This window comes from Apostichopus japonicus, chromosome 13, assembly GCF_037975245.1.
Source record: "Apostichopus japonicus isolate 1M-3 chromosome 13, ASM3797524v1, whole genome shotgun sequence".
Lineage (NCBI taxonomy): Eukaryota > Metazoa > Echinodermata > Holothuroidea > Aspidochirotida > Stichopodidae > Apostichopus > Apostichopus japonicus.
In genome coordinates, this window is record NC_092573.1 from 24,945,362 (window position 1) to 25,057,855 (window position 112,494).

Here is a 112,494-nt window from a genome sequence, read left to right on the forward strand (position 1 = left end):
GTGACTGCCCTGAATAGAGGGAGATATATCGATAAACAGATGGAGCTAGGACTAATAGGTTGTTTGACGTTTAACGGGGAAATAGTCTGCAGGCGGCTAGAAATTTATAAATTGAAAAACAACCATCTGTATATAGGGGTGGAGATGGAGGCGTTGCGCTATAAAGAACGATGGAGGCTGAATTTGGTATTCATATTTATCTGTTGTTGCTAGAGTAACGTGTACCATAATGACAGATAACTCTACAAGAATGTAAAACGTAAATAAATAATCCTTTAATTCAACCAACAGAAATACGCCAATATGTTAAAATGCTAAATATTAAATTAACATGAATGATAAATAATAAGGAAAGTAGCCTACTGCTTGTCAGAGCCCACGATACGAGGATGTAACTCATGTAGGGATGCACATTTCGACAGGTTTCTAAACTCCCCATAGTCCTCCAACCCCCTCCCCTAACCCTAATCCTCATATCTGTCTCACCTCTTAAATACATGCCGAACAGGGAGACCAGATCTATTTCTCCACCTGGAGAGGGTTATTGTTACCGAATTCACCTAATGAATATGTATGTGAGTGCATTCCGGGGAAGGTTGTCGTGCTATCGATATTGTTTCGCTTGGTTGCTCAAGTTATATAACAAAGCTTAACAAAACTGTTACACAGTTGTTTTGGATATGTAATCGTAGTTCACAGAGCTGCTTTGCTATAGTCCATAGGCAAGGCAATCGAGGTTTGTGTTTATCCATTTCCATAAAGGGCGTTATTTTGTTATACTCTTTTGCGAGGAACCAACGGACCAGACGCCAGCTCCCAGTAAGTGATTGATTTCTGAAGTTATTCTCTTCCGTTTCAAGGCCAAGTAAAACCAAGTCAAATAACTTATATGACGTTTGGATGCGCTATCTAGAACTTGAGGGAACTTGTAACTGTGTTCGACTTTTTATGTTTTAGTTTGGAGTTTGTAGTGCTGGTTGATAATCCCCGCCCTCCCTCCTCCTCCACTAACTCTCCCCTCCCCCCCCCAGCTCAAGTGTATTATACCTTATGCTACCTAACACGACCATTTCTTTTGTGAAGTGTGAAATGGCTTGCTTGTACAGTATAAAGCATCATTGACATTTAGTTCAAGCGTGGATCCAGGGGAGGGTCAACGGGGTGTACCCCCTCTTCAACCTCACACAAAAATTACAAAATAGGCTAGTTATAGCACAAATTTAATTTTTCGGGGTTTGTATGCTAATAAAAAACCCATGCTACATGAGCAATCGGCTTTTGACGACCACATGGCCACAACCCATCCCCTTTAAAGCATCCTGGATCCAACCCTGTATATAGGCCGATGCGATGTTATGTTATCCCTTTTCCCTCCAACATAGACAGTTTGATGCCATTATCCGTTACTTACCATGTGCTGACGTCACATCGGGAACGTTCCGATGGCCGACTCCTGTCTTTATCCAGTGACATTTTTATTTTGGGATTATGTAAATGACTATCAAAGCAAAAAGCAAGTAAGATTTAGTCAGGATTATCAGCGTTGAATATATGTACTTTTTCCTCATTATAACGGTACCTTTCTGATATAGCGCCCTCGTTAAATTTGCAATCCCTTCCTTGAGCCATTCCATAGCTCGGAGATGCCAGGTAATGCAAATATCTCTATTGTATTGAATTTACATTTCTGAAATAGAAGCACCACACGAATCATGTTTTGCAATCTCTCCCTGCAGGAAAAGTTTTCCTGCATACACACAACAGGTACAACCAGGGAGTTGTAATGGAATAACAACTCCCTGGTACAACACCAGCCGGGCATTCTGCGGAATTCATAACCTCATGTCGGCTTTAAACACAAACCATTAAACAGTACGTGCGAAACCTTATGAATACTGCTCACGCAGAAAATTGAATTTATAATTTAATATTCAGTGTGTGCAAAAGGTAAAGGTTGAACAGTGTTATTCACAATGTGTCTGAGTTGCTTGCTCAAGAATAACAACGAGAAAATACTGCCGGAATGTTAATTCAGTCTGTCTTCCATCTTTGAAAAACTCGAAAACAAGTCTTCGTGACGAAAGCGCAGAAATCACTACAATATTGTAGATCTTAGCCAATGAAGCGTATGAGATATCGTGCATTACGTGGTAACGACAGGAAGATTATATAATGTCCACGTGGAAGATTGTTAACCGACTTGAAATTTGCCCTCTTTATTAAAACCATCTTGGAATATATATGGTACAAAAAGTTCCAATCAAATTACAATTTTTTTCTATCTTGGCATGAAACAAATGTTCTTGCGATAGCGACGTAGGAAGGTATCACAACATACGGAGGTAGAGAACAGGCAGGGTTTGGGGGATTTCCCCAAGAAGACATTTTGTTCGGTAAATGTTATAGTGTCCAAGTTGGCACATAGCGAAATTTGGAAATTACATTTCCAAATTTCGACCTTTTCATTTACGATTTTTATCATTTTATCTCAAAATTTCGATAATATTTCTCAGAATTATTATTATTTCGTCTTTCAAGTTAGAAAGTTTCATCTAATGCTTTTTATTGTAAGGAAATTTCGACTGTTTTGTGTCGAAATGTTGACGTTGTATGTCGAAATATTGCTTCATCGCAAAAAATGAACATTCACCTTGAAATGTCGACTTTAGTTTCAAGTTTTCATCGGAAGAGGGGCAGAAACTACGCCCCCCCCACCCACCCCAAACATGACCTAACCTCAAAATAATACGAACAATTAAGTACTAATTAGCATGAAAAAAAACCACAATATCCAAGCTAAATGAATTCTTTGCATGTGTTCTGGTACTTTGAACTCTGAACTTAAGAGTTATTTTTCATTTCCACACTTTAGTAGATTATTTGGTTTAGTTTTCATACAGACACTGAGATATATAATATTATATAATGTAATGGATCGTCAGCGCCGCGGGCAAGTTAATAGTTATTATAGTCTTAGTGGTCTGCTTCTATTAGTGGTGGTATTTCCCTGGTTAGCAGTCCTAAGCATTGAACCATTGACCCAGCATAGGTTAATCTGATGTTTATGACGTCATCTCGTCAGGAAGCAATCAACTTAAATTACACCCCATGACCTGTGTTCCTAGAGGATAGGTAATGAACGTTCCAAGTGATACAGTAAAGCTCAGATATATTAATAACACCAACAAATTGGAATCAAGTTTCGATGGGTTTATTGCAAGACTTTCATATTTTTATAACTTGATTGATCAAAACCAGCTGATAATGACTGAAGCAAAACCTGTGTGAAACCAGCGCAAATGAAAGTAGATAATGTAACATTAAAATATGATAGTGTCATACAAGGGCGTAGGAACCGGGGGGCTGGGGGGGCGCCAGCCCCCCCGGTGAAAAATATGGGGGGCGGAAGTATCATTCCGCCCCCCCCCCCCCCGCTCCGCAAGTCAAAAAACCCCTTTTTCATTTCCAAATGAGAAAAAAATCTCATTTGGAGCACCAAATTGCATCTAAGGCCAGGTGAAAATGCAAAATTATTTACAAAATGGAGTGGGATGTTGAAGTGTGCTATATTGTACCAAATTGCATCTGAGGCCACCTGGAAATGCAAAAAAAATTCCAAAGGGGAGGGGGACACCCCCTCCCCTTAGACCCCTCCCCCAGGCCGGCCATCAATCTTCAGCCCCCCCCCACTCAAAATTACCTTCCTACGCCACTGTTGTCATACAAATGCTTGATTTTATATCAAACTTCTTCAATACTTAGTAATTTCACATAACAGGAACAAATTTTAAAATTAAATGTTGGCCTATACCTAACTTTTGATCATGCAATTTGACAAAATAAAGGGGGAGGGGGATATGAAAAGATTGAGAAGAAAACCATAATTAAAAGAAATATTAAATCACAAAACAGTCTTTATCAGAAATTTTCAATCACTTAATTGGCTCATCGTAAATTCAGTTTCTTATACGTCAGCTTTCAAACGGTTATATAAACCTTGCACTGTTTTGCTTAATTAGTTAATTAGTTAATGAGAAAGAATAGCAACATATGATTTGCAAAAATCGTGAACACTAAATCATATACGGTAATACAATATTATTTGAATATCTTTGCTACATACCGGTATCAGTACTATTAAAGTACCGCAATCTGTATTCTTAACATAAGTTACAACTCTGTCTACACGATGTCCTCATGTATAGTGGATTACGCGTACACTCTCCGTTTCTCGCCCACCACGCACAGTTGACGTTGTCGTCTGCACAGTTTGATGATGACCGTCTGCACTGCTGACAACTAACGGGACAGTTCGGCAGCATCCAAGCAGGATTCCTGGAACACTCTCCTCTTGCAGCCCAAGCTGAACAGTTGGGATGAGTTTCTTCACAATCGGGGTTGGTTTCGTCTCCTTCCGTCTCGGTTGTATCCTCACATCCATAGTAACGATTTATTTTAAGAACATCAGTAGCGCTGAAGTCGTTTCTGTTGCCTATGGAAACTCCCGCCTGGCGAGGTACTATAGTCGGTCGTCCGTTGCGGCTGAAGGCATTCATTGGATAATGCATGATAGAGTAATAGTCATAACGGGTTTGTAAATGATCAATGGTGTCCTGGTTATACCTGACAAAGTTGTACTCTAATCCAGACTGGATGTTTTGGTAATAAACGGTGACAAATTGATCTCTGTCGGTTCTTGTTTGTTCGTGTTGAAATCCTACAGCATGCATTAGTTCGTGCATGATAGTTCCTCTGTGAAAGTTACAGGCGCCCCCAACAGACAGTTCTTGGCGTCCTCCTCTTCGACCAACGGCCGAAAAGCAACCCTGTCTTGGTACGATGTGGACGTAATCTCTTTGTCCATTCCAAGGTGTAAACCGAATACAGGTTGTTTGATGGTAACGGTTAATGGCCGCAATAATTCTTTGTCGAGCACCGGCGTCGAAGGAACGGTCGATGAAATACGGCACGACACCTCCTGGCCAACGTACATTACGGTTACGAACAGCATTCTGGGCAACCTGAGAAACATTGTAGTCGACTTTGATGTCGCCCTCAATCAGATAATGTTCAATTCCTGAGTCAATGTTTTGATTTTCTTTAAATATGTACTCCATACTGCCCTCCTCCTGGTTGGTACCAAAGATGCTCAGTTCGAGTGGTGTTGGCAGCTTTGAGTTAACCTCAAAACTGGGCACTTGATTCAACTCGCCATTAACAAGATCAATCGGGTTGTCTCTGCTCAGTGGTATACAGGACGAGTAGCTCACCAGCACTATGGTTAAAATTACCGAGACGATCTTCATCTTGATGTACAACTCTCCGTTTGTTCTGTCAGTGATTGATAACGTCTTTAGTAGCTGAAGATTGATGTTTCTATGACGGTTAGTCGAGCTGTGTCTGGGTATTTATTAGTTTGAACAAGTCAACAACTTCCAATGACTGGCCTAAACGGCGAGCCTTTCAATGACCTCGTTTGTGACGTTTCAGTCCTTATTTGGTTAATGTACTTACACTCTACCTAGTAAAGTCTAGTCACGTAATGGAGTTGTCATTGATTTTTCGACCCTGGGAATCGTCATATCTAAATGTGAACAATTAATGGTATGGTAACAAAGTGAGTCAATGACTGGCCTAAACGGCGAGCCTTTCAATGACCTCGTTTGTGACGTTTCAGTCCTTATTTGGTTAATGTACTTACGCGCTACCAAGTAAAGTCAGTAGTAATTGGGGAGTCTTCGTAACACACAATAGGCGCTTTGTCATGGGATTAGGGGCCTAGTGTGTGACGAATACTCCCCTTATATGAGAGCTTTTGATGTTATAGATGCAAAGATAGAGGGGACTAGTGTGTTTGGTAGGTCTTCCCACTATTGCTGGTTTGGTACTATGACTTCTGTTACAGACGGGAGCGATAGGATCATATCGTGTTCTTGTATACATTCCCCTTTGCAGTTTGTGTACCATGTAATGTGGAACTTATGTACTGTCTTGGAATATCCAAAAATGAAAAACAGGTTGTGGGATTCGATAAGATCAAAAGCAAAGCTCCCGGCCCCCGAAAAACAGACAATTATACTATATATATATATACTACATGAACTGTCATCTACACGTACGTAAGAAAGTCTTTGGACAGTTCACGCATAACAAATTTATATATATATATATATATACATAAAATAATAGAATATATATTTATATATATATATTTTATTTTTATATTTATATATATATATATATATATATATATGATATATATATGATATATATTTTTTTGTTCCGCTTCCTTCACTTCATGTATTATCCACTACTACTGTTATTTGTAAACGTTTAAATGCATGTTGTGAAAAACAAATAAATGAAATGAAAAATGATATATATATATATATATATATATATATATATATATATATATATATATATAAATGAAAATCGTAATGTGTTGGAAAATCAAGAACAGTGAAAAAACTTTCAGCCTCCACCGGGATATATATATATATATATTATTATTATTATGGATCCTTATATAGCGCAAATACTATAACATATGTATATTCAAATGCGCTTTACATGATGAAGAATAAAACAAAAATAAGTAGAAATAAAAAAACAAAAAAAATCAAGTTAAATTAAGTTAATAAAAAAGTGGATAAAAGAATATAATAATTACATGATAAACAGTAAAACAAATATATAACAAGAAAACAATTAACGAAATAATAATACATAAAATGAATTCAGATATTATAAGCATTGCAGTATAAATGAGTCTTAAGTTTGCATTTAAACAGGGTAAAACTTTCAATTTTTCTTTTATGCTGTCCGCCTCGCTTGCCTCTCCTTGTGGGGACATTGTATTTCAAAATTCCCAAATCTTTCAGATAGTCATAAGCAGTGGGATTAAGTCGCTGAACCGGAGAAACGGAACAATAGGTGTTCAGCCGAAAAAGTTCTTTAGCTGTGTACTGTATAATGGTAGAGTTGTTACTATGACAACACATAGTGCTAGGGTAACAATTTTCAAAAAACAGCAGATAACGATAAAAGCATGCAAGACAGCAGATTCAGCATAATCTGGACAGTAAAAAAAAAATATATATATATATATATATATATATATATATACAAAAAATAATAGAATATATAAAATAATAGTGATGAAATGAAATGAAAACAGTTGTGTGCCCGCTTTTTATAAATAAGAAGCGGGTCCCGAAACTGCTCCTGAAGAGACCCCGAAAAACGGGGGCTCCCGAAATGGCGCCCCGAAGTTGGCCCTGTTTGGAGTCCCGAGGGGGGGGGGGGGTGGTTGTGAAGTACCACGATATATATACAACTGCTTCAGCTTTTTTCTTTCAGATCTTTTCATGGCTTGCAGGGGGCACGCTTAATGACGTAAGTCTCAAGACTTTTCATCACACACTATAGCCCCCTAATTAATCCCCTCGATCTTTGCATACATACCATCAAAAGCTCTCATAAGAGGTTTATTCGTCACACACAATAGGCCCCTAATCACCTGACAAAGGGCATATTGCGTGTTACCTATTACGACTTAAGTCTAGTCACGTGGGAATCGTCATATCTAAATGTGAACATTTAATGATATGCATTGGTAACAAAGTGAGTCAATGGATTGTGTTTTACTGCTTGGTCATATTTACAAGATTATATCCTTACATGGTTCAATTTATGTGACGTCACAGCAAGGGACAAGCATGTGTTCCTTGGTCACTCCGTGACCCTGGAAAAACTCGAGATAGCTGCTTACTGTTATGATTAGTTTAAGGTATTAATGGTTTTAACATTCATACGATCCATCTTCCCCACATCAGCCCTAGAATTTAAAGTTTCAATACGGGGGGGGGGGGGGCGTAGAGGTGTTTTATTGTCTGATTTATTGTGTTATGCCTAAGCATAAGCATATACATCTATCATGAAGGGTAAATTAAACTTATGTCCAGAGGGCTATGTAAGCAAGTACACTCCAAGCCACAGAAATGAAACATAAAGTGAGTGAAGTAAATACGAAGAGTAATAACATTAGGTTAAAATCGCAAGTTTGTTTTTTAATTTTTAGTTATTTACTATCCTTTTCTCTATTTCCATCTCTCTTCCTTCCTTTCCTTTCTATTTTCTTGTTGTATCCCTCTGTCATGTCCTCTTTTGTATTGATCTCTGTATATTTTGTATTTATTTCTACATGATCACTAGCTTAGATATCATTACTTTCTGTTTTTTCTAGTGTCCTTCATTATGTTTAGTTCTAACTGTATTGCAATATTGTATTTAACTTGTACAAACATATGAGAACTAAATTTGAAATTGAAATTGAAAAATAAAAACTTACGTTAAAATGCAGACCTTTTTTCCGTATATCACTGCTTCAGTGTCTCCATTTCACCCTGGATTGTCGTTCGATTCAGACACTATGGACAGATAACAGGAAAGAGCTATAAGAATCATTCAACCATATATGCATTTTGCCGTGTTAGAAGATGTGAATAAAAATGCTGTTAAATATACATGAAGGGAGGTCTATGTATATAGATATTTCTTAATGCAGATAAAAGCTGGAGCTGAAACCAGGGAGTTGCTATTCTCCCTGCTCATACTAACCAAGTAAAACCATTTTGGGTTATATTGATGCTCTACAGCCAACAGAACGGTTGGATGAGAGATAAATCTTACTATTTACCGTGAACCATTCCTGATAATGTGATCTCTCTTATCAAGAGGAAACATCACGGTTACAATTAACTAATTTTTTTAAAACTTTGTATAGAAAAAGTGTTTCATCCAATGATGAAATCTTTTAAATTCCATTGTCAAGAACATAACCAAATCTGTAATGATTAAATGTTACAGTCTCACGGTATAGGTTGTGAATATCTATTCTTAATTCTTCTGCCAGTTTGTATGTAACGTTAATTAAGAACAAAATCATTTACGTGCGGGTTTGTATATGGTATATGGTATATATATATATATATATATATATATATATATATATATATATATATATACCATATACCATATAGCTTTAGGGTAGCTTGCTATTGGTGTGGCTATGTTTAGGAATTAATAAAAATAATGAACATTCTCTTGGTAACATAGGAGAATATAAGTTGATCATCAAAATTTGTTGTTATCTCTTCCTCCTACGTCACGCAGTCGATCCCCCTCCCCACACCGACGCCTTACCTCATATATGATGCGATACATAACCGTTTGTCAGGTCATTAGGTTATGCAAGTTCGATCATTTATCGTAGATTAATTTTAACGTTACTTCTGCTGTTTAGTCTTTGAGCGGCCATCCTGTGACAAACAGTCACAATGTGGGGAATTATGTGGACGTCATCATTATTTGGTAACGGTTACGTTTGCTATGGTTACCCGTTGATAAGGGTAATGATTTTTTAAGTGTGTATTTATAATCTTTTCGTCAGTAGTAAGTCAGTATATATATTTGTACTGTGCACATATCCAGCATACTTCCTTAACCACTTCTTCTTTGGCTTTTCCTAAATGTTAGTAAACTATTGATACCATAATTGATATTGTAACTTCGAAACGCTTTAACTCGTCTCATCTTCGTGAATAGAGAATACCGCATTAGAGAGGCCACTTTCCAATGTCACAATAATCGCAACAATCATAAACATTCTACTAATGTGTTGTAAAACCTCCGGCCCATCCTGACAACAACGAGGTTGATAAAGTAATGTAATCTGTAATGTATGATCCTCTCCTATGTTAGTTTCCAACTTTCCTTTTCATCTTCGTTGGGAGATAACTTTGAACCAGTACCATGGCCGGATTTTACCATTGGTCAAGATGGTCCGGGCATACGGCTCCCGATATAGGGTGCACCAAAGTCAGAGGAAGACAGGGAGGGTGAAGGGAAGAAATGACCTGTTAAAAAAATTCACTGAATATCTTTAAACCGTTTTACATTAACTGTGCATCTGAAGTAATTAAAGCGTGAACTTCATACAATGCCTGTGTTGGTTGTTTTGAACATCACATTTATGTCTGTCCCAGGGCCACGGAAAATGTTAACCGACCCTGGCCAGTGCATACGTCATCATATTGTAAGATTTTATTTAAAATGTCCTCTGCATGAACCACACGCACCCCTCCGAATATTATCATCGGGTCTCAGCCCCAGCGTCCACCCCCACCATACAAAGTACAGTATTATAACATACATCCTAGTGTACATTACATAAATACATAAAACATGTGTGCGTTACAACCTAAACAGTCGAAAAGTCTTCAACATTGTTTCAAAGGAAATGAAATATAGCACCAATTTGTATCTGAGCACCTTACCATTTGCAACCAAAATTTGTAAAGGGGCCACCCATCCTCTCGATGACGTAACATATTAGCCCCTCCAACTACCCCCCCCCCCCCCCGCCTTCCTTCCGACTCCAAGAAGAAACATTGTGTAAAAAGGATAATGAATTTGCGAAACTTGTGAATTTGTTTACAAGGTAGGACGGGTTATTTCCTTACCTTGTTAGCTTTTAGAATCAAATGACATCCATTGATCAATCAATTCTTTGAGCTAACAATCCATTTATGGATCTTTGTCTACAAAGCTCATTCATGAGTGACGTCATGTATTACGGAAGCAATTAAGTTAATACCTCCCTGACCTTTATCACGATTAATTGTCAGCTGATATCTAGGAAACCCATCGACTAATACCTTCATCCTTAATACAGCAGAATCATTGTGTGACGTGTCCATGTTTCAGGTTCTGAAAAGATATATAAACTTTCAGCAAAGTCTGTAAATTCATTCAAATTTTGAACATTCGTAGAAGAGACGACAAGCAAGCTATTACAACAAGATGTATTCATCCATTGTTTTCTGGATCAGTCTTTTACTATCTCTTTATTCTCTCACCACTGGATCACCATTATGGGACGCCGAAAATGGTAAGTAGTTTACCTCGTTAAGTTATTTTCTTAGTTATTAACGGAAAATTTGTGATTGAACTTCTGTTAAAATTTTAAGACACAAGAGAACATTTATAACCGTTTTGCGTATTAATTTGTCTACAATTTTATACAAAATGTAACATTTCTTTACTATTCAAATAGCAAAAACGTAATTATTAGTAACTGCAAAACAAATCTCTTAATTCTATTATCAATATTACAATTGTTCTCATGTATTTAGGAGTTCCGCATTAGACATAATTGATTAACTATTTCTAATATTATTAGGCTAGTCAATGACAGATTTGTGTATCTTAATAACAACAAAGATGAAGATATCCATCCATGCTGGAATACGACGTCCAGAATTTATATGACGTCATAATCTTTGGATCCTCATAAATTGTAAATAAAGTTATAATCGTAATATTAATCATTATTTTTATTTTCCAGAAATCGAAAACAGACTAGAATTAGAAAACTTCGAGGCTCGATTTTACAGCCAACTAGAAGAAACAGGTAAATGAAATAGTAACTCCATCATATTAATTTCTATCTTGTTAAAGAACCGTATAAAGCAATCCACTGCTTGGTTATCAAATCATCTTTTCAATGTCTTTTTAATGAAAGGTAGTGTTTGTGAATTCAATTTTGTCGAGCACGTCAAATAAAAAAAAAATCAATTATTAAAAAAATAACAAAGACCTAAAGTTAAATATTAGATTGAAAATATATCTGTGTTTCTAATATTCCTTGACTATTTTACGTATACAGATCCAAACAGCCCATTGGAAGTCAGAGGAGATCGACCGGGGCAGGCTACTGAACAATCGAGATGTGACGTCATCACAGGTGTGCCAAATGACGTCAGGTCAGCTCTTCGACTTAGTTCGTTTTACAGCAAATATACGCATGCGTACAACATTCCTGTTTTGGGATCATTTCGTGTGTCTGATAGGGCCTTGCAAAGAGCTTGTTACGTCGTTCGTTTCCTACTAGCTGACAGACCAGATCTAAGGCAGGCCATGTACGCCAAATATGGACGGGTCGCCATCATGGCCACCAACGAAGTAACACAGAACATTCCCGAACATTCCTTTCTGCCACCATTTTGGAACACCCGAGCGAGGGGTCTTGGAGGTACCCTTCAGATACCCGTGTCTACTGGAGCAGAGGAAAACGTCCTTTGTTTGAGAAGTGACGGATACAGAGAGGACATTTTCCTTCATGAATTTGCTCACGGCATTCATAAGATCGCCCTTACAACTGCCGTAGCAGGTTTCAACAGCCGTCTCACCAACGCTTATAACAGCGCCAGAAGACGCGGGCTTTGGCAGAACACGTACGCAGACGACACAGTAGATGAGTATTTCGCGGAAGGGGTTCAGAGCTTCTTTAACGTAGAGTCTCCTCCCGTATTCGGAATACACAATGACATCGACACGAGAGAGGAGCTAGCTGCCTACGATCCTACCCTGTATAACCTAATCAGAGAGGCTTTCCCTTGTATGAACAACATCGTAGACCGTTGTCAAAATCAAGGTAAGTTAGTCATGTTAATTCAGGTTCAGATTTTCAGTACTTTTGGTTTCTAAAATTCAAAGTAAGTTAGTAACGCTATTCATTAGCGTGATTAGACGACTTTTCAATAATGAATACACAAATTGATACATTTTCCCAAAACGTTCCCCGTTGTTTGTTTTTCAAGATGACTGAGTACTAATAGGAAATTATTTTAGTTGATTCCAGTAGTTTACTGCGCAAAATGCCTAACTGCAAGTAATACTCAATGTAATACTCAATGTAATGTAATACTCAATGTATGTAATACAATGTCATACTCAATGTAGATATTGTAAAAATAGAGAAAATTGGAGATCCAATGTATACAGTTGCTTTAACAGTTTTCAGTAAGATTAGTATTTTCAACCAAAGAGAAACTACGGCTGAAAGATACCACAAAACTTCGGTATGAATGTCACAAATAACAAAGTTTCATCAATATATTAGCAATTGCACCTACATATACATAGACACAGGTTGTGCAAAGGAAATGTACAGTGAAGTTTCTGCTATCGGTGATGCCTCGATTTGCTTATCTTTATAAAATAATTGTTTCAAACTTGGCCTAATGTTCGTGTGTCCTCCCTTCATTGTTTAAAACTTGTTTAAAAGATTGTTTCAAACTTGTCGTAATGTTCGTGATTCCTCCCTTCTTGACAAACGCTTATTTTTTATATTTATCTTTTCTGTACTTTAGGTCAAATTAGCAGCCAGCCGTTGAGAATGAACTGTGCAGGGACAAATACTGGAGGTAAAGACAAATATGTTATTTTCTCATAGAATTTCAATAGACTGAATCTTGAAACATCCAGGGTGGATTTCTTGCTATTAAACTGGAAACTGTTTTTATCTGTATGGTTTACATAATATATCGATTTTAGATTGTTGTTTATATATTTGCATATTTTATCCTGCTATCATGCTAATAAAGCTGCAGACGGTTTGAAGCTATGTATATATACATGGGCGTAGGCAAGGAGGAAGGGCGAGGGTGGGATCGGGCTATTCGGCGGGGGTGGTTCAATCAAGCCCCATCCTCTTATATCCCTTCGTTTTATAATCTGCAGATTCATTATTTTACCTAGATGATATTTTTAGTATGAAGTACACTTTAAAAGTAACTCTCCGAGAATACCGTTAAGACAACAGACAATTGATATGGCAATTGTTTAACCTTAGTTTTTACGTACTCGCTCGAATTGGAAAAAAATATATATCATGTATGTTACTTATAGTACTAAATAACAAAACAAGGTTATGTAAAAATCCCTACTATTTAACTACAAAATTGCTTTGTTGGAACAACAGATGAATCCTAAAACTAACAGCTGATAGAAAACTCTGATCTAACGCATAGTCGGATAAAAGATAAAATTTTGCTTAAAATATTGTTTCCAAATCAGAATGAGTTCTTCGAACAAAGACATAATAACATTTACAATTATAACATTGTTCTTTCAGGTTCAGGAGGCCGTCCAAGGAATCAGTGTGAAGATAGAAACCAGTTCTGTCCTTCTTGGGCTTCTCGGGGTGAATGCCAAAGAAATCCAGCCTACATGTTACCAAACTGTCCACTGAGCTGTAATCAATGCCAGGGATGATTTCCATTCTCGTTTATTGTTAGATCAAATGTTCACAACTTAACGTATCATATTGAGTCGAATTTCCACATTCTAGTGCTACAATATAATCCACCATTGAAGGGAAGATAAGGAATCTGAGAACATAATCTGGAACTGTAGTATATCATATCATGAAACGATTAATGTTTAGGCATAGACTTCAAACGTTTAACAGTAAAAAAAAATAGTAATATTTAATTATATGAGTGCGCAACAAAGTTTCCACCATTGTCTCAGAATTGTATAGTGAATCCTTCTTTGTACTCGTATTCTAGTATAATTGACTGTACACATACTCACACTCACCCTCATTGGTTTGTACTCAAGAAAGTATGGAAATCAAGTACATAAATATTAGTGTTAGATAAGTACCTGTTCGTAAAGACTCCAATATACTCGTATTCATTCCAAGGTAAAATTCTACTCATGGTACTCATACTGTTGTACTCATGTTATACAAGTCTGGTAACTCGATAATTAGGAACATATATGTTAGCTTGTTTGAGAGGTAACCATTTAATTATGAATATTACGTAGTATGTTAGAATACCATTAAGCATGAGTTGGTTATACATTTTGCATGACATTCACTTACGTGGTTAATCGTACTAAATATTACACATCAGTCAGCGTTTCGTAAGAAATAAATGCAAATATATTGTTGATAGTTGGGTGAGAGGGGGTGGGGTGAGGAAGGGGGTAAGTTTCATATATTAATCGGTGATAATTGATTCGTGACCTGAGGTATATGTTATACTGTCTGCGGGAAGGACAAGGTATGGGTAAAAAAATAGTAACTAAAAATCACAATATTTGTCTAGCCAAACTCACTTAATGGACAATTGAACCTGTTTGTAAAAAAAATCTTAATTCCTCGAAAGTTGTCGAGCCGATTCCCTGTCAGTAGAAAGTGTACACGCGCATGTGCTGTCAAATGAATTTACCCAATCAATCAATGATCACGTTTGCATCTGATATGACGTAATTTATTAAATATATATGTTGAAATATATACTATGTTGCAGATGTCATTTTTCTTTTGTATAGTTATTGGCAGGAATACAATATCCTATCTAGGGAAACATTGCAACTTATGCTGTTTGACAAAATACTAGCCTAAACGATGACTTGCATTTAATGATATTGATTATGTTCCACGAAAATTGAGCAATTAATGATACTATCGGATAATCAACGGCCGGACGCCCGTATGCAATAGAAGCCAATAGGTCAAAATAATTGAGCCCAACCATCAGTCTAACATTGACAATAATATGGGCGGTAGTACTCACTGGTAAGTGTTCTGGACGAACTAAAGCTGATTCCTCGTTCGTTTTAGCTATAATTGCAAACGCAATGAAAGAAAGTGCTATAAAAAAAAGCAAAAACTTATGAAGATATGAGTGATCTTAAACAAAGAAGTCTCTGAGACTAGCGAAACACTGGACAATTAACCTACAGCAACTTTTTAGAAGGTACTAGGGGACATGACTTACCAGTGACACCATTTGAATGCACTGGCAGTATAGGCTACCATCCCACTCTTACAAATGTGTAAGCCAATCAGGGGTCTTTCATCAACTCTAGAAAATGTGAAACTCTGGATGCAATTTAACCGTCTTAAGATGAATGATGAAAAATCGGAGTTTATCGTTTTCGGAAGCAATCGCCAACTATCAAAGTGCAATACAGACGTTTTATCCATTGGGGACACTCCCGTCCGTCGTACCCATAGTGTGAAGCTACTAGGTGTTTACTTGGATGAAACCCTCAATCTCAAACATCATATTTCCATGAAAGCTCGTGCATCAGCCCTCGCCATGTTTAATCTGAAGAAGATCCGGAAATATTTGGACAAGTCGACATGTCTCAAAATTGCAAATGCCATGATTTTCTCTCATATGGACTATTGCAATGGTCTTTTTATCAACCTCCCGGCCTCCACACTTCATCCCCTACAAAGGATCCAAAATTACACGGCTAAAATTATTCTCGGCAGATCAAAATATGATAGTGCCTCCGCAACATTGAAGGAGCTGAACATCCTCCCCGTCAATGTCCGTGCCGAGTACAAGATCCTCCTCCTCGTTTATAAGTGTATACATAATTCAGCACCAGCTTATCTGTCCGAGTTGCTGGAAATTAAGACACCTGGTCGTTCAACACGCTCGTCAAAGGGCATCCTTCTCAAGGAAGCCACTAAATACTAACCCGCGTAGCGGTTCGGTTCATCGGTAAGGATCCCGAGCGAGAATGATCTCACCTGACGTCACAGTCTTGCATAACTACGTAGATGCACATGTTGTACATTTCACGTGTACAGTGCGGGTACGAGCTCGTGTAACACGTACGAATTGCCGGGCCAAGTCCCGCTCGCGATTAAGTAAAAGAGGTGAAAATAGGAGACAAGTACACAAATATATCCAAACGTTACACGGTTTATTCTTGACATTCTAAGTTAACAAATGTATATAAGAAAGCTGCAAGAAAGTACTGTTGTATTTATCTTTATATCTCAAGTATAGCAGGTCTCACAAGTTATTACACAGAGTTAACTAACCTCCAAGACCTGGTTGTGTACATATATCATTTTAAAAACTACAAGTACCGTTTCAAACCCATATATCTATCTTCATCTCAAGTAACAGGTGTCACAAGTTATTACAGAGAGTCAACTAACCTCCAAGACCTGGTTGTGTACATATATCATTTTAAAAACTGTGAGTACCGTTTCAAACCCATATATCTATCTTCATCTCAAGTAACAGGTCTCACAAGTTATTACATAGAGTAAACTAACCTCCTAGACCTGGTTGTGTACAAATATCAAATTTAAAAGCTGCAAAATTCACTTCAAACGTTTAGATCTATCTTCATTTCAAATAACAGGTCTCACAAGTTATTACATAGAGTCAACTAACCTCCTAGACCTGGTTGTGTACATATATCATTTTAAAAACTGCAAGTACCGTTTCAAACCGCTATTATATCTATCTTTATCTCGTAGCAGGCCTCACAAGTTGTTACATAGAGTCAACTAACCTCCAAGACCTGGTTGTGTACATATATCATTTTAATCTCGTAGCAGGCCCCACAAGTTATTACATAGAGTCAACTAACTTCCGAGACCTGGGCAAAATAACGTAATTCGGGAACCGAGAGCGCCGAGCACAGTTGCACCCGAAACCGAGTTCCGAGGGCACTCGAAATGGTCCGACCCGCTGTAGGGGTTAGTATTTAGTGGCTTCCCCTTCTCAAGGTTCCTTTCACACGCCGCAAATGTTTCGCAGGCCGCTCTTTCAGCGTCGCTGGCCCTAGACTTTGAAACGCTCTCCCCGTCGACACGAGAAATTCGAAGACCATCAGAACTTTTAAATCGTTTTTATAATTGTTTTGTTTGTTCAGCGCCATTGAGGTTTTTTTTTTACAGTAATGTGCGCTTTACCAAGTGTTACCACCTTAACCTTAACCTTAAGCCTATTACCCTCCTTCCAGATGAGAGTCAACGATCACATGAAGCCATACAAGCATTACCAGTTAAGCGGTTTCCAATTTCATTGGACAGGGGGAAATGAAATGTCCGACCAAACAGTATTTCTGCGTTTTATTAACGGCTTTCAATGTAACAGTTAGGAAGCTGAAAATTGTTCATGTCATCCAAATAACAAAGATGACAACCATCTAATGTTGTTCTGTCCGAATCGTGTTTGCATATAGGCCTACAAATCGGTCAACAGATTAGAAGTTGTTTAACGCATTTCACTCTCTATAATGTTCATATAAGATGCCCAATTAAAGCGAATTGCGAACAAAAACCATTGGCTATCAATAAACCGTGTTCAATTATCATCAAATAACAGAAAATTCCAAGGATTGCTACCTTTTGTCCCTAGAATTTAAGTCTCCAAGTCAACGCTGCGCTGTAGTAATGTTAAACTTTGTACCGCCGTCTGAGATCGCAGCTCTGATAAATCATTAATTCAATATTATCAATTCGATATTATCATTTTCAATATTATCAATTCAATATCAATTCAATATCAATTCAATTCAATTCAATTCAATATTATCAATAAATCAATTCGAGTCACACCCAGATTAATGTATGTCGTCCAGTTACAGAGTTGTTGACAATTAACAATTTATAATCATGGACGTTAAATATGAATGTGAGAGACTGACTTCTGTCAGCTTTCGGCTTTGATAAGCCAATGAGGCTTTTCCGCGAGTTCCGGCTTGCAGGAGGATCTAATATACATACATACATCATCTCGTAGTTCATTTAAGCAAAATCCTTGGTTATTCTTTGTTATTCTTTGTGGAGTGGAGTTAATATAAAGTATGGACAAAGTGGGAAAAGAAAATCTGAAAGCTTCACTTTTTGGGAGTTTAGCCCAGAATTATCAATATATATAAATCAGGCTATGCCTAAATGATACCTCTTGCTTTGGAATGATTGAAGATCTAAGCAGTTTGTAATAATTTTGCTTTACAAAGTATCAGCCTTCCTCAAAAAATAAAATACACTTATGAAGGAACCACATGTTCGCAATAGAATATCTCATGTTGTGCCTCTAAATAATTTATTCAGAATATTGACAGCTGTTTTATATATAGATTTCAAGTAATACAACGTAAAGTTATTGATGAAGTCATCCCTCAAGGAAGCAATCAAAAAAATACATCTCCCTAAACTATTTTAATATTAATTGTCAGCTGATAACAAGGATATATCGACAAGGGAAAAAAACAGAATCTCTCATGATGAAATGGTTAGCTTGTGGAAAATTGTGGTACCGTAGTGATTTGTATGGGAAAAGAAGGGTGGGGCATTAAAGAGGGGTTAAGCAGATGAAAGAGGCAGATGTTTAAGTGACTTGAATAAATGTTCCTAAATAACACGGAGAATATCCGTTTCATCCGTATGCGGCTGATGGGGTGCATTGCTTCAGAAACAAAATAATGTTAAGTCCCAGAAGGACTGCTACGTTTAAAGTTGAAGTTTAAGTTTAAGTGAATTAAAAAAGAAGACATATATATTCTTTAACGGTTTTTTTATTGCAAACTTTCAAACTATTGCAAACTAATAGAAATAAGGCAAGTTATTATATAAACACATAACAATGTGCGAACCAGCGCAACTCAAGTACATGTAAATTATCAAATTTAGAGGTTATAGTAAATTATAGAAAAAAGCTTATGCTGTAAACTATTAAATATATAAACACGATATGAAAATGATAAGTTAACCAAATTATTGATATAATCTTTTAGCTTACGACTAAAGAAAATTTGTCATTAATTGTTGGTTAAATAGCAAATAGCATGAAGTAATTATTTTTTAATTCAGTCTTGAATTTACAAATATAAACTCATGATGCTTAATACGAACTATCCTGTGATGAAGGGCAAGATATTAGGGATATTAAGTCAACAGTGTGAGCCTACATAAATGACGTGCCACTATCTTCATAAAAGTAATATAGACTAGATAAATGGTCAACAATATTGCCAAAAATATGATGGAAATTTAGATATTGATCACCCATGGTCAAATTACAACAAACATTTGACTGCATGCACTTGAAACATGGCTAACCACAGTGAGACAGTTCATCGTCTATTTAAAATGCATAATAATGCGAACCTCCGGTAAGTACTTTTGAAAACCACAAGCATATTTTTCGTTCCAATCTGAGCCCAATATGCTGATGAGAAATGACCTTAACGACACACGAATTTTTAATATATTTCATGGTAATACTTTTAGGGAGAAAACCAGTAGATATTAAACGTCTTAAATGATACATATCTATGAATATTGAATACTGGACATTATAATGATTCGATATAATGTAAAATCTATAGAAGTAATAATAACATCGATGTTTTCTCTTTAAACATTCTTAACATACGTTACAACTCTGTCTACACGATATCCTCATATACAGTGGATTTCGCGTACACTCTCCGTTACTCGCCCACCTCGCACAGTTGACGTTGTCGTCTGCACAGTTTGATGAAGACCGTCTGCACTGCTGACAACTTACGGGACAGTTCGGTAGCATCCAAGCAGGATTCCTCGAACACTCTCCTCTTGCAGCCCAAGCTGAACAGTTGGGATGAGTTTCTTCACAATCGGGGTTGGTTTCGTCTCCTTCCGTCTCGGTGGTATCCTCACATCCATAGTAACGATTGATTTTAAGAATATCAGTAGCGCTGAAGTCGTTTCTGTTGCCTATGGAAACTCCCGCCTGTCGAGGAACTATAGTCGGTCGTCCGTTGCGGCTGAAGGCATTCATTGGATAATGCATGATAGAGTAATAGTCATAACGGGTTTGTAAATGATCAATAGTGTCCTGGTTATACCTGACAAAGTTGTACTCTAATCCAGACTGGATGTTTTGGTAATAAACGGTTACAAATTGATCTCTGTCGGTTCTTGTTTGTTCGTGTTGAAATCCTACAGCATGCATTAGTTCGTGCATGATGGTTCCTCTGTGAAAGTTACAAGCGCCCCCAACCGACAATTCTTGGCGTCCTCCTCTTCGACCAACCGCCGAAAAGCAACCCTGTCTTGGTACGATGTGAACGTAATCTCTTTGTCCATTCCAAGGAGTAAACCGAATACAGGTTGTTTGGTGGTAACGGTTAATGGCGGCAAGGATTCTTTGTCGAGCACCGGCGTCGAAGGAACGGTCGATAAAATACGGCACGACACCTCCTGGCCACCGTACATTACGGTTACGAACAGCATTCTGGGCAACCTGAGAAACGTTGTAGTCGACTTTGATGTCGCCCTCTATCAGATAATGTTCAATTCCTGAGTCAATGTTTTGATTTTCTTTAAATATGTACTCCATACTGTCCTCCTCCTGGTTGGTACCAAAGATGCTCAGTTCGAGTGGTGTTGGCAGCTTGGAGATAACCTCAAAACTGGGCACTTGATTCAACTCGCCATTAACAAGATCAATCGGGTTGTCTCTGCTCAGTGGTATACAGGACGAGTAGCTCACCAGCACTATGGTTAAAATAAATGATACAATCTTCATCTTGATGTACGGCTCTCTGTATGTTCTGTCAGTGATTGATAACGTCCTCGGTAGCTGAAGATTGGTGATTCTATGACGGTTTGTCGGGCTGTGTGTCGGTATTTATTAGTTTGAACAAGTTCAACAACTTCCGATGACTGGCTTAAACGGCTAGCCTTTCAATGACCTCGTTTGTGACGTTCAATCCTTATTTGGTTAATGTACTTACACTCTACCAAGTAAAATCTAGTCACGTAATGGGGTTGTCTTTGATTTTTTCGACCCTGGGAATCGTCATATCTAAATGTGAACAACTAATGGTATGGTAACAAAGTGAGTCAATTGATTGTGTTTTACTGCTTGGTCATATTTACGAGATTATATCCTTACATGGCTCAATTTATGTGACGTCACAGCAAGGGAAAATCATGTGTTCCTTGGTCACTCAGTGACCCTGCAAAAACTCAAGATGGTTGGTTATCGTTAATTTCAGGTATAAATGGTTATAGCAGTAATATGATCCATATTCCCCACACCCCTCATCCCAGCCCTAGAAATTTAAGTTTCAATACGAGCTCGATATCGTTTTATTAACAAGAATGACCAAAAGCAACAGATATTCCGGGCGGGGTGTTTCATTGTCTGATTTATTGTACTGTGCTTAAACATTATGTTTAGTGCTAACTGTATTGCTATATTGTATTTAACTGGCACAAAAATATGAGAACTAAATACGTTAATAACGTTAGGTTAGAATCGAAGACCTTTTTTTATATATCGCTGCTTCAGTGTCTTCATATAACCATGGACTTGTCGTTCGATTCAATCACTATGGAAAGATAGCAGGAAAGAGCTATTAGGACCAGTCAGTCCTATATGCATCTTGCCGTGTTAGAAGATGATGTTTAGGTGTATATTTATAATCCTTTCGTCAGTAGTAAGTCAGTGTACTTATTTATTCGTCGGTCTGTCCAAACTGTGCACATATCCATCATACTTCATTAACCACCTTCTTCTTTGGCTTTTCCCAAATGTTACAAACGCATAGATACCATATAATTGATAATGTAACTTTGAATGCCGCAGTAGAAAGGCTACTTTCCCCTGTAACAATAATCACAACAATCATAAACATTCTACTAATGTGACGATGTAAAACCTCCGGCCGATCCTCACAACAACAAGGGGGACAAAGTAATGTATAATATTCCTGTCGTACGTTAGTTTCTAAACTTTCCTTTTCATTTACGTAAGAAGATAACTTTGAACCAGTACCATTGCCGGATTTTACCATTGTTCAAGATGGTCCGGACAAACGGCTCCCGGTATAGGGTGCACAAAAAGCCAAAAGGAACAAAGGCAGGGTGCAGGGAAGAAATGACCTGTTCAAATATTTCACCGAATATCTTTAAAATAGAGGATATATCAAAATAGTAGATCAATAGAAAGTATGATTGAAATTGTTATTGTATATACAGACACGTTAACTGTGCACCTGAAGTAATTAACACGTTCATACAATGCCTGTGTTGGTTGCGTTGAACATCGAATTGATGTCTGTCCCGGGGCCACGGAAAATGTTAATTCGACCCTGTCCAGTGGATACGTCATCATATTGTAAGATTTTATTTAAAATATCCTGTGCATAAACCACACGCACCCCTCCTAACAATATCATGGAGTCTCAACCCCAGCGCCCACCTTCTCAGTGCAGACAGTAATTATAAATTAAATCCTAGTGTATAGTACATAAATGTATAATATGTGTGTGCGTAACAACCTAAACAGTCGAAAATTCTTCAACATTGTTTGAAAAGATATGAAATATAGCACCATTTTGCATCTGAGCACCTTACCAATTTTCACCAACATTTCTAAGGGTGCCCCCTCCTCTCGATGAAATAATATATTAGCCCCCCCCCCCCCTCCTCCTACCCCAAATAGAAAAATGGTGGTCTCGCTGCTGTACAACTGGCGAGTGATAAAGAGGATAATGAATTTGCGAGACTCCAGTATTCCATCTATGGATCTTTGTCTATAAAGTTCATTCATGAGTGACGTCATGTATGACGGAAGCAATTAAGATAAATACCTCCCCTGACCTCTATCACGATTAATTGTCAGCTGATATCTAGGACACCCATCGACTATTACCTTCATCCTTAATACAGCAGAATCATTGAGTGACGTGTCCATGTTTTCAGGTTCTGAAAAGATATTTAAACTTTCAGCAAAGTAAATTCATTCAAATTTTGAACATTCGTAGAAGAGACGACAAGCAAGCTAATTCAACAAGATGTCTTCATCCATTGTTTTCTGGATCAGTCTTTTACTATCTCTTTATTCTCTCACCACTGGATCACCATTATGGGACGCCGAAAATGGTAAGTAGTTTACATCGTTAAGTTATTTTCTTAGTTATTTAACGGAAGATTTGTGATTGAACTTCTGTTAAAATTTTAAGACACAAGAGAACATTTATTACCGTTTTGCGTATTAATTTGTTACAATTTTATACAAAATGTAACATTTCTTTACTATTCAAATAGCAAAAACGTAATTATTAGTAACTGCAAAACATATCTCTTAATTCTAATATTATAAAAATTACAATTGTTCTCATGTATTTAGGAGTTCCGCATTAGACATAATTGATTAACTATTTCTAATATTATTAGGCTAGTCAATGACAGATTTGTGTATCTTAATAACAACAAAGATGAAGATATCCATCCATGCTGGAATACGACGTCCAGAATTTATATGACGTCATAATCTTTGGATCCTCATAAATTGTAAATAAAGTTATAATCGTAATATTTATCATTATTTTTATTTTCCAGAAATCGAAAACAGACTAGAATTAGAAAACTTCGAGGCTCGATTTTACAGCCAACTAGAAGAAACAGGTAAATGAAATAGTAACTCCATCATATTAATTTCTATCTTGTTAAAGAACCGTATAAAGCAATCCACTGCTTGGTTATCAAATCATCTTTTCAATGTCTTTTTAATGAAAGGTAGTGTTTGTGAATTCAATTTTGTCGAGCACGTCATATAAAAAAAAAACCAATTTAAAAAAAAATAACAAAGACCTAAAGTTAAATATTAGATTGAAAATATATCTGTGTTTCTAATATTCCTTGACTATTTTACGTATACAGATCCAAACAACCCATTGGAAGTCAGAGGAGATCGACCGGGTCAGGCTAATGAACAATCGAGATGTGACGTCATCACAGGTGTGCCAAATGACGTCAGGTCAGCTCTTCGACTTAGTTCGTTTTACAGCAAATATACGCATGCGTACAACATTCCTGTTTTGGGATCATTTCGTGTGTCTGATAGGGCCTTGCAAAGAGCTTGTTACGTCGTTCGTTTCCTACTAGCTGACAGACCAGATCTAAGGCAGGCCATGTACGCCAAATATGGACGGGTCGCCATCATGGCCACCAACGAAGTAACACAGAACATTCCCGAACATTCCTTTCTGCCACCATTTTGGAACACCCGAGCGAGGGGTCTTGGAGGTACCCTTCAGATACCCGTGTCTACTGGAGCAGAGGAAAACGTCCTTTGTTTGAGAAGTGACGGATACAGAGAGGACATTTTCCTTCATGAATTTGCTCACGGCATTCATAAGATCGCCCTTACAACTGCCGTAGCAGGTTTCAACAGCCGTCTCACCAACGCTTATAATAGCGCCAGAAGACGCGGGCTTTGGCAGAACACGTACGCAGACGACACAGTAGATGAGTATTTCGCGGAAGGGGTTCAGAGCTTCTTTAACGTAGAGTCTCCTCCCGTATTCGGAATACACAATGACATCGACACGAGAGAGGAGCTAGCTGCCTACGATCCTACCCTGTATAACCTAATCAGAGAGGCTTTCCCTTGTATGAACAACATCGTAGACCGTTGTCAAAATCAAAGTAAGTTAGTAATGTTAGTTATATTCAGATTTTCAGTACTTTTGGTTTCTAAACCTGAAGTAAGTTAGTAACGCTATTCATTAGCATGATGAGACGACTTTTCAATAATGAATACACAAATTGATACATTTTCCCAAAACGTTCCCTGTTTGTTTGTTTTTCAAGATGACTGAGTACTACATGGAAAAAAATATATAGGGGATTTCAGTAGTTTATTGCGCAAAATGCTTAACTACAAGTAATACTCAATGTAGATATTGTAAAAATAGAGGAAAGTTGGAGATCCAATACATACAGTTGCTTTAACAGTTTCGGTAAGATAAGTACTTTCAATCAAAGAGAAACTACTACTGGAAGATACCAGAAAAAGTCGGTATGAATGTCACAATTACAAAGTTTCATCAATATATCAGCAATTGCACCTACATATACAGAGACACAGGTTGTGCAAAGGAAATGTTTAGTGAAGTTTCTGCTATCGGTGATGTCTCGTTTTGCTTATCTTTATAAAAAACATTGTTGAAAACTTGTCGTAATGTTCGTGTGTCCTCCCTTCTTGACAAACGCTTAGTTTTTATATTTATCTTTTCTGTACTTTAGGTCAAATTAGCAGCCAGCCTTTGAGAATGAACTGTGCAGGGACAAATACTGGAGGTAAAGACAAATATGTTATTTTCTCATAGAATTTCAATTAACTGAATCTTTGGATTCATGTTATTAAAGACCTGAGACATCCAGAGTGGATTTCTTGCTATTAAACTGGAAACTGTTTTTACATGTATGGTTTACATAATATATATCGATCTTAGATTGTTGTTTTAAATTTTGCATATTTTATCCTGCTATCATGCCAATATAGCTGCAGACGGTTGGAAGTTATGTATATATACATGGGCTTGGGCAAGGAGGAAGGTCGAGGGTGGGGTGGTCTTATTGGGCGGGGGAGGTGGTTCAATCAAGCCCCATTCCCTTTATATCCCTTCGTTTTATTATCTGCAGATTCATTATTTTACCTAGATGATATTTTAAGTATGAAAGTTTAAAAGTATAACTCTCTGAGAATACCGTTAAGTCAACAGACAATTGATATGGCAATTGTTTTACCTTAGCTTTTACGTACTCGCTCGAATTGGAGAAAAAATATATATCCTGTACGTTACTCATTGTGGTTATGTAAAAATCCATACTAGTTAACAACAAAATTGCTTTGTTGAAACAACAAATGAATCCTATAACTAACAGCTGATAGCAAAATGTGATATAACGGATGGTCGGATAAAAGATAAAACTTTGCTTAAAATACTGTCTCCAAATCAGAATGAGTTCTTCGGACAAAGACATAATAATATTTACAATTATTCCATTGTTCTTTCAGGTACAGGAGGCCGTCCAGGGAATCAGTGTGAAGATAGAAACCAGTTCTGTCCGTCTTGGGCTTCTCGGGGTGAATGCCAAAGAAATCCAGCTTACATGTTACCAAACTGTCCATTGAGCTGTAATCAATGCCAGGAATGATTTCCATTCACGTTTATTGTTAGATCAAATGTTCACACCTTAACTGTTAAGTATCATGTTGCGTTGAATCTCCACAATCTCGTGCTACAATATAATCCACCATTATGGAAGAATAAGAAGTCTGAAAACATAATCTGTTACAGAAGTATATCATATCATGAAACGATTATATATATAGGCATAGACTTGAAACGTTTGATTGTGAAAAATTGCAATATTTAATTAAATGGGTGCGCAACAAAGTTGTCACCATTGTATTAAACGGTTAGTAACTATCACAATTGTATAGTGAGTCCGTACTTCGTACTCGTATTCTAGTATAATTGACTGTCATATACTCACCCTTATTGGTTTGTACTCAGGGAAGTTTGGAGATCTAGTACATAGTTATTAGTGTTAGATCAGTACCTATTATTAAAGACTCCTATATACTCGTCTTCATACCAAGGTAAAATTCTACTTATGGTACTCATATTGTTGTACTCGTGTTATACAAGTCTGGTAACTCGATAATTAGGAACATATCTGTCAGCTTGATTGGGGGAACCATTTAGGTATGATTATTACGTAGTATGTTATAATCTGAAAAGTCCAAAATACACCATTAAGCATGAGTTATGTAGGGCATGAACTTACGTGGTTAATCGTACTAAATATTACACATCAATCAGCGTTTCGTAAGAAATAAATTCAAATATTTTGTTGAAAGTTGGGTATGAATAAAAAAAATTCTACTAGAAATATCACATTGTCTGATTATTGTCGACTTACTGTTCCAGCCAAGCTCACTTAATTGACAATTGATCCTGTTTGTAAAATATCATAATTTCCCGAAAGTTGCCGAGCCGTTCCTGTCAGTCGAAAGTATACACGTGTCTGTGCTATCAAATTAATCAACCTATCAATCAATCAATCAGTCAATCACGTTTGCATCTCATATGACGTAATTTATGAAATATACGTTGAAATATGTTGCAGATGTATATTTTCTTGTGTGGTGATTTGCAGGAATACATTATCCTATCTAGGGAAAATTGCGACTTTCGCTGTTTGACAAAATATTGGCATAGTAAACGATGAGTTCCATTTAATGATACTGATAAGTTTTCACGAAAATTCAGCAATTAATGAATTCTATCGGATAATCAACGGACGGGCACCCATGTGCAATAGACGCCAATAAGTCAAAAGAAATTGAGCCCTACCAGCAGCCTAACGTTCTGAACGAACTATAGCTGATTTCATGGTTAGTTTTAGCTCTTAGAAAAGCAATGAAAGAACGTGCTACAAAACAAAGCAGAAGATTTATGAAAGATATGAATGATCTGAAACAAAGAAGTCTCTGAGCCTAGCGAAACACTGGACAATTAACCAATAGTAATGTTTTGAAAGGTACTAGCTTAATGCCTATTACCCTCCTTCCAGAAGAGCGTGAATGACCATGTACATCCTGCCCCACCAGCATTGCCAGTTAATAGTTTTTCAAATTTCGTTGGACGGGGGGGGGGTATGAAATATCCGACCAAACAGTATTACTGCGTTTTATTAACGGCTTTCAATGTAACAGTAAGGCAGCTGAAAATTGTTCATGTCATCCAAATTAACATAGATTTCAACCATGTAATGTTATTCTGTCCGAATCAAGTTTGCATATGGCCTACAAATCGGTCAACAGATTAGAAATTGTTTACCACTTTTCACTCTCTATAATGTTCATCTAAGATACCCCAATTGCAACGTATTGCGAACTAACACCATTGCCTATCAATATGCAGTGGTCAATTTTCATCAAGTAACAGAAAATTCCAAGGATTGTAACCTTTTGTCCCAACATTTTAAGTCTCCATGGCAACGCTGCGCTGTATTAATGTTACACTTTGTACCGCCCTCTAAGAACGCAGCTCTGATAAATCATCTCGTAGTCCATTTCAGCGAAATCCTAAGCCATTCTTCGTGGAGTTAACATGTTTTCTTATCTTTGTTGTCATATTTTGTAAGATAATTCTGAAGTATTATATTCTACCAAAATAAGAGGCAGACAGAGAGAAAGGTGCTGAGAGAGAGAGTTAAAAAAAAAGATACGTTATGAAGGGACACTGCATACGATTATTAGGTCAACATAACGTGAGCGTTTCAAGTTGACTTTTAATATAAGTATCGATAAAGTTGAAGAGGAAAATCTGAAAGTTTCACTTTTTGGCAGTTTAGACCAGAATTGTAAATACATAATAGGCTAGGCCTAAATGATACCTTTTGCTTTGGAATGATTGAAGATCTAAGCAGTGTGTAGTTATTTTGCTTTACAAAATTTCAGCCTTCTTCATGAAATAAAATACACATACGAAGGAACCACATGTTCGCAATAGAATATTTCATGTTGCGCCTTTAGATAATTTATTCAGAATATTGACAACTGCTTTATATAGAGCTTTCAGGTAATACAGCATAGAGTTATTGATGAAGTCTTCCCTCAACGAAGCAATCAAGAGAGATACATCCCCCTAACCTCTATTAATATTAATTGTCAGCTGATAACTAGGATATCTCTCGACAAGGGAAAAAAACAGAATCTATCAGGATGAAATGGTTAGCTTGTGGAAATTCTGGTAGTGATTCGTATGCGATGGGAAAGGTGGGGCATTAGAGAGGTGTGAAGCAGATGAAAGAGGCAGATGTTTAAGTGGCTTGAATGGATATTCCTAAATGACACGGAGAATGTCCGTTTCATACGGATGTGCCTGATGGGGTGCATTGCTTCAAAAACCAACGTTAGGTCCCAGAAGAACTGCTGCGTTTAAAGTTAAAGTTTAAGTGAAGTTAAAAAAGAAAACACTTATATTTTGCAACGATTTCTTTATTGCAAACTTTCAAACTTTTGCAAAATGATAGAAATAAGGTAAGTTATCTATATAAACACATGACACTGTGCGAACCAGCGCAACTCAGGTACATGTAAATTATCAAGTATAGAGGTTATAGTAAATTATAGAAAACATTACACTATGAACAATTAAATATATAATTTTCAGTTAACCCTCGGTTTTACAAATATAAACTCATGATGCTATATACGAACTAGCTTATGATTAAGGCAAATATATTAGGGATATTAAATCACTCAACGGTCTCAGCCTAGAAAGCGTGCCATTTAACTTCATAAAAGTAACACTTTAGATACAAAGTTTAGATAATGAACACCCATGATCAAATTTCAACAAACATTTGACTGCATGTACTTGAAACATAATTATCCACACTAAGACAGTTCGTTGTCTATTTAAAGGAATACTCCTGAACGTCTGTGGAAATGCAAAAGAATCCGAACCTCCGGTTAAGTACTTTTGAAAACCACTAGCATATTTTTCGTTAAAATCTAAGCCAATTATGCTGATGAGAAATGATCTTTAACGACACACGAATCTTGATATATTTCATGGTTATACTTTCAGGAAATAACACAGTTGATATTAAATGCTTAAATGACACATAACTGTGAATATTGAATACTGATTAAATCGTTATAATTATTCAAATATAATGTCTAATCTATAAAACTAATAAAATTATCGATGTTTTCTCTTTAAGCATTCTTAACATACGTTACAACTTTGTCTACACGATGTCCTCATGTATAGTGGATTTCGCGTACACTCTCCGTTACTCGCCCACCTCGCACAGTTGACGTTGTCGTCTGCACAGTTTGATGATGACGGTCTGCACTGCTGACAACTAACGGGACAGTTCGGCAGCATCCAAGCAGGATTCCTGGAACACTCTCCTCTTGCAGCCCAAGCTGAACAGTTGGGATGAGTTTCTTCACAATCGGGGTTGGTTTCGTCTCCTTCCGTCTCGGTGGTATCCTCACATTCATAGTAACGATTGATTTTAAGAATATCAGTAGCGCTGAAGTCGTTTCTGTTGCCTATGGAAACTCCCGCCTGTCGAGGTACTATAGTCGGTCGTCCGTTGCGGCTGAAGGCATTCATTGGATAATGCATGATAGAGTAATAGTCATAACGGGTTTGTAAATGATCAATTGTGTCCTGGTTATACCTGACAAAGTTGTATTCTAATCCAGACTGGATGTTTTGGTAATAAACGGTGACAAATTGATCTCTGTCGGTTCTTGTTTGTTCGTGTTGAAATCCTACAGCATGCATTAGTTCGTGCATGATGGTTCCTCTGTGAAAGTTACAGGCGCCCCCAACCGACAGTTCTTGGCGTCCTCCTCTTCGACCTACGGCCGAAAAACAACCCTGTCTTGGTACGATGTGGACGTAATCTCTTTGTCCATTCCAAGGAGTAAACCGAATACAGGTTGTTTGATGGTAACGGTCAATGGCGGCAAGGATTCTTTGTCGAGCACCGGCGTCGAAGGAACGGTCGATAAAATACGGCACGACACCTCCTGGCCACCGTACATTACGGTTACGGACAGCATTCTGGGCAACCTGAGAAACGTTGTAGTCGACTTTGATGTCGCCCTCTATCAGATAATGTTCAATTCCTGAGTCAATGTTTTGATTTTCTTTAAATATGTACTCCATACTGTCCTCCTCCTGGTTGGTACCAAAGATGTTCAGTTCGAGTGGTGTTGGCAGCTTGGAGTTAACCTCAAAACTGGGCACTTGATTCAACTCGGTATTAACAAGATCAATCGGGTTGTCTCTGCTCAGTGGTATACATGATGAGTAGCTCACCAGCACTATGGTTAAAATTACCGATGCGACCTTCATCTTGTCTCCGTTTGTTCTGTCAGTGATTGATAACGTCTTTAGTAGCTGAAGATTGATGTTTCTATGACGGTTAGTCGAGCTGTGTGTGGGTATTTATTAGTTTGAACAAGTTCAACAACTTCCGATGACTGGCCTAAACGGCTAACCTTTCAATGACCTCGTTTGTGACGTTCAATCCATATTTGGTTAATGTACTTACACTCTACCAAGTAAAGTCTAGTCACGTAATGGAGTTGTCTTTGATTTTTTTCGACCCTGAGAATCGTCATATCTAAATGTGAACAACTAATGGTATGGTAACAAAGTGAGTCAATGGATTGTGTTTTACTGCTTGGTCATATTTACGAGATTATATCGTTACATGGCTCAATTTATGTGACGTAACAGCAAGGGACAATCATGTGTTCCTTGGTCACTCAGTGACCCTGGAAAAACTCGAGATGGTTGGTTATCGTTATGACTGATTTCAGGTATCAATGGTTGTAGCAGTAACACGATCCATCTTCCCCACACGACTCATCCCAGCCCTAGAAATTAAAGTTTCAATACGAGCTCCATATCTTTTAATTAACAAGAATGACCAAAAGCAACAGATATTCCGGGTGTGAGTGTTTCATTGTCTGATTTATTGTACTGTGCTTAAACATATAATTATAAAAATTATGTTTAGTTCTAACTGTATTGCTATATTGTATTTAACTTGTGATAACATATGAGAACTAAATATGAAATTGAAAATAGAAAAATAACGTTTGGTTAAAGTCTGAGACCTTTTTTTCGTATATCGCTGCTTCAGTGTCTTCATATAACCATGGACTTGTCATTCGATTCAGTCACTATGGAAAGATAGCAGGAAAGAGCTATTAGGACCATTCAGTCCTATATGCATCTTGCTGTGTTAGATGATGATTTTTTAGATGTATATTTATAATCCTTTCGTCAGTAGTAGTCAGTGTACTTATTTGTTTCGTCGGTCTGTCCAAACTGTGCACATATCCATCATACTTCATTAACCACCTTCTTCTTTGGCTTTTCCCAAATGTTACAAACGCATAGATACCATAATTGATAATGTAACATTGAATGCCGCAGTAAAAAGGCTACTTTCCCCTGTAAAAATAATCACAACAATCATAAACATTCTACTAATGTGACGATGTAAAACCTCCGGCCGATCCTCACAACAACAACAAGGGAGACAAAGTAATGTATAATATTCCTGTCGTACGTTAGTTTCTAAACTTTCCTTTTCATTTACGTAAGAAGATAACTTTGAACCAGTACCATTGCCGGATTTTACCATTGTTCAAGATGGTCCGGACAAACGGCTCCCGGTATAGGGTGCGCAAAAAGTCAGAAGGAACAAAGGCAGGGTGCAGGGAAGAAATGACCTGTTCAAATATTTCAACGATCATCTTCAAAATAGAGGATATATCAAAATAGTAGATCAATAGAAAGTATGATTGAGATTGTAATTGTATATACAGACACGTTAACTGTGCACCTGAAGTAATTAACACGTTCATACAATGCCTGTGTTGGTTGCGTTGAACATCGAATTGATGTCTGTCCCGGGGCCACGGAAAATGTTAATTCGACCCTGTCCAGTGGATACGTCATCATATTGTAAGATTTTATTTAAAATATCCTGTGCATAAACCACATGCACCCCTCCTAACAATATCATGGGGTCTCAACCCCAGCGCCCACCTACTCAGTGCAGACAGTAATTATAAATTAAATCCTAGTGCATAGTACATAAATGTAAACAGTCGAAAATTCTTCAACAATGTTTCAAAAGATATGAAATATAGCACCATTTTGCATCTGAGCACCTTACCAATTTTCACCAACATTTCTAAGGGTGCCCCTCCTCTCTATGAAATAATATATTAGCCCCCCCCCCCCTCCTCCTACCACAAATAGAAAAATGCTGGTCTCGTGATAAAGAGGATAATGAATTTGCGAGACTCCAGTATTCCATTTATGGATCTTTGTCTGTAAAGCTCATTCATGAGTGACGTCATGTATTACGGAAGCAATTAAGATAAATACCTCCACTGACCTCTATCTCGATTAATTGTCAGCTGATATCTAGGAAACCCATCGACTATTATCTTCATCCTTAATACAGCAGAATCATTGAGTGACGTGTCCATGTTTTCAGGTTCTGAAAAGATATATAAGATATATAAGTCTGTAAATTCATTCAAATTTTGAACATTCGTAGAAGAGACTACAAGCAAGCTATTTCAACAAGATGTATTCATCCATTGTTTTCTGGATCAGTCTTTTACTATCTCTTCATTCTCTCACCACTGGATCACCATTATGGGACGCCGAAAATGGTAAGTAGTTTACCTCGTTAAGTTATTTTCTTAGTTAGTAACGGAAAATTTGTGATTGAACTTCTGTTAAAATTTTAAGACACAAGAGAAAATTTATTACCGGTTTGCGTATTAATTTGTTTACAATTTTATACAAAATGTAACATTTCTTTACTAATCAAATAGCAAAAACGTAATTATTAGTAACTGCAAAACAAATCTCTTAATTCTATTATTATTAATATTACAATTGTTCTCATGTATTTAGGAGTTCCACATTAGACAAAATTGATTAACTATTTCTAATATTATTAGGCTAGTCAATGACAGATTTGTGTATCTTAATAACAACAAAGATGAAGATATCCATCCATGCTGGAATACGACGTCCAGAATTTATATGACGTCATAATCTGTGGATCCTAATAAATTGTAAATAAAGTTATAATCGTAATATTAATCATTATTTTATTTTCCAGAAATCGAAAACAGACTAGAATTAGAAAACTTCGAGGCTCGATTTTACAGCCAACTAGAAGAAACAGGTAAATGAAATAGTAACTCCATCATATTAATTTCTATCTTGTTAAAGAACCGTATAAAGCAATCCACTGCTTGGTTATAAAATCATCTTTTCAATGTCTTTTTAATGAAAGATAGTGTTTGTGAATTCAATTTTGTCGAGCACGTCAGATAAAAAAAAATCAATTATTAAAAAAAATAACAAAGACCTAAAGTTAAATATTAGATTGCAAATATATCTGTGTTTCTAATATTCCTTGACTATTTTACGTATACAGATCCAAACAGCCCATTGGAAGTCAGAGGAGATCGACCGGGTCAGGCTAATGAACAATCGAGATGTGACGTCATCACAGGTGTACCAAATGACGTCAGGACAGCTCTTCGACTTAGTTCGTTTTACAGCAAGTATACACATGCGTACAACATTCCTGTTTTGGGATCATTTCGTGTGTCTGATAGAGCCTTGCAAAGAGCTTGTTACGTCGTTCGTTTCCTACTAGCTGACAGACCAGATCTAAGGCAGGCCATGTACGCCAAATATGGACGGGTCGCCATCATGGCCACCAACGAAGTAACACAGAACATTCCTGAACATTCCTTTCTGCCACCATTTTGGAACACCCGAGCGAGGGGTCTTGGAGGTACCCTTCAGATACCCGTGTCTACTGGAGCAGAGGAAAACGTCCTTTGTTTGAGAAGTGACGGATACAGAGAAGACATTTTCCTTCATGAATTTGCTCACGGCATTCATAAGATCGCCCTTACAACTGCCGTAGCAGGTTTCAACAGCCGTCTCACCAACGCGTATAACAGTGCCAGAAGACGCGGGCTTTGGCAGAACACGTACGCAGACGACACAGTAGATGAGTATTTCGCGGAAGGGGTTCAGAGCTTCTTTAACGTAGAGTCTCCTCCCGTATTCGGAATACACAATGACATCGACACGAGAGAGGAGCTAGCTGCCTACGATCCCACCCTGTATAACCTAATCAGAGAGGCTTTCCCTTGTATGAACAACATCGTAGACCGTTGTCAAAATCAAGGTAAGTTGGTCATGTTAATTCAGGTTCAGATTTTCAGTACTTTTGGTTTCTAAAATTCAAAGTAAGTTAGTAACGCTATTCATCAGCGTGATGAGACGACTTTTCAATAATGAATACACAAATTGATACATTTTCCCAAAACGTTCCCCGTTGTTTGTTTTTCAAGATGACTGAGTACTAATAGGAAATTATTTTAGGTGATTTCAGTAGTTTACTGCGCAAAATGCCTAACTGCAAGTAATACTCAATGTAGATATTGTAAAAATAGAGAAAATTGGAGATCCAATGTATACAGTTGCTTTAACAGTTTTCAGTAAGATTAGTATTTTCAACCAAAGAGAAACTACGGCTGAAAGATACCACAAAACTTCGGTATGAATGTCACAAATAACAAAGTTTCATCAATATATTAGCAATTGCACCTACATATACATAGACACAGGTTGTGCAAAGGAAATGTACAGTGAAGTTTCTGCTATCGGTGATGCCTCGATTTGCTTATCTTTATAAAATAATTGTTTCAAACTTGGCCTAATGTTCGTGTGTCCTCCCTTCATTGTTTAAAACTTGTTTAAAAGATTGTTTCAAACTTGTCGTAATGTTCGTGATTCCTCCCTTCTTGACAAACGCTTATTTTTTATATTTATCTTTTTTGTACTTTAGGTCAAATTAGCAGCCAGCCGTTGAGAATGAACTGTGCAGGGACAAATACTGGATGTAAAGACAAATATGTTATTTTCTCATAGAATTTCAATAGACTGAATCTTGAAACATCCAGGGTGAATTTCTTGCTATTAAACTGGAAACTGTTTTTATCTGTATGGTTTACATAATATATCGATTTTAGATTGTTGTTTTTATATTTGCATATTTTATCCTGCTATCATGCTAATAAAGCTGCAGACGGTTTGAAGCTATGTATATATACTTGAGCGTAGGCAAGGAGGAAGGGAGAGGGTGGGATCGGGCTATTCGGCAGAGGTGGTTCAATCAAGCCCCATCCTCTTATATCCCTTCGTTTTATAATCTGCAGATTCATTATTTTACCTAGATGATATTTTTAGTATGAAGTACACTTTAAAAGTAACTCTCCGAGAATACCGTTAAGACAACAGACAATTGATATGGCAGTTGTTTAACCATAGTTTTTACGTACTCGCTCGAATGGGTAAAAATATATACCATGTATGTTACTTATAGTACTAAATCACACAAAACAAAGTTATGTAAGCATCCATACTATTTAACTACAAAATTGCTTTGTTGGAACAACAGATGAATCCTATAACTAACAGCTGATAGAAAACTGTGATCTATCGCATGGTCGGATAAAAGATAAAACTTTGCTTAAAATATTGTCTCCAAATCAGAATGAGTTCTTCGAACAAAGACATAATAACATCTACAATTATTACATTGTTCTTTCAGGTACAGGAGGCCGTCCAGGGAATCAGTGTGAAGATAGAAACCAGTTCTGTCCTTCTTGGGCTTCTCGGGGTGAATGCCAAAGAAATCCAGCCTACATGTTACCAAACTGTCCACTGAGCTGTAATCAATGCCAGGAATGATTTCCATTCACGTTTATTTTTAGATCAAATTTTCACAACTTAACGTATCATATTGCGTCGAATTTCCACATTCTAGTGCTACAATATAATCCACCATTGAAGGGGAGATAAGGTATCTGAGAACATAATCTGTAACTATAGTATATCATATCATGAAACGATTAATGTTTAGGCATAGAATTCAAACGTTTAATAGTAAAAAAAATAGCAATATTTAATTATATGGGTGCGCAACAATGTTTCCACCATTGTCTCAGAATTGTATAGTGAATCCTTCTTTGTACTCGTATTCTAGTATAATTGACTGTACACATACTCACACTCACCCTCATTGGTTTGTACTCATGAAAGTATGGAAATCAAGTACATAAATATTAGTGTTAGATGAGTACCTGTTCTTAAAGACTCCAATATACTCGTATTCATACCAAGGTAAAATTCTACTCATGGTACTCATACTGTTGTACTCGTGTTATACAAGTCTGGTAACTCGATAATTAGGAACATATCTGTTAGCTTGATTGAGAGGTAACCATTTTATTATGAATATTACGTAGTATGTTAGAATACCATTAAGCATGAGTTGGTTATACGTTATGTAGGACATTCACTTACGTGGTTAATCGTACTAAATATTACACATCAGTCAGCGTTTCGTGAGAAATAAATGCAAATATTTTGTTGATAGTTGGGTGAGAGGGGGGTGAGGAAGGGGTAAGTATCATATATTAATCGGTGATAATTGATTCGTGACCTGAGGTATATGTTATACTGTCTGCGGGAAGGACAAGGTATGGGTAAAAAAAATGTTTTACTAAAAATCACATTATTTGTCCAGCCAAACTCACTTAATGGACAATTGAACCTGTTTGTTAAAAAAAAAATCTTAATTCCTCGAAAGTTGTCAAGCCGAGTCCTTGTCATTAGAAAGTGTACACGCGCATGTGCCGTCAAATGAATCACCCTATCAATCAATCAATCAGTGATCACGTTTGCATCTGATATGACGTAATTTATTAAATATATGTTGAAATAAATACTATGTTGCAGATGTCATTTTTCTTTTGTATAGTCATTTGCAGGAATACAATATCCTATCTAGGGAAGCATTGCGACTTTCGCTGTTTGACAAAATACTAGCCTAAACGATGACTTGCATTTAATGATATTGATTATGTTCCAAGCAAATTTAGCAATTAATGATACTATCGGATAATCAACGGCCGGACGCCCGTATGCAATAGAAGTCAATAAGTCAAAATAATTGAGCCCAACCAGCAGTCTAACATTGACAATAATATGGGCGATAGTACTCACTGGTAAGTGTTCTGAACGAACTAAAGCTGATTCCTCGTTCGTTTTAGCTATAATTGCAAACGCAATGAAAGAAGGTGCTATAAAAAAAGCAAAGACTTATGAAAGATATGAGTGATCTTAAACATTGAAGTCTCTGAGACTAGCGAAACACTGGACAATTAACCTATATCAACTTTTTAGAAGGTACTAGGGGACATGACTTACCAGTGACACCATTTGAATGCACTGGCAGTATAGGCTACCATCCCACTCTTACAATTGTGTAAGCCTATTACCCTCCTTCCAGATGAGAGTCAACGATCACATGAAGCCATACAAGCATTGCCAGTTAAGCGGTTTCCAATTTCATTGGACAGGGCAAATGAAATGTCCGACGAAACAGTATTTCTGCGTTTTATTAACGGCTTTCAATGTAACAGTAAGGCAGCCGAAAATTGTTCATGTCATGCAAATAACAAAGATGTCAACCATGTAATGTTGTTCTGTCGGAATCAAGTTTGCATGTACGCCTGCAAATCGGTCAACAGATTAGAAATTCTTTACCACGTTTCATTCTCTATAAGGTTCATCTAAGACACCCAATTGCAGCGAATTGCGAACTAAAACCATTGCCTATCAATTTTTCAGTGGTCAATTATCATCAAACAACAGAAACTTCCAAGGATTGTACCCTTTTGTCCCTACATTTTCAGTATTCAAGGCAACGCTGCGCTGTAGTAATGTCAAACTTTGTTCTGCCGTCTGAGATCGCAGCTCTGATAAATCATCTCGTAGTTCATTTAAGCGAAATCCTAGCTCATTCTTGGTGGAGTTGTAGTGACTGAACCTGACTTTTTACATGTTTGTTATCTTTGTTGTCAAAGTTTGTAAGAAGTATTAGATTCTATCAAAATTAGAGGGAAAGAGAGAGGTGGTGAGAGAGAGAGAGAGGTGGGTGGAGAGAGAGTTAAAAAAATAATCGTTATTAAGAGATGCTTATTATTAGGTCATCATAACGTGACAGCGTTTCAAGTTGACTTTTTATATAAAGTATGGATAAAGTTGAAAAGGAAAAGCTGAAAGCTTCACCTTTGCAGTTTAGCCCAGAATTGAAAATAAATATCAGGCTATGCGTAAATGATACCTTTTGCTTTGGAATGATTGAAGATCTAAGCAGTTTGAACTAATTTTGCTTTATAAAGTATCATCTTTCTTCAATAAAACACACTTATGAAAGAACCAAATGTTCTCAATAGATTTAATTTTGCGCCTTTATATAATTTATTCAGAATATTGACAACAGCTTTATATAAAGCCTTCAGGTAAAACAGCGCAGAGTTCTTGATGAGGTCATCCCTGAAGGAAGCAATCAAGATAGATACATCTCCCTAACCTCTATTAATATTAATTGTCATCTGATAACTAGGATATATGTCGACAAGGGGAAAAACAGAACCTCTCATGATGAAATGGTTAGCTTGTGGAAATTTTGGTAGTGATTCGTATGCGATGGGAATGGTGGGGCATTAGAGAGGTGTGAAGCAGATGAAAGAGGCAGATGTTTAAGTGACTTGAATGGTTATTCCTAAATAACACGGAGAATGTCCGTTTCATTCGTATGTGGCTGCTGGAATGCATTGCTTCAAAAACAAACGTTAAGTCACAGAAGAACAGCTACGTTAAAAGTTTAAGTTTAAGTGAAGTTAAAAAAGAAAACACTTATATTCTGGAACGGTTTTTTCTTTATTGCAAACTTTCAAACTTTTGTAAACTGATAGAAATAAGGCAAGTTATCTATATAAACACATGACACTGTGCGAACCAGCGCAACTCAAGTATATGTAAATTATCAAATTTAGAGGTTATAGTAAATTATAGAAAAAGGTTATGCTATAAACTATTAAATATATAAACACGATATGAAAATGATAAGTTAACCAAATTATTGATATAATATTTAAGCTTACGACTAAAGAAAATTTGTCATTAATTGTTGGTTAAATAGCAAATAGCATGAAGTAATTAATTTTTTAATTTAGTCTTGGATATACAAATATAAACTCATGATGCTTTATACGAACTATCCTATGATGAAGGGCAAGATATTAGGGATATCAAGTCAACGGTGTGAGCCTACATAAATAGCGAGCAACTTCCTTCATAAAAGTAATATAGACTAAATAAACGGTCAACAATATTGCCAAAAATATGATGGAAATTTAGATATTGATCACCCATGGTCAAATTTCAACAAACATTTGACTGCATGCACTTGAAACATGGCTAACCACAGTGAGACAGTTCATCGTCTATTTAAAATGCAGAAGAATGCGAACCTCCGGTAAGTACTTTTGAAAACCACTAGCATATTTTTTCGTTCCAATCTGAGCCCAATATGCTGATGAGAAATGACCTTAACGACACACGAATTCTTAATATATTTCATGGTAATACTTTTAGGGAGAAAACCAGTAGATATTAAACGTCTTAAATGATACATATCTGTGAATACTGAATACCGATGAAGACATTCTAATTATTCGAATATAATGTAAAATATATCAAAGTAATAATAATATCGATGTTTTCCCATTAAACATTCTTAACATACGTTACAACTTTGTCTACACGATGTCCTCATGTACAGTGGATTTCGCGTACACTCTCCGTTACTCGCCCACCTCGCACAGTTGACGTTGTCGTCTGCACAGTTTGATGAAGACGGTCTGCACTGCTGACAACTAACGGGACAGTTCGGTAGCATCCAAGCAGGATTCCTCGAACACTCTCCTCTTGCAGCCCAAGCTGAACAGTTGGGATGAGTTTCTTCACAATCGGGGTTGGTTTCGTCTCCTTCCGTCTCTGTTGTACCCTCACATCCATAGTAACGATTAATTTTAAGAATATCAGTAGCGCTGAAGTCGTTTCTGTTGCCTATGGAAACTCCCGCCTGTCGAGGAACTATAGTCGGTCGTCCGTTGCGGCTGAAGGCATTCATTGGATAATGCATGATAGAGTAATAGTCATAACGGGTTTGTAAATGATCAATAGTGTCCTGGTTATACCTGACAAAGTTGTACTCTAATCCAGACTGGATGTTTTGGTAATAAACGGTGACAAATTGATCTCTGTCGGTTCTTGTTTGTTCGTGTTGAAATCCTACAGCATGCATTAGTTCGTGCATGATGGTTCCTCTGTGAAAGTTACAGGCGCCCCCAACCGACAATTCTTGGCGTCCTCCTCTTCGACCTACGGCCGAAAAACAACCCTGTCTTGGTACGATGTGGACGTAATCTCTTTGTCCATTCCAAGGAGTAAACCGAATACAGGTTGTTTGATGGTAACGGTCAATGGCGGCAAGGATTCTTTGTCGAGCACCGGCGTCGAAGGAACGGTCGATAAAATACGGCACGACACCTCCTGGCCACCGTACATTACGGTTACGAACAGCATTCTGGGCAACCTGAGAAACGTTGTAGTCGACTTTGATGTCGCCCTCTATCAGATAATGTTCAATTCCTGAGTCAATGTTTTGATTTTCTTTAAATATGTACTCCATACTGTCCTCCTCCTGGTTGGTACCAAAGATGCTCAGTTCGAGTGGTGTTGGCAGCTTGGAGTTAACCTCAAAACTGGGCACTTGATTCAACTCGCCATTAACAAGATCAATCGGGTTGTCTCTGCTCAGTGGTATACAGGACGAGTAGCTCACCAGCACTATGGTTAAAATTAATGATGCAATCTTCATCTTGATGTACGGCTCTCTGTTTGTTCTGTCAGTGATTGATAACGTCTTCAGTAGCTGAAGATTGGTGATTCTATGACGGTTTGTCGAGCTGTGTGTTGGTATTTATTAGTTTGAACAAGTCAACAACTTCCGATGACTGGCCTAAATGGCGAGCCTTGCAATTAGTTTGACCTCGTTTGTGACATTTCAGTCCTTATTTGGTTAACGTTTTCTTACTCTACCAAGTAAAGTCTTGTCACGTAATGGAGTTGTCTGATTTTTTCGACCCTGGGAAGCGTCATATCTAAATGCAAACATCAAATGGTACAAGCTAAAGAATTAAGTCGTTAGTCAATGAAATTTGTTTTACTGCTTGGTCATACTATACAAGAATATGTCCTTAGATGGTTCATTTTATGTGACGTCACAGCAGGGAAATCATCCCTTTGTTGGTCACACAATGAATCTGGATTTATTTTAGAGATGGCTGATTTTCCTCTTGAATAATTCGATGTGTACGTCGCCGTAATATAACCCCCCCGCCCCTTGAACGTGATACACTTTTTCTCTACATGTTACATTTAGTGACACAAGAGGGTTGGTCATCAATGGCGATATCATGTGGATTAGGATTATCTTTGGTAGTCATCTTAACCGTGATATTCAAAATGGGGATTGTAAGTGTCGCCAACTATTTGTGTGGTTTTGAAACAATTCGGAAGAACAAGAAATTATCCATATTGTTTTGGAGTGAAATAAATAGGAAAAATTTGGAACATAGCTAAAATTCAAAAGTTGCAAAATATAAAGAATATGTTACACCTTAGCAACCTTGGTAATATCAACAATTCTCAAAGAGGAGGAGATTCCTCCTTCCCGTAGATCCTTGTAAAACTTGAGGAAGAAAGTTTGAATACCAAAGATCTAAACGAATGTTTCTTCAAAGTACAAACCCTTAAAGTTAAAGCATTGGAATATTTCGTTTGTGGAATAAACGAGAATGATAAAACAACAGATTTCTGATGTTTTTTCTGTTCTTTTTTTTTTGTATCGCTCTGTTTCTACAGATATAATAGACCAAGGAATACATACATAAAACAATATGTGGTTGAAATGAACCCGTGTTGTGATGACAATCTGAATTTTTTATTTCTACAAAGTTTGTTCGTGCTATGTTCGTTACCTCAGTATCTTGTTTCTCTGCTATGAAGTATCTTCGCTGTTTTAGGGAATTTGAAACAGTATTTAAAATTCTTAGTGTCAATCATTCTAATATATGATATGTGAGGATGGAAGTAATTGTTAAAATTTAGGGAGAGGACCCAAGTTAGTCCAAATGACAATAATTGGTTATATTAAACTGTATGTATTCTGATGCACTTAAACTGTATGCAAACCAACCACAACCATTCTAATATCATATATATATATATATATATATATATATTTATATATATATATATAAATATATATATATATATATATATATAAATATATATATATATATATATAGTGTACCCTTTGCAGTTTATTGTGCAGTTTAACGGCATAACCTCCATTTGAACTGTTTGCATTTATATGAACTAACCTCTTGTGACAGACATTCAGACGGTATATATGAATTATGCAGACGTAATCATTACTTTGCAATCTTAAGTATTGTTCCTTTAGTCACCGGTTGTTTGAAACGTTCAAGTTTGTAGGTATAGCTTATCGTCACACATGTCATTCAGTTGCTGGTGTATAAGTAAGTGTTCTTGTTAATTATTTCTGTTTTACTGTTAATCTGTACAATCTACTTCATCACTGATTCATTTACCATTTTGCTTTTAACAGTTTAAACTGTGTGATTGTTTAAGCTAAAGACCCATTTATGGATCTTTTGTCTATAAAGCTCATTCATGGGTGACGTCTTATATTGCGGAAACAATCAAGATAAATACATCCCATGACCTCTATCACTATTAATTGTCAGCTGATATCTAGGACACCCCTCGACTAATATCTTCATCATACATCAGAGTCAGCAGAATGATACAGCAGAATTATTCAGTGACGTGTATATGTTTTCAGGTTCTAAAAAGATTTATAAACTTTCAGCAAGTCTTTAAATTCATTTCAATTTGAAACATTCGCAGAAGAGACGACAAGAAAAGCTATTTCAACAAAATGTATTCATCCATTGTTTTCTGGATTAGTCTATTAATATCTCTTTATTCTCTCACTCATGGATCACCATTATGGGATGCCGATCAAGACAATGGTAAGTAGTTTAACTCGTTAAAAACGTACTAAAATTATTAGTAACTGCAAAGCAAATTTCTTAATTCTATAACATAAATGTTACAATTGTTCTCAAGTATGAAGAGGGTCACATTAGACATACTTGATTAACTATTTCCAATAGTGTTAGGCTAGACAATGACAGATTTGTGTATCTTAATAAAAACAAACATGAAAATATCCATCCATGATGGAACACGACATCCAGAATATATATGACGTCATTATCTGTGGATTCTCATAAATTGTAAATAAAGTTATGATTCTTAATATTAATCCTTATTTTATTTTCCAGAAATCGAAAACAGATTAGAATTAGAAAACTTCGAGGCTCGATTTTACAGCCAACTAGAAGAAACAGGTAAATGCATATTAATCCTATCATATTAATTTCCATCTTGTTAAAGAACCTTATAAAGCAATCCTCTGCTTGGTTATAAAACCTTCTTTTTAATGAAAGATGTTGTTTGTGAATCAAATTTTGTCGAGCTTGTCAGGTCACAAAATCGATTATTGAAAAAGTAACAAAGATCAGAAGTTTAAATATCAGATTGAAGATACATCTGTGTTTCTAAATATTCCTTTACTATTTTACGCATACAGATCCAAACAGCCCATTGGAAGTCAGAGGAGATCGACCGGGGCAGGCTAATGAACAATCGAGATGTGACGTCATCACAGGTGTGCCAAATGCCGTCAGGTCAGCTCTTCGACTTAGTTCGTTTTACAGCAAGTATACGCATGCGTACAACATTCCTGTTCTGGGATCATTTCGTGTGTCTGATAGAGCCTTGCAAAGAGCTTGTTACGTCGTTCGTTTCCTGCTAGCTGACAGACCAGATCTAAGGCAGGCCATGTACGCCAAATATGGACGGGTCGCCATCATGGCCACCAACGAAGTAACACAGAACATTCCCGAACATTCCTTTCTGCCACCATTTTGGAACACCCGAGCGAGGGGTCTTGGAGGTACCCTTCAGATACCCGTGTCTACTGGAGCAGAGGAAAACGTCCTTTGTTTGAGAAGTGACGGATACAGAGAAGACATTTTTCTTCATGAATTTGCTCACGGCATTCATAAGATCGCCCTTACAACTGCCGTAGCAGGTTTCAACAGCCGACTCACCAACGCTTATAACAGTGCCAGAAGACGCGGGCTTTGGCAGAACACGTACGCAGACGACACAGTAGATGAGTATTTCGCGGAAGGGGTTCAGAGCTTCTTTAACGTAGAGTCTCCTCCCGTATTCGGAATACACAATGACATCGACACAAGAGAGGAGCTAGCTGCCTACGATCCTACCCTGTATAACCTAATCAGAGAGGCTTTCCCTTGTATGAACAACATCGTAGACCGTTGTCAAAATCAAGGTAAGTTAGTCATGTTAATTATGTTCAGATTTTCAGTACTTTTGGTTTCTAAAATCCAAAGTAAGTTAGTAACGCTATTCATTAGCGTGATTAGACGACCTTTCAATAATGAATACACAAATTGATACATTTCCCAAAAACTTTTCCTGTTGTTTGTTTTTCAAGATGACTGAGTACTACATGAAACTTTTTAGGTGATTTCAGTACTTACTGCGCAAAATGCCTAACTACAAGTAATACTCAATGTAGATATTGTAAAATAGAGAAAAATTGGAAATCCAATGCATAACAGTTGCTTTAACAGTTTTCAGTAAGATTATTATTTTCAACCAAACAGAAATTACGGCTGAAAGATACCACAAAACGTCGGTATGAATGTCACAATAACAAAGTTTCATAAATATATTAGCAATTGCACCTACATATACATAGACACAGGTTGTGCAAAGGAAATGTTCAGTGAAGTTTCTGCTATCGGTGATGCCTCGTTTAAAACTTGTCGTAATGTTCTTGTGTCCTCCCTTCTTGACAAACGCTTATTTTTTATATTTATCTTTTCTGTACTTTAGGTCAAATTATCAGCCAGCCGTTGAGAATGAACTGTGCTGGGACAAATACTGGAGGTAAAGACAAATATGTTATTTTCCCATAGAATTTCAATAGACTGAATCTTTGGATTCATGTTATTAAAGACCTGAAACATCCAGAGTGGATTTCTTGCTATTAAACTGGAAACTGTTTTTATCTGTATGGTTTACATAATATTTCGATTTTAGATTGTTGTTTTTATATTTGCATACTTTATCCTGCTATCATGCTAATAAAACTGCAGACGGTTGGAAGCTATGTATATATACATGGGCGTAGGCAATGAGGCAGGGCGAGGGTGGGGTGGGGCTATTCGGCGGGGTGGTTCAATCAAGCCCCATCCTCTTTATATCCCTTCGTTTTATAATCTGCAGATTCATTATTTTACCTAGATGATATTTTTAGTATGAAATACCTAGTACACTTTAAAAGTAACTCTCCGAGAATACCGTTAAGACAACAGACAACTGATATGGCAATTGTTTAACCTTAGTCTTTACGTACTCGCTCGAATGGGTAAAAATATATACCATGTATGTTACTTATAGTACTATATCACACAAAACAAAGTTATGTAAGCATCCTTACTATTTAACAACAAAATTGCTTTGTTGGAACAACAAATGAATCATATAACTAACAGCTGATAGAAAACTGTGATCTAACGCATGGTCGGATAAAAGATAAAACTTTGCTTAAAATATTGTCTCCAAATCAGAATGAGTTCTTCGGACAAAGACATAATAATATTTACAATTATTCCATTGTTCTTTCAGGTACAGGAGGCCGTCCAGGGAATCAGTGTGAAGATAGAAACCAGTTCTGTCCTTCTTGGGCTTCTCGGGGTGAATGCCAAAGAAATCCAGCCTACATGTTACCAAACTGCCCACTGAGCTGTAATCAATGCCAGGGATGATTTCCATTCACGTTTATTGTTAGATCAAATTTTCACAGCTTAAAGTATCATATTGCGTCGAATTTCCACAATCTACTGCTACAATATAATCCACCATTGAAGGGAAGATAAGGAATCTGAGAACATAATCTGTAACTGTAGTATATCATATCATGAAACGATTAATGTTTAGGCATAGACTTCAAACGCTTAACAGTAAAAAGAAAATAGCAATATTTAATTATATGAGTGCGCAACAAAGTTTCCACCATTGTCTCAGAGTTGTATAGTGAATCCTTCTTTGTACTCGTATTCTAGTATAATTGACTGTACACATACTCACACTCACCCTGATCGGTTTGTACTCAAGAAAGTATGGAAATCAAGTACATAAATATTAGTGCTAGATGAGTACCTGTTCTTAAAGACTCCTATATACTCGTATTCATACCAAGGTAAAATTCTACTCATGGTACTCATACTGTTGTACTCGTGTTATACAAGTCTGGTAGCTCGATAATTAGGAACATATCTGTTAGCTTGTTTGAGAGGTAACCATTTAATTATGAATATTACGTAGTATGTTAGAATACCATTAAGCATGAGTTGGTTATACGTTATGTAGGACATTCACTTACGTGGTTAATCGTACTAAATATTACACATCAGTCAGCGTTTCGTAAGAAATAAATGCAAATATTTTGTTGATAGTTGGGTGAGAGGGGGTGGGGTGAGGAAGGGGGTAAGTTTCATATATTAATCGGTGATAATTGATTCGTGACCTGAGGTATATGTTATACTGTCTGCGGGAAGGACAAGGTATGGGTAAAAAAATAGTAACTAAAAATCACAATATTTGTCCAGCCAAACTCACTTAATGGACAATTGAACCTGTTTGTAAAAAAAAATCTTAATTCCTCGAAAGTTGTCGAGCCGATTCCCTGTCAGTAGAAAGTGTACACGCGCATGTGCTGTCAAATGAATTTACCCAATCAATCAATGATCACGTTTGCATCTGATATGACGTAATTTATTAAATATATGTTGAAATATATACTATGTTGCAGATGTCATTTTTCTTTTGTATAGTTATTGGCAGGAATACAATATCCTATCTAGGGAAACATTGCAACTTATGCTGTTTGACAAAATACTAGCCTAAACGATGACTTGCATTTAATGATATTGATTATGTTCCACGAAAATTGAGCAATTAATGATACTATCGGATAATCAACGGCCGGACGCCCGTATGCAATAGAAGCCAATAGGTCAAAATAATTGAGCCCAACCATCAGTCTAACATTGACAATAATATGGGCGGTAGTACTCACTGGTAAGTGTTCTGGACGAACTAAAGCTGATTCCTCGTTCGTTTTAGCTATAATTGCAAACGCAATGAAAGAAAGTGCTATAAAAAAAAGCAAAAACTTATGAAGATATGAGTGATCTTAAACAAAGAAGTCTCTGAGACTAGCGAAACACTGGACAATTAACCTACAGCAACTTTTTAGAAGGTACTAGGGGACATGACTTACCAGAGACAACATTTGAATGCACTGGCAGTATAGGCTTCCATCCCATTCTTAAATGTGTAAGCCTATTACCCTCCTTCCAGATGAGAGTCAACGATCACATGAAGCCATACAAGCATTGCCAGTTAAGCGGTTTCCAATTTCATTGGACAGGGGGAAATGAAATGTCCGACCAAACAGCATATCTGCGTTTCATTAACGGCTTCAATGTAACAGTAAGGCAGCTGAAAATTGTTCATGTCATCCATATAACAAAGATATCAGCCATTTTTTGTTCTGTCCGAATCAAGTTTGCATATACGCATACAAATGGGTCAACAGATTAGAATTCTTTACCACGTTTCATTCTCTATAACGTTCATCTAAGACACCCAATTGCAGCGAATTGCGAACTAAAACCATTGCCTATCAATTTTTCAGTGGTCAATTATCATCAAATAACAGAAACTTCCAAGGATTGTACCCTTTGTCCCTACATTTTCAGTATTCAAGGCAACGCTGCGCTGTAGTAATGTTAAACTTTGTTCTGCCGTCTGAGATCGCAACTCTGATATATCATCTCGTAGTTCGTTTAAGCGAAATCCTAGCTCATTCTTGGTGGAGTTGTAGTGACTGAACCTGACTTTTTACATGTTTGTTATCTTTGTTGTCAAAGTTTGTAAGAATGTAAGAAGTATTAGATTCCATCAAAATTAGAGGGAAAGAGAGAGGTGGTGAGAGGTGGAGGTGGGTGGAGAGAGAGTTAAAAAAAATAATCGTTATTAAGGGACGCTTATTATTAGGTCATCATAACGTGACAGCGTTTCAAGTTGACTTTTTATATAAAGTATGGATAAAGTTGAAGAGGAAAAGCTGAAAGCTTCACCTTTGCAGTTTAGCCCAGAATTGAAAATAAATATCAGTCTATGCGTAAATAATACCTTTTGCTTTGGAATGATTGAAGATCTAAGCAGTTTGAACTAATTTTGCTTTATAAAGTATCATCTTTCCTCAATAAAACACACTTATGAAAGAACCAAATGTTCGCAATAGATTTTATTTTGCGCCTTTATATAATTTATTCAGAATATTGACAACAGCTTTATATAGAGCCTTCAGGTAAAACAGCGCAGAGTTCTTGATGAGGTCATCCCTGAAGGAAGCAATCATGATAGATACATCTCCCTAACCTCTTTAATATTAATTGTCAGCTGATAACTAGGATATCTCTCGACAAGGGGAAAAACAGAATCTCTCATGATGAAATGGTTAGCTTTGGAAATTTTGGTAGTGATTCGTATGCGATGGGAAAGGTGGGGCATTAGAGAGGGGTGAAGCAGATGAAAGAGGCAGATGCTTAAGTGACTTGAATGGTTATTCCTAAATAACACGGAGCATGTCCGTTTCATTGGTATGTGGCTGCTGGGGCGCATTGCTTCAAAGTCACAGAAGAACAGCTACGTTAAAAGTTAAAGTTTAAGTAAAGCAAAGAAAGAGAACACTTAAATTCTGGAACGTTTTTTTCTTTATTGCAAACTTTCAAACTGAAAACTTGTAAACTGATAGAAATAAGGCAAGTTATCTATATAAACACATAACACTGTGCGAACCAGCGCAACTCAAGTATATGTAAATTATCAAATTTAGAGGTTATAGTAAATTATAGGAAAAGGTTATGCTATAAACTATTAAATATATAAACACGATATGAAAATGATAAGTTAACCAAATTATTGATATAATCTTTAAGCTTACGACTAAAGAAAATTTGTCATTAATTGTTGGTTAAATAGCAAATAGCATGAAGTAATTATTTTTTAATTTAGTCTTGAATTTACATATATAAACTCATGATGCTTTATACGAACTATCCTGTGATGAAGGGCAAGATATTGGGGATATTAAGTCAACGGTGTGAGCCTACATAAATGACGTGCCACTTCCTTCATAAAAGTAATATAGACTAAATAAACGGTCACCAATATTGCCAAAACTATGATGAAAATTTAGATATTGATCACCCATGGTCAAATTTCAACAAACATTTGACTGCATGCACTTGAAACATGGCTAACCACAGTGAGACAGTTCATCGTCTATTTAAAATGCAGAAGAATGCGAACCTCCGGTAAGTACTTTTGAAAACCACTGGCATATTTTTCTTTCCAATCTGAGCCCAATATGCTGATGAGAAATGACCTTAACGACACCAATTCTTAATATATATATCATGTAATACTTTTAGGGGAAAAAAACCAGTAGATATTAAACGTCTTAAATGACACATATCTGTGAATATTTAATACTAATTTAAGACTTTATAATAATTCGAATAAAATGTAACATATATCAAAGTAATAATAATATCGATGTTTTCCCTTTAAACATTCTTAACATACGTTACAACTCTGTCTACACGATGTCCTCATGTACAGTGGATTTCGCGTACACTCTCCGTTACTCGCCCACCTTGCACAGTTGACGTTGTCGTCTGCACAATTTGATGAAGACGGTCTGCACTGCTGACAACTAACGGGACAGTTTGGTAGCATCCAAGCAGGATTCCTCGAACACTCCCCACTTGCAGCCCACGCTGAACAGTTGGGATGAGTTTCTTCACAATCGGGGTTGGTTTCGTCTCCTTCCGTCTCGGTGGTATCCTCACATCCATAATAGCGATTAATTTTAAGAATATCAGTAGCGCTGAAGTCGTTTCTGTTGCCTATGGAAACTCCCGCCTGTCGAGGTACTATAGTCGGTCGTCCGTTGCGGCTGAAGGCATTCATTGGATAATGCATGATAGAGTAATAGTCATAACGGGTTTGTAAATGATCAATCGTGTCCTGGTTATACCTGACAAAGTTGTACTCTAATCCAGACTGGATGTTTTGGTAATAAACGGTGACAAATTGGTCTCTGTCGGTTCTTGTTTGTTCGTGTTGAAATCCTACAGCATGCATTAGTTCGTGCATGATGGTTCCTCTGTGAAAGTTACAGGTGCCCCCAACTGACAGTTCTTGGCGTCCTCCTCTTCGACCAACCGCCGAAAAGCAACCCTGTCTAGGTACGATGTGGACGTAATCTCTTTGTCCATTCCAAGGAGTAAACCGAATACAGGTTGTTTGATGGTAACGGTTAATGGCGGCAAGGATTCTTTGTCGAGCACCGGCGTCGAAGGAACGGTCGATAAAATACGGCACGACACCTCCTGGCCATCGTACATTACGGTTACGAACAGCATTCTGGGCAACCTGAGAAACGTTGTAGTCGACTTTGATGTCGCCCTCTATCAGATAATGTTCAACTCCTGAGTCAATTTTTTTATTTTCTTTAAATATGTACTCCATACTGTCTTCCTCCTGGTTGGTACCAAAGATGCTCAGTTCGAGGGGTGTTGGCAGCTTGGAGTTAACCTCAAAATTGGGCACTTTATTCAACTCGGCATTAATAAGATCAATCGGGTTGTCTCTGCTCAGTGGTATACAGGATGAGTAGCTCACCAGCACTATGGTTAAAATTACCGATGCGATCTTCATCTTGTCTCCGTTCTGTCAGTGATTGATAACGTCTTTAGTAGCTGAAGATTGATGTTTCTATGACGGTTAGTCGAGCTGTGTGTGGGTATTTATTAGTTTGAACAAGCTCAACAACTTCCGATGATTAGCGTTAACGGCGAGCCTTTCAATGACCTCGTTTTTCACGTTTCAGTCCTTATTTGGTTAATGTACTAACACTCTACCAAGTAAAGTCTAGTCATGTAATGGAGTTTCTTCGATCTTTCAACCATGGAATTCGTCATATCTAAATGTTAACATTTAATGATACAAGCTAAACAATTAAGTCGTGAGTCAATGAAATGTGTTTTACTGCTTGGTCATACTATACAAGAGTATGCACTTAGATGGTTCATTATATATGACGCAACAGCAGGGAAGTCATGCTTCTCTGGGTCACTCTATGGAATTGGAATTATTTTCGAGAGGGCTGAAGTGGGTTTTTTTGCCGTGGTATCCCCCCCGACCCCTTGAACGTGATAACTTTCTCTCTAAAATGTTACCTTGGGTGACACAGGAGGATTGGACAACAATAGCGATGTCACGGGCACTGGGATTATGTTGGGCTGTTTTTAATTCGTGTTATTCATACTGGGATTGGGGGTGGTCAAAACTTTTGGATGTCGCAAAAAAAAATCCGAAGAACAAGAATTACTCCATAATTTGTTTTAAATGGAAAATTTTGACTTTAAATTAATGCAAATGTTCCAAATTATGAGATCATGTTAAATCTGAGTATCCTTGATTATATCAAATTTCTCAAATGGGAAGAGTTCCTTCTCCCCGTAAACCCCCTTCCTGGGCCACAACATCAACCACTGCAGGGTTCCCAAGCAAAATTGTTTTATATGTTAAGGTACAATGAATGTTTCTGTTCGCTTAATGACCCTGACCTCCACGCCTCCTCCTCCCACCCCCCCCCCTATGCACCACTCCTGTTACCCCAATAGTTTAAACATGCCAATGATATATATGGTTACGTCACTATATATATATTCATTGTACACTGTGTCATGCAGTTAAATTCCATTTGAACTGTTTGAATTTATATGAACTTACCTCTTGTGACAGACAGTCAGACGGTTCATAGGAATTATGCAGACGTAAACATTACTTTGCAATCTTAAGTATTGTTGCTATGGTTACCGGTTGCTTGAAATGTTCAGTTTCGTAGGTACAGCTTATCGTCACACAGGTCATTCAGTGACTGTGTATGAGTAAGAGTTCTTGTTAATTCCTTTGACTTTATGTTTTACTGTTAATCTGTACACTTCATCACTGATTCATTTAGCATCTTGCTTTCATTAGTATAAACTATATGATTGTTGATATTTGTAACTTTAATACCTTTTAACCCGTTTATCATTAGTACTAGAGAAACGCATTGTGGCTAAGGATGTTTACTATGTTGTGGAAATCTGACTTTTCTTTAATTTTTATTCCCTGTTAATGGATAGTTTTGTCCAGTTTTAGATATTTGTAGTTCTGTAAATACTGTCTTGTAAATGATACTCTATGACAAAGTTAGCGTTGTATCAGTAGTACACATGATTTTGAAAGAACAAATAGACCTATATATATATATATATATATATATATATATATTTACTCTCTTTGTTCTCATATCGCTAAGATCATTGGAATCCTTCATAAACTTCGTTATTTCTTACCATCACATACACTCTTAAAACATTATACGTTTCCCTTATGAGCACGGCATCCGCTTACCCAACATTGTTGTTGATTGCATACCGTTTAAGTGCATCAGGATACACATAGTTTAATATATCTAGATTTGGTTTAACCATTTATTGTCATTTGGACTAACTTGGGTCCTCTCCCTAAAAGTCAACGATTACTCCCATCCTCATACATCAAGGATTAGAATGATTGACAATTCGGCTAAAAGAATTTTAAATACTGTTTCAAATTCCCTAAAACAGCGAAGACTATATTTCATGGCAGAAAAACAAGATACTGAGGTAAAGGACATGACACCAACAAAATTTGTGGATATGTCAAACTCAATTTGTCATCACAATATTCAGGTTCATGTCCCTCACATATTGTTTTATTCATTCATTTATTGGTCTATTATATCTGTAGGAACAGAGCAGTACAAAAAAAAAAAAAAACAGAACAGAAATCTATTGTTTTATCATTCTCGTCAATTACTCAAACGGAATATTTCAATGCATTCGTTTAGATCCCTGGTATTCAAACTTTCTTTCCCAATGTTTACAAGGATCTACGGGAAGGAGGAATCCCCTCCCCTTTGAGAATTGTTGATATTATCAAGGTTGCTAAGTTGTAACATTTTTTTTTTATATTTTGCAACTTTTGAATGTAAGCTATGTTCCAAATTTTTCATATTTATACCCCTCAAAAGAAAATATGGATAATTTCTTGTTTTTCCAATTTGTTTCGAGACCACCCAAAATATTTTAGCGACGCTAACAATCCCCAGTTTGAATAACATGGATTAAGATGACTGCCCAAGATACCCATAATCCATGTGATATCGCCATTGATGACCAACCCTCTGTGCCACTAAGTGTAACATTTAGAGAAAAAGTGTATCACGTTCAAGGGGGCGGGGGTTGTATTACGGCGAAGTATACATTTAATTATTCAAAAGGAAAATCAGCCATCTCGAACATAAATCTAGGTTCATTGAGTGAGCATGAAGAGCATGATTTCCCTGTTGTGACGTCATATAATATGAACCATCTAAGGGCATATTCTTGTATAGTATGACCAAGCAGAAAACACATTTCATTGACTCACAGCTTTATCTTGTATCATAAGATATTTGCATTTAGATATGACGATTCCCAGGGTGGAAAAAAATCAAAGAAAACCCCATTACGTGACAAGACTTTACTTGTTAGAGTGTAAGTACATTAACCAAATAAGGACTGAAACGTCACAAACGAGGTCAAACTAATTGTAAAGCTCTCCTTTTAGGCCAGTCATCGGAAGTTGTTGAACTTGTTCAAACTAATAAATACCGACACACAGCTCGACAAACCGTCATAGAATCACCAATCTTCAGCTACTGAAGACGTTATCAATCACTGACAGAACAAACGGAGAGACGTACACCAAGATGAAGATTGTATCAGTAATTTTAACCTTAGTGCTGGTGAGCTACTCATCCTGTATACCACTGAGCAGAGAAAACCAGATTGATCTTGTTAATGCCGAGTTAAATCAATTGCCCAGTTTTGAGGTTACCTCCAAGCTGCCAACACCCCTCGAACTGAGCATCTTTGGTACCAACCAGGAGGAGGACAGTATGGAGTACATATTTAAAGAAAATCAAAACATTGACTCAGGAGTTGAACATTATCTGATAGAGGGAGACATCAAAGTCGACTACAACGTTTCTCAGGTTGCCCAGAATGCTGTTCGTAACCGTAATGTACGGTGGCCAGGAGGTGTCGTGCCGTATTTTATCGACCGTTCCTTCGACGCCGGTGCTCGACAAAGAATCCTTGCCGCCATTGACCGTTACCATCAAACAACCTGTATTCGGTTTACTCCTTGGAATGGACAAAGAGATTACGTCCACATCGTACCTAGACAGGGTTGCTTTTCGGCCGTTGGTCGAAGAGGAGGACGTCAAGAACTGTCAGTTGGGGGCGCTTGTAACTTTCACAGAGGAACCATCATGCACGAACTAATGCATGCTGTAGGATTTCAACACGAACAAACAAGAACCGACAGAGATCAATTTGTCACCGTTTATTACCAAAACATCCAGTCTGGATTAGAATACAACTTTGTCAGGTATAACCAGGACACAATTGATCATTTACAAACCCGCTATGACTATTACTCTATCATGCATTATCCAATGAATGCCTTCAGCCGCAACGGACGACCGACTATAGTACCTCGACAGGCGGGAGTTTCCATAGGCAACAGAAACGACTTCAGTGCTACTGATATTCTTAAAATCAATCGTTACTATGGATGTGAGGATACCACCGAGACGGGAGGAGACGAAACCAACCCCGATTGTGAAGAAACTCATCCCAACTGCTCAGCGTGGGCTGCAAGTGGAGAGTGTTCAAGGAATCCTGCTTGGATGCTACCGAACTGTCCCGTTAGTTGTCAGCAGTGCAGACGGTCATCCTCAAACTGTGCAGACGACAACGTCAACTGTGCGAGGTGGGCGAGTAACGGAGAGTGTACGCGAAATCCACTATACATGAGGACATCGTGTAGACAGAGTTGTAACGTATGTTAAGAATGTTAAATGAGAAAATATCGACAATTTTGTTTTACAAATTATACATTATAGGCTATTCGAATCATTATAATGTCTAAATCAGTATTCAATATTCACAAATATGTGTCATTTAAGATGTTAATATCTACTGTTTTATTTCCTTAAGGTATAACCATGAAGTATATCAAAATTCGTGTGTCGTTAAAGGTCATTTCTCATCAGCATATTGGGCTCAGATAAAAAACTAAAGGTTTTAAATAGTAATTACTCGGAGGTTCTGATTGTTCTGCATTTTTTATAGACTTTCAGGAGTCTTCATTTAAATACAAAATGAACTGTATTAGTGGGGATAACTATGTTTAAAGTAAATGCAGTCAGATGTTTGTTGCAAGTTGATCATGTGTGACCATTATCTGTATTTCTAGCATATATTTTGGCAAATATTGTTGACCGTTAAGCTAGTCTATATTACCATTATGAAGTGATGTGACACGTCATTAATGTATAAGTGTACGCTGAGAACGTTAATTGGTTTAATATTCCTAGTATTTGTCCCTTCATCATAGGCTACTTCGTATATGCATCATGGGTTTATATATTTAAAATCGAGAATCAATTGAAAGTTAATTACTTCATGTTATTTGCTATTTAACCAACAATTTATGAAAAATTTTCTTTAGTCGTAAGCTAAAAGATTATATCAATCATTTGGTTAACTTATAATTTTCATATCGTGTTTATATCTTTAATAGTTTATAGCATAACTTTTTCTATAATTTACTACCTCTTTATTGACATGTACTTGAGTTGCGCTGGTTCGCACAGTGTCATGTGTTTATATAAAGAACTTACCTTATTTCTATCAATTTGTAAAAGTTTAAAGTTTACAATAAAGAAATCGTTGCAAAATATAAGTATTTTCGTTTTCGGCTTCACTTAAACTTCAACTTAAACGTAGCAGTTCGCCTGGGCAGGGGGGTCAATCCGAATTGAAGAGTCGGGAGGGGAAGGGACTTAAATGACTGAACATGGATATCGCTGAAGGAGTCCGCGAGCGCCTTGACGCAAAACATTCATCAGGTGGGGTCCATGGGCCGCCGTAGGGACCCTGATGATGGGGTCCAAGGACGAAACCCGTTGGAGAACAGCGATTAGACTTAAATTAAGAAAGACTTATCTATTTAACATCCGGGTGTATCTTTCGGCCTTTATCATGATTAATAAAATTGAAACTTAATCCCAAAGCGGAAACATACCTAAACTTTGCACACAAGAATAAAATCAACTTGTTATACAGATGTCTGCAATATGCACACATATGGTATCAAAAGTACATTTACAAAGCACAATTGGGTATCTGGGCACATTCACTTTATCGGAAACATGAAACCCTAGCAAATAAAGATACTTCAGGACCGTAGCCTGGGTAGACTTTCTAGGGGGGGGGGGGTAGTTGAGGAATATAGAGAAGCATTATGTTACATAGTCTTTATGTTACATAGTAAGTTACATCTAAACATTCTTAAGTTTGAGATCTCATGTTTTAGAAGTTTACCCATAGAAATTAAAAACATTTTGTTCAGTAAAATCACATTGTAGGGAAAAACTGGGACTCAAAGTTACCTTGTAATGTAAGCTCTGCTTTATTCACTGTTTTACACAGGTAACTGGATATATAAAAACACGCTAGGGCATTGATGGTAGCCGTATCTTATATATGCTGAGGGGAAACCATATTGGGGATTTAGGTGTAAATTAATTGTTAGGTTTGTGTTATAATTATTTGTTTTATATGCCAAAAGGGGACCTACTGAGTAGGGGGTGGGGGTTTTGATCAGAGTGGGTGGGCCGTGTAGGGGACTGTGCCTCAATATTCTTAGTTAAAACATTGGGGCACTGAAATAGGGGCTAATGATGAAACTGATAGGCCTACATAAAGATATAGACGTAATAAATATAGTATGTCAGTGTCACTGTAGACTGATATACATGTTCACGCAGGTTAACTCTTAGGAGCTTTCTACATTTATTGTTATTCTAACCAAACTCGTGAAAATCAAAACAAACACACGTTCACCGCATCCGCGATCGTGCATATACGTGATGAATGGTTAAAATAAACCTTGTCTTCTTTCTGAACGCCTTTCCTACAATATACGTATAGAATCTTGAGGTTGCACACTATTGACTAATGAAATCGGAAGAAATTAACATTTCGCCCAAACTATAACTGAAATAGATCATACTGTCCAGGCGTTCACATTATCGTAGGCCTCCCAGCAGGTCACGACCCTGTTATTAATGACAATAGTAACATTTTGTGAACTTACATATGTACAAAACTACTAACCTAGAACTTGAGGTATAATGACTAACATGGTTTTAACAACAACAGCAGCTTAGCACCCAGGCTTTACAACATATACGTATCTGTCTCAAAACTCCTACGAAAAATGTGATTATCTCAAAAACACTTATAACTATCATGAGTGGCATTGAACATTATTCCCTGACTGGCGATGGGAGGCAGGGTCATGATCCTCTGCCCCCCCCCTCCCCACCCCTCCTTGCACACGTCACTGTATATGTATCTATATGGTATGGAATTGGAATAGACCCAGGTAATTGACGGCGGGAACGGAAGTCTGTTTGACATATATGCTAACAGCACTTCTCTCCTTTAACACTAAACTGAGCACTTGAAATGTTTAGAAAGGAATTTAGTGCTATACATGCCTGATATTAACAGTGTTTATGAGTATATGGTTATTTTGTGATGAGGAAACAGGTCAATAGTATTGACTTATAGAAAGAAAAATATATTATAATTTTGTGGTTATCACGTATTTTAAATTTTTTAGATATGCTTCAGCAATTATATAATAAACAATACTGTTATGACAGGAAACAGGAAGGAGAGAACCATCCATCTGGAATATACCGCAGCTAATGTTGATGTTAATGGTACTGTCAGAGAAGTAACATGGACCAACATCGATACTCTCATTGTTCTGAGAGCCGGATGCCATGTCCTGGCTTCTAGAGATACCAACTGTAGAAATTAATATACACCTCAACCGAAACCATGCTTGGTCCATGGATGGTCCATGTCAGGGAACCAACATGGACCAACATGGACCAACATCAATACTCTCGTTGTTCTGAGAGCCGGATGCCATATCCTGGCTTCTAGAGATGCCAACTGTAGAAATTAATATACATCTCAGCTGAAACCATGGTTGGTCCATGGATGGTCCATGTCAGAGAACCAACATGGACCAACAACTATACTCTCGTTGTTCTGAGAGCCGGATGCCATATCCTGGCTTCTAGAGATGCCAACTGTAGAAATTAATATACACCTAAGCTGAAACCATGGTTGGGCTCTCCTTTTGGGTTCCAGTTCTTTTACTGCATACACCAGGGCACAGTTGCTCCTTGTTTCGCTACTGCCTAAGGTAACACTATATGAATACTAAATATGTAAATTCTTTATGTTAAGGGTTATCTTTAGTCATGCCTTTCAAGGAGAACTTGCTATTTTCTTTACAATATGCATGGATCAAAACTACATATATAGTTTTACCTATAATAATTATGAAAGGTCCATCAGATGGTCTTCAATATTATAGACGATTGGGTTAAAACATATTTCTTTTAATTATAACTATTTTCATGATCATATCACATTTTTTTCTAACTGCTTTTATTCGCAAACTGAATTCGTTCTTTGAAATTCAATAAAGTTAATAATCTTTCGAAGAAGAAGAAGAAACATAAGGTGGTAAATATTGTATATTTTACTCTGTTAGTAAGTATTATTCTTTATTAAATAATCAATATAACCTAACGTTGTTATCCCTATATACAATTACCTTCATGCTTAACTGTCTTAAGCAAGTTATGGGTAAGGTATACTTGCATATGTATTTCTTTATAATTTTGTCCTTCTTATCTATCCTTAAATAATGAAAAGATGATTACATTCATGTCGATTTATGCAAAACTGCATTCTGATGAACACGTCGATCCATTATTACAAGAACAACGGAATGGTCATATGGCACCATATCAGCCAATCATAACAAAGAATAGAATGAACGAAAGAACACGCTTTCTACTCATATATCCTTCACAAAGCGAGGCTCTGGATAATTATTGTCCGCTTGACTTCAAAATTCCATCAAAAATTCACATCAAAGGTTCTTGTTTGAATAGATGTTTTACGTATTACGAAGAAAGAAAATATAGACTCTTCAAAACTCATTTTCCATGAAACGGTTATTCCTTCTGTTTTTCCAGATATACATTTACCAAAATACTCACATATACTTTTTAAAGTCTTTTCTACTCGTTTAAACGTATATTATCAGATGTGATTTTATACAATATGCTACATATTTTTATTTTGTTCAACAGTACCTTGAACCATTCGAAATTATTCTAGATAAGACCCAATAACACCACCATAATATAACAATCGTCTTAAAATGTTGACTTAACTTATGCGTCGACGATAACAACTACCCTTTGTTGTTTCTGAAAGCAAAGTCAAACGGAAATAAAATCGAGGATGCATATTGCACGAGGAAAGGAATCAAAACGATTGCCTAAGGGAAACAGTGACGAATTGACTAATAAGGAAACAAAGCATATGTCAATCTCGACTGCTTATTAACAGAGAAAGATTTAACTATATACAAATACATTTGGATGTAATTTAACTAAAAGAAGAGATACAGTGTCGATTTGTGCAGGGACTTTTTCCCCTGAATTATCACAGAATGGTTTACACTTTACGGATATTCCTGTTAGCAACAATAAACTTATCCTTGTCAAGATGTGGACGGGAACCCCTTGAAGGAGGTAAGTTGCATTTCAGTGGATCATTTTGCGTAGTCAGTGTTGGAAATACGACAGTGCACCTTTCTGGGGAGATCCCCCTCCCAATCCTCTTTTTCAGTAATTAAAAGTAACCAATTTCATGAGCAAGCAGGGACAGGTGCCTCCGCAAAGCATTTCACAGGGGAGGTTAAGACAATTGGTATTACAAAGTCCAAAAAAATAAATCAAATAGTGCCAGTATGCTGATACTTAAACGAGCTGGTTAATCAAGCATTGGAAGGTTGACATATTCTCTTGTATTATATGCAAATTAGAACAGGCCTATGCAAACTTTCATCAGCTAAGTCCATCAATCGCCAGCAAGGTTAACCATTTATTGAATCAAACATGTAATGTTAATATATGTCTGTTATTCTCTCTCTCCACCTCTCTCTCCACCCGCCTCTCTCCACTCCACCTCCACACCTCTCTCTCTTGTCGCAGATGTTCGTCTTATTGGTTCAACCGTGCACTCCGAAGATCAACCAGTTGTTGGTCGTTTGGACATATACCATAACGGTACTTGGGGAACCATATCAAAAAGTGGATGGTCCAAATCAGCTTCAGATACCGTATGTCGTCAGCTGGGCCTTAGTTTTACTGGTCAGGTGTCCTACAAGACTTTCGAACAAACCGAAGGAAAAGTATGGTTGCAAGGGTCGGACTTAATGTGCGAAAATAACAGTACTCATATACGAGATTGCAAGGTGAATAAATGGGATTGTAATGGCTGTAGGCATGTTAATGACCTTGCTATAGCTTGCCATGGTAAGTTTTATACACCTCTGATGTTAAAAACAGTTGCGTTCGCTTAAATATGCAATAAAATACACACGACCCTGATGTCTAAGTATATAGAGCAGATTCATGGGCTAGAGCGTATAGTAAGTGAAAAGCGTTACTAGATCCCAGTAGCGGATCAAGGGAACAAAATCTTACAGCTTCACGATTTGAAAAAGAGCGATAAATCAGAAACTGGGTGGGGGTGGGGTGAGGAAAGGTGGTATGAGGTGGGTGGGTTGGGGTGGGTGGGTGGGTTTTAATTAACATGATGCACTAAGATAGATGTACATTACAAACTGAAATTTCCCGCAATTACATAGCAAACCGTAATATAGATTTCTCCAACACCGATGTTACTTCTACCTTTGAATTTATGGACCTCTGTGAATCCCCCTCCTCCCTTCCCCTGAACACCTCAACTACTAGAAATAAAGCACCATAAAGTAAGTGTGATAACAGAATCTACGTTGATTGGTTAATTAGTCGTGAGAGGTACTACAGTATTCCGAAGTTGAAATAGTTACTTGCCCTGTCCGTAACGTGATCTCTTCTCTTCATAGGACAATGAAAAATTAAAATGCTATTATCAATAATCGACAGTTTTTAATAAATCAAAGAATCAGATTAGGGGAATATACAGGACGGACTGATTCAAATCCCGATTCTGTTGATCCGTGCCAGTATTATACTGGTGTTCCTTAACTACTAGAGTATTATACTACTAGTATTATACTATTAGTATTATACTACTAGTATTATACTATTAGTATTATACTACTAGTATTATACTACTAGTATTATACTACTAGTATTATACTATTAGTATTATACTACTAGTATTATACTACTAGTATTATACTACTAGTATTATACTATTAGTATTATACAACTAGTATTATACTATTAGCATTATACTACTAGTATAATACTATTAGTATTATACTACTAGTATTATACTGTTAGCATTATACTACTAGTATTATACTAGTAGTATTATACTAGTAGTATTATACTATTAGTATTATACAACTAGTATTATACTATTAGCATTATACTACTAGTATTATACTAGTAGTATTATACTACTAGTATTATACCATTAATTTTATACTTCTAGTATTATACTACTAGTATTATACTATTAGTTTTTATACTACTAGTATTATACTACTATGTTATACTATTCATATTACACTTCGAGTATTATACTACTAGTAATATACTACTATCATTATAGTACAAGATATACTAACAAATGTAATCATTGCACCACCAAGAACTCATTTCATTTGGTTGGATGAAAGAATTTGTTTCATTTATACTACCAAATTATCATTATTTTTCCACTATGGAGCAATGGAGATTGAGTAACACCGCCTACAGTTACCACATCTTTATTATCCTACATTGGATCGCCAAATGTTATTCATGTCCATGTTTATTATACTACTGTGAATTAGTAATACATGGCTTTCCGTGTTACAGTTTCAATTTATATATCATGGCAATAACTTTTCAATCTCAACAAGCCGTACGACTTGTAGGAGGACCCTCTGAATTTGAAGGACGGGTAGAGATCTTCCGGAAGGACATCTGGGGTACAGTTTGTGATGACCGCTGGGATGACACCGACGCTGCCGTTGTCTGTCGCCAGCTGGATCTAAGCGACAGGGGTACAGCTGTGAACAAAGCGGAGTACGGCAGAGGGGTCGGTGCCATCATGGTAGATGAGGCAGGATGTATAGGGACTGAAGAATACTTGGATGAATGCACCAAAGGTGAATGGAAAAAACATGATTGCACACACCAAGAAGATGCTGGGGTCAAATGTCAAGGTACGTTACGTCATGAATCTTAGTCCCAGTTTTGTTAAATGTCAGCAGAGATATCGGAGTTTTCCTCAAACAAGATATCTTTCATCGGATTTAAGCTTGAACGAGTTTGTCACTGTACAGAACATTTCTTGGTATATACAACTTTCTTGTAAGCTTATGTAAAGAGTTTGAATCCAACCAAACATACAATTGACAAGGGTTGCAATTAGAGGTTACCCATATGGCATTAGAGAGTGTTATTTGCAATATATAAGTTTACTGTTTACAGTGTGTGAGTATAGATTACGGTGTGTACAGATATACTCTAATACCTTATAGTAACATTCAGTGTGAACCACAATCACAGTGCATTTTTCCAGTACGAGTTCTATATGATTTCGTAAACACCAACAACGGGTATTTGCCAGGCATGGTAACACTTGCTAAGTAGAATATCGGGTACAGTTCATTTATTAATGGAGCCGTCAAACATGAATATGCATATTTCTATATTACATCCATTACGTATCTACTTGAACATACTGCACGGCCATAAAAGGACTAAAGATAAATTGTAACTCATTTAATGATAAATTTATAAATTAATAAAATAAATTAATGTTATAAATTGTAACTATTTAAAAGAATGGTGTCACGTGATCCGTTTTTCTAATCAATAAACTTCAGTGGTTAGATCAATATTGCATGTACCCAAGTGAAGTTTATGGTTTATATTCTGTCAATACAGGAGTTCGGCTAGTTGGAAGCGACTCTCATTCGTCTGGGCGCGTCCTTATGTTCCTTAACGGTACCTGGGGCACTGTTTGCGGGGATGGTTGGGACGACACCGATGCCACTAACTTATGCCAACAGCTAGACCTGGGGAATACTGGCTTTGCCGTACAAGGATCTCAATTTAACGAGTCATTTACTACTTGGAAAGCTGTTGTCAACTGTATCAGTAATGAAACCTCATTGCGAGACTGTCCCCGGATTGAACAGATGGAGCAAACTAACTGTCCCGGTGGAGAAGACGCAGGGGTCATTTGCTCTGGTAAGTCGGAAGCATTTATTACCTTTATGTTTCTTTGTATGATTTCCAGCTGCAATTTTATTTTTCAAGCAACAATATCTTCATTACAAATTGTTATCATATTTTGTTGTCAGTCACAATTCATGCTACAGTGATCAGTGAAACGTCTTAACCGTCATCTGGACCTCTGAAGGTTGGTCTATAAATGTGCAAAATCTTCCTCATTTATTCTTTTCCCGCTGTCTTTTTTTTTTAATTAATTTTTTTTTTAGTTTTGTGAGTACAATGGTTAGTTATCGCAAAAGAGCTTGAATTTTCCAACACTAGGATTCATCTGGCAAAATATTATTACCTAATCTTATCAAAGGGATGTTGATCTAAAATACCTATGGGGTGGGTTCAATCAACGTATTGAATTTCTTGAACAAACACCCAATTAATACAGTACCACTTATGATATATATAAATAATAGGTTATTATATTGAACAGGAAAATCACCACTTGCAAATATCATTCAGAAGATGGTTCACACACCTCAAATTCCTGCACTTTAAACTACCAAATCATTCGATTGAGAATTTACTTGTTATTACCATTGACCAAAAACGATTCTTGGACAGACAAATCTAGAAAAGGAAAACAAGATATCGTGGGAACTAAATCTGGCATCATTCGTCTTAAACATCAGAAACGACCTGCACTCTCAGATACGTCAAAACAATTCCTTTGAAGTTACCACCGGATTAATCGGATTAAAATATTAATCCAGCAGAACTCAGTAATTCGCATTGACTTCATTGCCACTCTTCTCCCATAGAAAAAATAAAGGTTCCAAATTCCTGCTACTCCTTATCACTTACGAAAGAAGAGCCATAGATTTGCTCGAAAGTTCTTCAAAATCCGAACAGTGACATTGATAGTGATTCTTCTGTACATTAATTGTTTTCAATTTAGCTGTTTGTTCGAGTCAACCATGCCATAACGGGGCAGCGTGTATCCCCGAATCAACGGGTTACAAGTGCGCCTGTACGTTAGGTTATTCTGGGATAAGGTGCGAGTTCTCACCGTCTAAAAATCAGAGTAAGTAAACGTAAAAGAAATCTGTACTCACCCAGCCAAAGAATGTCTCATATAAAAAACAGATATGTATAAGTACAGGGTTTGACATAAGAGTATTTTGGAATATTGAAGCATATGCGTTTATATAGATTTTACCTTTACCTAGTGGGATTTGAAAGAAATAGCAGTACAAGGCGTCATCAATGGTCACTAGTTGCTTCGATCCTTCATACCGCCCTCAACTCACATTAGCCAATGTTGACATTGTATAAAATTCTAAAAAAAGAAAAAAGTCCCCAAGGCAAAAAGCATCATTACAATGTGTCAATGAAAAAGAATTCTACTATCAACAGCGTCATGGTTACCAGTGACGGGGAAATAAATCATGATTACCATATGTTTTCCCCAGGAAGGAAATGTTTTGAAGTATTGTAACACATGGCTAATTAATAGTAGTGGTGAATGGTGTGTGAGGTATTTCCTTATTTTCTTCCATATTAATCTATCCATATTTCTTATAATCAATTACAGGTTCCTTGTTTCAAGTGGGGGTGATCACTGGATTAGCAATCCTTACCATTGCCGTGATTATCCTGTCGATTGTCAATATCAAGCAGAGAACCTCGTCGTCGTCCATGCAACAGCCGCAACAGCAACAACCGCTTGGAAAAATGGACTCATTGGGGAGCTATGAAGTCATGGGACAGAGTAAAGAACCAGCCAGTAATTACGTAATGAGGCGTAATGAACCGCCTCTTTCCGACCAAGCGATATATGGAAACGACGCCGTCTCACGCCGTATAGTATTATGATATAGTTAAAAGTGGTCTGTGGATACCAGACCTATATTATACTAGTTTATACAACACCTAATTGTATTCTGGTCATTTGATTGGTCAATTGCTCGTTGATCGCATGCAAAATCCGCTCTATTCCACTCTATGAAATAGAACTATGGGTTATACTTTTTTGGTAGCACTTTTTTCAATGGTAAGAGAGCAGAGAAACCTGTCTGTTCAAAACAATCTGTTGCATGAGTGCATTTTACCCATCTTAATATAATATGTTGTATAAAACAAATAATGAATGGTTTCCATTCGTGCAATAGTGCAAATATTTCATGAGATGAAAGATGGAATGTTCCATTCAACGAGGCGCAGCCGAGTTGAATCGAACAAATAACATCTTTCAACGAATGAAATATTGCACTCATAACCATTCATTATTTTTATAATAACGACATATGTACGAGTACAACAGCATGAGTACGAGAACGAGTTAAGTTGACAAAGGGTACAACTAATGCTCTCAGCACAAGTATACGTGTACTTCAATGTTGCACTGTTACTACTACCACTACTACTACTACTACTACTTTTACTACTACTAATACTACTACTACAACTACAACTACTACTTTATCTTTATAAGGTTTCTAACATGCCTCAAGTAAGCATGCTAACAAAAATCCACGACAAGACTGTATGATTACATTTAACCTTTGATTATACGAGTAGCATGCATGGTGGGTCCAATAATTATGACGCAGTAAGACTTTGAACTTGCAAAGCTTACTCATTGTTTGAATAAATTTCTCTAATTTCTACGTAAAGTTAACCTTTGCAACATGCACAGAGGAAATTTTCGTATTTTGACAAACTTTTGACGAAACTCTGGACAATTTCTGTGGTAGTATCTTTATGAAATAAATGGCGCCATATTGGGACCTTTTATGACGCAGTTTACTAAAGGAGAGCTGAATGCCCCCGAAATACCTTTAAATGATCCTAAACGAGTTAGAATACTATCCTTTGTCTTTAATGCGGATGTAACAAGTACAATGCGATAGTTCTAGAAAGATATATTGGGAATATTTTATTCATTCGTTACATTAGATACCAAAAAAATATAAATGAAAAAATAAATAAATAAAAAACAAACGGTCTTGCTGATGTAAATAAGCTAACATAAAAGAAGTTAGATGGACATTACTTTGCAGATTTTGTAACAAACACATTGTGAGACTTGCTGGCACATTTTCAAATTTGAATTTCTTTCTGTTGCTATGGTAAGCTCATGACTATTCATATATGTGTCATAATTGGAAGTCTGTTGTCTATAAAAAGATCAAAGAGGCCGGCGTGCTCTAGTTGCATTTCAACGGCCATTTACCAGAATGTGTACTTGCTTTCTTTTTAAATGTTTCCTCTCATGTTTTATGTAATTTTTCATGGAATGCATGACACATTAAGACACCAATTGCGCATGCGCAGAGTGAAATTGTAAGTGTCAATCAAGACTGAGACGTGCCTACACCATACTTCTATTGTTACGATTGTACAACGTGGACTAATGTCGACAATATAGGAATGAACAATAACTATTGTTAAATCTATTGTACGTCCTTGATGATAGGAAATGCGGATATGAATTTCAAGAAATGACCCACCAAGAACTGGAAAATTAACAACAATTCGTCTAAGGTAATGTGTCTGTGTGTGTATGTGTGTGTGCGTGGTGGGTGCGTGTGTGTGTCGGGGGGGGGGGGTGTATGGGAGCATTTTGAATCACTTTAACTGACCGGAGCCGCCACACCCGTATGCGCTGTAGACATTTTATTATGAAGTGGTTGTTTTTTAATCAAACTGGTGAACTCAATACTTATTTCTCGGGGTGAAAGGAAAGGTTATATTTAAGACCCAATTTAAAAAGCCATAAAGAGTCATCCATAATTCGATCCCATGGACTTCAAGTTCAGCACTGATGTTATTATTTTTATAATGGTCGCTAAGTAACGTCGCTAAAACACTATGTGTAGATATGACGTGATCATTTCTTGTGTTTATTATTTTCATTTTAGAGTCAATGTACAGTTCGAATGATGATATCAAATACAAATCTGTGTGGCTATAAAGTGCAAGTATTATATTGAAATATCCACAGAGGACCATTAATGTTTGAATATGGGGAACTATTTTATACACTGCAGTGTTTAAAGTATCTTTTCATTTGTGACAATAAATATTGCGGGGTACAAAATGTATATTTAATTCATATTTAAAATAAAAATAAAAATCACCCCTTCATCTAGCTCTCCTCAGCACCTTTCTCTCTCTGTCCTTTTGCAGTTTATTCCCTACCCTCTTCCCATAATCCTCTCTTTGCCTCTCTACTGTTTATATCCTACCTCTCCTCTTCCCCCTGCTGGTTTCTTTCTTTCTTCTCTCCATCCCTTGTCTACTAATCCCCTGACATCCATCTCTTTGTGTTCACCTTGCATATTAACCTGTCTGTATTCTGCATGTGCTTGTATTTTCCCTCGTAGTTTCTGTAACTTGTCATTTAGCCTCTGAAGCAGATCCTGCTAGGATCGAAACTTCAGGACCACTAACTTTTACTAATTCATATTTAATCAACTAATCTTACGATTTCCCTTGATTTAATTATTATTTATTTCAAAAATACTTCCTCGTACAGCGTTAAGGTGAATATGTCCACCGTCTTTTCTTATATTACTTGCTATATATATATATATATATATATATATATATATATATATATATAAATAGTAGTGGTCCATACTCATAATATAAAAGATAAACAAGCGAATAGAAATGTAGCGAGCTACGGGCTGGAGCTATTCTAATCCCTATTTACTTTTTATTGCTGGTTGTTCTATTCATTCCTAAGTTAAAAATATTCACTAAACAAAAAACAAAAATTTGCTGGTTGTTCTAATCATTCCTAGTTTAAAAATCACTCATGCTTATCACTATTGTCGTCTTTGGATGTATATTAGCCCTCGTATTTAATTGATCTTGTACAATTGCCTGACGATGGAGTGGTGACCACTCCGAAATATAGCAGTATGTCGTTGTTAAAAATATTCGCTTGTTTATCTTTTATATATATATATATCTAATCGATGATGGCACCTATAGTGTTCGGTGGATAATGTAGCGTCATGTTGAGCTCTGGGCGATGTTGTAAATGCGTATACAAATATAATACCAAATGGTATTGACGCCTCCTAGCAAAACTCTACAAGCACAACGAGCCAACTTACTTGTCAGAGTACACTCACATTTACATGAAGAATGCTGCTATAACCTTAAAAATATGATTCATGCAAGTTTGCCATAAACCTTTTCGTCGATGAGAAACAAACGCAATTATAATAAAAGAAAAATAAGGATCACTCTGTTTTTGAAAGAGTAGTTTCCATCAATATCATCGTGACCCAACAAGTGTTGCCAGACTTTAAGTGGGGTTTTCGGCCAAATCGTACAATGGCACGTTTTGTTACGTCATGTGTCGAATGGAGAATTTTCATTGGTCAAGGTTTTGTTAGCGCTGTTAACTAACTGGTCGGTTTTTACCTCCATGCTGAGAGGTATAGACACAGAATCTACTTTCATATGGCAAGCTCTCTTGAACTAAAGGTTTCAGGTTGTGGCAGTATTATGAAGAAGAAAAGATGTCAAGTTACCTTGTAATGCCGCAGTGTAGGACTCATAGTTCAGTAGTTTATTATTATGCAAATATACTGCAACGTTTGAAGCACATTGTGTGATGAAATAGCAACGCTATAATCCATTTGCAATGCAGCTGAGATGCTAGACAGTTAAACTTTGATTGTACCTCATGAAAGTGGGATTGTATTCCAGAATTATAAGTGCGCTTGTGCCTCTCATTGGATACTGGATTCGGAATCCTGTGGCCGTTAACATCAAGTCACCTTGAGTCTCATGGTGTATTACAAAAGCAAAGATATCATACGGAGAGTCATTTATCTTCGTTAAAGTTGTGCTTTCTGTATGGGGAATTCACCAAATTTCCTATGAAAGACTCACCGTCAAACGAAACGAGAAATATGCATAAACGTAAGATTCATACGAACATATACGTACATAAACTAAAGTCTATAATCACGTCACCGACCTTACACTCTCGTAAGGCAGTTCAGCACTTCTCACTGCCACCATCCAATTAACACAGGTCGCATAGACCGGTACAGACGGTTTTGCTCGACGAAGTGCCACAAAGTCGTACTCCCCGTCCAGCAACCATCGCTACGAGAAAACGGTTTCGGCGAACTTACGGCGAAAATCCACGCCCCGTTGTTGGTCATCTGGTAAGTTGATCAGGGAGATTTAGAAAGTTTATGTAGGAGGCGTAACTGTATGAACAACATATTACCACTGCGTGTGTACGATCGGGTCGTGGCGTGTAATACTAGAAGTATCAACTGCCCCTCTCCCCCACGCCTTCTTTTTTTTTAGAATGGAAAGAATCCTTTTCTGTGTTTGCATTCCTTCACTTACCCCCCCCCCCCCCCCCCCGGAGAGATGGGCAAGCGATAATATATCATTATTTTTATACCTTTCGTTTGGTCTTAAAATAGTTGAATTTTAATTTCAACGTAATTAGTTAATAAATTATCGTTTCGGTTATCCTGTGCCTACCAATAGCCTAACAGTAGTAGTTTATTGATGGCAAATGTTATGAAACCTGTAACTATTTCTAGATATATTTGAGCAAGAAACTGTTTAGCTGTTTTGCTGTGATCAATATGGACTAAACTTTGAACAAATATATATTAATGCACAATAACTACTACTAGAGATCATAGATTTCTACTTCAAGTTGACAGTAATTAGCTTATTGAGTTAGGCTAACTAGATTATGGGTCAATAACTGGTATTTTCATAACCTTGTTTCCGCAAAAGAAAGGGATCAATAGCTGTACAACAAGATCACTGGAGTAATCGAAGGAAACTAAACGCGGAGGATTGTTTGTGTTTCCTTAATTCGTCGAGGGGCGGGCGGGGGGTGTCTTCTTATGAAAATAATATATATAATATAATATATGTTATTGCACAGCTGCATGCTTGTAACTTTTGTCAAGGTTTCCCAGATGATAAGCAATGGTTTGTGTTCATCATATGCCCTCCGCCTCTGTAACGCGAAAAGGGAAAACTAAGTTTGTTGTTGTCTAAACTCAAGTTGTTGCTGCTGCTTTACAACGTCTTAAACTAACGTTAAACTTAGCAACGAAATAATTTTGCCCTTTTCGCGTTCCATATCCGCCCACCCTGCAATTGCGCTATGAACGCATCTATAGGACTGTGGGTAGATTCGGAAGTAAAGGGTAGTATAGGTGTTGATCCTCAAGTAGGTTAGTGGGGGCGCAGTGCTCAAATGTTACCAACTGTTGTACTGGCTAGGTAGATTAAGTGCCGAAGTAGAATAGAGACAGGTAAGTATCGTCGTTCGGAATTCCCCAAACCAATAAATTGAGGAGTTTATTGTCAGATACAAACACACGAGGGGTGAACTCTGTACAATCATAACACTTGCGTAATACGCTCTCATTGACAGTTTTACAAAGCCATTAATATTCATTCAAACCAGTAGAATCACTGTGTGGTCGAGTGCTACGGATTTTAATCTGTGACACGATTTTCCGGTGTTTGATTCCTACCCTCGCCAGATGAGCCCCAAAAGGACGAAAAGATATATATGTACATAACGAAATTACCAAATCATTCACATTTCATTACCTATACATATATTCAAAGCTATTATTGTCGAGATTACCATTCTCTCATTGTTTCTGTTGTGTGCGTGCTTGACTGGCTGTTTTTGCCCTTTTTTTGTTGTTGTTTGTTCTTTAATTTAAAGTTCAACAAGGATATGAAAGTGCGCAGACGACGAGAGAAGCAGTTTCCAGAAAAGATTCAATTGAGATGACCTCAAAAGGAGAAAAAGATTCGTTTCGTTAGGTTTTACTGATCGTAGCACAAATAAAAAAAATGCATTAATTAGATTTCTGTCATTCTTTATGTAAGATCTAACGAAAGATAAACTATGAGTTGCACTCCTTGATATTAAGAAAGTTATGACGTCACAACGATGGTATTATGTTATTGAATTGAAATTGAAATTTTATAATTTTAATAGGAAAGTGATTGTAATTGCAACTATCACAGTCCTCGTCCATTTAATGATCAAATCATGACGAACAAATTTTCCATAGCACTCAAGAGATTTTATTATTTCCATACTTGTATTAAAATCTAGTCATAGTTGCAATAAAATCATTCTGACAAATTCAGATGGCGGTCTCAAAAAGACATTTCTTTAAAGAACCAAAGAAAAAAGTTCCCCCTCCCCCCCCCCCCGTCACTCTTTCAAGAAATAAGAAGAATGGGACTTTAGTCTTATTGATACATCTTCGTTCCGATAGGTCTGTGATCGAGTGGTTAAGATAATGGCTTGTTTACTACAGTTTCACGAGACATGATCCTAGAGGAAATGTCAAGGTTTCATTGTAACAAGGAGCTACTTAGTTTTCAGCTTATTAAAAAAAAAGTTTAATTTACGTTGCTCCTTTTTGCAACATTACAGTTTTCATTCATGCTATTCCTGGTGAATGGAAATGAGAAGTCATTTACAATCTTCATGAGAATAGGGAGGGTTCACTGGTCGGCCGGATTCATTGTTTTCCGTCCTTATCACGTTATATTTAAAACATTTTAATTCAAAGTTTGTCTCTCCTCCAAGGGCAGTTTCTAAATGGAACCATATTTTCAATCTTAACAACAAACAATGGCGAAATATCTTTCTTTTTACATTGAAATCTCTTAGGGAGAGTAAGCTTCAATACTTCCATGTTTCATTCATAGGATCCTTGGTACTAATTATATTTTGTATCGCTTGGAGAAGGAGGGAAATCCAAGGTGTACATTTTGTGGAGAGAAAAGATGAAATACTTGAACAGATTTTCTGGGAATGAGAATTTTCTTCTAATTTCATTCTTGATGTCGAGCAGGCAGTTCTTGGTAAACAATTCTGTTTTTCAAAACAAGACATTGTCTTTGGTTATAAGCTCACTCTCAAACATCTATATAACTTTCTTATTTTTCATGTGAAATACTTCATATTTCAACAGAAAACTCTGGACAGTATTCCTGGATTTTCTTTTCAAATTAAAGTTCTACTTACAAGCTGAATATTATCTTTGTAAGAATAAGCCTACTCCTCCGATTTCTCTTCACGATTTAGTAACTGTTTTAAGTAAGAAGGATTCCATTTTCAGTAAGCGCCCTCATTATAGGGGCTCATTGCTTGTTTGGTTTCCTGTTTAGTATTTCGTCTTCTTTATTTTTTGTTTTCTCAACGTTTTGCACGTATCGATCTTGATATATAAATTGTATTACTCTACGTTTGTCTTCTCTGCAGCTGCACTGTGCATTGTGTAATATGAAAACAATTATTAGGTAACGATTCAGTTGTATTGTAATACTAAAGAACTCACCAAATTATCTAAGTCTCAACGAGTCAATAAAGAGATGGAAAAAAAAGGTTACTCAGGTCTTACCTTGTTCATAAATCTATATCGGTTATTCGTATTTTGTATATGCATGAATAGATAGATTGATCTATTTATAGATCTATATATAGATCGATCTAGATATATCTATATGATGATCTATCTATTGTTACGTTGGAATGCGAGTGGTCTCGATAATTAATTTTTAACGAGACACAAGTCTGGGTTCGTTTCCGTAAGGAACACAGACAAATTGACGAGTCTAGAGATTTTAAATGAGAACGTAAACTATATTGAACAATGGATTTCGAACCAACAACAACAAGTGGTAATTACAAATATATAGAAAATTACTCACAAACTTAACAAGATAGGATACACTTTAAAACACGCTGGTCTCTTCCAACGGCGATATCCCTCAGCGGCCACGACCTTGATGACGACGATTCTCGGTCCGTTGTACCGCGAAATTCACTGGTCCTCGACGAAGTTTCTCGCGATCCCAGAAACAGCAGTCACCTTCTTTCTGGCGATGCTCCATAATAGAAGACGGACTTCCAGCCACAAATCGGGTGAAGCACAAGTCGAACTTCTCGCCGACTAAATATTACCAGAGTCAGTCCAAAATCAGCTTTAGAGCCACCAACTCCTGGCGTAACGAACTTCCTCAACGGAGACAGAAATTCTTCACCTTCTCCGAAATAAAGACTGGAAAAACTGTACTTTCACAGCAAAGTCCTCTTCAAACTTCTGAATGGAAGTGTAGAATCAATCTTGGTATCGATATCTCAATCCTTCAGAAACTACTGGTAGTTGAGCACTGACGATATATAGTAGAATGGTATAATATTTGTCGTCGTTTGTATTCGTACAGAAACTCAGAAACTCTCCGATCTGGGCGGGTTTTTATACGATTCGCCATGTCAATAATCATCTAGATCTCTCTCGATACACCTGAGTAACAACGCGACCCGGTTTCTCTATTCTTGGAAGTCCTTTGCATCGCTCGCGAACATTCCAGAGAATCGACGATGATGTGTACAGCTTACACGCGATCTCACGTAAACCGACGCTAACCCGAGACCAGCGTGTCATCATAAGGAATATACAAGAACAATCGTGTATTATAACATTCTGACACGGTAACCCGACCTAATTTCTCAAATACTGATTTATCACGTAGGCAATTTTAAAGACTTTCTATAATATAACATTAGGTTTCTCACTAGCAGTAACTAGCGTTAGGCTACAATGGGCCCTCGTAACACTATAAATAGCTAGATAGATCTATATATAGATCTATCTATATATAGCTAGATCTATCTATATATAGATATATCTATTTATAGCTAGATAGATCTATATATAGATAGATCTATATAAAGATAGATCTATATAGAGAGCTATATATATATCTATCTATATATCTATCTATCTATATATATATATATATATATATCTATATTTATAAGTCTATATTTACAGATATATCTAGCTATATATAGATAGATCTATATATAGATCGATCTATAAATAGATTTATATAAATATATATATATATATAACCCCGGAATAAGACCCAAAACGACTATAATAATTATCAGCTTGAAAATGCGAGATTATATGATCTTTCTTGAAAATATTGTAATTAAGTAAATACATGCATTCATCAATATCGACAAAAAATAATTTAGGTTATTTGGAATATATAACGCTAAAGATTCGAAGTTGCAAACACAACCAACCGTTTTAAATATTAATTAATTTCTTTTCGAGACAGCCCGTGATTGGTCAATCTCAATTTTAATTCTCAAGAATCTTGAAAGAAGAAGTTACAACCACGACGAGCTTCATACACTGTCAAACATTTCGAAAGATCACAGGTGCCTGAAGATAACGCCATCATCTCTATAGCACATCTAGAAGGTTGGGAGAAGCATTGCTTTGTAAGTTATCTTGTTTAAAATTTAATTCATAGTTTTACCGAGAAGGAATATCAGTAAATAAACCAACATTGTTGGTATCGATTAAAATCTTAGCTCTATAAATATAAGTTTGATATGCATTATTCCGTGTAACGTTCTTTATAGTGCGTTGTTGATAACTTGTTTCGACGTTGACATGACGTTATTATAGAATGAATCGCTTTATTACTTATATAGCAAACACCAACGTAAAAGTTGTATACCACAACGTCTTTAAACAACGTAATACAGTAACGTTTTCATAACGTCATTGGAAAAAAAGATGTCGTATAAAGTTATTTCCTATCGCAACATATATTAAAATAGGTTTGATAACTCAGATGTATCATAATTATGCAAACTATATAAAAAATTAAATAGTGGAACCTACAGCAAGTTTCCGTCTGTGATTTTCCGAATTCAAAAGAGAGCAAGCGAGTTTATCGCCACAGATTTTATATGCTGCATGAAAGACTAATTGTTCTAATGATTTTGAATGAAGATTGACAATGTTACCATGTCTGAAGATTAGTGTTATATCAATTTAATTAAATATGATTACTTATGAACTATATATATAGGAGTAGTTTACCTGTAATATCAATATCAATATATATATATATATAGCCTCCACCGGGATTCGAACCCGGGCCTTCCGCTTTGTACGCGGACACCCTAACCAACTAGGCTATGGACGCTGATTGTATGTCCAGAGGTTCGAAACCGGTAAGGAAGGTCGTAATTCCACTGTAGGCGTTTGTCACTTGTATCGAACAATACTAGTTCTGTTTTTGGTGACATATTTTGCCTTACTCTAGAGATCAAACATGATGCTAACCAACTCGAAATCATTTGTGATTCCTAAAGCCGGATCTCGAAAGAGATACTTTGAACAGACTTTATGTTAATGCAATGAGGGTAAACGACAAAGGCAAATAATATAAATAAATGAAAATCGTAATGAGTTGGAAAATCAAGAACAGTGTTTTCACAATACAATCAGCGTCCATAGCCTAGTTGGTTAGGGTGTCCGCGTACAAAGCGGAAGGCCCGGGTTCGAATCCCGGTGGAGGCTGGAAGTTTTTTCACTGTTCTTGATTTTCCAACTCATTACGATTTTCATTTATATGTATATATATATATATATATATCTATATATATATATATATATATATATATATATATCTATAGATATATATATATATATATATATATATATATATATATATATATATATATATATATATATATATATACATATATGTAAGAAATTGCCATTAAACAAATATTCTAGAAAACCTAATATGATATAAATTCCGACTGACACATGGCTGATCTAATATAGATAACAATTTAATGATCTAACATAGAAATCAAGAGTTAACTAGTTGTTCTTCTCTTCTAATCTCTTCAAAAATTCTCTCAGTCTTAATAATCACAACAACAAAAGTCATGGCAGTCTTGCAGAAATCCCCAATTCAGAACATTTAAATTTTCACAGACACTCTCTCAAGAATCTAAAATGAATTTTTATTGCTTCTAACTTCAAATCTGTAACTGAACATAAACGGAAAGGAATCTATTGGGTGTATCATATTCAGTCTCACATCACCGGCCTCAACAAAGACTTGGGACAAACAAACACTTGGAAAACAACTATCAGTTCCACAAACTTGTGTAATCTATCCTTCCTATTTCTATTTCGCTATAACATTGATATTCTCTTATAATACAAGCAGCTGTATCGAATAAATTTCTCTCAATATATAATAAGTTGCTTGTTGTGTACGTGACATGTCCAATTTAACTTCCAATTTGACCTACTCAGCAGTCGACAAATCTCACAACAGGTTCATAAACCATGGAGGTAAAAAAAGATAAAACCGAAATATCCCCATCCTCCCTAAGTACTGAATATTTTGCTGCGGTAGAAGTGACTTATCATAAATTGATGAATAGATGGGGCGTACTGATGTGCATTGTTCGTGGATATCAATATCTCTATTTCATTTTCTACGGGAAATCTTTCATAGTACTGTATAAACTGCAACGGTTTGGATAAAGAATATTAAAATGTCTAAATGAAATGATTTTAAAGGTTATCAGTATCGCCCACAAAATTTTGCCCCCAAAAAATTGCTAAAACTAATACTTTTCTGGTGATTCTGAACCCGCTCTAAATTATTTCCAGACATCGAGATGTGTAAAAAATTTTTAAAAAACGCAACGAGGAAAATTTTTGAGACGGGCAGGAAAATGTTTATCGAAGGTGCAATATGAGTGACTATTATTGGGCTTCTAGCATATTTTGGGGCCCACACTTAAGCCGCTGGTTTTATGCTTCCATGGTGACTACTCCGCCCAATAAACTTAACTCAGGTACAAGTTTCCATGGATGTTGTTTTCATTACGTTCATGTCACAGCAGATGTTTCACAAGTTTGAGCAATTCTGTTACTTTCAAACATCAATTTTTTCGTGGCACTACTCAACACTTTCATGTCAAATTTACATGGTCTTTTGGCTGCTCAACGATCTGCGTACACGGATAGGGCGGAAGTTAGTATTATCGTTAAGTTGTAACGTTAAGTTTACTTCCCTCACTTACGGTACCTGTCTGTCTCGGTTCAAATCATGCACTTTCCCATCTACGGAAGTACACCCAACACATTTGGTAGCATTTAACATTTTAATGCCTCACTGACAATAACATGGCTATATTATAGTGCAAAGAACTCAGCTGTTTTATTTGGAACATTTACCTATAGTGACGATACTTTGCACCTTATGCCTAATCCATATAGGCATTGACACCCCTGAAGCCAGGCCTGAAAGTCCGGACGACTCTGGCTTATTCTTGCCCGACTGAATGTAAAACGTCCCACGACTGAACGTTTGCTCCCGCGAAGAACAATGGTGGTGTGGGTATCCACACGTTTAGCCGACTTGAATAACATTGATCACACGCCTGAACAGAATATATATAATACAAAGAGGATACTTTATTCGGTAGGATGTTTTCAACTTAACCATACTATATCCCCCGATAAAATAATCAGGGGGACATTATACACTCTCACACCGGTAACCGTTAAAAATTACTTACTTTGTGTATGCCCTAAACCCTGTATTGCAATCATCTTCACTGGGTCAACTGCCCTTAACCCCCCCCCCCCTTCCATCTCCACCAATCCCCGATATCAACGTTATACTCTAACGCTAAAAGCTCCCTTTTATTTGCACTGAAAAATTCTTGAAAAGAAGTCCTTTTAATTACTAAGTGTAGCATCTTGTAATTAAACTTCGAATTGCCCTCTCGTGTTATAAAATTCTCTTCAAGCATCGATGGAGTCCTACAGTGATTTAATCTAAAAATATATATGGTTATGGCAAGTTAATGGAAGAGATTGTCAGAGACTGTCAGAAATAGCAAGCAAATGCATTAATAAATTATAACATATTTTTAAGGGAAGTATATAATTGAGAGAAATATTTACAGTGATAAGCTTATTGTGGCAGTTGGCCTTATTTTGTAGACAAAACTTACATAGTCTGAGATTATAGTTACTTAAGTGATCATATTGAACTTGCAAATTTGACGTACATTAATCCTTGAATTAGTATTATTCTGTTATTGATTATTTTCCGACATCAAATATTGAACATTTCGATGCTTTTATTAAGTGTTCGATACTTTTCATCGAACACTCTGTACATTTGATTTAATGAATATTAGGTTATATTTGATGGCACTTTTGACACCTAATTGGATAACCTATTTCTTGATTTGATTTAATCTGGTAACCAATTAATCTGGTGAGGAAATTGACCATGCATTCATGAAAACATCGAATATGTTCGTTTCGCATTTCTTACAATTGAATGGTGAAAATTAAAGGAAGACATTTTGTGGGCGTGTTCGTGCGTGCGTGTGCGTTCGTTCGTTCGTGTGCATGTGGGTATGTCTAGGCCTTACAGACATGGGACAAGAGACATTCCTGTCACCAGTTGTCGAACAATAGAGAACAATAGTCATCAGTTGTCCATAAAAAAGGGTTAGAATAAAGGGAAATGTCATTGGTTGTAGCTAATATAATAGAAAACAAGATTATGTATGTATGTGTGCGTGTTTGTGTTTGTGTGTGTGTATTAATGCGTTTCTAGTGCGATTCACTCTTTCCTCTCACACGGCCTTTGGTATCTCGGTGCTGCTGTTCCGATCCACACCCACCAGACTTCGCATTTCATCACTTTTGAACAGTTTAACCTCACATAACCTTCTTACGGATTTACCTGGCTACTGAAATATAATAATCTCTTTCCTTACCACCACAGATCTCACCCCCATGGCAACCATCACCCAGACCCCATCTCATCCCATACTCCAGACCTAACCCCATGCCCAACGTACCTCCATCGTTCCCCCCTACAAGCACACACACTGACGAGCTGTATAAAAGAGAATATTAAATCCCTATATTGATAACGGCCGGGTTATTACCAGTCCCAACTATACGGGAATCTTCAGGTTCGAGTTTATGATTGTCAATCGCTCATTTACATTTAAGTGAAAAAGACAAATATACGATAGTTCAGGAGACATTCACTACAACGTATGATCTTATACCAAATAGAAACGTCGAAGAAAACATGCATGTTTATACATTGAATATTTTCCACCTTTTCCAGATCAAAGATGGAAACGACCGAGGCGTATTTATCTGACCTGAACGTTACTACTCTGTCTCCGGGAAGTGACGTCATCCCGCGATTTTCTGTAAACATGACACGTGCTGCGATACAATTCACCATCGCTTTCCTTGTCATTGCCAGCAACCTGCTTATTATCATTGCTTTCTCGGTAGAGAAGCGACTGCGAGTTTACACTAACTACTATATCATCAGCATGGCCATCGCCGATGCCATGTTGGGGCTGACTGGCATGGGTCTCTCTCTGTTCCAAAACATCTTGGGGTATCGTTGGACTTTTGGATACGTTTCCTGCAACATCGTGTTGACATTTTCCCACACTTCACTGCATGTATCCGTGTTAATGTTGGTTGTTATAAGCATCGATCGTTGGTACGCTATATACTACCCCCTTAAGCACCTGGCACAGCGCAGCCGGAAGAACGCGGTCCGTCGCAATGTCATCGTATGGCTTGTTGGGTTCATCTTCTGGGGGTCATTCGTCGGGGTTTGGGGCATAGTTGACGACAGGTACCACAACTCCTCTTTCTGTGCCCCTGTCTATCCCCGGTCCGTCATTGCTACCTTCGTTGCAGCAGCCCTGTATTATTGGATCCCAACTGGCATGATCGCATTCTTTTACTTTTTCATTTATCGTAAGATTCGCTCATCTGGGAGTAACAAACTGACCACAAAATTCGCTGCAAACGATGCCGTACGTACTTGGTCATCTGACACGTCAAATACCGGAAGTAGGTCATCGCTGTCTCACAATTTAACCGATGTTTCCGTCATTTCAACTAACAATGATCATCATGACGTCGAAGGCAAAGAAGCTACTATGGGGGATTGTCAACATGTAGCATCTAATCAGAATGAAGTCATTCTGACCAATTGGAAGACTGGAAACGTACCGACGACAACATCAACGGCCAATAGCTCAGTCGGAAATCCTAGGCGACGGTCTGCTGGACGGTCTAAGACAGCCTCACTGGACAGCGCTAAGGCTCAGCGTACTCTGAGTTTGTTGATTATTTCGCTGATAGTAGCGTGGACACCGTATGCGGGCATCATCGTAACTACTACGTACTGTTACACTGTACTAAAGGTTTCATCCAGTGGCGAGTGTTTTCCCTCAATTTTGTTGACTACGTCACTGTGGATGAGTTGGTCTAATAGTTTACTGAATCCGGTCATGTATGCCATTGCCCAACCTTTATTCAAGGAAACAATCCTCAAGATTTTGTGCTGTAAATGCCGTAACTAATCAATTTTTCGCTGTGCAAAGTCTAAGACACCACAAAGACATGGAATACATCCTAACAGGAATGTCGTACAATATGTCCTATAACCCCCCCCCCCCCCACACACACACACACTCCCTAGTAACTCATTATACTTTGTAACACAAAAACAGTAATTTTCACAATTATTGACACCAACGTTATGCATTCGTAAGGTTCAGGACACACGTCATTATTGTCACTGATTGAACATAATTGAACACTGTTAATTGCATGCTGTTTACGCAAAGTACTTGATCGAGAGTTCGTATCGAATATTAAACTAAAAAACAGAATTACCGCATTTTTTGGAGGTCTTCTTGTCTTCTTGACTTCCGTTTAAAGATAATAGGCTACAGCACGATTTTTGTTTTACTATATTTTTTCTTCAAATGTTTTTACTCGAATTAGCATTAACCAAATTTTCAAAGCTAACCAGTATTTATATACATCATTATTACTATACACATACAGTTCTCAAAATCTCTTCCCCCCCCCCCCCCCTCCTTTTTTATCTGTGTGTTTCACGAGGTGATTCTGGGTTTCACAAGAAAACCTGAACAGAATATTATAAGATCATAAAAATAAAATGTGTACAAATATAACAAACTGTTTCATATGTGGCACCAGAACTTACGAGAGTGTAACTCATGTGGCACTTAACACGAGTGTATCTAATTAAATGTGGCACTAAGCACGAGAATTCTGCAAAAACACTATACTTGTTGTGAAGATCTCTGATCTGAATAGTTTAGTCAAAGGGGTTAACATTTATAGAAACACGTGAATTTGAAAACGATGTTTCATTTAGTTTGCCAAGTAACCCGAAACTGTTAACCACATGCAATGGTCATCCAAAATGGTTCCCATGGCGATCCTTGGATTTTGACTTACAATAAATACGTAAAACACCATATGTTTGTTTCTTCGTTTTTATATTTATTTATTGATTGATTTTTCAGAGAAGTTGCCACGCTGTAGTCTATGGTATACATGGTAATATAGGGAAACGAGAAATGTATTATAGTAGAGAGTATACAATGGTTTATATATGAAGCTACCACCCCTCAATTAACGTAATGACTATGTTCGGGAGTCTCTCTAAAGGGTTCAATTCTATGCCGTCTCAGTGGAATCCAACAATATTCTAAATCGGATTTTGCGCGACGTCGCAGCTTTTCCGTTTCTGAAGTTTCCCAGATGATAAGCAATGGTTTGTGTTCATCATATGCCCTCCGCCTCTGTAACGCGAAAAGGGAAAACTTATTTCAATGTCTAAACTAAGTTTGTTGTTGTCTAAACTAAAGTTGTTACTGCCGGTTTACAACGTCATAAACTATCGTTAAACTTAGCAACAAAATAAGTTTGCCCTATTCGCGTTCCATATCCGCCCACCTGGCAATTGCGCTATGAACGCATCTATAGGACTGTGGGTAGATCCGGAAGTAAAGGGTAGTAGGTGTTGATCCTCAAGTAGGTTAGTGGGGGCGCAGTGCTCAAATGTTACCAACTGTTGTACTGGCTAGGAAGATTAAGTGCCTAAGTAGAGTAGAGACAGGTAAGTATCGTCGTTCGGAATTCCCCAAACCAATAAATTGGGGAGTTTATTGTCAGATACAAAACACGAGGGGTGAACTCTGTACAATTATAACACTTGCGTAATACGCTCTCATTGACAGTTTTAAAAAGCCATTAATATTCATTCAAACCAGCAGAATCACTGTGTGGTCGAGTGCTACGGATTTTAATCTGTGACACGATTTTCCGGTGTTTGATTCCTACCCTCGCCAGATGAGCCCCAAAAGGACGAAAAGATGTATATGTACATAACGAAATTACCAAATCATTCACATTTCATTACCTATACATATATTCAAAGCTATTATTGTTGAGATTACCATTCTCTCATTGTTTCTGTTGTGTGCGTGCCTGACTGGCTGTTTTTGCCCTTTTTTGTTGTTGTTTGTTCTTTAATTTAAAGTTCAAAAAGGATATGAAAGTGCGCAGACGACGAGAGAAGCAGTTTCCAGAAAAGATTCAATTGAGATGACCTCAAAAGGAGAAAAAGATTCGTTTCGTTAGGTTTTACTGATCGTAGCACAAATAAAAAAAATGCATTAATTAGATTTCTGTCATTCTTTATGTAAGATCTAACGAAAGATAAACTATGAGTTGCACTCCTTGATATTAAGAAACTTATGACGTCACAACGATGGTATTATGTTATTGAATTGAAGTTTAAATTTTATAATTTTAATAGGAAAGTGATTGTAATTGCAACTATCACAGTCCTCGTCCATTTAATGATCAAATCATGACGAACAAATTTTCCATAGCACTCAAGAGATTTTATTATTTCCATACTTGTATTAAAATCTAGTCATAGTTGCAATAAAATCATTCTGACAAATTCAGATGGCGGTCTCAAAAAGACATTTCTTTAAAGAACCAAAGAAAAATTCCCCCTCCCCCCCCCCCGTCACTCTTTCAAGAAATAAGAAGAATGGGACTTTAGTCTTATTGATACATCTTCGTTCCGATAGGTCTGTGATCGAGTGGTTAAGATAATGGCTTGTTTACTACAGTTTCACGAGACATGATCATAGAGGAAATGTCAAGGTTTCATTGTAACAAGGAGCTACTTAGTTTTCAGCTTATTAAAAAAAAGTTTAATTTACGTTGCTCCTTTTTGCAACATTACAGTTTTCATTCATGCTATTCCTGGTGAATGGAAATGAGAAGTCATTAACAATCTTCATGAGAATAGGGAGGGTTCACTGTTCGGTCGGATTCATTGTTTTCCGTCCTTATCACGTTATATTTAAAACATTTTAATTCAAAGTTTGTCTCTCCTCCAAGGGTAGTTTCTAAATGGAACCATATTTTCAATCTTAACAACAAACAATGGCGAAATATCTTTCTTTTTCCATTGAAATCTCTTAGGGAGAGTAAGCTTCAATACTTCCATGTTTCATTCATAGGATCCTTGGTACTAATTATATTTTGTATCGCTTGGAGAAGGAGAAAAATCCAAGGTGTACATTTTGTGGAGAGAAAAGATGAAATACTTGAACATATTTTCTGGAAATGTGAATTTTCTTCTAATTTCATTCTTGATGTCGAGCAGGCAGTTCTTGGTAAACAATTCTGTTTTTCAAAACAAGACATTGTCTTTGGTTATAAGCTCACTCTCAAACATCTATATAACTTTCTTATTTTTCATGCGAAATACTTCATATTTCAACCGAAATCTCTGATCAGTATTCCTGGATTTTCTTTTCAAATTAAAGTTCTACTTACAAGTTGAATATTATCTTTGTAAGAATAAGGCTACTCCTCCGATTTCTCTTAACGATTTAGAAACTGTTTTAAGTAAGAAGGATTCCATTTTCAGTAAGCGCCCTCATTTTAGGGGCTCATTGCTTGTTTGGTTTCCTGTTTAGTATTTCGTCTTCTTTATGTTTTGTTTTCTCAACGTTTTGCACGTATCGTTCTTGATATATGAATAGTATTACTCTACGTTTGTCTTCTCTGCAGTTGCACTGTACATTGGTAATATTGTGTAATATGAAGACAATTATTAGGTAACGATGCAGTTGTATTGTAATACTAACGAACTCACCAAATTTTCTAAGTCTCAACGAGTCAATAAAGAGATGGAAAAAAAGATTATTCAGGTCTTACCTTGTTCCTAAATCTATATCGGTTATTCGTATCCTGTATATGCATGAATAGATAGATTGATCTATTTATAGATCTATATATAGATCGATCTATCAATAGATATATCTATATAAAGATATATCTATAAATAGCTAGATAGATCTATATATAGATCTATATATAGATCTATCTATATATAGATCTATATAGATATAGCTAGATAGATCTATATATAGATCTATCTATTTATAGCTAGATAGATCTATATATAGATAGATCTATATATATAGAGCTATATATAAATATAGATATCTAAATAGATATATATATATATATCTATATATATATATATATATATATATATATATATATATATATCAATATTTATAGATCTATATTTACAGATATATCTATATACATAGATAGATCTATCTAGCTATATATAGATAGATCTATATATAGATTTATATATATATATATATAACCCCGGAATTAGACCAAAAATGACTATAATAATTATCAGCTTGAAAATGCGAGAATATATGATCTTTCTTGAAAATATTGTTATTAAGTAAATACATGCATTCATCAATATCGACAAAAATAATTTAGGTTATTTGGAATATAACGCTAAAGTTTCGATGTTGCAAACACAACCAACCATTTTAAATATTACTTAATTTCTTTTTCGAGACAGCCCGTGATTGGTCAATCTCAAGTTTAATTCTCAAGAATCTTGAAAGAAAAAGTTACAACCACAACGAGCTTCATAGACTGTCACACATTTCGAAAGATCACAAGTGCCTGAAGACAACGCCATCATCTCTATAGCACATCTAGAAGGTTGGGAGAAGCATTGCTTTGTAAGTTATCTTGTTTAAAATTTAATTCATAGTTTTACCGAGAAGGAATATCAGTAAATAAACCAACATTGTTGGTATCGATTAAAATCTTAGCTCTATAAATATAAGTTTGATATGCATTATTCCGTGTAATGTTCTTTATAGTGCGTTGTTGATAACTTGTCTCGACGTTGACATGACGTTATTATAGAATGAAACGCTTTATTACTTATTTAGCAAACACCTAACGTAAAAGTTGTATACCACAACGTCTTTACACAACGTAATACAGTAACGTTTTCATTACGTCATTGGAAAAAAGAAGTCGTATAAAGTTATTTCCTATCGCAACATGTATTAAAATAGGTTTGATAACTCAGATGTATCATAATTATGCAAACTATATAAAAAATTAAATAGTGGAACCTACAGCAAGTTTCCGTCTGTGATTTTCCGAATTCAAAAGAGAGCAAGCGAGTTTATCTCCACATATTTTATATGCTGCATGAAAGACTAATTGTTCTAACGATTTTGAATGAAGATTGACAATGTTACCATGTCTGAAGATTAGTGTTATTTCAATTTAATTAAATATCATTACTTATGAACTATATAGGAGTAGTTTACCATATATCAATATATATATATATATATATATATCAATATATATATATATATCAATATATATATATATAAGTAGTATAGTATGCACCGTTCGCACCTTTTTGTGGTGGGTAAATGTGGTGGGTAAGTGTGGTGGGTGAACTGAAAGTTATTAGCGCCCCCACCCGGGCAGTGATTGACAGTATGTAATACATAATGTAAAAGTATATATATAGATATGTATATATTTATCAACGATATGTACCTAGGTATTTATATATAAGTATATATAGGTATTTATATATTTATAAACGTATACCTAGGCCTATATTAGTATAGCCCCACAGTTTTGTTATATTAATAGAATATTATATTTGGATATCCGAATCGTTTAAGACTTGTTCAATATACTATAATATAGCTTCTGATATATATTCGTGAAGTGAATGAATGTGAAATTCTTTGTCTCCTATAACTCAGTCAACGCGTGTGGGGATTTTAACGTTTTAAGAATGAGCAACATTTTCCCATTATATTCCATTAACCAGCATATTATTGGAAAGTTTTTAGTGATATTCCGGTAAGATTAATTGAGGGGGAGGAAAAAGGTCCAAGTGTTTAAACTGATTAAACGCAATATGCCATCTTGTTGAACAAAGCCTGCGTGAAATTTCCACGTGCAGAATGGTCACTTGAATACCGGTAACGAATAAAAAGGGGGGGGGGATGACCAGAATGTTTCCTCTTTAATCCTATTTACTTTAGTGATAATCTTAGCGCAGGCATAGGCTATTGCATTAAGATCAGCACTTATTTTAGGTCACTGAATTTGTATCTGTATGTTTAATGGTACTCGATAACATGGATAACGAATAATCCTTCCCTCATTAAGAAAATAATAATTATGACTGGTCGGTAGATGTCTAATTGTAATACCCTTTGTGTTCATGATCACAACGAGACCAGCGTATATTTAGTATCCTGGACACGCCTTATGTATAACAAAGAGGTCGTTAGTTTATGAACTGAAAGAGATTGATCAAATTCAACGGCTATTTTTAGGGCCACTGAATAATCCAGAAAGAGCGAGCCTTTCTCCGTTAAATATGCAATCTGTGTCTTTGTGTCTATTTTGTATTGATTTGTTTTTACCCGTTTTCGTAACGTGCATATTCACTAAGGATAAATCTCCAAAAAAAAAAGGATGTCTCCACTTGGACTGTCTGGTTTTATTCACGGTAAGTAGGCAAAATATTCTAGAAAACCTAATGTGATATAAATTCCGACTGGCACATGGCTGATCTAATATAGATAACAATATAATGATCTAACATAGAAATCAAGAGTTAACTATAGTTGTTCTTCTGCTTCAGTGATGTAGTCTGAAGTGTTTAAAATAGTGGTGTCACTTATAATCAATCCGCTTGACTATAACAATTGCAGGGTTGTCACGAAGGTAATGACGTAATAAATCGATGAATAGATGGGGCGTACTGATGTGTATTGTTCGTGGATTTCAATATCTCTATTTCATTTTCTATGGAAAATCTTTCATTGTACTGTATAAACTGCAATGGTTTGGATAAAGAATATTAAAATGTCTAAATGAAATGATTTTAAAGGTTATCAGTATCGCCAACATAATTTTGCAAAAAAAAATGCTAAAACTAATACTTTTCTGATGATTCTGAATCCGCTCTAAATTATTACCAGACATCGAGATGTGTTAAATTAAAAAAATACGCAACGAGGAAAATATTTTGAGACTGGCAGGAAAATGTTTATCGAAGGTGCAATATGAGTGACTATTATTGGGCTTCTAGCATATTTTGGGGCCCACACTTAAGCCGCTGGTTTTATGTTTCCATGGTGACTATTCCGCCCAATAAAGTTAACTCAGATACAAGTTTCCATGGATGCTGTTTTCATTACGTTCATGTCACAGCAGATGTTTCACAAGTTTGAGCAATTCTGTTACTTTCAAACATCATTTTTTTGTGGCACTACTCAACACTTTCATGTCAAATTTACATGCTCTTTTGGCCGCTCTATGATTTGCGTACACGGATAGGGCGGAAGTTATAGTATTATCGTTAAGTTGTAACGTTAAGTTTACTTCCCTCACTTACGGTACCTGTCTGTCTCCGTTCAAATCATGCACTTTCCCATCTACGGAAGTACACCCAACACATTTGGTAGCATTTTAACATTTTAATGCCTCACAGACAATAACATGGCTATATATAGTGCAAAGAACTCAGCTGTTTATTTTGGAACATTAACAATATAGTGACGAACCTTTGCACTCTTATGCCTGATCCATAGAGGCATTGACACCCCTGAAACCAGGCCTGAAAGTCAGGACGACTCTGGCTTATTCTTGCCCGACTGAATGTAAAAAGTCCCACGACTGAACGTTTGCTCCCGAAGAACAATGGTGGTGTGGGTATGCCCCTCCCATTCTCTGTGCTCGGTGGATCGATCTGTGAAGCCACTTTTAATTCATATTTTTATTTTTTTTTTTTTTTTTGCATCGTGCAGTTTGTTGTAGCATATAACTTAACACACGCAATTTATCACATCGCCGGGCCTTTGTATGTATTTTACGTGAGAAGTAATTGCGTATTTTGAGATGTTTTTATCACTTTCCTTAGCTATTAAATTAGTTTGACTCACATTTTAAAGCACTCAGACAGCTTTTCGTGTCTACATTTGGTATACAGTTGCGGGCCAGTATAACAGATAGCTGACATTATATATAAGCTTGTGCCAAATATTACCACATTTATACGTGCCATCCCAACCCCGTGCCCAGTTTGTGTAATACACCTCAAAGTGCCCCCTTTGTTGTAAATAAGAAATGCGCTTTTCGGGAAACGTATAGTCTTTCCATTTTGTCGGAAAGTTTTCAGATAAACTTTGTGTTTTGCCCAACACAAAAGGGAAGATTGTACCATTGCAGTGGGAAACCTCCCCATTCAGTGTGTATTTGAGTGTAGTTTTATGATAAAAACTTAGAAGAGAGAAGACTATAAGAGAAGATTTTATGATAGTTTTGACCATCTCCGCCCCTCCCCCTCCCCTCAGAAAATACCCGTTTGAACCACCGAATGTGGATATTCAACGTAGACCAGTGGCGTGCACAAGACGATGGGGATAGGTTGCCATGTTTCCGACCGTTTAGCGTACTTGAATAATATTGATCACACGACTGAACAGAATATATAATACAAAGGGGATACTTTATTCGGTAGGATGTTTTCAACTTAACCATACTATATCCCCGATAAAATAATCAGGGGGACATTATACACTCTCACACCGGAAACCGCTAAAACTTACTTCCTTCGTGTATGCCCTAAACCCTGTATTGCAATCATCCTTCACTGGGTCAACTGCCCTTAACCCCCCCCCCCCCCACCATCTCCACCAATCCCCGATCCCAATACTCTAAAAAAAATATAAAAAAAAAGCTCCCTTTTATTTGCAATGAAAAATTCTTGAAAAGAAGTCCTTTTAATTATTAAGTGTAGCATCTTATTATTAAACTTCGAATTGCCCTCTCGTGTTATAAAATTCTCTTCAAGCATCAATAGAGTCCTACAATGATTTAATCTAAAAAAATATGTATGACATAATGACAAGTTAATGGAAGAGATTGTCAGAGACTGTCAGAAATAGCAAGTATATGCATTAATAAATTATAACAGATCTTTAAGGGAAGTATATAATTGAGAGAAATATTTAGTCTTTATTTCTCGAGATATTACAGTGATAAGCTTATTGTGGCAGTTGGCCTTATTTTGTAGACAAATCCCACATAGTCTGAGCTTATAGTTAGTAAAGTGATCTGTAAAAGTTGCAAATTGACGTCCATTAATGCTTGAATTAGTATTATTCTGTTATTGATTATTTTCCGACATCAAATATAAGTGTTCGATACCTTTCATCGAACACTCTGTAAATTTGATTTAATGAATATTAGGTTATATTTGATGGCACTTTTGATACCTAATTGGATAACCTATTTCTTGATTTGATGACCGCATTAGGTGACCTAATTCAATCTGGTAACCAATTAATCTGGTGAGGAAATTGACCATGCATTCATGAAAACATCGAATATGTTCGTTTCGCATTTCTTACAATTGAATGGTGAAAATTAAAGGAAAAAATTTTGTGGGGCGTGTGCGTGCGTGCGTGTGCGTACGTGTGCATGTGGGTATGTCTAGGCCTTACAGACATGGGACAAAAGAAAATCCTGTCATCAGTTGTCGAACAATAAAGAACAATAGTCATCGGTTGTCCAAAAAAAGGGTTAGAGTAAAGGGAAATGTCATTGGTTGTAGCTAATATAATAGAAGACAAGATTATGTATGTGTGTGTGTTTGTGTGTGTGTATTAATGCGTTTCTAGTGCGATTCACTCAGTTTCCACTCACACGGCCTTAGGTATCTCGGTGCTGCTGTTTCAATTTAACCCACCAGACTTCGCATTTTGTCACTTTTGAACATTTAAACTTCACATAACTTTCTTACGGATTTACCTGGCTACTGAAATATAATAATCTCTTTCCTTACCACCACAGATCTCACCCCAATGGCAACCATCACCCCAGACCCCATCTCATCCCATACTCCAGACCTAACCCCAATCCCCAACGTACCTCCGTCGTTTCCCCCTACAAGCCCACACACTTTAAAGACGAGCTGTATAAAAGAGAATATTAAATCCCTTTATTGATAACGGCCGGGTTATTACCAGTCCCAACTATACGGGAATCTTCAGGTTCGAGTTTAATATTGTCAATCGCTCATTTACATTGAAGTGAAAATGACAAAACATTCGATAATTCAGGGGACATATACTACAACGTATGATCTTATACCAAATAGAAACGTCGAAGAAACAATGAATGTTTACATTGAATATTTTCCACCTTTTCCAGATCAAAGATGGAAACGACCGAGGCGTATTTATCTGACCTGAACGTTACTACTCTGTCTCCGGCAAGTGACGTCATCCCGCGATTGACACGTGCTGCGATACTATTCACCATCGCTTTCCTTGTCATTGCCAGCAACCTGCTTATTATCATTGCTTTCTCGGTAGAGAAGCGACTGCGAATCTACACTAATTACTATATCATCAGCATGGCCATCGCTGATGCCATGTTGGGGCTGACTGGCATGGGTCTCTCTCTGTTCCAAAACATCTTGGGGTATCGTTGGACTTTTAGATACGTTTCCTGCAACATCGTGTTGACATTTTCCCACACTTCACTGCATGTATCCGTGTTAATGTTGGTTGTTATAAGCATCGATCGTTGGTACGCAATATACTACCCCCTTAAGCACTTGGCACAGCGCAGCCGGAAGAACGCGGTCCGTCGCAATGTCATCGTATGGCTTGTTGGGTTCATCTTCTGGGGGTCATTCATCGGGGTTTGGGGCATAGTTGACGACAGGTACCACAACTCCCCTTTCTGTATCCCTCTCTATCCTCGGTCCGTCATTGCTACCTTCGTTGCAGCAGCCCTGTATTATTGGATCCCAACTGGCATGATCGCATTCTTTTACTTTTTCATTTATCGTAAGATTCGCTCATCTGGGAGTAACAAACTGACCACAAAATTCGCTGCCAACGATGCCGTACGTACTGGGTCATCTGACACGTCAAATACCGGAAGTAGGTCATCGCTGTCTCACAATTCAACCGATGTTTCCGTCATTTCAACTAACAAAGATCATCATAGCGTCGAAGGCAGAGAAGCTACTATGGGGGATTGTCAACATGTAGCATCTAATCAGAATGAAGTCATTCTGACCAATTGGAAGACTGGAAACGTACCGACGACAACATCAACGGCCAATGGCTCAGTCGGAAATCCTAGGCGACGGTCTGCTGGACGGTCTAAGACAGCCACACTGGACAGCGCTAAGGCTCAGCGTACTCTGAGTTTGTTGATTATTTCGCTGATAGTAGCGTGGACACCGTATGCGGGCATCATCGTAACTACTACGTACTGTTACACTGTACTAAAGGTTTCATCCAGTGGCGAGTGTTTTCCCTCAATTTTGTTGACTACGTCACTGTGGATGAGTTGGTCTAATAGTTTACTGAATCCGGTCATGTATGCCATTGCCCAACCTTTATTCAAGGAAACAATCCTTAAGATTCTGTGCTGTAAATGTCGTAACTAATCAATTTTTTCGCTGTGCAAAGTCTAAGACACCACAAAGACATGGAATACATCCTTACAGGAATGTCGTACAATATGTCCTATAACCCCCCCCCCCCCACACACACACACACTCCCTAGTAACTCATTATACTTTGTAACACAAAAACAGTAATTTTCACAATTATTGACACCAACGTTATGCATTCGTAAGGTTCAGGACACACGTCATTATTGTCACTGATTGAACATAATTGAACACTGTTAATTGCATGCTGTTTACGCAAAGTACTTGATCGAGAGTTCGTATCGAATATTAAACTAAAAAACAGAATTACCGCATTTTTTGGAGGTCTTCTTGTCTTCTTGACTTCCGTTTAAAGATAATAGGCTACAGCACGATTTTTGTTTTACTATATTTTTCCTTAAAATGTTTTTACTCGAATTAGCATTAACCAAATTTTCAAAGCTAACCAGTATTTATATACATCATTATTACTATACACATACAGTTCTCAAAATCTCTTCCCCCCCCCCCTCCTTTTTTATCTGTGTGTTTCACGAGGTGATTCTGGGTTTCACAAGAAAACCTGAACAGAATATTATAAGATCATAAAAATAAAATGTGTACAAATATAACAAACTGTTTCATATGTGGCACCAGAACTTACGAGAGTGTAACTCATGTGGCACTTAACACGAGTGTATCTAATTAAATGTGGCACTAAGCACGAGAATTCTGCAAAAACACTATACTTGTTGTGAAGATCTCTGATCTGAATAGTTTAGTCAAAGGGGTTAACATTTATAAAAACACGTGAATTTGAAAACGATGTTTCATTTAGTTTGCCAAGTAACCCGAAACTGTTAACCACATGCAATGGTCATCCAAAATGGTTCCCATGGCGATCCTTGGATTTTGACTTACAATAAATACGTAAAACACCATATGTTTGTTTCTTCGTTTTTATATTTATTTATTGATTGATTTTTCAGAGAAGTTGCCACGCTGTAGTCTATGGTATACATGGTAATATAGGGAAACGAGAAATGTATTATAGTAGAGAGTATACAATGGTTTATATATGAAGCTACCACCCCTCAATTAACGTAATGACTATATTCGGGAGTCTCTCTAACGAGTTCAATTCTATGCCGTCTCAGTGGAATCCAACAATATTCTAAATCGGATTCTGCGCGACGTCGCAGCTTTCCCGTTTCTGAACTTTCCCAGATGATAAGCAATGGTTTGTGTTCATCATATGCCCTCCGCCTCTGTAACGCGAAAAGGGAAAACTTATTTCAATGTCTAAACTAAGTTTGTTGTTGTCTAAACTAAAGTTGTTGCTGCCGGTTTACAACGTCTTAAACTATCGTTAAACTTAGCAACAAAATAAGTTTGCCCTATTCGCGTTCCATATCCGCCCACCTGGCAATTGCGCTATGAACGCATCTATAGGACTGTGGGTAGATCCGGAAGTAAAGGGTAGTAGGTGTTGATCCTCAAGTAGGTTAGTGGGGGCGCAGTGCTCAAATGTTACCAACTGTTGTACTGGCTAGGAAGATTAAGTGCCTAAGTAGAGTACAGACAGGTAAGTATCGTCGTTCGGAATTCCCCAAACCAATAAATTGGGGAGTTCATTGTCAGATACAAAAACACGAGGGGTGAACTCTGTACAATTATAACACTTGCGTAATACGCTCTCATTGACAGTTTTAAAAAGCCATTAATATTCATTCAAACCAGCAGAATCACTGTGTGGTCGAGTGCTACGGATTTTAATCTGTGACACGATTTTCCGGTGTTTGATTCCTACCCTCGCCAGATGAGCCCCAAAAGGACGAAAAGATATATATGTACATAACGAAATTACCAAATCATTCACATTTCATTACCTATACATATATTCAAAGCTATTATTGTCGAGATTACCGTTCTCCCATTGTTTCTGTTGTGTGCGTGCCTGACTGGCTGTTTTTGCCGGTTTTTTGTTGTTTGTTTTTTTAATTTAAAAGTCAACAAGGATATGGAAGTGCGCAGACGACGAGAGAAGCAGTGTCCAGCAAAGATTTAATTAAGATGACCTCAGGAGGTAAAAAGGTTCGTTTCTTTAGGCTTTACTAATCGTATCACAAATATAAAAATGCATTAATTAGATTTCTGTCATTTTTTATGTAAGATAATAATCATAATATAATAATCAGCAGCAGTTATTTTCACGACGCTTAAGCCACCACAAATGTGGGAGAAACCCGCAAGGGCTTATCATGATTACAACTTACACGTCGAGTGGCGCACAATTCAAAATTTTTAACTCAAATTTGGAATCTTTTCAATTTTAGAAAGTCATTTCAGATGGGAAAACCGTAGATTGCTCTTGGATGAAAAACCCACCTTACTAAGCCCGGCCGGGAATCGAACCCCGAACCTCCCGATTGCTAAGCCTCTAACGAAAGATAAACTATGACTTGCACTCCTTGATATTAAGAAACTTATGACGTCACAGCGATGGTATTATTTTATTGAATTGTAGTTTAAATTTTATAATTTTAATAAGAGAGTGATTGTAATTGCAACTATATCACAGTCCTCGTCCATTTAATGATCAAATCGTGACGAACACATTCTCCATAGCGCTCAAGAGAATTTATTATTTCCATACTTGTATTAAAATCTAGTCATAGTTGCAATAAAATCATTCTGACAAATTCAGATGGCGGTCTCAAAAAGACATTTCTTTAAAGAACAAAAAAAAAAGTCCCCCCCAACCCCCCAACCCCCTTAACTCTTTCAAGAAATAAGAAGAATTGGACTTTATTCTTATTGATACATCTTCGTTCCGATGAGTCTGTTGTGATCACGTGGTTAAGATAATGGCTTGCTTACTACAGTTTCACGAGACTTGCACTTAGCGAAAATGTCAAGGTTTCATTGTAACAAGGAGCTACTTAGTTTTCAGCTCCTTTTTGCAGCATTACAGTTATCATTCATGCTATTCCTGGTGAATGGAATGAGAAGTCATTAACAATCTTCATGAGAATAGGGAGGGTTCACTGTTCGGTCGGATTCATTGTTTTCCGTCCTTATCACGTTATATTTACAACATATTAATTCAAAGTTTGTCTCTCCTCCAAGGGCAGTTACTAGATGGAACAATATGTTTACTCTTAATGACAAACAATGGCGGAATATCTTTCTTATTCCATTTATATCTCTTAGGGAGAGTAAGCTTCATTACTTCCAGTTTCATTCATAGGATCCTTGGTACTAATTATAATTTTTATCGCTTGGAGAAGGAGGAAAATCCAAGGTGTACATTTTGTGGAGAAAAAAGATGAAATAATTGAACATATTTTCTGGGAATGAGAATTTTCTTCTAATTTCATTCTTGATGTCGAGCAGGCAGTTCTTGGTAAACAATTCTGTTTTTCTAAACAAGACATTGTCTTTGGTTATAAGCTCACTCTCAAACATCTACATAACTTTCTTATTTTTCATGCGAAATACTTCATATTTCAACAGAAAACTCTGGACAGTATTCCTGGATTTTCTTTTCAAATTAAAGTTCTACTTACAAGTTGAATATTATCTTTGTAAGAATAAGCTTACTCCTCCGATTTCTCTGTTTTAAGTAAGAAGGATTCCATTTTCAGTAAGCGCCCTCATTTTAGGGGCTCATTGCTTGTTTGGTTTCCTGTTTAGTATTTCGTCTTCTTTATTTTTTGTTTTCTCAACGTTTTGCACGTATCGATCTTTATATATAAATTGTATTACTCTACGTTTGTCTTCTCTGCAGCTGCACTGTGCATTGTGTAATATGAAAACAATTATTAGGTAACGATTCAGTTGTATTGTAATACTAAAGAACTCACCAAATTATCTAAGTCTCAACGAGTCAATAAAGAGATGGAAAAAGGGTTACTCAGGTCTTACCTCGTTCCTAAATCTATATCGGTTATTCGTATTTTGTATATGCATGAATAGATAGATTGATCTATTTATAGATCTATATATAGATCGATCTATCAATAGATATATCTATATGATGATCTATCTATAAATAGCCAGATAGATCTATATGATGATCTATCTATATATAGCTAAATCTATCTATCTATATATAGATCTATCTATATATAGCTAGATCTATCTATATATATATATATATATATATATATATATATATTTATAAGTCTATATTTACAGATATATCTAGATATATATAGATCGATCTATAAATAGATTTATATAAATATATAGATATATATATATAACCCCGGAATAAGACCCAAAACGACTATAATAATTATCAGCTTGAAAATGCGAGATTATATGATCTTTCTTGAAAATATTGTAATTAAGTAAATACATGCATTCATCAATATCGACAAAAAATAATTTAGGTTATTTGGAATATATAACGCTAAAGTTTCGAAATTGCAAACACAACCAACCGTTTTAAATATTAATTAATTTCTTTTTCGAGACAGCCCGTGATTGGTCAATCTCAAGTTTAATTCTCAAGAATCTTGAAAGAAGAAGTTACAACCACGACGAGCTTCATACAATGTCAAACATTTCGAAAGATCACAGGTGCCTGAAGATAACGCCATCATCTCTATAGCACATCATTGCTTTGTAAGTTATCTTGTTTAAAATTTAATTCATAGTTTTACCGAGAAGGAATATCAGTAAATAAACCAACATTGTTGGTATCGATTAAAATCTTAGCTCTATAAATATAAGTTTGATATGCATTATTCCGTGTAACGTTCTTTATAGTGCGTTGTTGATAACTTGTCTCGACGTTGACATGACGTTATTATAGAATGAAACGCTTTATTACTTATTTAGCAAACACCAACGTAAAAGTATACCACAACGTCTTTACACAAAGTAATACAGTAACGTTTTCATAACGTCATTGGAAAAAAAGATGTCGTATAAAGTTATTTCCTATCGCAACATATATTAAAATAGGTTTGATAACTCAGATGTATCATAATTATGCAAACTATATAAAAAATTAAATAGTGGAACCTACAGCAAGTTTCCGTCTGTGATTTTCCGAATTCAAAAGAGAGCAAGCGAGTTTATCGCCACATATTTTATATGATGCATGAAAGACTAATTGTTCTAATGATTTTGAATGAAGATTGACAATGTTACCATGTCTGAAGATTAGTGTTATATCAATTTAATTAAATATGATTACTTATGAACTATATATATAGGAGTAGTTTACCTGTAATATCAATATCAATATATATATATATATATATATATATATAGAGTATGTTGGCGTCTATCTTGGCGCAGAGTGCTCTATGTCCATTGGACAGAGCGAAATATATGTTGATACTAGATGAGACTAGTGGAACACTAGTAGTTGTAACTCGGAGTTTCACGCTTTGTAGCGATCTTCAGACAACTGGTAGCTTCAAGAGATATGATAAGATACACCTCGTATTACGCTTCCACCCGAAGGTGCTTCAGCAGACTAAGGAAATCCTTAGTCGGAAATTATTGAGGTTCCAAGTTTTTGTGCGTGGAAGGACACCGGCGAATCTCGCCTTCTCTTTTCGAATAGTGCCCTGAAGTAACGAGGCAGGGGTGTGTAGTCCTGCTCCCGGGACCGCAATTTAACGTCCCCTCCGAAGGACGTGAGTACCGCTTTCCACGTGTAGCCACTTTCCTACCACGAGAAAGGAGCGGGGTGAAATTTGGTGTCAGTGTCGACACCGAGGTTTGAACCAGGGACCTCAGGTACTGCAGACGTGTACTCTCCCGTTCTGCCACCTCACCGCTTGGTAGCTTCAAGTTATGCTCCATGAGTATATAGGATCCTCGTCGGGATTACCGGGGATTATGCGGTTGTTGGTGTATTGTTCTGCCTGAGTATTCTCTTTCGCGTCCGTTCTGTTTGTGGGTTTGTAAGACTTTCTTCGGTGTTCGGCTGTTGGTGTATTCTCTTTTGCGTCCGATCTGTTGTTGGGGTTTTTTGCCTTCCTTCGGTGCTCGCTCCTTAGTTGTGTGTGGTTCTCATGACGGTGTTTGGTGGTTGGACTGGAGTTGTTTATGTAGAACTTGTTTTCGTGGCGACACTTCAATTCCAATTTGACCTACTCGACAGTCGACAAATCTCACAACAGGTTCATAAAACCATGGAGGTAAAAAAAGATAAAACCGAAATATCCCCTTCCTCCCTCAGTACTGAATATTTTGCTGCGGTAGAAGTGACTTATCATAAATTGATGAATAGATGGGGCGTACTGATGTGCATTGTTCGTGGATATCAATATCTCTATTTCATTTTCTACGGGAAATCTTTCATTGTACTGTATAAACTGCAACGGTTTGGATAAAGAATATTAAAATGTCTAAATGAAATGATTTTAAAGGTTATCAGTATCGCCCACAAAATTTTGCCCCAAAAAATTGCTCAAACTAATACTTTTCTGGTGATTCTGAACCCGCTCTAAATTATTTCCAGACATCGAGATGTGTTAAATTAAAAAAAAAAAAAAAAAAAACGCAACGAGGAAAATATTTTGAGACTGGCAGGAAAATGTTTATCGAAGGTGCAATATGAGTGACTATTATTGGGCTTCTAGCCTATTTTGTGGGCCCACACTTAAGCCGCTGGTTTTATGTTTCCATGGTGACTACTCCGCCCAATAAACTTAACTCAGATACAAGTTTCCATGGATTCTGTTTTCATTACGTTCATGTCACAGCAGATGTTTCACAAGTTTGAGCAATTCTGTTACTTTCAAACATCACTTTTTTTTGTGGCACTACTCAACACTTTCATGTCAAATTTACATGGTCTTTGGCTGCTCAACGATTTGCGTACACGAATAGGGCGGAAGTTAGTATTATCGTTAAGTTGTAACATTAAGTTTACATCCCTCACTTATGGTACCTGTCTGTCTCCGTTCAAATCATGCACTTTCCCATCTACGGAAGTACACCCAACACATTTGGTAGCATTTTAACATTTTAATGCCTCACTGACAATAACATGGCTATATATAGTGCAAAGAACTCAGCTGTTTATTTTGGAACATTAACAATATAGTGACGAAACTTTGCACTCTTATGCCTGATCCATATAGGCATTGACACCCTTGAAGCCAGGCCTGAAAGTCAGGAGTACTCTGGGTAATTCTTGCCCGACTGATTGTAAACAAATTCCACGCCTGAACGTTTTCTCCCGACGGACAATGGTGGTATGGGTATGCCCCCCTCCCTCCCCCTTCCCACTCTTTGTGCTCGGTGGATCGATCGGTGAAGCCAATTTTAATTGATAATTTTTTTTTTTTTTGCATCGTGCAGTTCAGTGTTGTAGCATATAACTTAACACACGCGATTTATCACATCGCCGGACCTTTGTTTGTATTTTACGTAAGAAGTAATTGCGTATTTTGAGATGTTTTTATCACTTTCCTTATAGTTATTAAAATTAGTTTGACTCATATTTTAGGCACTCAGACAGCTTTACGTGTCTACGTTTGGTATACAGTTGCGCGCCAGTATAACAGATAGCTGATATTATATATAAGCTTGTGCCAAATATTACCACATTTATACACACCAACCCCACCCTATGCCCAGTTTTTGTAATGAACCTCAAAGTGCCCCCTTTGCTGTAAATAAGAAATACGCTTTTCGGGAAACGTAGTCTTTCCATTTTGTCGGAAAGTTTTCAGATAAACTTTGTGTTTTGCCCAACACAAAAGGGAAGATTGTACCATTGTAGTGGAGAACCTCCCCTTCAGTGTATATTTGAGTGTAGTTTTATGATTAAGATGTAGAGAGAAGACTATAAGAGACGCCCCCCCCCCTCCCCTCAGAAAATACCCGTTAGAACCACCGAATGTGGAGATTCAACGTAGTCCAGTGGCGTGCACAAGACGACGGGGGTAGGTTGCCATGTTCCAACCGTTTAGCGTACTGGAATAATATTGATCACACGACTGAACAGAATATATATAATACAAAGAGGATACTTTATTCGGTAGGATGTTTTCAACTTAACCATACTATATCCCCCGATAAAATAATCAGGGGGGCATTATACACTCACACCGGTAACCGTTAAAAATTAAATTACCCCCTTTGTGTATGCCCTAAACCCTGTATTGCAATCATCTTCACTGGGTCAACTGCCCTTAACCCCCCCCCCCTTCCATCTCCACCAATCCCCGATCCCAACGTTATACTCTAACGCTTAAAGCTCCCTTTTATTCGCACTGAAAAATTCTTGAAAAGAAGTCCTTTTAATTACTAAGTGTAGCATCTTGTAATTAAACTTCGAATTGCCCTCTCGTGTTATAAAATTCTCTTCAAGCATCAATGGAGTCCTACAATGATTTAATCTAAAAAAATATATGACATATGACAAGTTAATGGAAGAGATTGTCAGAGACTGTCAGAAATAGCAAGTATATGCATTAATAAATTATAACAGATTTTGAAGGGAAGTATATAATTGAGAGAAATATTTAGTCTTTATTTCTCGAGATATTACAGTGATAAGCTTATTGTGGCAGTTGGCCTCATTTTGTAGACAAAACCCACATAGTCTGAGCTTATAGTTACTAAAGTGATCTATAAAAGTTGCAAAATTGACGTCCATTAATGCTTGAATTAGTATTATTCTGTTATTGATTATTTTCCGACATCAAATATTGAACATTTCGATGCTTTTATTAAGTGTTCGATACTTTTCATCGAACACTCTGTAAATTTGATTTAATGAATATTAGGTTGTATTTGATGGTACTTTTGACACCTAATTGGATAACCTATTTCTTGATTTGATGACCGCATTAGGTTACCTATTTTAATCTGGTAACCAATTAATCTGGTGAGGAAATTGACCATGCATTCATGAAAACATCGAATATGTTCGTTTCGCATTCTTACAATTGAATGGTGAAAATTAAAGGAAGAAATGTTGTGGGCGTGTGCGTGCGTGCGTGTGCGTACGTGTGCATGTGGGTATGTCTAGGCCTTACAGACATGGGACAAAAGACATTCCTGCCACCAGTTGTCGAACAATAGAGAACAATAGTCATCGTTGTCAATAAAAAAGGGTTAGAATAAAGGGAAATGTCATTGGTTGTAGCTAATATAATAGAAAACAAGATTATGTATGTGTGAGTGTTTGTGTGTGTGTATTAATGCGTTTCTAGTGCGATTCACTCTTTCCTCTCACACGGCCTTAGGTATCTCGGTGCTGCTGTTTTGATCCACACCCACCAGACTTCGCATTTTATCACTTTTGAACAGTTTAACCTCAAATAACTTTCTTACGGGTTTACATGGCTACTGAAATATATAAATCTCGTTCCTTACCACCACAGATCTCACCCCATGGCAACCATCACCCCAGACCCCATCTCATCCCATACTCCAGACCTAACCCCAATCCCCAACGTACCTCCATCGTTCCCCCCTACAAGCCCACACACTTTAAAGACGAGCTGTATTCAAAGAGAATATTAAATCCCTTTATTGATAACGGCCGGGTTATTACCAGTCCCAACTATACGGAAATCTTCAGGTTCGAGTTTAATATTGTCAATCGCTCATTTACATTGAAGTGAAAATGACAAAACATTCGATAATTCAGGGGACATATATTACAACGTATGATCTTATACCAAATAGAAACGTCGAAGAAAACATGCATGTTTACATTGAATTTTTTCCACCTTTTCCAGATCAAAGATGGAAACGACCGAGGCGTATTTATCTGACGTGAACGTTACTACTCTGTCTCCGGGAAGTGACGTCATCCCGCGATTTTCTGTAAACATGACACGTGCTGCGATACAATTCACCATCGCTTTCCTTGTCATTGCCAGCAACCTGCTTATTATCATTGCTTTCTCGGTAGAGAAGCGACTGCGAGTCTACACTAATTACTATATCATCAGCATGGCCATCGCTGATGCCATGTTGGGGCTGACTGGCATGGGTCTCTCTCTGTTCCAAAACATCTTGGGGTATCGTTGGACTTTTGGATACGTTTCCTGCAACATCGTGTTGACATTTTCCCACACTTCACTGCATGTATCCGTGTTAATGTTGGTTGTTATAAGCATCGATCGTTGGTACGCTATATACTACCCCCTTAAGCACTTGGCACAGCGCAGCCGGAAGAACGCGGTCCGTCGCAATGTCATCGTATGGCTTGTTGGGTTCATCTTCTGGGGGTCATTCGTCGGGGTTTGGGGCATAGTTGACGACAGGTACCACAACTCCTCTTTCTGTGCCCCTGTCTATCCCCGGTCCGTCATTGCTACCTTCGTTGCAGCAGCCCTGTATTATTGGATCCCAACTGGCATGATCGCATTCTTTTACTTTTTCATTTATCGTAAGATTCGCTCATCTGGGAGTAACAAACTGACCACAAAATTCGCTGCAAACGATGCCGTACGTACTTGGTCATCTGACACGTCAAATACCGGAAGTAGGTCATCGCTGTCTCACAATTCAACCGATGTTTCCGTCATTTCAACTAACAATGATCATCATGACGTCGAAGGCAAAGAAGCTACTATGGGGGATTGTCAGCATGTACCATCTAATCAGAATGAAGTCATTCTGACCAATTGGAAGACTGGAAACGTACCGACGACAACATCATCGGCCAATAGCTCAGTCGGAAATCCTAGGCGACGGTCTGCTGGACGGTCTAAGACAGCCACACTGGACAGCGCTAAGGCTCAGCGTACTCTGAGTTTGCTGATTATTTCGCTGATAGTAGCGTGGACACCGTATGCGGGCATCATCGTAACTACTACGTACTGTTACACTGTACTAAAGGTTTCATCCAGTGGCGAGTGTTTTCCCTCAATTTTGTTGACTACGTCACTGTGGATGAGTTGGTCTAATAGTTTACAGAATCCGGTCATGTATGCCATTGCCCAACCTTTATTCAAGGAAACAATCCTTAAGATTCTGTGCTGTAAATGTCGTAACTAATCAATTTTTTTCGCTGTGCAAAGTCTAAGACACCACAAAGACATGGAATGCAACCTAACAGGAATGACTTACAATATGTCCTATAACCCCCCCCCCCCCCCCCACACACACACACACTCCCTAGTAACTCATTATACTTTGTAACACAAAAACAGTAATTTTCACAATTATTGACACCAACGTTATGCATTCGTAAGGTTCAGGACACACGTCATTATTGTCACTGATTGAACATAATTGAACACTGTTAATTGCATGCTGTTTACGCAAAGTACTTGATCGAGAGTTCGTATCGAATATTAAACTAAAAAACAGAATTACCGCATTTTTTGGAGGTCTTCTTGTCTTCTTGACTTCCGTTTAAAGATAATACAGCACGATTTTTGTTTTAATATATTTTTTCTTCAAATGTTTTTACTCGAATTAGCATTAACCAAATTTTCAAAGCTAACCAGTATTTAGATACATCATTATTACTATACACATACAGTTCTCAAAATCTCTCCCCCCCCCCTCCTTTTTTATCTGTGTGTTTCACGAGGTGATTCTGGGTTTCACAAGAAAACCCGAACAGAATATTATAAGATCATAAAAATAAAATGTGTACAAATATAACAAACTGTTTGTAAATGTGGTACCAGAACTTACGAGAGTGTAACTCATGTGGCACTTTACACGAGTGTAACTAATTAAATGTGGCACTAAGCACGAGAATTCTGCAAAAACACTATACTTGTTTGTGAAGATCTCTGATCTGAATAGTTTAGTCAAAGGGGTTAACATTTATAGAAACACGTGAATTTGAAAACGATGTTTCATTTAGTTTGCCAAGTAACCCGAAACTGTTAACCACATGCACTGGTCATCCAAAATGGTTCCCATGTCGATCCTTGGATTTTGACTTACAATAAATACGTAAAACACCATATGTTTGTTTCTTCGTTTTTATATTTATTTATTGATTGATTTTTCAGAGAAGTTGCCACGCTGTAGTCTATGGTATACATAGTAATATAGGGAACGAGAAATGTATTATAGTAGAGAGTATACAATGGTTTATATATGAAGCTACCACCCCTCAATTAACGTAATGACTATGTTCGGGAGTCTCTCTATGCCGTCTCAGTGGAATCCAACAATATTCTAAATCGGATTTTGCGCGACGTCGCAGCTATCCCGTTTCTGAAGTTTCCCAGATGATAAGCAATGGTTTGTGTTCATCATATGCCCTCCGCCTCTGTACCGCGAAAAGGGAAAACTTATTTCAATGTCTAAACTAAGTTTGTTGTTGTCTAAACTAAAGTTGTTGCTGCCGGTTTACAACGTCTTAAACTATCGTTAAACTTAGCAACAAAATAAGTTTGCCCTATTCGCGTTCCATATCCGCCCACCTGGCAATTGCGCTATGAACGCATCTATAGGACTGTGGGTAGATTCGGAAGTAGTAGGTGTTGATCCTCAAGTAGGTTAGTGGGGACGCAGTGCTCAAATGTTACCAACTGTTGTACTGGCTAGGAAGATTAAGTGCCTAAGTAGAATAGAGACAGGTAAGTATCGTGGTTCGGAATTCCCCAAACCAATAAATTAGGGAGTTTATTGTCAGATACAAAAACACGAGGGGTGAACTCTGTACAATCATAACACTTGCGTAATACGCTCTCATTGACAGTTTTACAAAGCCATTAATATTCATTCAAACCAGCAGAATCACTGTGTGGTCGAGTGCTACGGATTTTAATCTGTGACACGATTTTCCGGTGTTTGATTCCTACCCTCGCCAGATGAGCCCCAAAAGGACGAAAAGATATATATGTACATAACGAAATTACCAAATCATTCACATTTCATTACCTATACAAATATTCAAAGCTATTATTGTTGAGATTACCATTCTCCCATTGTTTCTGTTGTGTGCGTGCCTGACTGGCTGTTTTTGCCGGTTTTTTGTTGTTTGTTTTTTAATTTAAAAGTCAACAAGGATATGGAAGTGCGCAGACGACGAGAGAAGCAGTGTCCAGCAAAGATTCAATTAAGATGACCTCAGGAGGTAAAAAGGTTCGTTTCTTTAGGCTTTACTAATCGTATCACAAATATAAAAATGCATTAATTAGATTTCTGTCATTTTTTATGTAAGATAATAATCATAATATAATAATCAGCAGCAGTTATTTTCACGACGCTTAAGCCACCACAAATGTGGGAGAAACCCGCAAGGGCTTATCATGATTACAACTTACACGTCGAGTGGCGCACAATTCAAAATTTTTAACTCAAATTTGGAATCTTTTCAATTTTAGAAAGTCATTTCAGATGGGAAAACCGTAGATTGCTCTTGGATGAAAAACCCACCTTACTAAGCCCGGCCGGGAATCGAACCCCGAACCTCCCGATTGCTAAGCCTCTAACGAAAGATAAACTATGACTTGCACTCCTTGATATTAAGAAACTTATGACGTCACAACGATGGTATTATTTTATTGAATTGTAGTTTAAATTTTATAATTTTAATAGGAGAGTGATTGTAATTGCAACTATATCACAGTCCTCGCCCATTTAATGATCAAATCGTGACGAACACATTCTCCATAGCGCTCAAGAGAATTTATTATTTCCATACTTGTATTAAAATCTAGTCATAGTTGCAATAAAATCATTCTGACAAATTCAGATGGCGGTCTCAAAAAGACATTTCTTTAAAGAACCAAAAAAAAGTCCCCCCCCCAACCCCCCAACCCCCCAACCTCCTTAACTCTTTCAAGAAATAAGAAGAATTGGACTTTATTCTTATTGATACGTCTTCGTTCCGATAGGTCAGTGATCACGTGGTTAAGATAATGGCTTGTTTACTACAGTTTCACGAGACTTGCACTTAGCGAAAATGTCAAGGTTTCATTGTAACAAGGAGCTACTTAGTTTTCAGCTCCTTTTTGCAACATTACGGTTATCATTCATGCTATTCCTGGTGAATGGAATGAGAAGTCATTAACAATCTTCATGAGAATAGGGAGGGTTCACTGTTCGGTCGGATTCATTGTTTTCCGTCCTTATCACGTTATATTTACAACATATTAATTCAAAGTTTGTCTCTCCTCCAAGGGCAGTTACTAGATGGAACAATATGTTTACTCTTAATGACAAACAATGGCGGAATATCTTTCTTATTCCATTTATATCTCTTAGGGAGAGTAAGCTTCATTACTTCCAGTTTCATTCATAGGATCCTTGGTACTAATTATAATTTTTATCGCTTGGAGAAGGAGGAAAATCCAAGGTGTACATTTTGTGGAGAAAAAAGATGAAATAATTGAACATATTTTCTGGGAATGAGAATTTTCTTCTAATTTCATTCTTGATGTCGAGCAGGCAGTTCTTGGTAAACAATTCTGTTTTTCTAAACAAGACATTGTCTTTGGTTATAAGCTCACTCTCAAACATCTGTATAACTTTCTAATTTTTCATGCGAAATACTTCATATTTCAACAGAAAACTCTGGACAGTATGCCTGGATTTTCTTTTCAAATTAAAGTTCTACTTACATTTTGAATATTATCTTTGTAAGAATAAGCCTACTCCTCCGATTTCTCTTCACGATTTAGTAACTGTTTTAAGTAAGAAGGATTCCATTTTCAGTAAGCGCCCTCATTTTAGGGGTTCATTTCTTGTTTGGTTTCCTGTTTAGTATTTCGTCTTCTTTATGTTTTGTTTTCTCAACGTTTTGCACGTATCGATCTTTATATATAAATAGTATTACTCTACGTTTGTCTTCTCTGCAGCTGCACTGTGCATTGTGTGATATGAAAACAATTATTAGGTAACGATTCCGTTGTATTGTAATACTAAAGAACTCACCAAATTATCTAAGTCTCAACGAGTCAATAAAGAGATGGAGAAAAAAGGTTACTCAGGTCTTACCTCGTTCCTAAATCTATATCGGTTATTCGTATTTTGTATATGCATGAATAGATAGATTGATCTATTTATAGATCTATATATAGATCGATCTATCAATAGATATATCTATATGATGATCTATCTATAAATAGCCAGATAGATCTATATGATGATCTATCTATATATAGCTAAATCTATCTATCTATATATAGATCTATCTATATATAGCTAGATCTATCTATCTATATATATATATATATATATATATATATATATATATTTATAAGTCTATATTTACAGATATATCTAGATATATATAGATCGATTAAATAGATTTATATAAATATATAGATATATATATATATAACCCCGGAATAAGACCCAAAACGACTATAATAATTATCAGCTTGAAAATGCGAGATTATATGATCTTTCTTGAAAATATTGTAATTAAGTAAATACATGCATTCATCAATATCGACAAAAAATAATTTAGGTTATTTGGAATATATAACGCTAGAGATTCGAAGTTGCAAACACAACCAACCGTTTTAAATATCAATTAATTTCTTTTTCGAGACAGCCCGTGATTGGTCAATCTCAAGTTTAATTCTCAAGAATCTTGAACGAAGAAGTTACAACCACGACGAGCTTCATACACTGTCAAACATTTCGAAAGATCACAGGTGCCTGAAGATAACGCCATCATCTCTATAGCACATCTAGAAGGTTGGGAGAAGCATTGCTTTGTAAGTTATCTTGTTTAAAATTTAATTCATAGTTTTACCGAGAAGGAATATCAGTAAATAAACCAACATTGTTGGTATCGATTAAAATCTTAGCTCTATAAATATAAGTTTGATATGCATTATTCCGTGTAACGTTCTTTATAGTGCGTTGTTGATAACTTGTCTCGACGTTGACATGACGTTATTATAGAATGAATCGCTTTATTATTACTTATTTAGCAAACACCTAACGTAAAAGTTGTATACCACAACGTCTTTACACAACGTAATACAGTAACGTTTTCATTACGTCATTGGGAAAAAGAGGTCGTATAAAGTTATTTCCTATCGATTGCAACATATATTAAAATAGGTTTGATAACTCAGATGTATCATAATTATGCAAACTATATAAAAAATTAAATAGTGGAACCTACAGCAAGTTTCCGTCTGTGATTTTCCGAATTCAAAAGAGAGCAAGCGAGTTTATCTCCTCATATTTTATATGCTGCATGAAAGACTAATTGTTCTAACGATTTTGAATGAAGATTGACAATGTTACCATGTCTGAAGATTAGAGTTATATCAATTTAATTAAATATCATTACTTATGAACTATATATATAGGAGTAGTTTACCATATATCAATATATATATATATAGCCTATATATATATATATATAAATATATCAATATATATATATATATATAAGTAGTATAGTATGCACCGTTCGCACCTTTTGTGGTGGGTAAATGTGGTGGGTAAGTGTGGTGGGTGAACTGAAAGTTATTAGCGCCCCCACCCGGGCAGTGATTGACAGTATGTAATACATAATGTAAAAGTATATATAGATATGTATAAACGATACGTACCTAGGTATTTATACATAAGTATATATAGGTATTTATATATTTATAAACGTATACCTAGGCCTATATTAGTATAGGCCCACAGTTTTGTTATATTAATAGAATATTATATTTGGATATCCGAATCGTTTAAGACTTGTTCAATATACTATAATATAGCTTCTGATATATATTCGTGAAGTGAATGAATGTGAAATTCTTTGTCTCCTATAACTCAGTCAACGCGTGTGGGGATTTTAACGTTTTAAGAATGAGCAACATTTTCCCATTATATTCCATTAACCAGCATATTATTGGAAAGTTTTTAGTGATATTCCGGTAAGATTAATTGAGGGGGAGGAAAAAGGTCCAAGTGTTTAAACTGATTAAACGCAATATGCCATCTTGTTGAACAAAGCCTGCGTGAAATTTCCACGTGCAGAATGGTCACTTGAATACCGGTAACGAATAAAAAGGGGGGGGGGGGGGAATGACCAGAATGTTTCCTCTTTAATCCTATTTACTTTAGTGATAATCTTAGCGCAGGCATAGGCTATTGCATTAAGATCAGCACTTATTTTAGGTCACTGAATTTGTATCTGTATGTTTAATGGTACTCGATAACATGGATAACGAATAATCCTTCCCTCATTAAGAAAATAATAATTATGACTGGTCGGTAGATGTCTAATTGTAATACCCTTTGTGTTCATGATCACAACGAGACCAGCGTATATTTAGTATCCTGGACACGCCTTATGTATAACAAAGAGGTCGTTAGTTTATGAACTGAAAGAGATTGATCAAATTCAACGGCTATTTTAGGGCCACTGAATAATCCAGAAAGAACGAGCCTTTCTCCGTTAAACATGCAATCTGTGTCTTTGTGTCTATTTTGTATTGATTTGTTTTTACCCGTTTTCGTAACGTGCATATTCACTAAGGATAAATCTCCCAAAAAAAAGGATGTCTCCACTTGGACTGTCTGGTTTTATTCACGGTAAGTAGGCAAAATATTCTAGAAAACCTAATGTGATATAAATTCCGACTGGCACATGGCTGATCTAATATAGATAACAATATAATGATCTAACATAGAAATCAAGAGTTAACTATAGTTGTTCTTCTGCTTCAGTGATGTAGTCTGAAGTGTTTAAAATAGTGGTGTCACTTATAATCAATCCGCTTGACTATAACAATTGCAGGGTTGTCACGAAGGTAATGACGTAATAAATCGATGAATAGATGGGGCGTACTGATGTGTATTGTTCGTGGATTTCAATATCTCTATTTCATTTTCTATGGAAAATCTTTCATTGTACTGTATAAACTGCAATGGTTTGGATAAAGAATATTAAAATGTCTAAATGAAATGATTTTAAAGGTTATCAGTATCGCCAACATAATTTTGCAAAAAAAAAATGCTAAAACTAATACTTTTCTGATGATTCTGAATCCGCTCTAAATTATTACCAGACATCGAGATGTGTTAAATTAAAAAAATACGCAACGAGGAAAATATTTTGAGACTGGCAGGAAAATGTTTATCGAAGGTGCAATATGAGTGACTATTATTGGGCTTCTAGCATATTTTGGGGCCCACACTTAAGCCGCTGGTTTTATGTTTCCATGGTGACTATTCCGCCCAAAGAAATTAACTCAGATACAAGTTTCCATGGATGCTGTTTTCATTACGTTCATGTCACAGCAGATGTTTCACAAGTTTGAGCAATTCTGTTACTTTCAAACATCATTTTTTTGTGGCACTACTCAACACTTTCATGTCAAATTTACATGCTCTTTTGGCCGCTCTATGATTTGCGTACACGGATAGGGCGGAAGTTATGGTATTATCGTTAAGTTGTAACGTTAAGTTTACTTCCCTCACTTACGGTACCTGTCTGTCTCCGTTCAAATCATGCACTTTCCCATCTACGGAAGTACACCCAACACATTTGGTAGCATTTTAACATTTTAATGCCTCACAGACAATAACATGGCTATATATAGTGCAAAGAACTCAGCTGTTTATTTTGGAACATTAACAATATAGTGACGAACCTTTGCACTCTTATGCCTGATCCATAGAGGCATTGACACCCCTGAAACCAGGCCTGAAAGTCAGGACGACTCTGGCTTATTCTTGCCCGACTGAATGTAAAAAGTCCCACGACTGAACGTTTGCTCCCGAAGAACAATGGTGGTGTGGGTATGCCCCTCCCATTCTCTGTGCTCGGTGGATCGATCTGTGAAGCCACTTTTAATTCATATTTTTATTTTTATTTTTTTTTTTGCATCGTGCAGTTTGTTGTAGCATATAACTTAACACACGCAATTTATCACATCGCCGGGCCTTTGTATGTATTTTACGTGAGAAGTAATTGCGTATTTTGAGATGTTTTTATCACTTTCCTTAGCTATTAAATTAGTTTGACTCACATTTTAAAGCACTCAGACAGCTTTTCGTGTCTACATTTGGTATACAGTTGCGGGCCAGTATAACAGATAGCTGACATTATATATAAGCTTGTGCCAAATATTACCACATTTATACGTGCCATCCCAACCCCGTGCCCAGTTTGTGTAATACACCTCAAAGTGCCCCCTTTG

At 36.7% G+C, this 112,494-nt stretch overlaps 10 protein-coding genes and 2 non-coding genes across 13 annotated transcripts; 6 read left to right on the forward strand and 6 right to left on the reverse strand.

Moving 5' to 3' along the window:
* Nucleotides 1-237: 237 nt before the first annotated feature.
* On the forward strand, nucleotides 238-37,856 carry LOC139979040 (uncharacterized). The gene is made up of 17 exons (XM_071989677.1): nucleotides 238-819; nucleotides 10,837-10,954; nucleotides 11,411-11,476; nucleotides 11,732-12,499; nucleotides 13,218-13,271; nucleotides 13,982-14,118; nucleotides 23,470-23,557; nucleotides 24,017-24,082; nucleotides 24,338-25,105; nucleotides 25,706-25,759; nucleotides 26,481-26,618; nucleotides 30,818-31,047; nucleotides 33,587-33,704; nucleotides 34,163-34,228; nucleotides 34,484-35,251; nucleotides 35,915-35,968; nucleotides 36,680-37,856. The coding sequence occupies exons 2-17, from the start codon at nucleotides 10,867-10,869 to the stop codon at nucleotides 36,817-36,819; spliced, it is 3,603 nt and encodes a 1,200-aa protein (XP_071845778.1). The 5' UTR covers nucleotides 238-819; nucleotides 10,837-10,866; the 3' UTR covers nucleotides 36,820-37,856.
* On the reverse strand, nucleotides 3,196-5,466 carry LOC139978622 (zinc metalloproteinase nas-15-like). The gene has a single exon (XM_071988981.1). It carries the CDS (start codon nucleotides 5,304-5,306, stop codon nucleotides 4,161-4,163), a length of 1,146 nt encoding a protein of 381 aa, XP_071845082.1. The 5' UTR covers nucleotides 5,307-5,466; the 3' UTR covers nucleotides 3,196-4,160.
* On the reverse strand, nucleotides 19,187-21,265 carry LOC139978625 (zinc metalloproteinase nas-15-like). The gene has a single exon (XM_071988983.1). It carries the CDS (start codon nucleotides 21,192-21,194, stop codon nucleotides 20,049-20,051), a length of 1,146 nt encoding a protein of 381 aa, XP_071845084.1. The 5' UTR covers nucleotides 21,195-21,265; the 3' UTR covers nucleotides 19,187-20,048.
* Nucleotides 29,450-31,412, reverse strand: LOC139978623 (zinc metalloproteinase nas-15-like). The gene has a single exon (XM_071988982.1). The coding sequence runs from the start codon at nucleotides 31,354-31,356 to the stop codon at nucleotides 30,211-30,213; it is 1,146 nt and encodes a 381-aa protein (XP_071845083.1). The 5' UTR covers nucleotides 31,357-31,412; the 3' UTR covers nucleotides 29,450-30,210.
* Nucleotides 37,857-39,828: 1,972 nt separating the features above from the next.
* On the reverse strand, nucleotides 39,829-41,927 carry LOC139978652 (zinc metalloproteinase nas-15-like). The gene has a single exon (XM_071989032.1). The coding sequence runs from the start codon at nucleotides 41,861-41,863 to the stop codon at nucleotides 40,718-40,720; it is 1,146 nt and encodes a 381-aa protein (XP_071845133.1). The 5' UTR covers nucleotides 41,864-41,927; the 3' UTR covers nucleotides 39,829-40,717.
* Nucleotides 41,928-43,910: 1,983 nt separating this feature from the next.
* LOC139979041 (uncharacterized) lies at nucleotides 43,911-57,183 on the forward strand. The gene is made up of 7 exons (XM_071989678.1): nucleotides 43,911-44,105; nucleotides 44,421-44,486; nucleotides 44,729-45,496; nucleotides 46,066-46,119; nucleotides 46,861-46,999; nucleotides 51,594-51,791; nucleotides 55,069-57,183. Exons 1-7 carry the CDS (start codon nucleotides 44,012-44,014, stop codon nucleotides 56,300-56,302), a joined length of 2,553 nt encoding a protein of 850 aa, XP_071845779.1. The 5' UTR covers nucleotides 43,911-44,011; the 3' UTR covers nucleotides 56,303-57,183.
* Nucleotides 50,008-52,195, reverse strand: LOC139978853 (zinc metalloproteinase nas-15-like). Its single transcript, XM_071989383.1, has one exon. It carries the CDS (start codon nucleotides 52,027-52,029, stop codon nucleotides 50,884-50,886), a length of 1,146 nt encoding a protein of 381 aa, XP_071845484.1. The 5' UTR covers nucleotides 52,030-52,195; the 3' UTR covers nucleotides 50,008-50,883.
* Nucleotides 57,184-60,878: 3,695 nt separating the features above from the next.
* Nucleotides 60,879-68,940, forward strand: LOC139978977 (neurotrypsin-like). The gene is made up of 6 exons (XM_071989607.1): nucleotides 60,879-61,150; nucleotides 61,613-61,936; nucleotides 63,481-63,786; nucleotides 64,514-64,819; nucleotides 65,754-65,879; nucleotides 66,390-68,940. The coding sequence occupies exons 1-6, from the start codon at nucleotides 61,069-61,071 to the stop codon at nucleotides 66,668-66,670; spliced, it is 1,425 nt and encodes a 474-aa protein (XP_071845708.1). The 5' UTR covers nucleotides 60,879-61,068; the 3' UTR covers nucleotides 66,671-68,940.
* Nucleotides 68,941-70,487: 1,547 nt separating this feature from the next.
* Nucleotides 70,488-93,472, forward strand: LOC139978905 (muscarinic acetylcholine receptor M2-like). 2 transcript variants are annotated; one of them, XM_071989470.1, is made up of 3 exons: nucleotides 70,488-70,992; nucleotides 86,489-86,654; nucleotides 92,185-93,472. In XM_071989470.1, exon 3 carries the CDS (start codon nucleotides 92,192-92,194, stop codon nucleotides 93,437-93,439), a length of 1,248 nt encoding a protein of 415 aa, XP_071845571.1. In that variant the 5' UTR covers nucleotides 70,488-70,992; nucleotides 86,489-86,654; nucleotides 92,185-92,191; the 3' UTR covers nucleotides 93,440-93,472. The 2 variants fall into 2 exon arrangements, with proteins under 2 accessions (XP_071845571.1, XP_071845572.1); XM_071989471.1 differs by lacking the exons at nucleotides 70,488-70,992; nucleotides 86,489-86,654 and adding an exon at nucleotides 88,065-88,474.
* Nucleotides 76,025-82,399, forward strand: LOC139979154 (muscarinic acetylcholine receptor M1-like). The gene is made up of 2 exons (XM_071989861.1): nucleotides 76,025-76,139; nucleotides 80,846-82,399. The coding sequence occupies exon 2, from the start codon at nucleotides 80,853-80,855 to the stop codon at nucleotides 82,110-82,112; it is 1,260 nt and encodes a 419-aa protein (XP_071845962.1). The 5' UTR covers nucleotides 76,025-76,139; nucleotides 80,846-80,852; the 3' UTR covers nucleotides 82,113-82,399.
* Trnac-aca (transfer RNA cysteine (anticodon ACA)) lies at nucleotides 76,783-76,855 on the reverse strand. Its single transcript has one exon. It is a non-coding gene; the product is annotated as a tRNA-Cys (tRNA).
* On the forward strand, nucleotides 77,160-77,232 carry Trnac-aca (transfer RNA cysteine (anticodon ACA)). Its single transcript has one exon. It is a non-coding gene; the product is annotated as a tRNA-Cys (tRNA).
* Nucleotides 93,473-112,494: the final 19,022 nt, after the last annotated feature.

What these genes read in the sequence shown, in the direction of transcription:
- LOC139979154 (XM_071989861.1), top strand. Translation starts at nt 80,853, where the DNA reads ATGGAAACGACCGAGGCGTATTTATCTGACCTGAACGTTACTACTCTG.
- LOC139979041 (XM_071989678.1), top strand. Translation starts at nt 44,012, where the DNA reads ATGTATTCATCCATTGTTTTCTGGATTAGTCTATTAATATCTCTTTAT. An exon ending in GGATGCCGATCAAGACAATG is followed by an intron (nt 44,106 to 44,420) that starts GTAAGTAGTTTA and finishes TTTATTTTCCAG; the next exon opens with AAATCGAAAACAGATTAGAA. An exon ending in TGCTGGGACAAATACTGGAG is followed by an intron (nt 46,120 to 46,860) that starts GTAAAGACAAAT and finishes TTGTTCTTTCAG; the next exon opens with GTACAGGAGGCCGTCCAGGG.
- LOC139978905 (XM_071989470.1), top strand. Translation starts at nt 92,192, where the DNA reads ATGGAAACGACCGAGGCGTATTTATCTGACCTGAACGTTACTACTCTG.
- LOC139978622 (XM_071988981.1), bottom strand. Translation starts at nt 5,306, where the DNA reads ATGAAGATCGTCTCGGTAATTTTAACCATAGTGCTGGTGAGCTACTCG.
- LOC139978977 (XM_071989607.1), top strand. Translation starts at nt 61,069, where the DNA reads ATGGTTTACACTTTACGGATATTCCTGTTAGCAACAATAAACTTATCC. An exon ending in ACGGGAACCCCTTGAAGGAG is followed by an intron (nt 61,151 to 61,612) that starts GTAAGTTGCATT and finishes CTCTTGTCGCAG; the next exon opens with ATGTTCGTCTTATTGGTTCA. An exon ending in CGCAGGGGTCATTTGCTCTG is followed by an intron (nt 64,820 to 65,753) that starts GTAAGTCGGAAG and finishes TTTTCAATTTAG; the next exon opens with CTGTTTGTTCGAGTCAACCA.
- LOC139978623 (XM_071988982.1), bottom strand. Translation starts at nt 31,356, where the DNA reads ATGAAGGTCGCATCGGTAATTTTAACCATAGTGCTGGTGAGCTACTCA.
- LOC139978652 (XM_071989032.1), bottom strand. Translation starts at nt 41,863, where the DNA reads ATGAAGATTGCATCATTAATTTTAACCATAGTGCTGGTGAGCTACTCG.
- LOC139978625 (XM_071988983.1), bottom strand. Translation starts at nt 21,194, where the DNA reads ATGAAGATTGTATCATTTATTTTAACCATAGTGCTGGTGAGCTACTCG.
- LOC139979040 (XM_071989677.1), top strand. Translation starts at nt 10,867, where the DNA reads ATGTATTCATCCATTGTTTTCTGGATCAGTCTTTTACTATCTCTTTAT. An exon ending in ATTATGGGACGCCGAAAATG is followed by an intron (nt 23,558 to 24,016) that starts GTAAGTAGTTTA and finishes TTTATTTTCCAG; the next exon opens with AAATCGAAAACAGACTAGAA. An exon ending in CAGCCAACTAGAAGAAACAG is followed by an intron (nt 34,229 to 34,483) that starts GTAAATGAAATA and finishes TTACGTATACAG; the next exon opens with ATCCAAACAGCCCATTGGAA.
- LOC139978853 (XM_071989383.1), bottom strand. Translation starts at nt 52,029, where the DNA reads ATGAAGATCGCATCGGTAATTTTAACCATAGTGCTGGTGAGCTACTCA.